Source organism: Caretta caretta, chromosome 23, assembly GCF_965140235.1.
Source record: "Caretta caretta isolate rCarCar2 chromosome 23, rCarCar1.hap1, whole genome shotgun sequence".
In the NCBI taxonomy this organism is placed as follows: Eukaryota; Metazoa; Chordata; order Testudines; family Cheloniidae; genus Caretta; species Caretta caretta.
In genome coordinates this window covers 10526733-10642741 of record NC_134228.1, presented here as the reverse complement: position 1 = coordinate 10642741, position 116009 = coordinate 10526733, and the positions used below count along the sequence as shown (strand labels likewise).

General features: G+C 50.7%; 1 protein-coding gene, 1 long non-coding RNA gene and 1 pseudogene across 4 annotated transcripts; 2 read left to right on the top strand and 1 right to left on the bottom strand.

Moving 5' to 3' along the window:
- Positions 1-11715: 11715 nt before the first annotated feature.
- Positions 11716-15428, top strand: LOC142069835 (uncharacterized; annotated as a pseudogene).
- A 2048-nt stretch (positions 15429-17476) lies between these two features.
- On the bottom strand, positions 17477-83618 carry LOC125628466 (uncharacterized). The gene is given in 15 exon segments (XM_075122306.1): positions 17477-20770; positions 21672-22551; positions 24632-24806; positions 26983-27816; positions 27819-27952; positions 28503-28624; positions 35734-36601; positions 39387-39582; positions 40919-41770; positions 41990-42437; positions 63860-64748; positions 67182-67377; positions 68253-68987; positions 77318-78603; positions 83380-83618. Coding segments are annotated over 15 exon segments (7881 nt in total). The 5' UTR covers positions 83534-83618; the 3' UTR covers positions 17477-20658.
- Positions 83619-88703: 5085 nt separating this feature from the next.
- On the top strand, positions 88704-109688 carry LOC125628467 (uncharacterized). 3 transcript variants are annotated; one of them, XR_012665856.1, is made up of 4 exons: positions 88718-88982; positions 92481-92686; positions 107156-107322; positions 109047-109688. It is a non-coding gene; the product is annotated as an uncharacterized LOC125628467 (long non-coding RNA). The 3 variants fall into 3 exon arrangements; XR_012665855.1 differs by having other exon boundaries at positions 88721-88982; positions 92512-92686; XR_012665854.1 differs by lacking the exons at positions 92481-92686; positions 107156-107322 and having other exon boundaries at positions 88704-88982.
- The last annotated feature ends 6321 nt before the right edge of the window (positions 109689-116009 follow it).

The following is a 116009-nucleotide window of genomic DNA, read 5'->3' as shown; positions in this document are numbered from 1 at the left end:
GTTTTGTCATTAAAGTTCCCACTTTGCTATTGTTTATTGGCATGGTCTCTGTCTGGTTCTGTGATTGTTTCTGTCTGCTGTATAATTAATGTTGCTGGGTATAAAGTAATTAAGGTGGTGGGATATAATTGGTTAGCTAATCATGTTACAATATGTTAGGATTGGTTAGTTAAATTTCAGTAGAATGATTGGTTAAGGTATAGCTAAGAATATAACTATATAAATTAGGGGCAAACAGGAAGTAAGTTGGGATTCGAAAATAAGGAAAAAGGAACTTGGATTTAAGCTTGCTGGAAGTTCACCCCAATAAACATCGAATTGTTTGCACCTTCAGACTTCGGGTATTGTTGATCTTTGTTCATGCGAGAAGGACCAGGGAAGTGGGAAAGTGAAGGAATAAGCCCTCTAACACTATCCCGGACACCTGCCCCTTCTGCGGCGTGAGGGAGACTCTGGCGCACGTTTACTTGGAGTGCGCCAGGTTGCAGCTCCTATTCCAGCTCCTCACAAATATCCTGTTACGTGTCTGGCTGCACTTTTCCCCTCACCTCCTTCTCTATGCACTCCCTATCCGTGGCCCCACAAAGTCACGGGACCTCCTAGTCAACCTCCTCCTAGCCCTGGCCAAACTGGCCATCTATAAAACCGGGGAGAGGAGGTTGGCCGACGGGGTCTCCTGTGGCTGTGGGGCCTATTTCCGCTCCTCTGTCTGTTCATGCATCCGGGCAGAGTTCCTCTGGGCAGCGTCCGCTGGCTCCCTTGATGCCTTTGAGAAGCAGTGGGCGCTGTCCGGGGTTCTCTGCTTGGTGTCCCCCGTCAGGTTCCCTCCGTTTGACCCTTTGACTGCATTCCTGACCCTGTTATTTCATTAGTTGTCCCACAGAATCACTTGGTTTCCCGGACCTGTGGACCACCCCTCAGGCTGGGGGCAGGGGGGGGAGTCCTTTAGTGGTGGGCGGGCTTGCACCCACTTCCTGGATCCCAATAGGACAGGGGACATGCCAGGCCCCTGAGTGACCAAGACCAGGGGAAGCCAGTGGGGGCTGGGGTGGCAGAAAGCTCCCACCGCTTACAATACTCCTGCTAATACGCCCCAGAATTATATTAGCTTTTTTTGCAAAAGTGTTATGCTGTTGACTCATATTTATCCTGTGATCCACTGTGACCCCCAGATGCTTTTCTGCAGTACTCCTTCCTAGGCAGTTATTTTTCCCCATTTTGTCATGTACAACTCAGAGATTTTTAAGGTCAGAAGGGACAATTATGATCATCTAGTCTGACCTCCTGCACAATGATCATCTACTCTGACCTCTGCACCCACAGATTTCTGCCCCAGATCACTAAATGGCCCCCTCAAGGGCTGAACTCACAACCCTGGGTTTAGCAGGCCAATGCTCAAACCACTGAGCTATCCCTCCCCTCTAACGCCCACTGATTGTTCCTTCTTAGGTGGAGTACTTTGCATTTGTCCTTATTGAATTGAATACTATTTACTTCAGACCATTTCTCCAGTTTGTCCAGATCATTTTGAATTTTAGTCCTATCCTCCAAAGCACTTACAATCCCTGCCATCTTGGTATCATCTGCAAACTTTATAAATGTACTCTCTAAATCACTGATGAAGATATTGAACAAAATCAAACCCAGAACTGATCTCTCCAGGACCACACTCGATATGTCCCTCAAGCTTGACTGTGAACCACTGATAACTGCTCTCTGGGAACAGGTTTCCAATCAGCTATGCACCCACCTTATAGTAGCTCCATCTAGGTGGCATGGTGGCCACCAAGGGCTGTGATTTGTTGGGGTGGGGGAGGGCAAAGCAGTTGCCCCTCTCCCAGGGCCACCAGCAGGGGTTGGGCCCTGCCCCCCTCCGGAGACACAAATGCTGGAGGTTCAGGCATGAATTGCCCACTTTCCTGGAGGCTCCCTGCCTCCCTGCCACTTCCCCATCCAGGGCTTAATTTGTCCCAGGAGTTGCCAGGGCTGAGTAAGTCTGCTGTGAAAAGTGATATTAACAAAGATACAAATATCACTTTTCATAGCAGCAGACTTACTAGCTAGCAAGTCTTTTTAAAAAGCAATGAAAAAAGCAAAAGAAACAACAACAACAACAAAAAGACAAGAACATGCAAAAAAAGTGCCTTAACTGTGTTTCTATTCTGTTTAGGTCCAGCAATGAATAGTGACAACTGTACATTATTTTTATTACTGAGTCTGAAAAAAAACCCTACATAAATAGAATACAATGATTTAGACATGTATATGTGCATATTTATTAGTTTTTCCTAAAGTTAATGAAGTATTTTAGGAAAAATTGTCAGTGTGGCCACCAGCAAGAGTTGGTGGCCGCACTCTGAGGACGCCAAAAAATTTCTTGTGAAAACCCCTGATTGTATTTTCCTAGTTTGTTTATGAGGTCATGTGAAACAATATCAAAAACCTTACTAAAGTCAAGATATACCACATCTATTGCTTCCCCACTATACACAAGGCTTATCACCCTGACAAAGAAAGCATTAGGTTGGTTCGACATGATTTGTTCATAACAAATCCATGCTGACTGTTACTTATCACTAAGGCTAAGATTTTGTCACGGTGATTTTTAGTAAAAGTCATGGACATGTCACGGGCAACAAACAAAAAATCGCGGAAGCTGTGGCCTGTCTGTGACTTTTGCTGCTGTGGCTCCATGGTTTCCCCCACTACCATGGTGGCTGGGAGTTGTGGGGTCCCTGCTCCCCCTCTCCCCCATGCAAGGCTGTCATCTGTCGCTGAAACCAAGAGGAGGAACCCTGAGGAGGCTGTCCCCAGAAACATGCAGGGGGACCCTGAGGAGGCTGTCGCCCTGGCTGGAACCCTGCTGAGGCCCTGCTGGCTGCCAGCTTCAGTCCTGGGGCCCCAGGGGCTGAAGCAGAAAATGTCATAGAGGTCTCTGGAAGTCACAGCTTCCGTGACTTCCATGACTTCTGTGACATAAACTTATAAGAATGTAAGAGCTGCTACCCTGGGTCAGACTAAAGGTCCATCTTGCCCAGTACCCTGTTTCTGACAGTGTCCTGTACCAGAACTTCAGGGGAAGTATATAGAACAAAGCAATTTTGGAGGGATCGACTGCTGTCTTCCACTCCCATACTGGTACTCAGAGATTTAGGGTCACCACAAGCATGGGGTTTCATCCCTGAGCAAAATGGCTAATAGCCATTGATGGACCTGTCCTCCAGGAACGTATCTAGTTCTTTTTTGATCCCAGTTATACTTTTGGCCATCACATCACCCCATGGCAATGAGTTCCACATGTTAGCTGTGAATTATGTGAAAAAAGTACTTCTGCTTGTTTGTATTAAACCTGCTGCCTATTCATTTAATCAGGTGACCCCTGGGTTTTGTTTATTGTATGAAAGGGTAGATAACACTTCTATATTCACTTTTCCACACCATTCATGATTTTATTGACCTCTATCATATCCCCCACTTAGTCCTCTCTTTTTTTAGATGAACCGTCCTCATATGGAAGTTGTTCCATACCCTTGATCATCCTTGTTGCCCTTCTCTGGACCTTTTCCAGTTCCACTTTTTTGAGTTGGGGCAACCAGACCTAGACAGAATTCAAGGGGTGGGTGCATCATTGGTTTATATAGCAGCATTATGATATTTTCTGTCTTATGTTGTAACCCTGCCCTAATGGTTCCTAACATATTGCTAGCCTTTTTGGTCCTTGCTGGGCATTGAGCATGACTCATGATCTGTGACTTCTGCCTATTGGCCTACAGCTCCATAATACTTCACCCCCTCCATGCCCTTTACCACAAACCTCTACCCTGTCCATGGGCAACGTGTGCTGCAATTCTGGCTAGAAGGAAAGGCTTAGTTTTCATTTGGCTTTGATATTATGGTAGTGAAAAGTGTTACACTGAGAGTCATGGTGATTGAATCCCCTCTTTTTAGCCCCAAAACAGCAGTGACTGACCCACACCACTGCCCTACCCATGCCAATATGTCTCAGGCTCTCAGCCTTGTTTTGATGAGGGACTCCATTGGCAAGGGAGAGGGAAATTCAGTCTCCATGGTCTGTGCAATCCGTGGTCTTTCTGCTGAGATCGCTGCCCATGGGGCTAAATCCTGGTGGTGACAGGGAGGGAAAATAGTCTAGAAGTCTGATACAGAGGTAAAAATAGAGAGAGAAGTTATGTTAAAAGAAAGTGACTGAAATGAGGGTTTTTGGAAAAGCATGAATCAAGAGAAAGAAACAAATAGACCAAGAAAGGCAAAAAAATGAATCTAAAGGAAAAGTGAGGTTGAGAAAGAGAGAGAGAGAGATCTGCTGTAGGAAGAAAGAGAGGGGTGTGTGTGTGTGTGTGTGTGTGTGTGTGCGCGCGCGCGCGCAACTAATACTTTCATTTTACAGGAGTGGCAGCTGAGGCTTAATGTGGTGATGTGACTTTCTGGATCACAGAATGAGTCAGTGTTAGCTCGGATTAGAACCCCGGAGTCCTGACTCCACAGTCTTGTGTCCAGTTCTTTAGAAAGATGGAAAGGCAGATGAAAATAATTGAGAGTCAAACAGAGAGGTAAAGCTGAAGACAATGTGTGGTATATAGTAGAGACCCAATTATTCAAATAGCATGGTAGACATTAAATTAATTCATGGAAGGGTGGGTAAAGCAAGTATGATTTGAATATAGAATTATGCAAGTTAAGGGCCCTGACTTCATTTTGGATAAATGTCAGGGTTTTGATATAAACAGTGTAGGCAGGATGGAAAAGAGAATCCAGGGTTATTTAGTGTGCTGTTGCATGGGAAGATCACTCCCATTTCCCAGAAGTGAGTGTGACTGAGGCAGCTTCCAATCCCTCCCCACTGGAGATACCCCCAGCAGGAGCTCAACAATCAACCAAGCAAAATTATGGATCCCAGGACAGCTGTGGAGGGCCCAACCTGGAAGCCCCATATTCCTTTCCCCTTTTGCAGACCCTTCCTTTTTGCCCTCAAATCTTTTCCTTAGCCCTACCATATTGTCAGCTTTTCCCACAAGCACATTCACACTTTTTCCCAAGCTGACCCCAATGAATGGGAAAAATGTCACATTAAATTTCATAAAGACACCCACTGTATCTTATTGTAAATCCCCCCTTAAAACCTAACTTTGCCTCACACATGCCAATACTACCACCTGGATGATGGCCATCTATAATTACTATGACCAGGTTGACTAATTTATGCAAACACACCCATCCTTATTGTTACCTAGCTCCCCACCCCTGTTTATCCTTCTGTTTGCATCTTTTCACGATCCTAGATTCTGAGCTGCGGTAGGAACTACATTTGCATTACTTGTTGGTACACAATGGATCCCTGACTGAACCCTCTGGGCACTACTGAAATAATAATTGCAGAGTCCTGCACTTAGGACGGAAGAATCCAATGCACCGCTACAGACTAGGGACCGAGTGGCTCGGCATCAGTTCTCCAGAAAAGGACCTAAGGGTTACAGTGGACGAGAAGCTGGATATGAGTCAACAGTGTGCCCTTGTTGCCAAGAAGGCCAATGGCATTTTGGGATGTATAAGTAGGGGCTTTGCCAGCAGATCGAGGGACGTGATCGTTCCAGTCTATTCCTCATTGGTGAGGCCTCATCTGAAGTACTGTGTCCAGTTTTGGGCCCCTCACTACAAGAAGGATGTGGAAAAATTGGAAAGAATCCAGTGGAGGGCAACAAAAATGATTAGGGGACTGGAACACATGAGTTATGAGGAGAGGCTGAGGGAACTGGGATTGTTTAGTCTGCAGAAGAGAAGAATGAGGGGGGATTTGATAGCTGCTTTCAACTACCTGAAAGGGGGTTCCAAAGAGGATGGATCTAGACTGTTCTCAGTGGTGGCAGATGACAGAACAAGGAATAATGGTCTCAAGTTGCAGTGGGGGAGGTTTAGGTTGGATATTAGGAAAAACTTTTTCACTAGGAGGGTGGTGAAACACTGGAATGCGTTACCTAGGGAGGTGGTGGAATCTCCTTCCTTAGAGGTTTTTAAGGTCAGGCTTGACAAAGCCCTGGCTGGGATGATTTAATTGGGGATTGGTCCTACTTTGAGCAGGGGGTTGGACTAGATGACCTCCTGAGGTCCCTTCCAACCCTGATTCTATGATTCTATAAATAATAAAAACAGCTTGCCCTCAGCCCATCTCCCTTCTCTGCATGCACCTGTGCTCATGTCTCTTTGCCTCCTCTCCCAGCTACAGACCCCTCACTCCGGCTTCTATTTCTTCTGGCCCTTTATAGTTAATCCACCTCCCTGAAAGGCAGAAGCTAGCTCACTGGAAGAATTCTTCCATCGACCTAGCACTCTCTACACCATGGGTTAGGTTGGCTTAACAATGTCACTCAAGGTTGTGGATTTTTCACACTCTTGAGCAATGTAGCTGGGTCATTAGATTGTAAGCTCTCTGGGGCAGGGACTGTCTTTTTGCTCTGTGTTTATAGAGCACCCAGCGCAATGGGCACCTGGTCCATGACTGGGACTCCTAGGTGCTAAATAATTAACAATAATTATATAGTGTCTAAGCACCTGGCAGTCTGTAACCTCTGCCATCCCCTGTGAAGTAAATATTCCCTACCTCAGACTGTGGTATTGAGTTCACTGAGCAAGGAGGAGTGTGTGCTGTCATCAACCAATCTTGTTGTTTTTATGTAAATCATTCAGGGCAAATAGAGCAAGATGTGGTTGCTATTAAAGGTGCAGTTAAAATTTTACATGCAGTGGCTGAGAATGGACAAACCTCATGGATGCAATGGTTAGCTCAACACTTGGGATTTTCCCTCTCCCCGTTTTTACATTCGGTTGTAAATACTGTTTTAACCATTTTAATTATTGTAATTGTTTTTTGTGTAACTTTATGTATTATGAAGCGTTTGATTCAAACTGCTCTTTCCTCCACACAAATCAGATACCTAGAGCTGAAAAGGGATCCTAACCAATTCCGCGAACCCTCATCCTCTAATTTGGTTGTTGGGTATTTCTAGATTTCCCCAAGGAGGGCAAGAGGTGTTGGCATCACCGCCACCTTGCAATCTGGGATGTAGTGTGGTGCATCAGGGGGTGGAATGTAGCCAGACAGCCAGCCCCCCCAACCTCTCAGACCAGCATTGCTGGGAACACAAGGGAGGCAAAACAACAGGGCACTTAACATCAATTCCAGCACAGCCTTTGAAGCTGTGAGAAGCACAGGTGTGCTGCTACAATGTGCCTCTGGGAACATATACAACGATTAGGCTCACAGCAGACAGAGAAGCTGTGACAGACATGGCTCTTAGCCCCTACTAAATAGCGTGATGCACACACCCCAACATCCTAGGTGGGAAAATATTTACCCTAATAAAAGGAATGTCCAGTAGTCGAAACTTATTGTTTCTCTCCCTTGCAAGTGTAAACTACTCTTGCGAGAGCTGGCGTCGCCCAGACAGACCAGCCCCAATTTCGCATAAGAAAGGAGAAAGAGAATAAAGGAGTACAGAGGTATAAGTATGGAACCTACAGCACCATGATTTTTGAGTGCTTTTCACTATCTATCTGCTGGTCAGATAAGTGACAGCCTCCCAAGGCTTCTGCAGCTAAGAGGGTCCCTAAGCCTTGTCCCTTATTCATCTTTCCGTGGAATTGAGTGACCGATCCTGGCTTGGCACCGCTGGAATCGAGAGATGCAAGGAGGGTAAGAAGCACCCACACCTGATCTCCTATCTTTAGTGTACACATATTTTGAAATAGAGCTCTATACTTTGTTTTCTTTCTTTGGGATTGTGGCTTCAGTTTTGTAACTTGTTTGTGTGTGTAACATCTCTACATTTAAATAAGTAGGCACTAGCAATTTTGTAACCACATGATTAGAATCTAGTTTAATAAATTTTGGTAACCATTTGTGCATAAGCCTGACTTGTTTCTCTGGTTTACTGTAAAGCAGCCAACACAATTAAAGAACCTCAGCCGTTTTGGCTCTAAAGCCTGGCCATTAGGTGAGAGTACTAAGAGCCTAGCGTTGAGTTGTGCCGCCTCCACGGGGCAAACTCTTGGGGCACCTGTCAGTCAATCCTGGCTGCCCGCTGCGAAGGAGCTCTGAGCTCTAGCAGTTAAAGTCACAGGTGTGGAGAGGCTCTTAGTGCTGCCATTGGGTCACCTGTCAGTCAGTGTTGACTGCCCACTGCGAAGGAACTCTGAGCTCTAGCAGTTAAAGTCACGGGTGTTTAGGACCTTGGGGCATCCGTTAGCCTAGCCCGGGCTGCCCGCCGCGAAGGGACAGTGCGTCCTAGCGGTTAAAGTCATAGATGGTATAAAACGGGCATAGCTGGCACCTCACCAAACATCCTTGGCCATCGGCTAACACCTGCTGGTGCAGCCAGATCAGAAGACAAGAGATATGGGGCGACAGGCAGTGTGGGGCACATGGGGCTGCTGGAGGAGGTCACAGACTGGGGTTCATAAGGGCTAGTGGTGGAGGACAGATTGGGGCACGGGCTGAATGGGGATGGAGGCGCAGGGCCACATGGGGACAGGGGAAGGGGGTGCAGGCCACATTGGGAAAGGGTGGTGGCTGAGTGGAGGCACAGAGACACATAGGGATGGGGCAGGGGGTGTCTGAGTGGGAGTGGCAGGATACATGGAGACTGGGCAGATGTGCCTGACTAAATTGGAAAGGCTAGGGGTCAGCCAGGGTCTCCATGGCTGAGGCTCCCTAATAATCCCCCCCCCCAAAAAGCCCATTCAATATGTCTCCCACCCACACCCAATAACCCTCCAGGTTCATTCCTAGGCTCCTTCCCTCTCCCTCAGCTCCTCCATTATCCCTGACTCCCCAAGCCTTTCCACTGCTTCTGGGGGGGGGGGGGTGAAAATACAACTCTGTATTGTAGTTTAAATGAATTGTTCAAAGTTCTGTATTTATATACCTAGTAAGGAATCAATTTGTCAGAAAACATTTCCTGAATCTTTGTCATTGTCATTATTACATACATATTTGCTGATGGGTACTTTGAAATAAATTACCAAAAAAATTGAAACTGGTGTGATTATATTGTGATATTTTGACAAATAAAAATTTGCAGAATTGTAAAATATTTTGTGCAGAATTTTTAATTTTTCGGTGCAGAATTTCCCCAGGAGTTCATAAATGCATCCATAAACTGAATTTGGCAAGGTTGAAGGGGAAGTACATCAGGCATAAGACAAAAGTTGAAGATGCTGGGCCATGCCAGCTGTGGGCAAGACTCATAGAATCATAGAATATCAGGGTTGGAAGGGACCTCAGGAGGTCATCTAGTCCAACCCCCTGCTCAAAGCAGGACAAATCCCCAATTAAATCATCCCAGCCAGGGCTTTGTCAAGCCTGACCTTAAAAACTTCTAAGGAAGGAGATTCCACCACCTCCCTAGGTAACGCATTCCAGTGTTTCACCACTCTCCTAATGAAAAAGTTTTTCCTAATATCCAGCCTAAACCTCCCCCACTGCAGCTCACCTTCTATTAGGTCGCAGAGCATGTTTCAAGAAGAACCCCTGGTTCTTCTGAGGTCCGTCGGAAGCCCGAAGGCATCCATTACGCATCCATTATGCATAGTTTCAACGTATGAGGCAGGTCAGACACTGCATAGTCACTCTCAGAAAAAATGTTGCATGGACGGTATAATTAAGTGGTTGCAATGACTCAATAGATGCCCACACATACAGCATTGAGTGTCACTTTGAGTGCCACACTGAATGTATATAATGCGCTGGGTCGAAAGGTAAAAGCAACAGAAACAAATACTGATTTTACTACTGCAACTTGTGAGACTCAAATTGCCTGGTAGAGACTCTAATGGATGGGAAAGTGACGGCCATGGCCAATGCAGAAGCTAAGTAGAGAGAAATATGTGCTTTGAATGAGACTGCACCTGAACAAATGCTTAGCAATGTAAGCAGAGTCAGGATGAGCTCCACCCTGACATCTGGTGGTGAGGTGTGGCAAGTTGTGGAAAAGAACTTCAGGGGCCAATCTCATTTGCATAGGCACACCCACCCCGCCTAGAATGAGGCCATTGCTGCCCAAATGGTCACTTTGGCTGCTTTGGGATCCCCAGTGTCTCTGTTATTGGGGCAGGAAGAATAAATTGTTATTATCCTGATTATGGGAACTGTGCTTGGAACTGTACTTGACCTTTTGTTATGCTGGAGGGACTCACCATCAACTAAGTAGCACTCGCTAGGCAAGGGTCATGGGTTCCAAAACTCTATGAATTCAGAGAAATTGAGGATAAGTATTAATACTTGGTGGTATGGGCCCCTTGGTGAAGGCCTTACATGCTAATTGCACTTTTTCCTCTCTGCATTGTGGAATATCAGAGCTAATTTTAGAGTAACAGCCATGTTAGTTTGTATTTGCAAAAATAAAGGAGTACTTGTGGCACCTTAGAGACTAACCAATTTATTTGAGCATAAGCTTTTGTGAGCTACAGCATCTGATGAAGTGAGCTGTAGCTCAGGAAAGCTCATGCTCAAATAAATTGGTTAGTCTCTAAGGTGCCACAAGTACTCCTTCTCTTTCAGAGCTAATTTTGATTCTATTAGAAGTCTAGTTACAGGCTGCTGAGCTCGCTTTGGGCTAATGGTACACCAGCACTGAGGCTCCCCTACTACAAGCTGAACTGACTAAGAGCTGAAATCACTGAGCGTTGTGTTAAGTAGTGGGGGAGCCTGAAGATATATTGTGGAGCAGTTTGCGGGACGGCAGGAGCTGCTTGTGGGATGCAGATGGTGGAGCAGTTTGTGGGACGGCAGGAGCTGCTTGTGGGATGCGGACTGGTGAAGCGGAGCGGAGCCCTATGGAGCTGCTGGGCAGTCAGCTTCAGATCATGTAAGGTGCCTCCCCCCCCCCCCCCCGATCTCCACCCAGGTTGGGAGGTAAAGCTCTGGAGATAAACTTTCAAACTCTGGGGCTGCCCTCACCAGGGACAGAGACAGAGACTTTTGGGTCATTGGACTTTTGGGACTTTGGGTGATTTCAGGTTGCTGGACTCAAGAACCAAAGGGAAAGGACACAACCCAATTTGCTTGGGGTGGGTTTTTGCTCATGGGTTGTGTTATGAATCCTGTTGGTGGTGTTTCCCCAGCATAATGCCACATTGTTTCTCACTCAGACTCTGTGCTTGCGAGAGGGAAAGTATTGCCTCTTGGAGGCGCCCAGCAGGGGTGGTATATATTTGTCCCAGGTCACTGGGTGGGGGTTCGAGCCAGTTTTGCATTGTGTTATTGGAATGGATCCCCTAGATATTGAATCCAGCCCTTGTTGCTGCAACTCTGATGGACAGAAGGGTTACAGCAGAAAGGCTTTTAAAGCACTTATTGAATCTGAACTGTGAGAAACAGACATCGTTTTTAGCAATCTTAGCCACAGAAATGAATCAATGCATTTCCTTAAAAGCTGCACAAGATCTGGCTCTACCAAATGCGGAACTGCTGATATCAACGGTAATATGAAGACGTAAAATTTGCAGCTGCTAAATTTTTTTTACAGAAAAGCATTTTGTCCTGCAGTACATGGGAGTTTCAGGGCTGATCCCAAACCTGAAAAAATAATGCCAGGTGACCTATACTTCTCCTTAAAGGGTGCAGATTTCAGAGTGGTAGCCCTGTTAGTCTGTATCAGCAAAAATAACCAGGAGTCCTTGTGGCACCTTAGACACTAACAAATTTATTTGGGCAGTGGTCACAGTGACTTCAGCACCAGCAAGTAGACCAGTAATCAAGTGGAGTACAAGGCTGCTGCTTTATTGCGTAGCCTGATGTACGAGTGTTTGAGTGAGAGGCTGGGTCAAAACCAGGCCGCCCTAACCGTGCTTCAGAGGGTGACGCCACTGAATTTATGATTCTGTAGATTTTTACCTCCCTTCGCTTTCTGTTACTCCCGGGACGGAGAATGAGAGTCGACTGTGTTCCGCTCCCGCATGCTCCTCTCGAGTCTCCTGTTCCCGGTCTGCACAGGGGCTGCTCCGGGACCGCCGCTCAGAGCCAGGCGCCTCCCAAGGCGGCAGGGAGAACACGGGGAGAAGCAGGGTCTCGCCCTCGACCTTTCCCGCTCACCCCGAGGCTGCTGCGGGCGGGAGCTCCGGGGTGAAAGCAGCCCCCTTCCCTTGACTGAGGGCGACCGCGGCCAGCCCCGGTCACGCAGCGCTGGACCCTGCGAGGGATGGAGGCTGCAATTCGCCAGCAGGAAGCACCTGTGTGATGATGAGTAGCTGTGGCGTGGGAAAGCGCCGCTGTGCTGCCGGTTCCTGCAGGCGGAGCCGTCTGGATATCTCTGGGACATGTGGGGGAGTGAGTTGGGGTGGCTGGGGTTACAGGTGGTGCTGGGGAAATGTGCCAGGGAGAGTCCTGTGTCTGGCGGGGCTTAGGGACGTGGGGGATGTGCAGGGAGGGATCTCTGTGGCGGGGTTTAGGGAGGTGGGGTTACAGGTGGGGGATGTGCAGGGCACGATCTGTCTATTGTGAAGTTCAGGGTGGTGGGGTTACAGGTTGGGGGATGTGCAGGGAGGGATCTGTCTGTGGCGGGGCTTAGGGAGGTGGGGTTACAGGTTGGGGGATGTGCAGGGAGGGATCTGTCTATTGCGGAGTTCAGGGTGGTGGGGTTACAGGTTGGGGGATGTGCAGAGAGGGATCTGTCTGTGGTGGGTCTTAGGGAGGTGGGGGGATGTGCAGGGAGGGGCCTGTCTATTGCGGTGTTTAGGGAGCTACACAAGTCGGTCAGGGTGATATGCCCATGATCTCACGGCAAACTCCCACATTTTCCCACAGTCCCATGTGTCCTCTCTCGGTACTTTCAGTGAGCTGAAGACAAGATTGCCTCCCTCAAGCTGGCCATTTCCCTATAGCTTTTGCACATGGAAGTGAGGTTGCCCCTAATGGACTTGGAGACTGAAGCCAGACTGTTCTCAGGGAACATGGCTGCCTCTGTTAGGAGGCTGAACTGGAAGCCATGTGATGACAGGGGAATACAGGGAACAGAAGGGAGGCTGAAGATGTGCAAGTAGATATGAGGGACAGGAGGGATGAATAGGGGTACAGGGAGAGAGAGACGGGTGTAGGTCATATGCGGTGGAGGAGGAGATGGAGGAAGGTGGGGCAGGAGAATGTGAGGTGCAGGAGGAAACTGAAGAGAGGCAAGAGAGGGCTTGGGAACATCTTTAAAGTGCAAGGGAAAATATCAGGGGTAAGATGCTATGAAGTGATAGGGAAGGAAACTGGGGACAGGAGTGTTGGAGGCAGAGGGGGACAATGTGAGTGGGGAGAGGAGACTTGGTGGGGTTGATAAGGAGGTGTTGAAGGGAGAGAAATAGGTCAGTGATAGGGGAGGAGAGTGGAGAAGCATTGGCCAGCAGCTCCACCATTCTAGAGGTTAGGGGGTTAGGTGGAGTCCCTCTTGGATCTGTCAGTGGTGAGGCTGCATTCTGATTGTGCACTTCACTTTGAATTTTGACCCTGAAATGATCTCTCTCACACTGGGACCAGGCAGTTCCCGCTAAAGAATGCAAAACCAGAATGCAGTTCAGAACCTCACATGGGCTTACAGATCATAAGAGGTTTTTCTTTTTTTTTAACCTTGTGATTTTTTGGGGAGGTCAGACTCATGACCAAAGGAGAGATTTCCAGAAGGATTAATGTGCAGACCAAAGGTACTGGCGGCAGGTGAGTGACATAGGGAGCAAGTGGGGAGAGTGCACGCGTGTGCCAGAAATGAAGGAGAGGGAGAGAGATGAGGGGATTTCTGCATGAGAGAAGAGACAAAGGGACATGAGCCAAGAAAAGGAGGGAACTGGGAGGAAAGGGAAGAGATTTCCAGCCCGACACAGTTGAGATCTGAGGGGGAGCTGAACCCCTCACAGTTGTGAGAAAATTATGAAGCCAGGGGAGAAGGTGATCAGATTTTGGAGCTATGGATTGTGTCCCTCTATAGCTCCTTTTGGTCCCTGTAGGATTCATCAGGGTTCATGCACTTGGCAACATTCAGGGCACACCCGGAGTGTTGTGTAGGAGCAGTGCACACATGGCTCCTCTCAAGGGCATGAACCTTGGAAACTCGCCCAGATGACATGAACTGTGGGAAGCCTCCCAGGACTGGGCTCAAGGCCCAAGAGCAAGGAATGCGGTACATAGAAATTGGTAAATAAGAATATTAAACAAAGCCAGTGTATTCCTTTTATCTGTTGGAGTATGTAATGTGTGGGGGGAGAGAGAGAATAAAAGAGAGGGTGGAAAGCTGACAAAGCAGACCAGCCTGCTTGCTTGCTTAAAGCCTTGTTCTGTCTTGTATTTGGACTGCAACAGGTCCCCATTTTTTTCCTGGGGGAGTGTGGGGCTCCTTCTGGTGGTATCTCCAGTTATCATGGATGTGAGCCTGCCAGGTCACACCCTCTGATGGAAATGTGAGAGATTAAATCATCCCTGGATTCTCTTTCCACTCGGCAGGTGCCGGGATCCTGAGCAAAGCCGAGATATGGACTCATGAGGAAGGGCCTGAAAACCTGGAGCCGCCTGACATGTTACAAGGGGGATCAGGAGAGACTGCTTGCCAGAGTCCTGAGCAGGAAGAAGCCTGCAAGAAGTAGAAGAGGAACCAAGTCTGGAATGTGTCAGATCCCTTAGGGGAGTGCGAGAACAGATTCAGACTTTCCCAGCCACTTCCACAGGGCAGACCCGGGACCATGGGAGATCTTAATAGCCAAGAGAAACCCCATAAATGTATAGACTGTAGGGAAAGCTTCCATGAAAAGCAGGAACTCTTGGCCCATGGGAGAGTCCACAGGAGGGAAAAATCCCATCCCTGTGTTGAATGTGGGGAGAGGTTCAAGCATCAGTCAGAGCTTTCTAAACACCAAAGATCCCACACAGGGGAGAGCCCCCATTCCTGTGGAGAATGCGGGAAGAGCTTCCAGCATCTGTGCATCACCAAATCTACATGGGGGAGAGACACCATCCCTGTGGTGAGTGTGGAAAGGGGTTCAGCTGCCCCTCAGATCTCAGCGAGCACCAGAGGTTGCATGCTGCCGAGAGGCGCTATTCCTGTCCTGAATGCAGGAAAGGATTCAATCACCCCTGCGAACTGAGCAGGCACCTGCGAATGCACACAGGTGAGCACCCCTTCCCCTGCCCTGAGTGTGGGAAGGGGTTCAGCCAGAGCTCGGATCTCAACAAGCACCTGCGGGTACACACGGGCGAGCAGCCCTATCCCTGCACTGAGTGTGGGAGGAGCTTTAGCCAGGTCTCCGCACTCACCCTACACCAGACAACCCACACTGGAGAAAGACCCTACATCTGCGACGTGTGTGAAAAAAGGTACACACACCCATCAAACCTCATTAAACACAAGAGAATCCACATGGGGGAGTGACCCTGGGGAAGGCTTTAGCGGGAGAGAGCCTCTGGTGTGCTGCCAGAGAATCAGCAGCATCACGATGGCAGATCCCAAGGGACAGAGCCTCCTTGCAGATCGAGTGCCACCCAGACTGATTTCTAGCTACAGCCTACCAGAGAATTCAGCTAGACAAGTGAGACCTTCCCAGACATGGACTTCGCTCCAGACATATGTGTATAATAATGTGAAACTGAGGAACAGGAACCACTACTACAGAGTTTGAGAGACATTGGCCCCTACCCCCGACTCCCACCATCTCTTCCCAGAACCAGTGGTTTAAACCACTGGGAAATGAGGAAGGGCTTCCTCTGAGGAGTTGTCCAGTGCCAGAAATCCCCCAGCAGCAATTAGTCCCTTACTTGCTTTTTAGCAGTCAGGGGGTAGTTTGTCTCTTCCCTGCATCCGTGTGAACTCATTTTGTTCCCTGCTCTGGCTTCCTCTGTGGCTGGGATGGAGCCTAACTTGGGGCTCTCTGCCTTTGGGTAACGGAGGTTTCTTTAGCTGTGTTTGGGATTCCCCTGGGACTTGCTAGAGTTGTAAGCAGGAGGAGGTAGAGAAAGCATTTGTCCCATGGGTTGGGGAGGCCCCAGCATCCACCTGAGAGATGGCTCCAGAATCTTGCACCACAGAGTCAGGTAAGATCTTTACAGATTCCAGACCTGATTGTCCTCTTACTCACAGCAGTTTTACATTGTCACTCTCTTAACTTCAGTGGAGTTACTCCTGATTTACACCAGTGGGAGTCTAAGCAGGACCAGGACCAGCATCCCCTGGAGGTGGAGAATATATTTTATTTCTGTCAGGATTCTCAGAGCCCCCTGCCTAAGTGATTTGAGATATAGATGTGGCCTTTGGGTAGGATCAGGCTATTGGTGTCTGAGGACTGTTTGGAACTTCCCAGCAGATTTAGGATCTCTCCTAGGTCTCTCCTCCCATAGACTCTTCTCATGGGAGCCATGTAGTAGTTCTGCATGTTATTTTAATCCTATACTTCTAGGATTGCTGACTATATTTCTGCAACGGAAGCAATGCTGTGACTTGCATGGGAGGTGCTTTCAGGGTTCCTGCAGCTCATTGGCCCAGGCAGAAAAGTTACCTGGTTCCTTTGGCCTTTATTTTATTTTCAGAGCATACTTTTTGGCAATTCATGTTGTGCTGAACATGACCACAATCCCTTCTCTTACTGCACCCTCTCCCCAAATACTTGATCATGAACCTATTACAGCCTGCCTTTTAATGTGGATTTGATTGTTTGGTATCTTTAGGCCCGATGTTTCCTTCCCCGATTCATTTAAAACTCCAGTTGCTAACGGAAAAATCAATTACAACCCTAAGATTAGGAGAGACCCTGAATTTTCACACTTTCAGTGATTTGAAATGTTTACAAACTCTGGCTTTATTGAAACCAACCTAGGAAAAGGTTGTTCAGGATTCAAAATAAATGATGTCTCCTCAGCACCAATCTTCTCCTTGTATGTGTTCATCTACTGGTTTCTTGTGGTGTTGGCATTCACAAATGCAGATCCAATGGATAAGGGTCTGTCTACACAGAGTCGGGAGCACTAAGTAACAAGATGATGGGTTACATGCCTCAGAGTGGCTTTCGGGTATGTCTACACTATGCACCTTTTAGTAACACAGCTGCGCCGCTAAAAGGTGCGCAGTGTAGTCACTCTTTGTCAGCAGGAGAGAGCTGACAAAGTGCTATTCACACCAGTGCTTTTTGTTGGTAAAACTCTTGTTATTCGGGGGGGAGGGGGGGTGTTTTTTTCACTCCCCTGAACGACAAAAGTTTTATGGATGAAAGTCCAGTGTAGACAAAGCCTTAGAGAAGAAGTTAGGAAAATCAGCAGCGTCTATAGGGGCTTTGGTGGTTGCTTTTACTCCATAATAATGACCATTGGGAAGCAGAGGTCAAGCATGCCCTGCAGGTTGACTTACCCAGTGTCATACATCTTCCTGTATTCATCCATATAGCATGGGAATAGGGCAAGTCACAACACGCAGGCAAAGGAAGCTGCAACAGAGTGTGAATGACGCAGTTCTTTAAGACCAGAAAGGACCTTTATGATCACATAGTCTGACCTCTTCCATAACACAGGCTATAGCATTCACCCAGTGACTTCCTCCATTGAGAGGAGGTATAGCTCAGTGGTTTGAACATTGGCCTGCTAAACCCAGAGTTGTGAGTTCAATCCTTGAGGGGGCCATTGAGGGATCTGGGGCAAAAACTGGGGATTGGTCCTGCTTTGAGCAGGGGGTTGGACTAGATGACCTCCTGAGGTCCCTTCCAACCCTGATATTCTATGATTCTATGATCAAGCCTGGTTAAAATGTGTCTTTGAGAAAGACATCCAATCTTGATTTAGAAATTCTAAATGATGGAGAATTCACCAGATCCCTTGGTAACCTGATGCAAAGCTTACATATCCTCACTGTTACAATTTTCACCTTGTTTCCAGTGAGACCTTTGCTGACTTCAGCCTTTGGACCTTGGATTATGTTATGTATTCATTTGCAAGATTAAAGAGCCCTCTAGTATCAAATACTTTGATCAAGTTGCCTCTTGACCCTCTCATTGTTAAGCTAAACAGAGTGAGTAGGTCTTGTCAGTGCTTCACTGTATGACATGTTTTCCTAGGCCTTGGGTCATTATTGTAGCTCTTCTATGATGTCTCCAATGTTTAAAGTGGACGCTGGAACTGAACATACTATTGAAACAGTGATCTCCACAATGACATGTAGAAGAAATATCACCTCTTTATCCCAGCCTTGGGGATCATTGCTCCTGTTATTCTTACACAGGGTATTGTGACTAGGGCTCAGAACTGGTTCCACTGGGATTGTCCTGAAAATGACCATGTGAGTCATAGCCCCACTGGAGCCAATTCCCCACCTCCCTGCCAGCGTCCCTCTCCATGGTGGAACCTCCAATATTTACTAAGGGCTAAGCTGCTCTCCACTAGCAATGGGACTAACACCTCATCCTCACATATACGAGAAGCCACCAGCCCACAACCGGCCCTAACTTTCAGCTACTCCCAGCATGGACTAAGCTTGAAGTAAGGCCCCGAGATGAAAGGCTGCAGAGCCCATTCTCTCTCTGATGTTAATTGTTTTACGTCTGGGTAATTTAATGTAATATTTTCCCCCAGTGGGGTTTGGACCTGAAGAGCTGGGAACATAAGCCAAAGAGCTGGGAACAGGCTTCAGTTCTCATAAATGGTTTTTATTAAAAGGTTTAACCAGCTTCTATAGAAATAGACACAACAAGCAGGAGAATGGCTGTCCCAAAACACCCTCCTACATAATCCTCACTAATGAGAGGTCTGCCCATGCTGCTGAGAGTAATGGACACTTGGGAGGATAACTGTGCAAAGGGCCTGGATTGTCCCCAACCCTCATCATTGTATGGAAGCAAAGGAGTAAGAAGAAAAGGTTTATTTGTGGTGATGCTGGTAGAATGGGGGGGGGGGGGGAAGAGGTGTGTGTCAATCTAGTAATAAGTTAGATTTGATCCAGGGGGAAGAACTAAATGATGGAGGGCCCTGAAGGGGATGGGGGAAGCAGGTGCTGTAAAGGAGATAAGATGGTGATCAGAGAGGGATGGGTCTCAGTGATAAGACTGGTGGATATTGAGACAGGTAGGGGTGAAGCAGCAGAGGAGGGAGGAGCATACTGGTTGGACATTTGGGTAATGAGAATGAGTGACAGACAGCTAATTACTAATTAAGGGACTAGGGAAGGAGTTAAGTACACTAATGACTGAATTGACAGGGAGTGCTGTTAAATTCATTATAATCAGGTGAAGAGGAAATCATATAAATAAATCAGAACAGCAGCAAATGAGGTATGTCAGTGAGTTAAATACTGAGGGTCCATTCCTGCAACGAGCTCCAAAGGAGCCTGTTAGAATCATAGAATATCAGGGTTGGAAGGGACCCCAGAAGGTCACCTAGTCCAACCCCCTGCTTGAAGCAGGACCAATTCCCAGTTCAATCATCCCAGCCAGGGCTTTGTCAAGCCTGACCTTAAAAACCTCTAAGGAAGGAGATTCTACCACCTCCCTAGGTAACGCATTCCAGTGTTTCACCACCCTCTTAGTGAAAAAGTTTTTCCTAATATCCAATCTAAACCTCCCCCACTGCAACTTGAGACCATTACTCCTCGTTCTGTCATCTGCTACCATTGAGAACAGTCTAGAGCCATCCTCTTTGGAACCCCCTTTCAGGTAGTTGAAAGCAGCTATCAAATCCCCCCTCATTCTTCTCTTCTGCAGGCTAAACAATCCCAGCTCCCTCAGCCTCTCCTCATAAGTCATGTGTTCTAGACCCCTAATCATTTTTGTTGCCCTTCGCTGGACCCTCTCCAATTTATCCACATCCTTCTTGTAGTGTGGGGCCCAAAACTGGACACAGTACTCCAGATGAGGCCTCACCAATGTCGAATAGAGGGGAACGATCACGTCCCTCGATCTGCTCGCTATGCCCCTACTTATACATCCCAAAATGCCACTGGCCTTCTTGGCAACAAGGGCACACTGCTGACTCATATCCAGCTTCTCGTCCACTGTCACCCCTAGGTCCTTTTCCGCAGAAATGCTGCCTAGCCATTCGGTCCCTAGTCTGTAGCGGTGCATTGGATTCTTCCATCCTAAGTGCAGGACCCTGCACTTATCCTTATTGAACCTCATCAGATTTCTTTTGGCCCAATCCTCCAATTTGTCTAGGTCCTTCTGTATCCTATCCCTCCCCTCCAGCGTATCTACCACTCCTCCCAGTTTAGTATCATCCGCAAATTTGCTGAGAGTGCAATCCACACCATCCTCCAGATCATTTATGAAGACATTGAAGAAAACCGGCCCCAGGACCGACCCCTGGGGCTCTCCACTTGACACCGGCTGCCAACTAGACATGGAGCCATTGATCACTACCCGTTGAGCCCGACAATCTAGCCAGCTTTCTACCCACCTTATAGTGCATTCATCCAGCCCATACTTCCTTAACTTGCTGACAAGAATACTGTGGGAGACCGAGTCAAAAGCTTTGCTAAAGTCAAGAAACAATACATCCACTGCTTTCCCTTCATCCACAGAACCAGTAATCTCATCATAAAAGGCGATTAGATTAGTCAGGCATGACCTTCTCTTGGTGAATCCATGCTGGCTGTTCCTGATCACTTTCCTCTCATGCAAGTGCTTCAGGATTGATTCTTCAGGATTGATTCACATGGAGCTCCTTTGCAGAATCAGGGTGTATGTAGTCTGATCAAAACCTCCCATAAGTACAACTGAATTGGTAGTTGTGGTCAAAGGCAGCTGAGTAACAAGAGAGCTTCTGAAACAACAGGGGAGTAAACAGAAGTGATATCAGAGTAGTGATCAGGGCAGGAGCAGAAGACAAGGGTGAGAGATGAATAAATAGCTGGTTATTCAAGGACGGTGCCCAATTAATTAAGTAGTAAGCAGTAAATGCATCATCAGTGGTGTTAGTTGAGACAAGGGAGCAGGAAGAGTCAACCAGGTGAACGGGATTTAATAATGCACCATGGCAGACTTTGGACATATTTACTGGGTGGCAGCTGGGGAGGGACAAAAGGACTGGGATGCAGCTAGGGCCAGTGAGGCAGAGCAGGGAAGATGGCAGCTACACAGCTGGTCAGTGGTGGGGGCAGAGGAGCTAGATTGCCTGTTATGGAGGTGCAGTCCCTGGTGCCTCCTACTCAGTTACAAATCTGTGAGAGGTGCTGCTAGCAGAGGGGTGTTTGGGTGCTGTTGGGAAGCAGGGCTGTTTCTCCTATGGAGTTGATGGATCTCAGATGTTGAGGGCCTTGGAAAACAAAAATCCTTTCTCCTCTTCTAGCTGGCCTGCTTTGCTTATAGGTACTACAAATACACACCTGCCTCAGAGCAGCAGAAAGGAAACCAGGGCTCTCCAATCACCTTACCTCCTTTCTGCAGCACTTCAACATATAGAGAGAGCTATACAGGAGTTAAGTGTTATTAGTAAAAGCAGGTAGGAACAGAATATCTTCTGGAGGTTTCAGGCACTGGGGACTCCACTTAATCCTCCCTCATTCTCCTGTAGGATGTGATGGGGTGATAATGGCATAAGGGAGGGTCGAGGGCTGATTTCCCTCAGGCTGTGTAGTAGTGGCTCATGTTCTTCTGCTCCAATCACATATATAGGCTAGTGGGAGCAGAGCTCTCAGTTAGTCTATAGTTAAACATGGTCTCACGTGTTTCTGGCTGCGGCTCTGGCATGGATTCTCTGGTGACGGGCCAGGGAGGATTTGTTACTGAAGCTCTTCCCGCATTCAGGGCATAGGAAGGGCCGCTCGCCCGTGTGGGAGCGCTCATGCACGATGAGATCAGCGAGGTACTTGAAGCTCTTCCCGCACTCGGTGCATGGGTAAGGCCGCTCCTCGGTGTGGCTTCTTTGGTGTTTAGTCAGGTTGGAGAGCTGGCTGAAGCACTTCCCACACTCAGCACAAGGGTAGGGCCGCTCACCTGTGTGGGACCGCTGGTGCTTGTTCAAGTCTGAGGGGTGAGTGAAGGTTTTCCCGCACTCAGCACAGGAGTAGGGTCTCTCCCCTGTGTGCAATCTCTGGTGAGTGGTCAATGTGGAGAGGTGGCCAAAGCGTTTCCCACACTGTGCACAGAAATAGGGTTTCTCTCCTGTGTGGGTTCTCTGGTGTGTCTTGAGATGAGCTAGGCAGTTGAAGCTCTTCCCACATTCAGCACAAGGATGGGGCCTCTGACTCCTGTGGACTTTGCCATGCTCTGTAAGCTTCTGCTTTTCCCAGAACCTTTCCCCACAGTCTCTACATCTGTGGGGTTTCTCTGTCCTGAGAAAATTGCTTTGATGGTGAAGGTCCCCTATGGTCCGAGGTCTCCCCGGTGCAGGGAGCTGGGTTAGTCTCCTGAATCTGCTGTCACATTCCCCTGGGGGATCTGTCTCGTGTGCTGGGCTCCTCTTCTGCCTCTTGCAGGCTCCTCCTTGCTCACGTCTGTGAGTAACACTCTCCCCCGATCCCCTTTCTGGTACGCTGGGCAGCAGCAGGATTTCAGGCCCTTCATCACAGGGCTGCTCCTCAGTTCTGCTCAGGATCCCGGCACCTGGATGGAAAGAGAATCCATTTCATGTGCTGCTGTTGTAAAGGAAAGTCACTCATCTCATGGCCATGACTGTGACAGCCTCACATCTTCCCCACTGGAGATGCCCCAGAGTCAGCCGTGCAGAAATGGGGCTGAGGGGAGCTATGAGGGGGAAAAGTCAGGAATGCCCACATCCCCATTCTTCATTCCCTTCCTTTTTCCCCCTCAGACCCTACCAGAAGGTTTTCATAGCCTCCTTCTCCTCCCCTTCAGTCCCATCACCTTGCTAAGCACCATCCCACCCACTCTATACATCAGAGGTGGGCAAACTATGGCATGCAGAACCCTCCTGCCCAGCCCCCAGCCCGGGAGGCTAGCCCCCAGCCCCTTCCCTGCTGTTCCCCCTCCCCCGCAGCCTCAGCTCACTGCGCTGCCAGCACCCCGAGCTCCTGGGGCAGCACAGCTGCAGAGCCGGGCTCTGACCCGTGCTCTGTGCTGTGCGGTGGCGTGGCTGGCTCCAGCCGGGCAGCGCGGCTGTAGCACCACCAGTGCTCCAGGCAGCGCAGTAAGGGAGCAGGGGGGGTTGGATAGAGGGCAGGGGAATTCGGGGGGGTGGTCAGGATAGGGGTTGGGGCAGGGAACGGGGGGGTTGAATGGGGGCAGGGGTCCCGGGGGGGGCAGTCAGAAAGGAGGGGGGGTTGGATGGGGTGGCGGGGGGCAGTCAGGGGACAGGGAGAAGGGGTGGTTGGATGGGGCAGGGGTCCCAGGAATGAGGAGGGGTTGGATGGGGTGGCGGGGGGCAGTCAGGGGTGGGGGTTCCAGAGGCGGTCAGGGGACAGGAAGTGGGGGGGCGGTGGATGGAGTAGGGGTCCCGGGGCAGCTATCAGGGAATGGGGGGGGGGGGTTGGATGGGGCAGGAGTCCCGGGGGGGCCATCAGGGGGTGAGAAGCGGGGGGAGGGGGCGGGGGCCGGACCACGCCTGGCTATTTGGGGAGGCACAGCTTCCCCTTATCAGTCCCCCATACAATTTCTGAAACCCGATGCGGCCCTCAGGCCAAAAAGTTTGCCCGCCCCTGCTATACAGGCTTCTTTGCCCGCAGCCTCCTTTCTCTCACTCCTGCCCTCTCGGCTCACCTCCTTTGCCTTCACTCTGTGCCTCTCCTGTGCTTGTCTCTTTACCTCTTCTCCTAGCTGAACATCCCCTTAAATCTTTCTGTCTCTTTCACTTTTAGCTGGCTCTCTGCTCCTGGTTTCTCTCGCTCCCTTCAGCTCACCCCAAGTAGTCTGTTTCTCTGGAGATCAATTCCCACAGAAGCAGGACTAGCCAATCTATTTGGTACACACCTCCATTCCATGCAACTGCTTTTCCTGCTCTTCCTAAGGTGATCAGAAGGTGACGATCATGCTCCGTTTATTACAGAAATCCACTTAAAGTATTAGCTATCCTGTGTATGTGCCCTTTTGCTAAACCATGTCAAAATCCACTGCTGCTGCCCAGGACAGTTTGTTCCTCCCAGGATTTCTCAGCCCATCAGCATCACAATGCCCAGTGCTGAGGCTCATTCTCCAGGCTTTATTTTTTACTATATCATACATTACACCAGTACATGCAGATATTCTTGTTCCTGAGTTTGGCAGTGAATTCAGAGGGCCTGAATTCTAGCTCCTGCATTCCCACTGCTACAGCTCCCAGAATGCCAGGAATGACACAGAGGATAGTTCAACATAGTGGAGGCAGGTGGCAAGGACTTGGGTTTGCACAGCTGTTCCTCTCATGGCCAGCCCCACTTCACTCACTGCAAAGGCACTGGAGCTTTCCTGGGCCAGGGATGATGAACTGTGACCCACAATACCTACCCTAAATTCCGTTAATGAGCACCCACTGCCGCCATGCAGCCCCCTCTCTTTCTCAGGCATCACTCTTGTTTACCTGTAGATGGAAGGCTCTATACATCATTACAGTTCTCCAGAGCCATTGAGTTCCCCTCCCCGGACCCTCTGACTTAGGGGTTCCCTTGCTACTGTCATCTGTGCCCCCTTCCCTTGCTGCCCCCACCTTGGTGAGAAGAACACCCCTTATTCCCTGTACATGGCTTATTACCAGTTTCCTGTAGTGCTTGATTCTCCTTAGCACAGGGCAACTTGGACTTGTTTTGTCCAACCTCCTCTGGGGGAAGACACTTGTGATTGGGTTGAAGTTGCTCCAGCTGGGAGTTCTGAGATTCCCATAATGCTTCAGGGGTCTCCATTTCCTCAACCTTTACGCGCACGGTGACCTAGGAATGAACCCAGTACAAGCACATCACTTTGGAGCCAGGCCTGAGAATCACAGGGAAGAGCTGTATCTAAAAGGCCCTGCTAGCAAAGCACTCCATGCCCAGGGGCTCCTAGCCCCTTACAGGGTCAATAGGACTTGGAGGACCTGCCTCACTAAAGTACAGACTCATCCCTCTGATGAGCTGAAGGGGGAGTCACAGAGGTTATTTTATTGGAGCCATGTCCTGTCCCAGGCAGTTAGGGCCAGCATTGCAACTGGCATCCATGCAACTGGGGCCCTGTAAAGGACTGAGCAGGACATTACAGGCATCAGGCACTCCAATGTCAACGTGCCTGGAGGGTTTCCAAAGCATTCAAATTGGCAGGGTCCCACTTGCCCCCTTGACCACTGTCTGAATCACCTGTCCTGTGGATTTGGCCACCCTGCAGTACGGGCTGATAACATCTTGTAGATCACATCTGCATCTCAAACTTTGTTACCGAATCATAGAATATCAGGGTTGGAAGGGACCTCAGGAGGTCATCTAGTCCCACCTCCTGCTCAAAGCAGGACCGATCCCCAATTAAATCATCCCTGCCAGGGCTTTGTCAAGCCTGACCTTATAAACTTCTAAGGAAGGAGATTCCACCACCTCCCTAGGTAATGCATTCCAGTATTTCACCACCCTCCTAGTGAAAAAGTTTTTCCTAATATCCAACCTAAATCTCCCCCACTGCAACTTGAGACCATTACTCCTTGTTCTGTCATCTGCTACCACTGAGAACAGTCTAGAGCCATCCTCCTTGGAACCCCCTTTCACGTAGTTGAAAGCAGCTATCAAATCCCCCCTAATTCTTCTCTTTCGTAGACTAAACATCCCCAGTTCCCTCAGCTTCTCCTCAGAACACGTGTTCCAGTCCCCTAATCATTTTTGTTGCCCTCCGCTGGACTCTTTCCAATTTTTCCACATCCTTCTTGTAGTGTGGGGCCCAAAACTGGACACAGTACTCCAGATGAGGCCTCACCAATGTCGAATAGAGGGGAACGATCACGTCCCTCAATCTGCTGGCAATGCCCCTACTTATACATCCCAAAATGCCATTGGCCTTCTTGGCAACAAGGACACACTGTTGACTCATATCCAGCTTCTCGTCCACTGTAATCCCTAGGTCCTTTTCTGCAGAACTGCTGCCAAGCCATTCGGTCCCTAGTCTGTAGCGGTGCATGGGATTCTTCCATCCTGCATTGTCCTTGTTGAACCTCATCAGATTTCTTTTGGCCCAATCCTCCAATTTGTCTAGGTCCCTCTGTATCCTATCCCTACCCTCCAGCGTATCTACCTCTCCTCCCAGTTTAGTGTCATCTGCAAACTTGCTGAGGGTGCAATCCACACCATCCTCCAGATCATTTATGAAGATATCGAACAAAACCGGCCCCAGGACCAACCCTTGGGGCACTCCACTTGATACCGGCTGCCAACTAGACATGGAGCCATTGATCACTACCCGTTGAGCCCGACAATCTAGCCAGCTTTCTATCCAAATGGAATGCCATGAGCTTTTCCTCTCAGCCTTGCGCACCCACACATGCTTCCTGGGCATTCAGGCAGAGTCCTACCCTCACTTTGAAAATCCCAGGGCATCCAGCTCTTGCTAGAGCTCCCAGGTGCACCTGGATGCATACTTATACCTGCTCAGGCTTTTAATAATGTGGCCCTTGTTGAGCAAAAATGGCTCCTTCCTTGCCCCCTTTCCACAGCTGCAACATCCAAAATAACCTGCTGAACAGCATGTTTAAACACAGTAACCAATTCTCCCTCTCACCTTCCCCAATCTCACTGGGGCTTCACTATTGATCCAAGCCCTGGTGAGGCACTGAGTGCACTGTAACAGCAGCCACAGTTGCTCAGGATGGGCCTGCTGAGAGGTACTGAGTGAAGGGGACAGGTGGGAGGCAGCAACATTTAAAAAGAGAGAACACCAGGATCTACAGAGCAGAGTGTCACAGAGCAGGGAGCTCTGGAAATCCCAGTACCTGGGGACCAAGCTGAGTTCTGAGCCCCAGACCCCAGTGCTGAGAGCAGGATTACACAGAACAAGCCCATCTTGAGAATTCCTGTGTTCACCCAGCGCCCAAACCTACCCCATCAAATTCCCTGCAGAACCCAATGGACATTCCCCTGCACCCACTCTCACCTGCTGCTCCCACACTCCAGCCTCTCGCTGTCCCAGCTGGAAATCCTCTGCCAGGGACACAGCCTGGGCACAGGTCTCCGGGTGACGTACCCAGACCCAGCTCTGGATTTCCTCGGGTAGGATGGTCAGGAACTGCTCCAGGATCAGCAGCTCCATGATCTGCTCCTTGGTGCGGATCTCCGGCTTCAGCCATCGATGGGAGAGTTCCTGCAGGCAGCTGCAGACCTCTTGGGGCCCTTTGGCCTCCTGGTAGCGGAACTGCCTGAAGTGAAGGCGCTGCATCTCCGTGCTGATGTTGCAGCCTCGCAGGATGGCTGCCTTCACCTTCCCATAGTCTCGGGCGTCTCTGGCATCCAGGCTGCTAATGGCCTGTTGGGCTTTTCCAGTGAGGGAGGGCAGGAGTCGGGTCACCCACTCTCTTCTGGGCCAGTGGCAGGCTTCAGCCACTTGCTCAAAGGAAGCCAAATAGACCTCAATGTCATCCTCTGGTGCGAGCTCAGGCAGTTCTGGGTTTCCCCAGGCCCGGGCTGATGCCGAAACAGCCTCAGGAGAGGTCCAGAGGGCTCGCAGCATATCCTAACTTTGATTTTCCCAATGCTGGGGGATCTTCTCCTGTGGCTCAAAGCTGGATTTTTGTCGTCCTGTCCAGGAGAATGGGGGACTTGCTGAGATGGGTGGCATCACAGCAGCGTCTTTCTCTTCTCTCTCAGATTCCTTCCGTGGTTTGGGGCCTGCTGGATTTTCTGTTTCCACTTTGACATGCGGTAGCACAGCTTGTAGTGGACCCTGGATCTGCAGCCCCAGGGGCTTCTGACCACGGTGCTTTGCAACCATTTTGTGTCTTGTGAAAACAGCCTTATCCCAGCTGAGGTAAGTGCTCTAGTTTTCAAAACTGCATCTCTCCCTTGTTCCTGCTGGAATGGTCCAGACTCCTGGGGCTCCTGCAGCAAAATACTGAATAGGGATTTCACTGTGGAACAAGGACCCCAGTAAACAGAAGGGAAAAGAGACACCCAGGCCTGATTCACCCAAACAGCCGGAGCTGTAACCCCTGCTCCCCTTCAGCACAGACTGGCCCCTGCTGACCCCTAATCCGGTACTGACAACTAAGCACTCAAAAATCACGAGTTTAGCTTTATCATCAGGAGATTTACAATAATAAATGGTGGGTTCTGTTTTGGACCCTGTAGGATTCAGGTTTCTAAGCTTTTCTCTGCAGCCTTGAGGGCTAGGAACTTACCACTTCATTCATTTTAACCAATGCAGGCACTGAGCTGAAGCTCTAAGAACAACATCAAATATCCGGGGGCTTGTGATAAGCTTGTGAGAACTGACAATAATGGTCATTTCAACTCCCTGCCCCGCTCCCAGCACAGGAAGGCCCCACCCTGAGGCCCTGACCCCCATCCAGCCTGACCCATAACCCCAGGTCCCTGCCCCCCAGCACGGAGAGGCCCCTCCCTCACCCCACTGCCCAGCCCCCACCCGGAACCCCAGGTCCCGGCCGCCCCCCGCCTCACCTCGCCGCCCCGCCCGGACGCAGGGGGAGGCCGGTCCCCTTCCCCAGACAAAGAGCTTCCGCCCCGGCCAGCGCAGGGTTAATCCCCAGCGCGAGGATTGGCCGCGATCTCTGTCAGTCAGTCAGTCAGAGCCCGGCCCCAGCCCCCGCTCGGCCGCCCCGGGGGCTCAGTCCCTAGAGCCGGGAAGGGGGCAGCGGGCCAGAGCTCGCCCACCCCCAACCGGGGCTACCCCGCTGCGGGGCGGCTGGGCCTGTGGCTCCCGGGCAGGGGGGACTGGAGGGTGGCCCTGCAACCTTGGGCAGGGGGCTGCCCGCCCAGAGCTGGAGACCCCCGCCCCAGGGCCGGCTCCCTTCCAGGATCACCAGTCAAGGGGATCCAAGGGGCTACTTCCCCCAGCATCTTCCTCGGGCTGACTGCTGCCCCCCTGTCGGGGCTGTGGAGACACCCTGCCCCGACACCCTTTAGTTCTCAGGAACCTGCCAGCCCTGACCTGGGAAACCCCATTTCAGGCCTCTCTGGCCCCTTTCTCAGCTCCCCTCTGAGTCCTCACCGGGATGAGACACACTGAACAAAAGCAACAGAGTAAAAATCCTCCCCCCTCTGGGAGGGTATGTGGAGCCAGGGGGTCAGAACAGGGCCTTGGTCTTCTGACTAGCTGAAGTTACAGGCCAGGTGGGTGGGATGTATAGGAGGATCGTACAGGGGGGTTTCTGTACTGTGTGGGGCAGCAGAAGGGGTTACAGGTCTGGGCAATATGTAGGTGATGTGGGAGCTGAGTTTACTGCAGTTCTCCCTTTCCCATTACCCAGCCTCCATTGAGCCAGGGCCTTGTCTTCTGCCTCCCTTCACAGAGTTGTTCCATTGTATGTAGACCTGGCATAGTTAGGCTGAAATTCATCCTCTCTCTTTGCCATTTAGATGTTGTTCTCTTCTGGTAATTCTCAAGACCTGGGTCTGTGGCCATATTTGTTCCCTGTGTGGTTGAAGGTCGAGGAATTTACCTCAGAGGAGATGGCACCACCTGGAGCATTATGACAGTCTCAGAGCTCCCAGCCTCAGTGATTGCAGCCCAGTCCTGAGGGTATGTCCCAGACTCCTAGGACCAAAGTACTAACTGCCCTGTGTCCTTAAAAAAAGGAGCTGTGAGCTCTCCAGGAAACGGATAATTAGCATACATAGGGATCTGGGCAGCCTCTCCAGTGTGTAAGGTATTGGGGGCACTGAGGGATAATGGGGAGGGAACTCTCTACGGCTGAGAATATGGAGGGACAGGGTGGCTCAGGGAATTAAATTAAGGCATGGAACCCTTTATTGCTAGAGCATTGTACACTTGATTGGATAACAGAGATTGCACAGATTTCAGAGTAACAGCCGTGTTAGTCCGTATTCGCAAAAAGAAAAGGAGTACTTGTGGCACCTTAGAGACTAACCAATTTATTTGAGCATAAGAGATTGCACAGTGGTAGTGGGGGCCTCACCAAGGATATTGGGAGATAATCGGGGTTTCAGCTGACAGGTGTTTCAAGAGGGGAGCAGATGCTTGGTGCTCATGTTGTGTGTTGCATCTCATTGGAGCCTTCAGAGGGAGAATCTGGTGCCTCACAGGGATAAGCCGACATACAGGCCTTCAGGGCATATGGGGCAGGACCTATAGGTCTGGGGTTGTGGTAGCTTGGCATCCCACAGTGAAACAGCCACCTGTTTTTGCCATCCCCAAGTCTCCTGTTCATATTCTATCCAGCAGGTGCTGTCTTCTCACAGCCCTGCGGCGGGGGAGGCAGAGTTGCCAGGCAGTATTTGGTGGGGGGGTTTTGAGTTTCTCACCATCGTGTAGTTCTTGCCATCAAGTCTGTGAATATTCCCCTATTCAAAATGGCCGTCGTCTCCCATTATTTCCAGCTGGTCTGAAGCCAAATTGGCCTCAGTCAAGATAGTCCCCATTTTCCTACAGCCTTTGTGTGTGGCAGTGAGGCTGCCCCTGGCATAGGTGGCTGCCCGTGCCAACTCCCATTGTTTTCAAGGAGACTGAAGCCAAACTTCTCAGGGAAGATGGCTGTGGCTCAGTGGTCAGAGGGACCAGTGGGAAACGAGGAAATGGGACTGCAGGGAGGAAGACAAGCTAGGGCAGTGGTTCTCAAACTTTTGCATTGGTGACCTCTTTCACACAGCAAGCCTGTGTGCGACTGCCCCTTATTAATTAAAAACACTTTAAAAATATTTAACACTATTATAAATGCTGGAGGCAAAGCAGGGTTTGAGCATGGAGGCTGACAGCTGTGACTGCCCACATAATAACCTTGCAACCCCTGAGGGGTCACAACCCCCTGTTTGAGAACCCCTAAACTAGGGGCAGAGCCCCTCTGAGCAGCCAGCAGGCAGGCTGCCACGGTGGTTTGGAAGAGGGATTTCTAGAGCTGAGGCTGAGGCCTGGGATCTCTGCTGTTCCCTGGACCGTCCTACTTCCTTCTGATATCTTCCCAAGTAGTGTAAAACTCCAGGGCCTTTCCGGGGGGGCGGGGGGGGGGGGTGAGCTCCTCCTGTGGCCAGCCCCATCTGCCCATCCTTGCCACCTTCTTGCACTATAGGTCCATCTACGTTTTGAGCAGGGGGTGTAATTTCCAGGTCGAGGAGCCTTAGCCACATTAGCTCTGATTGAGCTGGTGTGCTAAAACAGAGTGTAGCCATGGCGGTGTGGGGGCTAGCCGCCCCAAGAACATGCCAGGCATCTTGTTGGACCGGTATGTGTGGGCAGCTAATCCCTCCCACCTCTCCAACTACACTCTATTTTTAGTATGCTAACTCAAACAGAGCATCTCGAGCTGTGAGTTACATCCCAGGTTGAAGTGTAGATACATCCCTATGTCAGACAAGCCTCAGTGTCATCTGTTCCCTGGGCAGTGAGAGTGTAGGACCTGGGATCCAGCCCCTGTCTTGGCTCAGAGCCACACTGGGATTAGGAATATTTATGAGTTGTTGGAGATGGCAAAACCTGACCTAGACCTGGCTCCTCTTCCTCCACTTTCACTGGAGTTTCCCTCACTCCTTCTATGAAGTCTACAAAGCATGTCGTGTCCCCCTCCAATCCTTATTCTTGGCCCTTTTGCTCTTCTTTTGGAAACTCACAAAGTCCTTGGAAAAGGACATTCTGCCATTCCATTTTGATATCTCAGGGTTGCTTCCCTGCAACATGCATGTTTCCAACACTGACTCCTCAGCAGCAGCTTTCAGAGCCCTTTCTGAGGATTTGGCCAACAGCTAGCCTGTTAGTCAGGGGTCGTTGACAGTGATAATTCCTGAGTCTTGTCTCCATTACAGCTACCCCTGTTCCTTCCCAGAGAGCAGGTACATCAGGAGTGAGTTATGACCTAACTTGCCAAGTCACACACTCATCCACACTGAGAACAGCTGGGCTGCAGGAAGCCAAGCATCCAGTCACAATGCACAAGACTCACTAACTACCTTGGAGTTGAAGTTCCAAGTCTGGTTTTACTTTGCTGGTTCAGAGAGCCCAGCACTCCAGGACACGTGATGTCTGCATGGGAACAGCAAGATGCCTGCTCCAAAGGGTGAATATCTCTTCCAGGCATTCAGTGCAGATGCAAAGATGCTGGGCTGGTATCCATTCTTCCATTCTGGTTCTTACACCTGTAACATTTTGGGGTAAGTGACACCAATTGCTTCCTCCCTACTGTAAATTCTCAAATACTGTAATGTCTTCTCTGGAGCGTTAGGTCCCTTATCCCCACTGTGTAGTTCCGCCTGAACTGCAGATAAAAAGGTAGGGGATAGATGGCTGGGAGTAGAGAGGCTGTCCCTTTATCACATGGAATGGAAATTATGGGAATATAGGAATTGCCAGGCTAGATCAGACCCAAGGTTCATCTAGTTCTGTATCCTGTCTGACTGTGGCTAGCATCAAATGCTTCAGAGGCTGGAGTAAGAACAAGAACCACCACCACCACCCCCGCCCCAGTAGCAGATATAGGACAATCCACTGCCACATAAAGTCTTATCCTGATTGCCTACCATTAGAGATTGGTTTAAACCCAGAAGCATAAGGTGTAATATCATCACCATAATTTTGTTTGTAATAATTATTGTAACTGGATATAAGAATACCCACATATGTATCCAATCCTTTTTTAATCTTGCTAAGTTTTTGACCTCAAGGACTTCCTGTGGCAATGAGTTCCTCTGTCTATATTACATGCTGTGTGAAAAAGTATTTCCTTTTATTATTTTTCAGTGTGGGAGTGTGCTAATAACATTTGCAGATGACACAAAGTTGGGAGGTATTGCCAATATGGAGGAAGACCAGAATATCATACATGAATATTTGGACGACCTTGAACACTGGAGTAATAGAAATGGGATGAAATTTAATAGTGCAAAGTCATGCACTTAGGGACTAATAAGAATTTTTGCTATAAAGTGGGCACCTTATCAGTTGGAAGTGACAGAAGAGAAAGACCTGACTGTGTTATTTGATCACAGAATGCCTATGAGCCATCAGTGTGATGCAGCTGTGAAAAAGGCTAATGCAATCCTAGGATGCATCAGATGAGGTATTTCCAGTAGAGCTATGGAAGTGTTATTACCATTATACAAGGCACTGGTGAGACCTCAGCTGGAATAGTGTGCGCAGTTCTGGTCTCCCATGTTTAAGAAAGATTAATTCAAACTGGAACAGGTGCTGAGAAGAGCTATTAGGATGATCAAAAGAAAGAAGAACCCATCTTAGGAGAGGAAACTTAATGATCTTAGTTTGTTTAGCCTAATCAGACAAAGGCTGAGAGAAGATATGATTGCTCTCTATAAATGCATCAGAGGGATAAACACCAAGGAGGGAGAAGAGATATTTAAGTTAAGGGCCAATGTTGACACAAGAACAAATAGATGTACTGGCCCTCAGCAAGTTTAGGCTTGAAATTAGATGAAGGTTTCTAACTATCAGAGGAGTGAAGTTTTGGAACAGCCTTCCAAAGGGAGGAGTGGGGAAAAAAAATCTAACTGGTTTCAAGACTGAGCTTGATAAGTTTATGGAGGAGATGGTATGATGAGGTTGCCTACAATGTCATCTGGCCCATCTGAGACTGCTAGCAGCAAATATCTTCAATGGTCAGAGATGGGAAACTAGATGGGGAGGGTTCTGAGTTAGTACAGAGAATTTTTTCTCAGGTGTCTGGCTGGTGGGTCTCACCTACATTTATAGGATCCAACTGATCTCCATATCTGGGATAGGGAAGGAATATTGGCAGAGTCCCTGGTGGTTTTTCGCCTTCCTCTACAGCTTGGGTCACTTGGGGGTTTGAACTAGAGTAAATGATGGCTTCTCTGTAACTTGAAGTCTTTGAGTCAAGATTTGAGGACTTCAGTAACTCAGCCAGAGGTTAGGGGCCTATTACAGGAGTGGTTGGGTGAGGTTCTGTGGCCTGCGATAGGCAGTAGGACAGACTAAATGATAGTCTCTATTGGTCTTAAAGTCTGTTAGTCTAATTTGCCCCCCTTTAGTTTCATTCAGTGTCCCCAGGTTTATGCGGTATGAGACAAGGAGAATAGAGAATTTCCTGATCTATCTTCTTTATTCCCGTTATTTTATATGCTATTATCTTGCCCACTCTTATCCATCTCCTTGCTGAGGGAAACAACCCCCATCTTATCCATCTCTCTTCATAGGAGAGTTCTTCCAGGCCTTGATTATTCCCTTCATCGTTCTCTGAACCCCCTCTAGTTCTGCAATATCCTGTTTGCGACAGGGTGACCCAGTTCAGCACATAAGATCTACATCAGGCTGCACCACTGATCCTCATGTTGCCCAGTGTCCCCATGCACATCTCAGACTCCCCTCTAAGTGTTTGAGTTCTCCCATCCCCAATTGCCCCAATTTCTGCCTCTCTCCCTTACCATTCAACAAACGGAAACCCCCCTGGAGTCTGATAAACCCATCATTATAGTGATTGGGAAGTTACAACTGCAGATAAGAAACAAAAATGACAAAAGGGCAAATGACACAAGAAAGCTAATTAAGGGACATAATAATGCAGTTAGACAGTGTCAAGTGACTAGTAAGAATTAAGTATGTAGAACAATAACCAATAATGAACACTATTCACTTAATTACAATGACTGTTCACATGATTCAACTAAAAAATACCAGAAATTCAGAAAAGCAGCAGACGAGGTAGGTCAGTCAATAAAAATAAAGGCCCTGATCTTGCTTGCGGGGACCTCATTGCAGGATCAAGGCTACATGCTCAAAATCTCGCCAGAAACAGCTAAAGCAATAGTTGTACTGATGGGCAGCTGAACAGTCACACAGTATGGACAAAAAAAAAGCACACTGCAGAGACAGAGCAGTAAATAAAGAGTTAACATGGCAGCGAGCAGGGCAGGAGCAGCAAACTAAGGAGGCAATGAATAAACACACAAGATTCATTACACAGCAAACATAAATGCTTAGTTTGGGACAGGAAATAGCAGGAAACTCCTCTCAGGAAAGCAGGAGATGGGACGATGTGGCAGAGTTTGGGCATAGTTACAGAGTGACATCGGAGGGCTTGAAAAGTCTGGAGTGTGGAGAGGGTGATTGTGCAGCCACAGAGGCAGAGCTGGTTGACACAGATGTGGCCAAACACCTCCCCCTGGATCCACAGTTCCCAGCAGTGCTGGGTCTGATGCCTCCTTGTGAGTTCGACGTAAGCAGCAGCCCTTGAGGAATTCTTTGGTTCTTTTTCCTCATGGAGCTGAGGGATCTTGAGCCTTCCTGGGAGAAATCCCTTCCCTATCTTGAGTGACCTGCTCACAACCCGGGCAAGTCCCTAGGTTATTGCAAACACACACCCCCACCCCAATCCCAAAACAGCAGAAATACAGAGAGCCTGTAGTAGGCTGCAGCCCAGCCCTTAGAGAAGCTACAGGGAAACCAGAGCAGATTAATTAATGTTCATGTGGACACGAGAGACAGGTTGCTCAACTGCTACATAGAGTAGGTAAGGGAGAAGTCCCTGCTCGGGGGTTTCAGGGGCTGGGACTCCTCAGAGCATAAGGTGAAGCCACCCTCTGTTCTCATGGTTCTTAATCCACCTCATGGAGTTTGTGAGGGAGGGATGGAACTGGTACTGGGAGAAGGGGGCTGATTTCTCCCATTTCCTGCACTAACTGTTTCCATTCCTCTACTTCACATTATTATACACACACAGCTGGAGTGGCGCTCTCGGCTGGCAGGTCTCACTTGTTTCTGGCTGCAGCTCTGGCGTGGATTCTCTGGTGACGAGCCAGAGAGGATTTGTTACTGAAGCTCTTCCCGCACTCAGGGCAGGGGAAGGGCCGCTCGCCTGTGTGGGAGCGCTCATGCACGGTGAGATCAGCGAGGTACTTGAAGCTCTTCCCGCACTCGGTGCAGGGGTACGGTCTGTCCTCGGTGTGGCTTCTTTGGTGCATTGTCAGATTTGATTGCTGGCTGAAGCGCTTCCCACACTCGGCGCAGGGGTAGGGCCGCTCACCTGTGTGGGAGCGCTGGTGCTTGTTGAGGTCCGAGGGGTTGGTGAAGGTTTTCCCACACTCAGCACAGGAGTAGGGTCTCTCCCCTGTGTGCAGTCTCTGGTGCGTGGTCAGCGTGGAGAGATGGCCAAAGCTTTTCCCACACTCCCCACAGGAGTAAGGTTTCACTCCCGTGTGGGTTCTCTGGTGGGTTCGGAGATGGGTCAGTCTGTTGAAGCTCTTCCCACATTCAGGACAGGGATAGGGTCTGTCCTTCTCATGGACTCTCCCATGGGCCATGAGGTCCTGCTTCTCCCAGAACCTTTCCCCGCAGTCTCGACATCTGTGGGGTTTCTCCATCCTGTGAACGCTGCTCTCCTGGCTTTTAAGGTCTCTTACGGCCCCAGGTGTCCCTTGAGCAGGGAGCTGTGGGAACACCCTTGGCAGAACTCGCTCGGTCCCAGCTGGGTTTCTCTTCTGCCTCTTGCAGGCTTCTTCCCGCTCAGGTCTGCAGGCGACACTCTCTCCTGATCCACCTTGCGACGTTCGGGCCAGATCCAGGTTTTCTTGCTCTCCCAAATTGGGCTGTTCCTCTGCTCTGCTCAGGATTTTGGCACCTGCTGGGTGGAAAAGAGAAATTATTTGAGATCCTGCTGTTGTCAGGAAGAATCACTGGTATCCTTGCAGCAGGTGTGACTGAGGCAGCTTCAGGTCCCACCCCAGAGGAGATACCCCCAGCAGAAGCCCTAAAGTCAGCAATGCAGAAATAGGGGCCAGAGGCTCACTTGGGACTTCCATTTGTTTCTTTCCTGTCAGCTCCCCAGTTTTCTTTCTGCAGCTCAATCCACACAGACAGCATTGGCCAAACTCTTTGCTAATCTGCTCCATTCTACAGAACCTTTCCCTGCTGTTGTTATGTTTCATTAGGAGGCAATCAAGCTCCCTCTGCTTCCTCCAAAAATGTACATAAAGATACTAACCACATACAAGCCCTTCTGCTAAACTATGCCAGGGAAACAAACGGGGTCTCCCTGTGTTACACTGCAGGCACCTGATGCTGTGGGGAGGAATCAGAGAGGCTCCATGACCCAACATTACCGCTGCCTGGAGACAGAATGTTCAGCCTAGGATGTCCCAGCCCATCAGCCCAGTAATGCTCTGTGCCATCCTGCGTCACATGCTCTAGGCAGTACTTCACTATAGTGTCGCTTACATCAATGTCTCAGAGACATTTCCAATGTAGCACTAAGCCCACATAAGAGGGTGAATTGCAGTTCCTGCACTCCCCCTGTCAAAACATCCCGAAATCCCAGGGAGGAGAGGACACTGGGCAAGCGGATGGCAAGGACTTGGCACTGGCCATGAGGAACAGCCATGCAGCCTGGACTCAGCCCTCTCTGCTAAGGCCCTGGAACCTAGCACTGCCAGAGGTGATGGACTGACTGCCTCTGAGGACACTAGCATGGCAGCCATCTGTCCCAGGAAGCTGTGTCCGAGGGAAGCTACATGCAGGGGCTTGGGTCCCTGTTGACATCTCCTGGAGAAACTGCAGTTTAGAAATTACAGTTTAGTCTGTGTGAGACAGATAATAGACAGACATGACTGTAGAGACTGAATGGCACAAGGGAGAGGCTGGGGAGCCATCTGACTAGGAGGATGGCTGCACACGCTGAGACCAGCAAACGGCATCAGCACCCCAGTGGGCAAGAAGCAGTGAGGCTGGCAGAGAAGCATCAGATTGTTCCCCCAGCCCCTACGGGCCGGCCAGGGTAGGGATGGAAAAGCCTGGCACAGCAGGAATCAGAGGGAGCACCTTCTGTTAGCCACCTGGCTGTTACCAGCCTTGCTGGATATGGCACGATTAGACAGCTCAGCAGATGCACCCTTATAACAGTTAGCGCATCACAGGAGTTTATGCTGGGTGCATGAGAGCGAGCAGGACAGTCCTAGAGCTGCCTGAGAAGGGTTAGGGATAGCTGGGGGTAGGACTTCCCCTACTAATAGGGATCTCTTGGGTGGGACTTAACACCTTTGCTAGATTCGGAGGGGGGGGACGGGGGGGGGGGACGACAGCTGAACACATCTGCTAAAGAAAACCTGGAAGGAGCCCAGAAAACTGCCAGATCATCATGCCCAGAAGAGGTAACTGCTCCCAGAGCAAACAGTGCTGTGATGGCTGCTTGATGAGACCAGTTCCTTGCTAGCACCTGCTAAAGGTCTGTGGAAGAGAGGCCCAGTGGTAACCTAAAATAATGATGCCAGAGAGAACTAAACCCCAGCAATTTCTTTCCCTTCCTTCAGCAGGTTCCTCAAAGAAAGAGGCTCCTCAAAGGATGCCTTGATGGGGATAGAGACAGCTGGAAGAGAAGGTGAACAGAGAAGATGCCACCGCTGGAAGAGGGAAACTTACCACCTGACTTGATGCACAGGAGACAAGTCAGCAGTAGGGGCTATAAGAAAGGCTGGGAAGGGTCCACGACTGCTATAAGCCAAGGCAGGGAGCACCCACCTGCTAGACAGAACCTCTCTGTAAAGGTAAACAGTCCCACCTAACAGCATCTGCACAGAGCTCCTGGGTCAGGTTAGACAGTGAGAAACATGCCAGAGCCCTCTCTGTACTACAACCCCACCCTTGCTACCCCCAGAGAGGCTGCCCCAGGGATGGAGGCCAAGCTCCCTCTGGGATAACATCCCATGAGCGTCTCACTATCTCGGGTCCTTCCTGCTTAGGATTCTCCTCATTCTTACTGTTCCAGCAGATAAATGCGAAAGTAACCACAGCTGCTCTGTTGAGACCATCAGGGTCTGAATCCCCTCTACATGCTGGGGAGCAATTTAAGAGGTGCCAATTCTGCCCTCACTCCCCATATTAGCACCTAGAGGATGGATGGGAGGAAGTGGCTCCTTCCAGGAATCAGTCAGGATGCACGGGAAGGCCTGAGGGACGTGGGTCAGGAGGAGAAGGCACCTGCTTGGTAGGATCCTGAACAAGGAGACAAGAGATGGCAGAAGGAGGCAGCCACTTGATTGGGGGCAGCCAGAGTGCAATCCAAATTGTATCCATAACTCCATATGTTACACAAGATATCAGCCTCCACATAGGCTCTTCCTCTGAAACACCAATCCCACCTGTGAGCACCTCGCATACAACACCCACCTTCCAAGGTCTCTAAGGTTCCTGTTAGCTACGAAGCCCACAGTCACTACCAAGATTGACCAACCACCATTACGTGGCCTGTTCCGCAGGCACCAATCCTGCTGTGCATTAACCTACAGATTGATGGCTCCACACCTCAATATAAATCCTCTGAGCCATAAAGTTCCCCCCATTCTCCCCTCCATGCTGTCCCCTCCACACACCCTTTCCTCAGAAAGGCACCCCTGTTCCCCCACATGGCTTATTACCAGTTTCCTGTAGAGCTTCGGTCTCCTCTTCAGGGGCACTTGGCAACTTGTACTTGCTCCGTCCCACGTCCTTCTGGGATCCCCATGTGGTATTGGGCTGTAGTGGCTCCAGCTGGGAGCTCTGAGATTCCCATAATGCTTCAGGGGTCTCCACCTCCTCTGGGGTCACTTCCTCGACCTTCACACGCACTGTGACCTGAGAAGGAACCACATGGGTCACCGTGGAACTAGGGCCTCAGAATTACGGGGGGAGAGTCGTATCTAAAAGGCCCCATTAGCAAAAAGAGGTCCACCCCCAGGGCGAAGGCTCCCGCAGCCCCTACCAAGGTCAATAGGACTTGGAGGGTCTTCCACACTGAAGCACAGGCATACATGTGGGCAGGCTCACCCCCAAAGTGATGAGACAAAGAGGCTGACCAAGAGGAGCCCTGCCAGTCAGGGTCAGTACTGAACACTGCACAGTACTGTACATCCCTGCCACTGGGGACACGACAGACACGCGGCGTTCCACAGCCTGCGAGCCTAGGGGGCTTCCAGGCAGCTGTGATCTGCAGAGTGACAGTCCCACAGCTGTCCTGAGGGACACCCCGGTGTGCAGGAATTCTCAGCAGTGGACAATTTCCCTCAGAACTGGGCCCTGCGGACACCACCAACAGCTTGGGGGAGGGCCCTAGAGGGAGGTACCACACCCCTTCCTCCAGGGGGTACAATGAGGGAAGAAATTCTGGGTTCTGTCTGTGGGAGCCCTGCACCCTTGACCTCTCTACCAGGGTCTGATTACAGCATGCTTATATGCTGATCGCTAATTGGCATTTAGATGTCATTAGCATATGGCTAGTGCATATGGTGATGTATACTTAGTGGCCAAGTCCGCTCCATCCTGAGCCCCCCATGCCCTCCTGGGCATTCCAGCAACTTGGGCACAGTTGACACCAACTTTGACAATTCCCTAGACACAAAACGGTCCGTTGAACCTTTGTCTGGACAAAGCTGGGTACCTGCCCTTAGGCTTCAGATGGGGTCATTTATTGTGATTAGAAACTGCCCCTTCCCTGGCTCACATGCCAAGTGAGCAACATCTAGCCCCGAGCAAGAAATGCTTCTGTAATAACACATTTTAAATCCGTGACCAGTTCTGCTTGCAGTGTGTTACTGAGGCATCTCTACCAGGTCAAGTGCTGAGGAGAAGGTCGTGCTGTCACCCTCATCCCCAAGAAGGGCTCCTGAAGGGTACTGAGTGACTTTGCATACTAAAGAGCCAGTGCCATCTACAAACCAGAGAACACCAGGATCTGCAGAGCAGAGTGTTGCAGAGCAGGGAGCTCTGGAAATCCCTGTGGGGACGCAGTTGAGCCCTGAGCCCCAGACAGCCCAGACCCCAGTGCTGAGAGCAGGATTACACAGAACAAGCCCCACTCACGTCCTGCCTTGAGAATTCCTGTGATCACCCAGCACCCAAACCTGCCCTGTCAAATTCCCTGCAGAGCCCAAAGGAGGCAGGCTCCTGAACATTCCCCTGGACCTGCTCTCACCTGCTGCTCCCACACTCCAGCCTCTCGCTGTCCCAGCTGGAAATCCTCTGCCAAAGACACGGCCTGGGCGCAGGTCTCCGGGTGACGTACCCAGACCCAGCTCTGGATTTCCTCGGGTAGGATGGTCAGGAACTGCTCCAGGATCAGCAGCTCCATGATCTGCTCCTTGGTGCGGATCTCCGGCTTCAGCCATCGATGGGAGAGTTCCCGCAGGCGGCTGCAGACCTCTTGGGGCCCTTTGGCCTCCTGGTAGCGGAACTGCCTGAAGTGAAGGCGCTGCATCTCCGTGCTGATGTTGCAGCCTCGCAGGATGGCTGCCTTCACCTTCCCATAGTCTCGGGCGTCTCTGGCATCCAGGCTGCTAATGGCCTGTTGGGCTTTTCCAGTGAGGGAGGGCAGGAGTCGGGTCACCCACTCTCTTCTGGGCCAGTGGCAGGCTTCAGCCACTCGCTCGAAGGAAGCCAGATAGACCTCGATGTCATCCTCTGGCGTGAGCTCCGGCAGTTGAGGGTTTCCCAAGGCAGGGTCTGGAGCTGACACAATTTCAGGAGAGGCCTGTCGGGCTTGCAGCACCTGCCGTCGCTGGGACATTCCTTCTTGTGGCTCCGTCTTGACCTGATGTAATCTAATCCGGGACCATCTGGGAGTTACTGAGATGGGGGGTGCCACCACGGGATCTTTTGCAGCCCGCTCGGATTCCTTCCCCAGTCCTGGTTCCATGGGATCTCGCTTTTCCATTTTCTCTTTAGTGGGCCCCACCTGCTGCAGCAAAGCCTGGACCTGGAGGTGCAGGGGCTGTTGGCCCGCCTGCTCTGCAACCGCTCTCTGTTTTGGGGTTCGGCCTTTTCCCAGCTAAGGTCTAGGCTCCAGTTCTCAAACCTGCTTCCCTCCTTCGTGCCCCTCTTGGAAACACTGGGGAACCTGCAACAAAACAGTTCATATGGATTTTCCTGTGTGACGGGAGAGCGTGACCCACAATACACAAAAGGTAAAAGAGACCTTGCCTCAACTTCCCCAAACACCCGCTGGCCTGTCCCCCCAGCCCCGCCCCACTCCCCGACCCTCGCCTACCCCCGCTTTCCGCAGGACCTGGGCGTGCAGGACCCCGGGCACAAAGGAACGCGGCGGCTCCTTTCCCAGCCGGGCCTGGAGACAGGAACTCCCCCCGGCCAGCGCAGGGTTAATCCCCCCTCTGCGCGGCCAGGACTGGCCACCAGCGCTGTCAGTCAGCCGCAGAGGCCGGCTTAACCCTTCCCGGCGCTGCCTCCGCCGCTTCCCAGCCGGCCCCACGGCCGGAGCTGGCGTCTGCCCGGCGCTGCGAGCGGGGAGGGCGGAGCCGGGCTGCGCAGCTCGGCCCGGGGGAATCCGGGCGGGAGAGTGGGGCGGTGCCTGGCCGGGGTCCGGCCCTCGGCACCAGGCGCACGGGCTCTGCCAGGGGCCGGGCTCGGGCGGCTGCTCCTGGATGGGATTTGCCGTCCCCGCCCCGCTCTGGGACTCGTGTGAACGCTGCTGTAACAGGCTGCGGGGAGGAAACCAGGCGCTGGTCTGAGACCTGTCGCTGAAGCCCTTTCCCCCATTCTGTGCCCCTTGCAGGGGGGCGGGCATAACAGGAAAGGGGTGGGGGGGTCATCACAGCCTAGCGATGTCAGGCTGGAAGGGCCTTCCAGAGGTCATCTAGTCCAGCTCCCCCACCTCCGAGGCAGGACCCAGCGCCCCTCCATCCTTCCCTGCAGGGCTTTGTCTAAGGGGGCTGCTGAGGACAAAATGAACCAAGGAACATAAGGCTGTTCCGAGAAGAAAGGCTTTCATTGCCTAGCCACTAATGCTAGGTGCCTGGGCAACAAACAGGGAATTGGAACGGCTCATGTGTGAGACAACTACATTGTCTGGTTGGTGTTCCTGACACCTGGTGGGACGATTCCCAGGCCTGGAGTGCTGAATCCATGGGTACAACCTGTCTAGGAAGAATGGAGTAGGAGGGGCAGTCTATATCCAAAATGGGATTGCCTGTTTCTGAATCATTGATAATGCGAAAAAAATTATCTTGAATGCTTATGGATCAATGTCGTAGCAGGTAACACAAGATGTGTGTTAGCTGATGTCTGCTACAGCCTCTCTAATCACACTAGCGCAGGGATTTCCCTACATTCCTCGGGGGGGTGTACACTCCCCCTGAATTTCCCCAACACCCCCCCCCCCAAGTTGTGTGAACTAGTTACATGCAGGGTTGCCAATTTAGTGATTGTTTGGAAATTTGCATTGAAATTGAAACATTAATACACACTTTAAAAGGATATACAGTGTATGATAAAATGTGTATCTGAAAAAGTATAATAGATTTGAAAAGTATGAACATAGACTAGCTTCCTTATACAGCTGTTGTTTTTTAGGACAATGTCAGTGCATTCATTTCGGTGATGTTGGCCAACCTAATAATCTCAAATGATGATTTGTAAGCAAAGTCTAAATGAGCTCTCCCTGACAGCTAGTGATGAGTTAGGGGCTGGGGGGAAAGGCTTCAGGACCAGATTGTATTTACATTCACACCTAATCTACCTAGGTATCCAGCAAATAGAGCTGTGTTACCCAAGTGATTAGATTTTGGCTTGGGTTGGGTTACAAATCACTTGAATGGGGTGTGGGGGGGGTAATGAAATGTTGTTGTTCTTATTGTCTGAGTAAAGGGCATTAGAACTGTACTTAGCCTGTGCTGATTGAGGGCATCAAGGAGAGAGGGTGGGGACAGGTGTTTTGCTTGATGGTCTGCCTGAGTCACAAGTACTATTTGACCTGCCCCTCTCCACTGTTTAAAGACAGATCTGAGTAGGCTCCATAGAGAGTCTTTTGTTTTGTTAAGTGACCACTACAGCTGAAATCACTGATAATCAGGTCTAAGTGCTTAGACCTGCTGTGGGACAGTGTTTCTGTGGAAGAGATGGCCCAGTCTGCACTAGCAGTGAGGTTCCCCCACTGAGAGCTCAGCTGAAATCACTGAGAGCTGGGTGGAACCTCAAGAGACCAACTTGCAGAGGTCACAGTGGCAGGTGGCAGCAGAAGGTGATGGTGCAGGACCATTGGCAATAGAGAGATGGAGTGAACGGTGGCACAATGAACAACAGTGGCCAGAGTGAACAGTGAGCAGCTGGAGGAATGAGCAAGGTGCCTTTTTGCCCCCCGTAGGAGGTGAACTCATGTGAAGGCACAAGGTTCTGAAGATTCAGAGCAGGCTGCACATCGGGGACAGGAGGACGGTGAAGAAATTTGGCATCATGTGACCTCCAGAAGAAAAAGGGGGAACGTCCATGTATCAGCAACGCCGGTACAGGTAAGTAACCGTTTTCATGTTCTCTCCACAGGTACTAATGCGGAGAGTGGACCAGATGATACATCTGAGGGAAGGGAGCAGAAGGAGACTCCACCGATTGGAAGGCATGAGATGCACTGTCCTAAGGTTGGGGGTTCCACGACCACCGCTCCCAAGAGAAGGAGGCGGGTAGTGGTGGTCAGGGACTCTCTCCCCAGGGGGACTGAGTCATCTATCTGCCGCCCCGACCGGGAAAACTGAGAAGTCTGCTGCTTGCCAGGAGCTAAGATTCGCTATGTGACGGAGAGACTGCCGAGACTCATCAAGCCCTCGGATTGCTACCCCTTCCTGCTTCTCCATGTGGGCACCAATGATACTGCCAAGAATGACCTTGAGCGGATCACTGCAGACTACGTGGCTCTGGGAAGAAGGATAAAGGAGTTTGAGGCGCAACTGGTGTTCTCGTCCATCCTCCCCTTGGAAGGAAAAGGCCTGGGTAGAGACCGTCGAATCGTGGAAGTCAACGAATGGCTACGCAGGTGGTGTCGGAGAGAAGGCTTTGCATTCTTTGACCATGGGATGGTGTTCCAAGAAGGAGGAGTGCTGGGCAGAGATGAGCTCCACCAACGAAGAGAGGGAAGAGCATCTTCTCAAGCAGGCTGGCTAACCGAGTGAGGAGGGCTTTAAACTAGGTTCACCGGGGGAAGGAGACCAAAGCCCTGAGGTAAGTGGGGAAGTGAGATACCGGGAGGAAGCACAAGCAGGAGCGTGTGAGAGGGGAGGGCTCCTGCCTCATACTGAGAAAGAGGGGCGATCAGCGGGTTATCTCAAGTGCCTATACACAAATGCACGAAGCCTGGGAAACAAGCAGGGAGAACTGGAAGTCCTGGCAAAGTCAAGGAATTATGATGTGATTGAAATAACAGAGACTTGGTGGGATAACTCACATGACTGGAGTACTGTCATGGATGGATATAAGCTATTCAGGAAGGACAGGCAGGGCAGAAAAGGTGGGGGAGTTGCACTGTATGTCAGAGAGCAGTATGACTGTTCAAAGCTCCGGTATGAAACTGCAGAAAAACCTGAGAGTCTCTGGATTAAGTTTAGAAGTGTGAGCAACAAGGGTGATGTCGTGGTGGGAGTCTACTATAAACCACCGGACCAGGGGTATGAGGTGGACGAGGCTTTCTTCCAGCAACTCGCAGAAGCTACTAGATCGCACGCCCTGGTTCTCATGGGAGACTTCAATCACCCTGATATCTGCTGGGAGAGCAATACAGTGGTGCACAGACCATCCAGGAAGATTTTGGAAAATGTAGGGGACAATTTCCTGGTGCAAGTACTGGAGGAACCAACTAGGGGCAGAGCTCTTCTTGACCTGCTGCTCACAAACCGGGAAGAATTAGTAGGGGAAGCAAAAGTGGATGGGAACCTGGGAGGCAGTGACCATGAGATGGTCGAGTTCAGGATCCTGACACAAGGAAGAAAGGAAAGCAGCAGAATGCGGACCCTGGACTTCAGAAAAGCAGACTTTGACTCCCTCAGGGAGCTGATGGGCAAGATCCCCTGGGAGAATAACATGATGGGGAAAGGAGTCCAGGAGAGCTGGCTGTATTTTAAAGAATCCTTATTGAGGTTACAGGGACAAACCATCCCGATGTGTAGAAAGAATAGTAAATATGACAGGCGACCAGCTTGGCTTAACAGTGAAATCCTTGCTGATCTTAAACACAAAAAAGAAGCTTACAAGAAGTGGATGATTGGACAAATGACCACGGAAGAGTATAAAAATATTGCTCGTGCATGCAGCAGTGAAATCAGGAAGGCCAAATCACACCTGGAGTTGCCGCTAGCAAGGGATGTTAAGAGTAACAAGAAGGGTTTCTTCAGGTATGTTAGCAACAAGAAGAAAGTCAAGGAAAGTGTGGGCCCCTTACTGAATGAGGGAGGCAACCTAGTGACAGAGGATGTGGAAAAAGCTAATGTACTCAATGCTTTTTTTGCCTCTGTCTTCACGAACAAGGTCAGCTCCCAGACTACTGCACTGGGCAGCACAGCATGGGGAGGAGGTGACCAGCCTTCTGTGGAGAAAGAAGTGGTTCGGGACTATTTAGAAAAGCTGGACATGCACAAGTCCATGGGGCCGGATGCATTGCATCTGAGAGTGCTAAAGGAGTTGGCGGATGTGATTGCAGAGCCATTGGCCATTATCTTTGAAAACACATGGCGATATGGGGAGGTCCTGGATGACTGGAAAAAGGCTAATATAGTGCCCATCTTTAAAAAAGGGAAGAAGGAGAATCCTGGGAACTACAAGCCACCCCAGTTCCTGGAAAAATCATGGAGCAGGTCCTCAAGGAATCCATTCTGAAGCACTTAGAGGAGAGGAAAGTGATCAGGAACAGTCAGCATGGATTCACCAAGGGCAAATCATGCCTGATTAATCTAATTGCCCTCTATGATGAGATAACTGGCTCTGTGGATGAAGGGAAAGCAGTGGACGTGTTGTTCCTTGACATTAGCAAAGCTTTTGACACGGTCTCCCACAGTATTCTTGCCAGCAAGTTAAAGAAGTATGGGCTGGATGAATGGACTATAAGGTGGATAGTAAGCTGGCTCGATTGTCTGGCTCAACGGGTAGTGATCAATGGCTCCATGTCTAGTTGGCAGCTGGTATCAAGTGGAGTGCCCCAAGGGTCGGTCCTGGGGCCAGTTTTGTTCAATATCTTCATAAATGATCTGGAGGATGGTGTGGATTGTACCCTCAGCAAGTTTGCAGATGACACTAAACTGGGAGGAGAGGTAAATACGCTGGAGGGTAGGGATAGGATACAGAGGGACCTAGACAAATTGGAGGATTGGGCCAAAAGAAATCTGATGAGGTTCAACAAGTGCAGAGTCCTGCACTTAGGACGGAAGAATCCAACGCACCGCTACAGACTAGGGACCGAATGGCTCGGCAGCAGTTCTGCAGAAAAGGACCTAGGGGTTACAGTGGACGAGAAGCTGGATATGAGTCAACAATGTGCCCTTGTTGCCAAGAAGGCCAATGGCATTTTGGGATGTATAAGTAGAGGCATTGCCAGCAGATCGAGTGACGTGATCGTTCCCCTCTATTCGAAACTGGTGAGTCCTCATCTGGAGAACTGTGTCCAGTTTTGGGCCCCACACTACAAGAAGGATGTGGAAAAATTGGAAAGAGTCCAGCAGAGGGCAACAAAAATGATTAGGGGTCTGGAACACATGAGTTCTGAGGAGAGGCTGAGGGAACTGGGGATGTTTAGTCTACGAAAGAGAAGAATGAGGGGGGATTTGATAGCTGCTTTCAACTGCGTGAAAGGGGGTTCCAAAGAGGATGGCTCTAGACTGTTCTCAGCGGTAGCAGATGACAGAACAAGGAGTAATGGTCTCAAGTTGCAGTGGGGGAGATTTAGGTTGGATATTAGGAAAAACTTTTTCACTAGGAGGGTGGTGAAACACTGGAATGTGTTACCTAAGGAGGTGGTGGAATCTCCTTCCTTAGAGGTTTTTAAGGTCAGGCTTGACAAAGCCCTGGCTGGGATGATTTAATTGGGGATCGGTCCTACTTTGAGCAGGGGGTTGGACTAGATGACCTCCTGAGGTCCCTTCCAACCCTGATATTCTATGATTCTGTGAAAGCACCTGTGAATTCTGAGTCTCCACTGACCAAGGACAACATCGGTGTGTGTTAATGAGGCTGTTAAGAATGCTGGAGACACAACACAGTTCATGCGAACAAACATGGCCGTGGCCTCCTACTGTCTATTTAGGCAAGAGATGCCGCACGCTACAAACTGGAGGCCAGTGTTAAGTGCGTTGTCACTTGTTCATCCTGAAGTTGAACACTGGTTCCAAACAAGACCGGCAAATGCTCACTACCGTTCTGCAAGAAACTCAGCTGACTGGCTAGAAGCATGTGGTGCAACAGTGAAAGACTCCACAGTTAAAAAAGTGAAGAACGCTCTCACCACATTCAAAAAATGTGCATACATGGCTGATGAATGCACCGATGCAAATGGGCATCAAGTATTAAGTCATTTTGTTCGTTATCTTGATGTCAGTGATCGGCCAGTAGATCCATTTCTAGATGGTCAAGTTATAGAAGACACATCGGCTGCATCTGTGACAACCCACGTCTTAGAAGAGTTAAATGCTTGTCATTTGGACCCCAGACAGATGGCTGCTTGTGCATTTGATGGAGCTGCAAACTTCTCTGGAAGACATGGTGGAGTACAAGCTTTGCGCAGAGAAACGTGTAACCCTGATCTCCCCTATACACACTGCAGAGGCCATCTATTTCAACCAACGCTAGTACAAGCTGCAGACTCTTCAAAAGACATTTAAAAAGCTATAAATTTAATATCTTCATTATATTCTTTTTTCAGCAAGAGTCCAAAAAGACTGAATATCTTGGAAAATATAGAAGATACACTGGGACTGAAATTCAAATTAGTCCAACCTGGGAAAACCCTCTGGTTTTCTCATGAGCAATCCTTGGCTGTTGTCTTAAAATTACTCCAGCTGTTATTACTGGCTTTGGAAAGTATCTACCAAGATGGGATGGATCAAAGTAGTGGGGCTGGTGGATTACTTTTGCTACTACGTTCAGAGAAGACTATTGCCATTCTCTCTCTTGTAAGTCTACTGTTGAAACCACTTGGGTCATTAAACAATGCCATCCAGGCATCTGCTACAACAGTAGTTGATCCAAATGTAGCTTCTATTGCTGGACAAAGATCTATCAGAGAGCTATCCATTGAAAAAGTACTGGAAGAAGCAAAGACTTCAGTACAGAAGTTGACTAATGAAGACATTTATATTGAATCCTTAAGTGAAGAGGACAAGAAGCGTTTGTTAAGACAAGTGAAAAAGTACACAGACTTGATTCTTAAAATCTACAACAGCAACTTCTAGATTCTACTCAACCTCTACGTAGCTTTTACAGATCCCTGTCCTATAAAACACCGACTGTTGACTGGAGTGAGGCACTACCAGCAATGGGGCTGCCATGTGCTCAGGGCAGAATAGAGAATTTGAACACAGAGTAGAATATCGTACGATGAATGAATGAATGAATGAATGAAGATTTGACTTCAACTTCTTTTTTATCCTCACTAGTGGCTCGACCCGGTCTTTGTGCTATGTTTCCTGGGATGAAAGAAGTAGGAATTCATCTCTTTCTACTCCCAGTCACAACAGCTACAGTTGAGCTTTCTTTTGCCTCACTGAATAGAATTTTGTGTTCTGAAAGAAGTCGCCTTCTGCCTGATCATGTGAATGAACTAATGAGCATATCAATTGAAGGACTGGAAGTACCGGACACACAAGAAGCCACCAAAGATGAACACACTGCATTCAAGAAGTTCATTAATAGAGTTGTGCAAAATTATAACAAGAAACCAAGAAGGATATAGAGGTAGTGCTTCATAGAAGGCTTGAGTAGCCAACTTTAATTTGTGTGATGGTTTTAAAACATGAGTTAAATCTAATAAAATAGTCATGAAACATTTTTCAGTTTTTACTATGGTGCCATACAGCCTACCTTCACCCTCACGGTCTCACCCCCTTATTGGCCCTCCCTCCCCCTCCCCGTAAATTTGAATACCCCCCTAATTTCAATTCCTGGGGAAAACACTGCACTAGGGTACTGGATTACTAGCTCCTTATGCTCTATAATAGGGCAGATTGCTCCTTTGAGGGCCTGGAGGTGGGGACAGGGAGCAACCAGCTCTGTTATGGAGGGAAGCTGCTCAGGCAGATGCTGGGAATCAGCTAACCCAACTGAACAGCACCTAGGGCTTGGGTCTGATTCCTAGCTTGAGGCTATAAATGAGGGCCCAGGTCCCTGAGGGAGGCAGGGCCCAGGAGAGAGCTGAGAGTACACTCTCTTGGGGCTGTATTCGAAGGCTCTGGAGGGTGAACCCCGCCTGAACTGCGGAAGGTCCTGCCCCTTTAGCTACTGGAGGCTAGCTGGCCTCAGCCCAGAGCACAACCATTGCTTTCGTTATTACTCCATGCTTCCTTTCTGTTGGTACAGTGAAGAATAAACAGAGCCCTGAGGAAAGGGCTACAAATGGAACTGAGTGCGGCTGACTAACCCAGGCTGCTACTCAGAGCCACCAGCTGCCACGCACCAATCTCTAATGTGTAGTAGAGAGAAAAACTGTGTGATCATGGGGGACTTTAATCTGAGAAACATACAACTGGAAGTCTCATGCTGCCAGTACTAAAACAATCCTGGAATTTCTGAACATTACAGAAGACAGTTTCCTAACTCAAAAAGTATTGCATCCAACATGGCGGAATTATATATTAGATCTCATCTTGATAAAGAGGAACTGATCACAGAACTATTAGGTAATGGTAGCTTAGGTACAAGTGGTCATAGTATGGTCACATTTAAAATGTGCATATAGAATATAGTCCAGACCAGTAATTATATATATATAATGCTTTAAAAGAGCCAGTTTCACAAAGCTGAAAACAGTTATGAGCCAAATCAGCTGGGAGGAAGAATTTAATTGGAAAAACTTGAATGATAATTGGGACTTGTTTAAAAACACTTTACTAGATGCCTGAAAAGCCACAATCGAGGAAGAAGGCCATATTGTTTAAAAAAACAACATGGTTTACAGGGGAAGTGAAGGCAGCTATAAATAACAAAAAATGATAGATCACAAATAGAAGAAAGAGGAAGCTGATAATAATCAATATAAATCAGAAGCTAGGAACTGTAGAAAATTGATAAGGGAGAAATCTGTGGCTAGCAGAGTTAAGGAAAATAAGGAGATTTTTTAAAGTATAGTAGGAACAAAAAGAATCCTGACAGTGGTATCGGTCCCTCCCCAGATGGAAATGGTAGAAATATCAGTAACAATGCAGAAAAGGCAGAAGTGTTCAACAAATATTTCTGTTCAGTATTTGGAAAAAACAGATGATATAGTCTCATTATAAGGTGATAACTCTCTTTGGATTTGTACAAGTGGAACATCACCAACAGTGCTGCCTAGTGAGCAGGAATGGGTGTGGCAGGTCACCTCCCAGTTGCAAATATCATCCTGTCCTTCAGTGCCCCTTCAAGGGTTTCCAGTCCTTCCCTTTAGTACGAGGACTTTGGAGGGTCTGGGCCCTCGAACAGTCAGGGTCTTCTCCAGCTGGGTTCTTCCCCAAGAAGAAGACTCTTGTTGTTGTCATGTCTTTTTGGAATGGGTAGGGGAGCACAGGCCTGCCCTCTCCACCGGGCTCCAGTCCAGGGCCCAATGGTGGTCAGCTTCCCTCTGCATCTTGGGGTGCTAATCAGCCCCCTCCCCCAACCACTTCCTACACAAGTCTCCTTTTCCCCACTGTATAAATCAAAAAGTCTCAAGTAAAGACTCTGACCTGCACAATCAGTCCTCTGCCTCTTTTTTGTAGGTTTGCTCAAGTCTCTGGCAATGAGCTCTTGGGCTGTACTTCTCCCAAGAACTCAGAGCAGCTGTCTGCTCCCTTCCATTGCCTGCCTCCTTCTGAGCTGCTCTGCTTCCCGTTTCAAGCCCCTCCTCCAGCTTGTGCAGGCTTTGCAGGTGTGGTTGTGCGGGGATGCCTGGGCCCAGAGGTGTTCCTTAACACCTTGCTCTTCAGTGTGAGGTTTGAACGCGTCATCATACCATTCCACTAGTATCTCACGTGGGTGTTAAACAGCAGCTACTAAAGTTAGACATTTTAAAATCAGCAGGTCCGGACAACTTGCACCCAAAAGTTATAAAAGAGCTGGCGTAGGAGCTCACTGGATCATTAATATTGATTTTCAATAAGTCTTGGAACACTGGGGAAGTTCCAGAAGACACAAAGAAAGCCAATGTTGTGCCAATATCTAAAAAGGGTAAATGGGATGACCCAGATAATTATAAGCCTGTCAGTCTGACATTGATCCCAGGCAAGATAATGGAATGGTTGATATGAGACTTGAGTAATAAACAATTAAAATAGGATAACATAATTACAGTAATATCAATCAACATGTGTTTATGGAAAATAGATCCTGTCAAACTAATATGATTTTTTTAATGAGATTACATGTTTGGTTGATAAAGGTAATAGTGTTGGTGTAATATACTTAGACTTCTGTAAGTTGTTTGTCTTGGTACCACACAACATTTTGATTAAAACTCTAGAACAGCATAAAATTTAGCTCACATTAAATTGATTTAAAACTGTCTGATAGATCTCAAAATGTAATTATTGACAGAGAATCATTATTGAATGGTTGTGTTTCTAATGGGATCCTGCAGGGATTGGCTCTTGGCCCTACACTATTTAACATTTTTATTAATGACCTGGAAAAAAACAAAATCAGCACTGATGAAGTTTGCAGATGACACAAAAATTGAGAGAGTGGTAAATAATGAAGAGGACAGGTCACTGATATAGCATGAGCTGCATTGCTTGGTAACCTGGGCACAATCAAACAACATGTGTTTTAATATGGCTAAATGTAAATGTATCCATCTAGAAACAAAGAACTCAGGCCAGACTTATGGGTGGGGTGAGGGGAGCGGACTCTGTCCTGGGAAGCAGTGGTACTAAAAAATACTTGGGGGTTGTGGTGGATAGTCAGTTGAACATGAGCTCCCAGTGTGACACTGTGGCAAAAACGGCTAATGTGATCCTTGGATTCATAAACAAGGGAATCTTTGAGTAGGATAGAGAGGTTATGACACTAAACTGGGAGGAGAGGTAGATACACTGGAGGGTAGGGATAGGATACAGAGGGACCTAGACAAATTGGAGGATTGGGCCAAAAGAAATCTGATGAGGTTCAACAAGGACAAGTGCAGAGTCCTGCACTTAGGACGGAAGAATCCCACCGCTACACCGCTACAGACTAGGGACCGAATGGCTCCGCAGCAGTTCTGCAGAAAAGAACCTAGGGGTTACAGTGGACAAGAAGCTGGATATGAGTCAACTGTGTGCCCTTGTTGCCAAGAAGGCCAAAATGCCATTTTGGGATGTATAAGTAGATCAAGGGACGTGATCGTTCCCCTATATTCGAGATTGGTGAGGCCTCATCTGGAGTACTGTGTCCAGTTTTGGGTCCCACACTACAAGAAGGATGTGGAAAAATTGGAAATTTTCCAGCAGAGGGCAACAAAAATGATTAGGGGACTGGAACACATGACTTATGAGGAGAGGCTGAGGGAACTGGGATTGTTTAGTCTGCGGAAGAGAAGAATGAGGGGGGATTTGATAGCTGCTTTCAACTACCTGAAAGGGGGGGGGTCCAAAGAGGATGGCTCTAGGCTGTTCTCAGTGGTAGCAGATGACAGAACAAGGAGTAATGGTCTCAAGTTGCAGTGGGGGAGATTTAGGTTGGATATTAGGAAAAACTTTTTCACTATGAGGGTGGTGAAACACTGGAATGTGTTACCTAGGGAGGTGGTGTAATCTCCTTCCTTAGAAGTTTTTAAGGTCAGGCTTGACAAAGCCCTGGCTGGGATGATTTAATTGGGGATCGGTCCTGCTTTGAGCAGGGGATTGAACTAGAGTACCTCCTGAGGTCCCTTCCAACCCTGATATTCTGTGATTCTAAGGATGTACATAAATTGTAGACAGTTCAGAAAAGATCCATAGGAACGATTAGAAAACCTGCCTTAGAGTGATAGACTCAAGATGCTTGATCTATTTTGCTGAATCAAGAGAAGGTTAAAGGGGGACTTGATCACAGGCTATAAGTACTGACATGGGGAGCCCAGATTGAAGAAAGAGCTCTCAAGCTAGCAGAGAAAGGTAGAACATAATCCAATGGCTGGAAGTTGAAGCTAGACAAATTCACACTGGAAATAAGATACACATTTTTAACAGGGAGGGGAATTAACCCTTGGAACAATTTACCAAGGGTTGTGATGAATTCTGCATCCCTGACCATTTTTAAATCGTGATTGGCTGTTTTTCTAAAAGATCTGCTCCAGGAATTATTTTGAGGAAAGTTGTGCTATACAGGAGGTCATGCAGTCATAGGCCTTAAGGCCAGAACTGACCACCAGATCATCTAGTCTGACTTCCTCTATATCAAAAGCCACCAGCACCGCCCGCACACTAAACTCTATAACTAAAATTAGGCCAAAGTATTACAGCCCTGAGGAGACTCAACTAGTACGTTCCACTGGCAGATAATAGGAAGGACCAAGGTGCACCAGTGCCTAAGGCCCCCACAATGGCAGACAAATGATTAAAAAAGTGAGATACACCCAAATAATCCTGGCATGTGACTCACTCAGAGGAAGGCAAAGGCCAAGGCAAAGGAAAAAACAATCAAAAACAAAAATCCAAGGTCACTGCCAATCTGACCTGGAGAAAAATTCCTTCCTGACCCTATATATGGTGATCAGTTAGACTCTGAGCGTGTGGGCAAGAACCAGCCAGTCAAGCACTTGAGAGACAGAATACGTCAACCCAGCTCACCTAGTGTCCCATCTCCAACCATCCTGGAGGATGCTTCAGAAGAAGGGGATAGCAAAACCCTCCCATAATACATTGGGGTGGGGGAATCCCTTCTTTACCCCTACGAGTGGATTGCTTGATGAGCTGGATGCATGCAAACAATATGTGTTTTAATACAGCCAGCTGTACATCTAGGAGCAAAGAATGCAGGCCGCATTTACAGGGTGGGGGACTCTATCCTGGGAAGCAGTGACTCTGAAAAAGATTTGGGGCTCATGATGGATAAGCAGCTGAACATGAGCTTTCAGGGCAATGCTGTGGCCAAAAGGGCTTGATCCATGGCTATCAAATGGGTGTAGAGTTTGTGTTCCCTTTGTATTTGGCACTGGTATGGCCACTGCTGGACTACTGTGTCCAGACCTCAATTCAAGAAGGATGCTGATAAACTGGAGAGGGTTCAGAGAAGAGCCATGAGAATGATTGAAGGGTTAGAACACCTGCCTTACAGTCATAGACTCCAGGAGCTCAATTTATTTAGCTTAACAAAGAGAAGGTTAAGGGGTGACTTGATCACAGTTTATAGACTTCTACATAGGGACAGTGCATAACTCCTGTGGGCTGGCCTCTGTAGCTCCTGCTCTAGCCATCATGAGGGCGTTAGATGACTTTGGAGTGAGCCTGTAATTCTCTGGCTTGGACCTCAGTGAGGAAGAGCTTCTGAGGCTCCTAGACTCCATTAGGGCAGGAATGGAGCCTTCTCCTCTGAGCCCCGGCTTTCATCCCCTTCTTCCTCCTTGCACTGATTTGTCCAAGTGTGGACCGCTGTGGACCGCTCCTCTACCTGTGGGTGGATGGACTGCTTTGCCAGTGGTGCCTTGTAGATATGCCTCTCCTCTGTAATTCTCAGGCTCTGGCGCCATGGTGACATATCTGGCTTATGCCCAGGTCACAGGGTGTGTGTGGTCGTGCAAGTGACTTCAGAGTGTCCTGAAGCGTAATGAAAATCTCAGAAGTAACGGCAGCTCAGTCACAAGTGTGTATCCAAGGATAAAGTGGGAGTGAGTAAACTGCCAGGACCATGATACACGTTGTCCCATGTCCTTAGGGAGGAGCTCCACTGCAAATAAGCTGTGTATGTGGGACAGTGGACACTCCTCTTGGGTGGGGCAGTGAAGGGCAGCAGGGGAGGAAATGTCCAGTGCTGATAGTATTGGGGAAAAGAGGTGGCTCAGAAAATTTAAATGGGGGCTGGCACCTTTAACCAGGGCACCATACAGCTGGCACCTGAGGAAAGGGGGAGGCTGCATGAAGAGGCTGGCTGCCTCACCGACTGGGGACAGTAGGGCTTTCCCAGCTGCAGGTGACTCCGGAAGAGGCGCTTGGACTTTGGAGGCTAGGTGCTGTACGGAGGGTGCTCACACTGAGATTGAGAGGAGGTGGGGGTGTATCTCGCTGGGGAGCTCCCAGGTTGAATCAGATGTCTCATGGGAGGCCAATGTCCCATATGGAGGACTATGGGGCTGAGCATAGGAGGTAAATGATGGCTTGGCCGCCTGCAGTAAGGCCGCCTCCTGTGTCTGCTGTTCAATATTATACCCAGCATGTGCCATCTCCTCTTGGCCCATATCATAGAATCATAGAATCATAGAATATAAGGGTTGGAAGGGACCCCAGAAGGTCATCTAGTCCAACCCCCTGCTCGAAGCAGGACCAATTCCCAGTTAAATCATCCCAGCCAGGGCTTTGTCAAGCCTGACCTTAAAAACCTCTAAGGAAGGAGATTCTACCATCTCCCTAGGTAACGCATTCCAGTGTTTCACCACCCTCTTAGTGAAAAAGTTTTTCCTAATATCCAATCTAAACCTCCCCCACTGCAACTTGAGACCATTACTCCTCGTTCTGTCATCTGCTACCATTGAGAACAGTCTAGAGCCATCCTCTTTGGAACCCCCTTTCAGGTAGTTGAAAGCAGCTATCAAATCCCCCCTCATTCTTCTCTTCTGCAGGCTAAACAATCCCAGCTCCCTCAGCCTCTCCTCATAAGTCATGTGTTCCAGACCCCTAATCATTTTTGTTGCCCTTCGCTGGACTCTCTCCAATTTATCCACATCCTTCTTGAAGTGTGGGGCCCAAAACTGGACACAGTACTCCAGATGAGGCCTCACCAATGTCGAATAGAGGGGAACGATCACGTCCCTCGATCTGCTTGCTGTGCCCCTACTTATACATCCCAAAATGCCATTGGCCTTCTTGGCAACAAGGGCACACTGCTGACTCATATCCAGCTTCTCGTCCACTGTTACCCCTAGGTCCTTTTCCGCAGAACTGCTGCCTAGCCATTCGGTCTCTAGTCTGTAGCTGTGCATTGGGTTCTTCCGTCCTAAGTGCAGGACCCTGCACTTATCCTTGAACCTCATCAGATTTCTTTTGGCCCAATCCTCCAATTTGTCTAGGTCCTTCTGTATCCTATCCCTCCCCTCCAGCGTATCTACCACTCCTCCCAGTTTAGTATCATCCGCAAATTTGCTGAGAGTGCAATCCACACCATCCTCCAGATCATTTATGAAGACATTGAAGAAAACCGGCCCCAGGACCGACCCTTGGGGCACTCCACTTGATACCGGCTGCCAACTAGACATGGAACCATTGATAACTACCCGTTGAGCCCGACAATCTAGCCAGCTTTCTACCCACCTTATAGTGCAGGGTAACAAGCCTGGATAGGGGGGGAATCAGTAGATGTGGTATATCTTGACTTTAGTAAGGCTTTTGATACTGTCTCGCATGACCTTCTCATAAACAAACTAGGGAAATACAACCTAGATGGAGCTACTATAAGGTGGATGCATAACTAGTTGGAAAATCATTCCCAGAGAGTAGTTATCAGTGGTTCACAGTTATGCTGGAAGTGCATAACAAGTAGGATCCCGCAGGGATCGGTTCTGGGTCCAGTTCTGTTCAATATCTTTATCAATGATTTAGATAATGGCATAGAGAGTACACTTATAAAGTTTGCAGACGATACCAAGCTGGAAGGGGTTGCAAGTGCTTTGGAGGATAGGTTTCAAATTCAAAATTATCTGGACAAACTGGAGAAATGATCTGAAGTAAATAGGATGAAATTCAATAAGGACAAATGCAAAGTATTCCACTTGGGAAGGAACAATCAGTTGCACACATACAAAATGGGAAATGACTGTCTAGAAAGGAGTACTGCGGAAAATGATCTGGGGGTCATAGTGGATCACAAGCTAAATATGAGTCAACAGTGTAACGCTGTTGCAAAAAAAGCAAACATCATTCTGGGATGTATTAGCAGGAGTATTGTAAGCAAGACACGAGAAGTAATTCTTCTGCTCTACTCCGCGCTGATTAGGCCTCAACTGGAGTATTGTGTCCAGTTCTGGACGCCACATTTCAGGAAAGATGTGGACAAATTGGAGAAAGTCCACAGAAGAGCAACAAAAATTATTAAAGGTCTAGAAAACATGACCTATGAGGGAAGATTGAAAAAAACTGGGTTTGTTTAGTCTGGAGAAGAGAAGACTGAGAGGGGACATAACAGTTTTCAAGTACATAAAAGTTGTTACAAGGAGGAGGGAGAAAAATTGTTCTTCTTAACCTCTGAGGATAGGACAAGAAGCAATGGGCAATGGGCAATTGCAGCAAGGGCGGTTTAGGTTGGACATTAGGAAAAACTGTCTAACCGTCAGAGTGATTAAGCACTGGAATAAATTGCCTAGGGAGGTTGTGGAATCTTCATCATTGGGGATTTTTAAGAGGAGGTTGGACAAACACCTGTCAGGGATGGTATAGATAATACTTAGTCCTGCCTTGAGTGCAGGGGACTGGGCTAGATGACCTCTCAAGGTCCCTTCCAGTTCTATGATTCTATCACTCAGAGCTTCCCACCCACCCTGACCAAGGCCTGGTAGGAGCCCCTTTCCTCCGTCATCCTTTTCTTCATGATCAGCCAGGAGAGTGAGACTGTTTCAGAGTTGCCTTGCCCATTTGATCCCGAGTCTGGTGTTATTTGGTGTTTCCTCACACTCTTGTGATTCGTTGCATGTGCTCTGCGAGATTTACACTATGCAGAATGGCCACCACCTCCCTCTACTTTCAACAGGGATGAAGACAAACTGCCTCGGTCAATCTGGCCACACTTTTCCTACAGCCTTTGCATGCAGAAATGGGGCTGCCCAGAAGTCAAAATGGCCACCAACTCCCAGTGTTTTCAATGAGACTGAAGCCAGAGGTTAGGAGGGTGCCTGAGGAGTCCCCCTTGGAGATGCTGACACGGAGGTGCATAGAGTCTTTGATTATAAGGCCAGAAGCCACTGTGATCCTCTTGTCTGACTTCTTGCATAACACAGGCCATAGGACTTCCCTGAACTAATTCCTGTTTGAACTAGAGCATTATTGCTGTGCACTATGTTAAATGTTGATCCTGGTACATTCCGACTTACTTAAGGGTGGGAGACTCACAACCTAGAAGGAAAATTCAGATTTTTTTTAAAATCTCATGATCGTTAAGCCACTCTCGTGATTTTTGAATGTTTGGGATTGGTCCTATGGGCAATGATCTCTCCTCTGTCCAGTAGAGAAAGGAGTTGGGGCACTCGAGCCCTGATAATCTCACCAGCAGAGAGGTTGTGGAAACTGTCATTACTATTAATATTCTGTTGCAAACAAATGCCCTGTTTAATGAATTGTTCTTGGGTACAGCCAGCCTTTTTCCGTGAATCTTCCAGGCAGAGGGTGTTGTCTCCAGGACACAACTGTCATCTCCATACAGCGGTGTCCCCTCCACCTTTACTCCAGCTGCTGCCACTGCTGTTTGGATGGGGGATTCTGGGCTGAGGCCTGGGGCCCCTGTTGTCCCCTGAAACCTCCCATTTGCCCAATAGCCCATCTCTGGTTCTAACACAGGAACCTGCATATAATTTTTCTCCCTTTTCCTGATGGTGACAGTTACAGGGTTTACCTCCCATCCCATGTAACCTGCACCCAGGTCCAGCAAAGCTATAAGCCTTTATCAGTCTGATTCAGGTCCCTTCTGATGTATAAGACCAGGGTCTACCTAGCCCGATCTAAAGTTTGGGCACTACAAGTGCCAAGGCCCATAGTGACAGTAATGCACCTGGTGCCTCAAGCCCCTGGTGTTCCAAGGATTTCCCCAGACAGTTAGCTTTTGGTGTTACATTCCCACCCCTGCCAGGACCTGGAGGGCCAGGTGACCACCTATGTGCTGCTCTGCTGAGCTTGCTGTTTCAACCTCTGATTTGCTTGCAAAGCTATTGTCCCAGTGAGATGGCTTCACACCCTCTTCCTTGCTCCTCAGATATGGCAGAACCCAGCATCTGTACAGTCACTTCAGTTTATAGTTGGTCTCATGGAGGATAGGTCCAGCAATCTCTATTAGCCAAAACGGACAGGGATGTAACCCCATGATCTGTGTATCCCTATCCTCTGACTGCCAGAAGCTGGGAGTGGACAACAGGGGATGAATCACTGAATGATTGCTTGTTCCATTCATTCCCTCTGAAGCACCTGGCATTGGCCACTATGGGAAGACAGGACTGGGCTAGATGGACCATTGGTCTGATCCAGTGTGGCCATTCTTAGGTTCACATAGAGTCTCCCCAGGGAGTATCTGATCACCTGCCTAGAGTTGTGCCAGGATGGCTTCTAAGAGTCACTCATTTTTCTATGCAGTGTGAACTTTACGTGCCTTTTGAGGGAGGGTAAGATCTATCTGCATGCCTCTTCCTATCATGGCTAACCCCAAGGCTTTGCCCTGTGCTTACTGCGCATTTTACAGTGGTGCCCTTTTTTTAAACAGTGAGATAACAATTGGGGATAATTATCATGTTGTAAAATCCTAAGGGGAGACAAGCTGCTCATAGTGTTCACAAGGCAGCTGGGTGAGGTCAGAACTTTGCCCCCTGCCCATGGTTGACCTTGCCTGGTTTACCTCACAGTAACTCCACTGTGTGTGCACAGCAGGAGAGCTAATACACATCAATTTATCCTACGGTTAAACCCCCCTTTTTTTTCTCAGTGAAGTCATAACCTTAGTGTCCTCCCCTTACAGGGACTTTGGGAGCTCCAACGATGGGAGTGCAGGAGCTGCACCACACACCTTTCCCATGTCAGATGCCAAACTGTGGGGATATCTTTGAGGCATCGCACTTGGATTGTCCTCTCCTCCCTCCATATTCACTGGAGTTGTGGAGAAGGGACTGTGTTAACTTGAAATTGTGTGATATGAGATGGTGTTATAACTATTACGTGAAACTCTATGATGAAGTATGTTGTGGCTCCAAGAACATGGGCTACTGGGTGCCCAGAGATGTAGAAGCTGTGACTGGTGGAGGGCCACACTAGACAGCTGGTTTGGAGCTTTGGGGGCTGAACGTGAAGATTGTTGGGTGGCTCTGAAAGAGACAGGGAGCAGGTGAGCAGAGGGGGTGGATTGTGATCAGGAAGAGAAGCATGGCGGGGCTCCTATTGGATTAGGCTTTCCCTCCTGCAGTAACGTAGCAGGGTTACTGAACACTATTATGTATATTGTATTTATTGGGGTTAGTAGCTTTTCAAACCCAGGAGACCAAGGTGTAGTCAATCAGGTTTTGAAGAGATCTGCAAGGCCCTTGAAATAGTTAATACAGCCAGGATCACCCACTATTGACAGGGAAGTGTCCAGAGAGGAAGCGTAGAGAGATAGTGACCCGAGAGAGTGGTGTTGAAGAAGGTGTGCATCCAGGAATGGGAAGGTTGTGGCAGGAGCCCTGAAATTTCTCAGCAGAAGCCTGCAAATCTTCTCTGATGCCCTCAGAGCCCCTTCTTCCATCAGAGCTTCTTCAGTTGGTATTTGGAAAGAGTGGTAAGCTGGCCAACAGCTCACTTGCTGGTTAGGGGTTGATGACACAATGGTAACAATGCCAAAGTCCTGTCTACACTACAGCTTCCACTGTTGCTTCTGCCAGTGGAGATACACTGATGAATTACAGGTCCTCATTCTCAAGCTGTACATGAGGCCTGTCTGCTGTGGCAGGGAAGCAGCCATTCAGTCACAACACACAAGACTCACCATCCACAGTGGAAGTTGAAGTCTAAGCTCTGGTTTTGCTTTGCTGGCTCATGGAGCCCAAAACTACAGGATACCACGACATCTACATGGGAACAGCAGGACGGCTGCTCCCGAGTGAGAGTAACTCCCTCAGGCACCCAGTGTGGATGCAAAGATGCTGAGCCTGCACCAGTTCTGGCTACCCTGGTTCTTCCCCCTGCAACATCTTGGGCTGGGTTCCTCCAAATGTTGCCTCCCCAACCAGGAAATGAAGCACTTGTGGGGATGGCATGTGTTCTTCACTTACCAACGTAAACACTGTAATCGTAAAACTGTCCCTGTGAATCACTGGGCCACTTATTCCCATGGTGCACTGCTGGCTGGGCTGTAGTGAGAAAAGCAGAGCGGCACCAGACTGCAGCTGGAGATATAAGGGCTGTCCTTGGATCACACGTGTTACCTAGTGTCTTGACGCACCCCTTAGCTTTTCCTACGAGTGCTAGAAGCCTGCCACCACTACGCAGGTCCCACTTTCCACCCCTTCTCCTTGTTCCAGCCAGAAACTAAACCCATCCAGCGAGACTGATAAAACATCATTACAGTGAGTTGGGACTCGACAGGGCAAGAAGTCAGGGGGACAACAGCGAGAATGGCAATAGGCAGTTAAACAAGGGCCAAATCAAGAGAGTGGGTTTAACTGAGTCAAAGGAACAGGGAAAGAGAGTTAATTAAGTGTGCAGAGCAGTGATTGATTGACAAGAAGTACTGTTCAGTACATTACAATAAAATCAGCAGGAAATAAATAAAAAATACCAGCAATTCAGAAGGGTAACCAATGATGTAGGGAAGATCAGAAGATTTTAAACTAAGGCCCCAATCTTGCATTGAGCTACACATGGGGACCCCAGTAGCCAGGCAGCATTCCAGAGGAATCTGCCCACGTGGAGCTCCGTGCAGGATTGGGGCCATCTGATCAAAATCTCACACCAATAAAACTGAATCAGCGGTTGTGCTGATGGGCAGCTGAGCCAAGGAGCAACCGCGTGGTCTGGACAATGCAACGCACTAGAGACAGGGCAGCAAACAGCAAGAGCGTTAACAGGACAGGAGCAGAAAACCCGGGGGTGGGGGTGGGGGATGATTAAATACAGAAGAGTATACAGAGAATGTCAATGTTAGGCTGAGATAAGAGTCAGCTGGAAGAGCCAGTCGGGTGAGTGGGAGGCAGGGAGTCAATGCAGCAGACTTGGGTCCCGGTGACACGTGGCTGCTGGGAAAAGATGATAGAGGGCTCTGAAGCTCTGGTGAGGCTGGGTGCCACTGAGTAGGGCAGAGCGTGGAAGAAGGTGGCTGTGCGGGGGCACCGAGGCAGAACTGGTTGGCAGTGGGGCAAGAGGTAGGGTTGGCCCAATGCCTTCCCCTGGAGGTGCTGTTCCTGGTACTGCTGGGACTGGGGCCTGCCAGCCTCACCGTGTCTGCCTTCACTACAGAGTTAACTTGAGTTATCTGGGGCCCAGTGACTCCTCTCGAGTCAGCCGAGCTCGGCTGAGAACAGCCACGCTGCTGTACCCACACAGGCTCTGCGCTCCCTCGAGTATGGCACTATGGCTTCTGGACACACACGTTTCCCAGTGAGTAGTGGGAGAACTTGTCTGCCTTTCTGGGCACACTAGGGGAATCGTGGGAAGGCACTGGAGAACTAGTGATATGCAAGTGGCACAAACCACTACAGAGGGGTTGTGTTAGCAGCTGATGAGTTGTGCTCCAATTTTAGCCTATGCCCCCTCCTTGGGGTCACAGCACCACTGCACCCCACTTAAAGGTACTGTATGTGGATGGGACTCGAGTGAGGGACAAAATTGAGTTAAAAAAAGTTAATATGCAGAAAGACAAGCCCCTAGAGTGGCCCTCTCCTCACTAGTTCAAGCAGGAAGGAGAAAATCACTGCTGGGGCGGTTCTGGAATCAGGACACCTCAAAGGACTAAGGTGAAGTCCCAATTCACACCCCCCGGTGACCGTGAGGGGGATGGTTCTGTTAGTGGGCATGGGACTAGCTTCTCTCAGGGCCTGCTTCACGTTATTATACACACACGACCGGAGTGGAGCCCTCTGTTGGGAGGGTCTCACTTGTCCATGGCTGCAGCTCTGGCGTGGATTCTCAGGTGACGGGCCAAAGAGGATTTGTGACTGAAGCTCTTCCCACACTCGGTGCAGGGGAAGGGCCGTTCCCCAGTGTGGGAGCGCCGATGAACGGTGAGGTAAGCCAGGTACTTGAAGCTCTTCCCGCACTCAGCGCAGGGATAGGGCTTCTCCTGCGTGTGAGTCCTCTGGTGCATCGTCAGGTTGGAGAGCTGGCTGAAGCGCTTCCCACACTCGGCGCAGGGGTAGGGCCGCTCGCCAGTGTGGGAGCGCTGGTGCTTGTTGAGGTCCGAGGGGTTGGTGAAAGTTTTCCCACACTCGTCACAGGAGTAGGGTCTCTCCCCTGTGTGCAGCCTCTGGTGTGTAATGAGCGTGGAGAGGTGGCCGAAGTTCTTCCCACATTCGGCACAGAAATAGGGTTTCTCTCCCGTGTGGGTTCTCCGGTGCGTTTTGAGATGGGTCAGTCTGTTGAAACTCTTCCCACATTCAGGACAGGGATATGGTCTGTCTTTCCCATGGACTCTCCCATGGGCCGTGAGTGCCTGCTTCTCCCAGAACCTTTCCCCACAATCTCGACATTTATGGGGCTTCTCTGTCCTGTGAATGCTGTTCTGATTTTGAAGGTCCCCTGTGGTCCGAGGTCTCCCCGGTGCAGGAGGTTGGATTAGTCTCCTGAATCCACTCTCACATTCCCCTAGGGGATCTGACTCATTCCCCACTGGGCTCCTCTTCTGCCTCTTGCAGGCTCCTTCCTGCTCAGGTCTGTGGTTAATGCTCTCTCCTGAATCCTGCAGTGATACGCTGGGGGGCTGCAGGTTTTTAGGCCCTTCGCTGTGAGGCTGCTTCTCAGTCCTGCTCAGGATCCTGGCACCTGCTGGATGGAAGAGAGAATCCAGAGATTATTTCATCTCTCGTATTTCCAAGTGGAAGTGGGTGAGGCTCCTCACATCCTTCCACTGGAGAGACCCCCAAGGAAAGCCAAACAGTCAGCCATGCAGAAATATGGGGCTGTGGAGGGGCACAAGCAGGAAGCCCCACATCCCTTTCTCCTTCCTCTTTCCCCAGGGCCCACAATAGCTTTTCCTCAACTCCCAACATTTCCCTTTCCCTCTGCTCCAGCCCCTCAATTTCCCTCCAGGCTCCCCATCTCTCTTCCCTCTTCTCCAGACCATAGACCAGGGGTGGGCAAACTACGGCCCGTGGGCCAGATCCAGCCCGTCAGGCCTTTGGATCTGGCCCACGGGACTGCCACCCCCGTGGCGCCGCGGGCCCCTGGCCGCTCCCGGAAGCGGCCGGCACCATGTCCCTGCAGCCCCGGGGGAGGGCAGAGGGCTCCGTGTGCTGCCCTCGCCTGCAGGCACTGCTCCCCACAGCTCCCATTGGCTGGAAACGGGGAACCACAGCCAATGGGAGCGTCGGGGGAGGTACCGGCAGGCGAGGACAGTGTGAGGAGTCCTCTCCCCCCCCCACCCTCTAGGGGCCGCAGGGACGTGGTGCCAGCCGCTTCTGGAAGCGGTGCGGGGCCAGGGCAGGCAGGGAGCTGGCCTTAGCTCCGCTACCACCCCAGAGCCCACACCCAAACCCTCCTGCACCCCAACCCCTTGCCCTGAGCCCCCTCCTGCACCCCAACCCCCTGCCCTGAGCCCCCTCCTGCACCCTGCACTGCTCCTGTTCCCCAACCCCCTGCCCTGAGCCCCCTCCCACACCCCACACTCCCTCCCACACACCAACCCTTGCCCCAGCCCTACATTCATGGCCCTGCATGCAATTTGGCCCTTGGGCCAAAAAGTTTGCCCACCCCTGCCATAGACCTTTCTCTCTCTCACTGCTGTATCCCTCTCTCATTCAGGACTCAGCTCATTTGTTCTTTTGCTAATTGATTCCTCTGTCTCTTTGGTTCCTTTGCCCCACTCAACAGACCTGCTGTTTAGGTGACAATGATGTTCCCTACAGAAATCCACTTACAGGTTAGAGCCAGATAAAAAACAAACGGATAAAAATTTTTGCCAAAAAATTGTGAGGTTTCAAAGTGGCGTTTGGAAACAGACCCATTGTCTACTTTTGCGATTTTTTTTATTTTTCATTTATCGAAATGGTCGGCTTTATGTGGACAAAGCATTTAGATGCAATATTTTATTTACAAAATGGGATGAATAATTTTGTGAAAAATGTCATTAGTGTCAGCAATTATTTGCAAAAAGAGTTTGCTTTACAAAAATGTCCACTTTTCACCAAAAATTAAAAAAAAGTTTTTGTTAAAGAAATGTTGAGTACGGGTGGGACAGGACTCCTTAAAAGCCACCATCAAAACAAGGAAGCGAATCATGAGGGGTTCCTGTGTTAGAGCCAGTGAGGCAGGATGTTCAGTCTGGCCTCCAGGGGACGAAACCCACTGTGCTCTTCCTGAAAACGCATTGCAACTGCAGGCACTGCGGCAGGGGCTGGGCAGGGTACAAGCCTAGGACCGGCGAAGCCTGTTGGTCGTAACATGCCTGGCAAGGAGAATATTCTGCTCAGACAGCTTCTGCACAGAGCCCCGCAACTGGGTCACATGGTGGGAAACACATGTGAGCCCTCCCTATGCTACAGCTCCCACCATTGCTACCCCAGGGGGGTTGCCCCACTGACAGATTACAGCTGTGAGGGATTTCCAGACTAGTGCCAGGCTTGGGTCATGTTACTTTTGGGCTTCCCCAATAACATCCCTGGAGCTTCCTTCAGGCCTTTCCTGTGGAGATACTCCTCATTCTCACTCAGCCGGCCAGAACAGGGAGAAAATAAACCACAGCCCCTCTGCTGAGGGTCAGACCCCCCCATTCCCTTAACTCACTACCCAGAGGAGAGGAAGGGTCCATCCTGCCTCTGTCTCCCAGCTGAGTGCTGGGACTGAGGGAAGGAGGGAAGGAGGAGGGAAGGAGGAGGGAAGGAGCTTCCACCAGAGCTGGCCAGGATGCATGGAAAGCCCTGAATGACATGGGCCTAGCTCCTGCTAGGTAACACCACAGAATAGGACCCACACAAGGAGGGTTCACAACCGCACTGGTTACGGGGCCACCCAGCTCCCACAGTCCCATCCCCACTGCCTGGGCCACTTGTCACCTAAGAGACACCCACTGGCCACCCCAACCCCACACACAGCCTCCCACGTTCTCCAGGCAGCAATCCTGCTGGAGAGCGCCCACATGGCCTGAGCCAGCCACTCCCCTCTTCTCCCCACACACACTCTGAGCCCGAGGGACTCCCTTCTCCATTGTCCCCTCAGTGCCCCAGGGAAGACCCGCCCCAGGCCCCTTCAGGAGCTCGTTACCCATTTCTCGTCCAACTCGGGGCTCCTTTCCAGGGGCGCCTGGCAGCTCGTACTTCCTCAGTGCCACCTCCTCCGGTGATCCCCATGCGGGATGGGGCTGTGGTGGCTCCAGCTGGGGGCTCTGAGATTCCCATAATGCTTCAGGGGCATCCATCTCCTCTGGGGTCACGTCCTCGACCTTCACATGCACTGTGACCTGGGAACCAACCACATGGGTCACCGGGCAACCAGGGGCTGAGAGTCAGGGGGGGAAATCATACCTGAATAGTGCCCGTGGCAAAGGGTGCCCGCTCCTCAGGCAGAAGCTGCTTTGGCCAGCAGGGCCTGTACCTAATGGGAGAGGTAACCGGAAGAGGAGGCTGAGGCTATGCAGTATGAGCCTGGGAGGAGCTTGGACCTCAGGGAAAGGCAGGCTCCCCATGATGCTATCCAGCATCTCTGAGAGGAGCTGAAGGAAAGAAGCCAAACCCTGTCACGCAGGACCCTTTGGCAATTTCACTCGTACCCGCAGCTACTACCCCACTCACGTCCTGCGAGGTGAGGCAGCTAAGGAGACACGCGTACCCCAGGACATGATGGCTGAATGTGACACACAGAGGATGCTCAGGGCTGGGTCCCTAGGATCAGGCCATGCGACATTGCCTCCTAACAGCACACGCTGGATTCACATGGAGCCCCAGTCTGTTAACGAGGCTCCCTATCAGTTCAGGTGTTGGGAGAGGTCACTGCACTCTCCCAGCAGCTGCAGGTACTAGTGAAATTATTGCCCAAGGGTCCTGCATGACTCTGCATAAGGGTGGCAGTGACATTTATACCCAGAGAGAACGGCAGGGTGTGCAGAGCAGGGAACTGTGACATCCGCAATCCCAGTGCTGAGAGCAGGATTACACAGAACAAGCCCCACTCATGTCCTGCCTTGAGAATTCCCTGTGTTCACCCAGCACCCAAACTTGCCCCATCAAATTCCCTGTAGAACCCAAATTCCCTGCAGAACCCAATGGAGCCCCCTGGACATTCCCCTGCACCTGCTCTCACCTGCTGCTCTCAGATCCCAGCCTGTTGCAGTCCTACCTGGAAATCCTCGGCCAGGGACACTGCCTGGGCGCACGTCTCTGGGCAGTGTTCAGAAACCCAGCTCTGGATTTCTTCCGGCAGGATGGTCAGGAACTGCTCCAGGATCAGCAGCTCCATGATCTGCTCCTTGGTGCGGCTCTCCGGCTTCAGCCATCGATGGGAGAGTTCCCAGAGTCTGCAGAAAACTGCCCGGGGCCCCTCGGCCTCCTGGTAGCGGAACTGCCTGAAGCGCTGGCGCTGTGTCTCTGTGCCAAGGTTGCAGCCTCGCAGGACGGCTGCCTTCACCTTCCCGTAATCTCCAGCGTCTCTGGCATCCAGGCTGCTAACGGCCTGCCGAGCTTTTCCACTGAGGGCCGGCACAAGGCGGGTCACCCACTCTTTTCTGGGCCACTGGCAGGCTTCAGCCACTTGCTCGAAGGAAGCCAGATAGGCCTCAATATCCTCCTCTGGGGTCAGCTCCAGCAGTGGAGGGTTTTTTGACGCAGGGACTGATGTCGGCATAGCCACAACAGGTGTCCGTAAGCTCTGTAGCTCCTCCTGAAATTGATCTTTCCAATACCGGGACATCCTGTCACACTGCTCAGTCCTCAGCTGCCATCGAGGACTTACTGAGATGGTTGGTCCCAGGACTGGCTGCTTCCCGTCTCTCTCCAGCTCATTCCCTGCTTTTGGGCCCATTGGATCTGCCATTTCCATATTCTCTCGCGGAGCCTGGATGTGGAGACCCAGGAGCTACTGATCTGTCTTCAAGGACCAGCTTATCCCCGCTGGGGCCTGCGCCCTAGTTCTCCAACTTCGGTCTCTCCGTCGGTCCTGCTGGATGCGTCCAGGCTCCTGGGAGGGCTGCAGCAAAACAATTAATCAGGATGCTACTGTGTGATGGGAGAGTCAGAACCACAACAAACAGAGGGGAAAAGAGAGACCTAGCCATGATTCACCCAAACACCCACCGACCCATAACCCCAGCTCCCTGCCCCCCAGCACAGAAAGGCTCATCCTCCACCCATAACCCAGCTCCCTGCCCCCCAGCACAGAAAGGCCCCCTCCCACCCATCAACCCAGGTTCCTGCCCCCCAACACAGAAAGGCCCATCCCCCACCCATCACCCCAGGTTCCTGCCCCCCAGCACAGACAGGCCCACCCCCCACCCATCACCCCAGGTTCCTGCCCCCCAGCACAGAAAGGCTCATCCTCCACCCATAACCCAGCTCCCTGCCCCCCAGCACAGAAAGGCCCCCTCCCACCCATCAACCCAGGTTCCTGCCCCCCAACACAGAAAGGCCCATCCCCCACCCATCACCCCAGGTTCCTGCCCCCCAGCACAGACAGGCCCACCCCCCACCCATCACCCCAGGTTCCTGCCCCCCAGCACAAACAGGCCCCTCTCCCACCCATCACCCCAGCTCCCTGCCCCACAGCACAGACAGGCCCATCCCCCACCCATCATCCCAGTTTCCTGCCCCCCAGCATAGAAAGGCTCATCCTCCACCCATAACCCAGCTCCCTGCCCCCCAGCACAGACAGGCCCCTCTCCCACCCATCACCCCAGGTTCCTGCCCCCCAGCACAGACAGGCCCATCACCCACCCATCACCCCAGCTCCCTGCCCCCCAGCACAGACAGGCCCATCCCCCACCCATCACCCCAGCTCCCTGCCCCCCAGCACAGGCCCATCCCCCACCCATCACCCCAGCTCCCTGCCCCCCAGCACAGACAGGCCCCTCTCCCACCCATCACCCCAGGTTCCTGCCCCCCAGCACAGACAGGCCCCTCTCCCACCCATCACCCCAGCTCCCTGCCCCACAGCACAGACAGGCCCCTCTCCCACCCATCACCCCAGGTTCCTGCCCCCCAGCACAGAAAGGCCCATCCCGCATCCATCACCCCAGCTCCCTGCCCCCCAGCACAGGCCCATCCCCCACCCATCACCCCAGCTCCCTGCCCCCCAGCACAGGCCCATCCCCCACCCATCACCCCAGCTCCCTGCCCCCCAGCACAGACAGGCCCCTCTCCCACCCATCACCCCAGGTTCCTGCCCCCCAGCACAGAAAGGCCCATCCCGCATCCATCACCCCAGATTCCTGCCCCCCAGCACAGACAGGTCCATCACCCCAGGTCCCGGCCACCCCGCCCTCACCACACCACCCCGCCTGGACGCAGGGAGGCCGGCCCAGTTCCCTAGACAAAGAGCTTCCGCGCCGGCCAGCGCAGGGTTAATCCCTCCGCGCGGGGATTGGCAGCGATCGCTGTCAGTCAGATCCGGCCCCGCCCCGCCCAGCTGGGCCGGTCTCCGGGAGCGGGGGCAGCCGGAGCCCGGCGACCTCACTCCACGGGGATGGGCACAGCAGCTCCTACCGGGAAGCAAGTGGGGGTCTCCCTGCCCGCTGCTGAGGAGTGGGGGCCTCTGTGCTGGAGTTACAGGGCTGTGCAGGGGGCTCAGGGAGGGGCCTGGGGCAGGGAGCTGGGGTTACAAGTTGGGGGGTGCTGTGCAGTGGCTCAGTTACAGGGCTGTGCTGGGGCAGGGCAGGGAGCTCAGGGAGGGACCTGTATGGGCTGGGGATGATGTGCAGGGGGTTACAGCCCTGCACAAACACCTGTACCTTAACTGGGGAGGAAGTTCATTAGAGTCCAGCCCATCCCCACCTGGGTCCTTATCATGGGTGCCCTTTGCCATATCATATTGAAGCGGGAGCCAACCCTGCATGTCAAGAGCCTGTGTTTCAAAGTGTTCTGAGGTCCACACACAAGCACAAATTGCCATGAAAAATGGCTGCCTCATCAGGGCCAAGGGTAGGATTTTTGGTGCAAATGTGGGGTCACTCCCTCTCGGGGGTGCAGAGATACAGTCCCTGGAGTAAAGGGTCCGTACACGTCGCTTGCTCTCACACTGTTCTTGGCACACACCTGTGGCTGAATCCATGCCCCTGGAGTTTACCCAGTGCGGTTTGACCCCAGCTAGTGACCAATGCTCTGTGCCAGGCCAGGAAAGCAATATTTCAGCAGTTACTAGAGGTTCTGTGTGACTCTACAAATAGGCTCACCTGCCAGAGAAAGTGATTTGTGCAGGCACTGTGGGACAGGCACACCAGGAGCCTGGCTCCTGACTCTGGTCACTAGCTTTGTGGACAAGCTCAACTCCTGTTATGGTCAGTGGGTGGCTTAGGAAGCTTGATGACAGTCCATGAACTAAGGCAAAGCCCGAGGAGCATGAGTTCAAGTCTTCTGCTCAGCTGGTTTAGAGAATGGCTGATGTGCACATTGCCACCCTCTGCCTTTGTTCTTCTCCAGGGGGCTATTCTTGGAAGTAGTTCCCTGGGTGCCGGCTGTATTATAGAGGAGCACTAGAGCCTGTTATCCAAAGTGCTCCAAAATCCATGTCTGTAGGGAGACTGTCTAGAAAACGTCCCCTCTGAGCAAGGCCCCAACCTGCCTCATCAGAGATAACAGGCCTGTATCCTTCCTGAGCGTTGGAGGACAGCAGGGAAAATGTCCAAGAGTAGCGTGGGGGAAACTCTAAGGCCTTGTCTTCACTAGGAAAAAGGGTGAGTTGAGGCCAGACTTAGCAAACACGAGATAGCTCAGTGCAATCTGAACTTGAGAATTTCCCTAGTCAAAACACCCCCCTGAGGACTCAGTAGTTGCTTACATCCATCCATCATTGTGGTAAGGAATCCTTCTGGAACATCGCCTCCGTGAGCCCGGATTGAGCCTTGTACCAGACCATTAGTACTGGCCAGAACCAGCATGCAGCAGAGTGGTGTGTGTAACCCAAGGCAGGGTGGGGTTCTCCTAGGCACTGAGAATATGTGTGGGGGTGAAACACTCCTCTATTTCCCTGTCACCCCTGAAGGGACAGTGGCAGCTGTTCTAGTGGCCCTAAAACACTACAGCCCATTACGAACATTATCACAGATTGTGAGATTTCGAGTCGAGGGACCACTGGGATAATCTACACGACTCTCTGCATGGCCCAGACAGGAAATGGGGGCTGTCCTGCCCTCTAGCTGCAGATGCACCCTCTTCAGCTGGCAGGGTGAGCGCTGACAACTAGCTGCAACTGCGTCCTGGATTGGCCCACTGTACCTAGCCCAGCAAGGGGATGAAGAGGAATGATGATACAGGATTGTGTTAGACACAGCCTAGGAAACAGCAACCTCTGTTAGGGATAGGGCAGGTTTGGCATGGTCCCCATACCAGTTGCTAGCCCCAGTGGAGCAGAGGAAAGACTGTGTGGGCTGCAGTGTGGGATACGTTTCCTTAACTCTGTAGTTACTGGTTTTCAGAGCTGTAGGTTTGGCCCCACTCAACCTGCTGGGAGGGCACTAGGCAACCCGACCTGGGTTTCTGGCAGTGAATTTGGCTCTCTTTCTGTCTCTCTCCGTCTGAAATCTGCCAGAAGTCCCTCCCACCACACAGGGACCAAACAGTTGCTTTGTCTAAAAACTTGCCCCCTCTGCATTGTTACTACCTGGTCTCACACTGCCCAACCCAGCCTAGGATGGTGGGTTGTGACCTGTTGTGGAAAGTGAGATTTAAACACTAGACACTCAGGTGCGAGACTAGAGGCTGGTTATTTCCAGCAGAAACAGGAGTGAAATACGGAAGTTTGAGACCTAGAGCTTGGATAAGGTTGGGGACCCCAGACAGAGAATGGCTGCAGAGCAGGGGAGCTGTCAACTCCTCGGTCTCCAGGTTCAGGCTCCAGGAGAGCAGGCAACTAAAGTGAAAATTGAAACCCATGGTCCAGTGGACCCTGACACATGGAAGGAACAAAAGGGAGCAGAGAAAATCCAAGTAGCCACCTTTTGGCAGCTGCTGAGATGGCACAAGCGGTCAGGAGTGAGCGACAGGAGGGGTTGCTCCAGTGTTGAGGAGTCCAAGTTCAGGAGGTGCTGCAAACCCTATATAGACCCTTCGTGAAGTTGTGTCGGCTTTAGCCCTAATGGGGAGACACAAAGCGGTCAGAGATGATGCTGGATGAGGCCTTGGCTTCCTTTGAGTGAATGGCTGAAGCCTGCCAGTGGCTGGGAGGAGAATGGGTGACCCAAATCAGGGAATCCCAACAGGCCTACAAGAGTCTGGATGCACAAGGTGCTGGAGCCTATGAGAAGGTGAAAGGAGCCATCCTGCAAGGGTGCGACATCAGCATGGACACGCAGCACCTGCGTTTCATGCAATTCCACTGCCAGGGAGCCCCAAGAGGTTTACAGCCTTCCGATGGTTGAAGCCAGAGATCTGCACCAAGGAGCAGATCACAGAGCTGCTCATGCTGCAGCACTTTCTGACAATCATGCTTGTGTAAATCCACAGCTGGGGGTGCGTATGTCACCCCTAGGGACCTGCAGAGGATCCATAGCCAGGACAGCGAGACACTGGGACATAGGAGCAGCAGGCGAGAGCAGATGCACAGGCCTCCTTTCGGATATGAAGATCATTTGACCTGTCAGCTCTGGCATGGGTACAAGAAGGGGAATTCTCCAAGTAAAAAGGGGGTGGGGCTTGTTCCACATAACTAGCTCTCAGCACCCTCTGGGCCTGAGGCCAAACTCACAGATTAGGAATGTCTTGGAGGTGTTGGAGTTTGTAGTGGCTGATTTACATCCTCCTCTTCTTCCTCCACTTTCACTGGAGTCCCCCCCCCCCCCATTCCTCATCTGAAGTTTCTAATCCCTTGTATTCCTTACGGAAGGCATCTTCCCTCTTCTTGTGGCAACTCACAGAGTGTTTGGAAAGGGACACCCAGTCATCTTGCCCTGACATCTCAGAGCTGTTTTCCTGGGGCATCCTGGTTTTCAGCACCAACCCCTTGACCAAAGCAATGAGATCTTCTTGGGACAATCTGCCAAACATCTCACCCTAACTGGCAGAGGAGATGACACAGTGGTAACAGCACTACAATCCTGCGTCTTCACCACAGCTTGCACTGCTGCTACTGCCAATGGAGGAGCTGGACTAAAGGTGAATTACAGGTCCTCATTTTCCTGCTGTACCCAAGGCCTGGGTGAAGAGGGCTCCTTAGCCCCCCGAGACTGCAGGAACAGCAGCATCCAGTCACAGCGCACACGGTTTGCTAACTGCAGTGGCAGTTGAAGTTGCAAGTCTGGTTTTGCTTTACTGGCTCTGGGAGCCCAGTGCTACAGGGTGCATGATGTCTCCATGGGAACAGCAGGACACCTGCTCCAGAGTGTGAACTGCTCTTCCGGGCACTCAGTGAGGATGCAAATACACTGGCCCAAAGGCTTGGGCCTGCACCAATTCTGGCTACCCTGGTTCTTACTCTTGTAACATCTTGGGGTGAGTTCCTCCAAGTGTTGCCTCCCCAAACAATCAAATGAATAGCTGTGCACAGGGGCAGGCGCTCTTCCATTATCCGTGGAAATTCTGCAATAGTGTTACTGCCTCCAGAGCACCAGGCCCCTTTCTCCCACCAGGTACTCCTACTGCACGGAAGGAGCCAGAGTATGATCTTGGTGTAATCTGTTTATTCAGACCCTGTACCCAGGTCCTGTTTCCCTGGAGAGTGGTAGGAACAAAGCAGTGCAGGCAGCTCCCTTACACAGAAATTTCAGGTAAGGTACCCCGGCTCTGTTCCACAAAGCAGCTATTCTGCACCTCTGCCGCTGCCTAGAGCTCATAGCCAGCTCTCTGCAAAGTGCTCAGCACAGCACCTTGTCCCACCCAGCTCCTGTAGGCTTCTCCTAGGAAAGCCCTTCAGCACCACGCCTCCTAGGAGCAGATGGTTTGTCAGATGGCCCTATAAGTCAGTCCTCCACCCCACCCCCGTGCATCCAGGTGCTTTGTATCACAAGTCTCAGCTTCCCCTTCTGTTAGACTGAAGGGGAGTGCTGAAGCCCATCCATTCACTTTAACTCAGGCTGCCATCATCTCTGCATCAATGACCCCCTCAGGTCCTTTCAACAGGGAAGGGTATGTCTACGCTGCCGGCTTAGCCTGTGTTCTTACATGGGTTTTAGCCTAGCATCCCCACACAACCCTTAAAAAGCATGCTTGCTTGCCTAGCTGGGGTTATTATTTATATTATGGTAGCGTCCAGGAGCCCCACTGGTGGACCAGGCCCCCATCGTGCTAGGTGCTGTACAAAAGATGGTCACTTCCCCAGAGTTTACACTGGGTTAAAGTTGTGCTCCAACCGCCTCACTGTCCAGCGAGGATGCAGCAACACATGTGTAGCTGAGCTGGGGTTTAGATAATCCCTGCCGGTTTATGTACATCCTTCATTCCATGCAGCCTGCTCCATGTTCTGGGCAGCTCAGCGCAGTTCTGCTGAGCAGTCAGAGAAGTTGCCCACCAGTAGGATGCTAGCTGGGTTAACCTCTGGTGTGCATATAGCAGGGAGCCTGAGTTTGGGAGAAGCACCCAAAACATTCCCTTGTATGAGAAGCTCTTGCAGAGGCTGGTGAGGTGGGAATCCAGCAGATGGCTGTGCAGAGCAAAGGCGCACATTACAAACCTAATGACCATCTCCCACGAGGCAAAGGTTGGCACCTGACAACTACCTGCCCTTACTACAGGGCTGTCAACTGAGCACCCATCCCAGCCTCAAGCGCAGAGCCCACAGTCCTCCATCACAGGCTTTTGAGTTTTAGGGTTTTTGCCTGGGGCAGATGGAGGAGATCCCAGCAGAAGGGGGGTGGAGTCACAGGAACAGACTGGCCTGGCATGGCCAGCTCCTCACACAGGTCTGCTTCCTTATGCAGGAGTTCTGGAGCCATTGCTGGTCTCCCCAGGTCTGCAAGATGATGTGACCCCACCACGCTGTGCTAGCCATCCTGCATGAGAAGCCCTGGGCTACATATAGGCAATGCATAGCAACTGCAGCATGCAAAAGGTGTCATCAGTCTGCCATGAATTAACTCCCCTCCAAGACCCACTGCTGCCATCTGTGGGTCAGCAACTTGTGCTAAAATGCTGTCTGTTGTCATTAGCCCCTCCATCTGTATTCTGTAATAACAGTGAAGCCACTAGCAGGAACAGCTCTTCCAACCGTGCTGGATCCATGGCATGGCACGGCACCAGCTGGAGCGGGCAGAGGCCTGAAGTGCCGTAGCTACAGGTGTTGCTGGCTAAGAACACTTCCACCACAAAGGGGTCTGGGAAAGACAGACAAGCTCTCCCACAATACACCACAAACCAATTCCTAGAGTGGCTCCAGCACCCTGGCATACACCCTCAGAAATCCTAGCGCCGAACCCCTGCCATTGCCATGTGACTGTGAACATGGCTATATGGGTCTGGGTCGTGTGGGGCTCTGCAGGGTGGACACTCACAGACAAGCCTGGCAAGCAGGAATTCACAGGCACGGGAGTCCAGACACGCCTACACTCTGCCATGTGGACACCCCCAAAGTGACCAGGCACTGCTGGGGGGTTCAAGCCCTGAGACTCCTCAGGGGAACAAAGCAAAGGCCGGCCCTCCTCATCGATATTGGGCTAAGTTTTAATACAGTTAACTCAGGTGATTGGCACTAGGGTCTGGGCACCCTGGTTAGCCTAGCCCAGGTGTGAATGTCCCTACTGCAAGCCCTATCTGCATTACTGTGTCTACACTTCCCTGTGCATGTCCGGTCTGGGGGCAGATCCTGTAGTTCTTTGTTTTGAGATGCTGTACAATTCCTTCCCAGTCAATGATCGAAGAATCTGTCTGTCCTTCGGGATGCATTGTGGGAAAGCACTGGAGGACTATGAGCACTGAGGGGACTTTGCCTGTGTCCTCACTGCAACATGGGTGAGTTTTAGCCTGAGTTTAACAACAGTCTGAGCTCTAACCTATACCCCGAGCTGTGTAAACTAGCCTGGGATTAAAGCACCCTGAATCATGGGTCAGAAGACTTTCTGTGTGGGTAGAAGGGGATTGGGCTAAAACCCAGAGGAAAGCCTGGGTTAACTGTGCAGCAAAGACAAACCACATTGTGTGTGACAGGGTAACAGGAGTTGGGTTTTGAGGCCTGATTTCCCTCGGGCTCTGCAGAACCATTTTCTGTTCCTACACTTCAAATATTCCTGGTGAACACCTGCAGCGGAGCTTTCAGCCAGGATGGCCTCACTCATCCACAGCTGCAGCTCTGACGTGGATTCTCTGGTGCCGGGTGAGAGCTGACTTGTTGCTGAAGCTCTTCCCACACTTGGCGCAGGGGAAGGGCCGTTCCCCGGTGTGGGAGCGCTCGTGAATGGTGAGGTAAGCCAGGTACTTGAAGCTCTTCCCGCACTCGGCACAGGGGTAGGGCTTCTCCTGTGTGTGAGTCCTCTGGTGCACTGTCAGGGTGGAGAGCTGGCTGAAGTGTTTCCCACACTCAGCGCAGGGGTAGGGCCGCTCACCCGTGTGGGAGCGCTGGTGCTTGGTCAGGTCCGCAGGGCTGGTGAAGGTTTTCCCGCACTCAGCACAGGAGAAGGGTCTCTCCCCCGTGTGCAGTCGCTGGTGTGTGGTCAGAGCGCAGAGGTAGCCGAAGCGTTTTCCACACTTCCCACAGGGGTAGGGCCGCTTGCCTGTGTGGATTCTCTGGTGCTTGCTCAGCCCTGTCCTGGTGGTGAAGGTCTTGCCACACTCCACACAGGGGAAGGGTCTCTGCCCTGTGTGGGCTCTCCGGTGCCTCACGAGCGTGGAGAGGTGGCCAAAGCGTCTCCCGCACTCAGTGCATGGGTAGGGCCTCTCCTGCGTGTGAGTCCTGTGGTGCATCTTCAGGTTGGAGAGCCGGTTGAAGCGCTTCCCGCACTCGGTGCAGGGGTAGGGCCGCTCGCTCGTGTGGGAGCGCTGGTGCTTGCTGAGGTCCGAGGAGCTGGTGAAAGTTTTCCCGCACTCGTCACAGGGGAACAAGCCCTCCCCTGTGTGGGTTCTCTGGTGCGTAGTCAGCGTGCAGAGATAGCCAAACAGTTTCCCGCACTCTCCACACGAGTAGGGCTTCTCGCGCGTGTGGCTTCTCTGGTGGGTTTTGAGATGCGCTGGACAGCTGAATCTCTTCCCACATTCGGCGCAGGGATAACGTCTCTCTTTCTCATGGACCTTGCCATGAGCCATGAGCTCCTGCTTTTCCCTGAAGCTTTCCCCACAGTCTCGACATCTATGGTATTGCTCTTGGTGAAGGTCCCCTGTGGTCTGAGGTCTCCCCTGCGGAAGGAGCTGGGTTAGTGTCCTGAATCTACTGCATTGTTCCTCTGGGAGGCCTGGCTCCTTCCCTGCTGGGATCTTCTTCTGCCTCTTGCAGGCTCCTCCCTGCTCAGGTGTGTGGGTAACGCTCTCCCCTGATCCACTCTGAGATACGCTGGGGGGCAGCACCATTTCAGGCCCTTCGTTGCGAGGCTTCTCTTCAGCCTGGCTCAGGATTCCAGCACCTGCTGGATGGAAGAGAATCCAGAGATTATTTCATCTCTCATATGTCCAACGGTGGGAGTGACTGCACAGCCCTTCATGGGAGAGACCCCCAGGAGGAGCCCCTCTGTCCGCTGCATGGGGGCTATGGAGGGGCACAACCAGGAAGCTGTCTCCTTCCTCTTCCCCCAGTGCCCACAATAACTTTTCTCCGCCAGTCCCATCACTTCCCCTCCAAACTCCCTCTGCCCCCTCTCTGTCCCATCTCTTTAGCTCTTCTCCCACCCACAGACTCCTTATCCCTGGCCCTCTCCTTTTCTTGGCTCCCATTTACGTGAGGGATCACCTCTCCCGGTGCTACACTGCCACAGCTGAGATCAGCAGAGGTGCTTGAGTTGGATCCTCTGTGGGAGGAAGCTGCTGGCAGGAGATTCTCTGGAAGGAGTCCAAATGTTGGATCTCACTCCTCCACTTGGTCCATCAGAGCCCAGATGTGTTAGCATGCTGCAAAGCCCATCTCTTTATCTTCTCACTAAGGCTGTGAGGAGGGGGCGGGCTGAGATGGATGTATTTACTGTGGGTGTTTTTAAGGTATAGGATATGCACTCAGAGCACGCTGAGTTGGGTTATAAAATTTGAAAATCGTGCTACTCATAAATCCTGCTCTCCAGTCAGGCCCCAATTCTTTCATTCTTCTGCAGATCAATCTTCTTGTAAATTGCACTAACCAATCTCTTTGGAGCCCCTGCCATACTAGACAGGGCTGCTGTCCAGGCTATTTTTAGGCAGTGATCATGCTCCCCACCCATATCCACTTCCACATTAGAGATGACCGAACAACAGAAAGATATCTTTGCAAACAACTTTAAAGTTTCAAAGTTGTTTTGTTCCCTGGGGTCAAAATGGACCATTTTGGGGGGGTTACATAAGAATGGCCCTACTGGGTCAGACCAATGGTCCATCTAGCCCAGTATCCTGTCTTCCAACAGTGGCCAATGCCAAGTGCTTCAGAGGGAATGAACAGACCAGGCAATCATCGAGTGATCCGTCCCCTGTCGTCCACTTCCAGCTTCTGGCAAACAGAGGTTTAGGGACACCCAGAGAGAGCATGGGGCTGCGTCCCTGACCATCTTGGCTACTAGTTATTGGTGGACCTATCCTCTAGGAACTTATCTAATCCTTTTTCGAAACTTGTTACAGTTTTGGCTTGAGTTGGTGTCAGGGTTCCCTCCCCACTCTGAACTCTGGGGTACAGATATGGGGACCCACATGAAAGACCCCCTAAGCTTATTTCTACCAGCTTATGTTAAAAACTTCCCCAAGGTACAAATTCTTCCTTGTCCTTGGACTGTATTGCTGCCACCACCAAGTGAGTTAGACAAAGATTCAGGAAAAGAACCACTTGGAGTTCCTGATTCCCCAAAATATCCCCCCAAGCCCCTTCACCTCCTTTCCTGGGGAGGCTTGAGAATAATATACCAACCAAATAGGTAAACAAGGTGAGCACAGACCAGACCCTTGGGCTTTTAGGACACTAAAAACCAATCAGGTTCTTAAAAGCAGAAATTTATTATAAAAAAGTAAAAGAAACACCTCTGTAAAATCAGGATGGAAGGTAATTTTACAGGGTAATAAGATTTAAAACACAGAGGATTCCCCTCTAGGCAAAACTTCAAAGTTATAAAAAACAGGAACAAACCTCCCCCTTAGCATAGGGAAAATTCACAAGCTAAAACAAAAGATAATCTAACACATTTCCTTGCTTTACTTACAATTTTTGTAATCTTAGATGTTTATTTCAGGTAGGGTTTTAGGAGAGGTTTTTATCCTGCCTGGTCCCGCTCTCTGTCCCGAGAGAGCACACAAAGAGAGCACAAACAAAACCTCCCCCCGCAGATTTGAAAGGATCTTCTTCCCTTATTGGTCCTTTTGGTCAGGTGCCAACCAGTTTATTTGAGCTTTTTAACCCCTTACAGGTAAAGGAGGGATTGTATGTTATCCTTAGTTGTATGTTTATGACAGTTGGGTTTCTGACTTTAAATACAAATATTTTATGAAAATCATAACAAATATTTTATTTATGTAGAAGTAGGTTTTACGTGATGGAAATTTAGCTCAAGAGACTGATTTTAAATAGGCACAAAAATGGCAAATGTCAGCAACATTCACAAAAAGTTTCAATTCAGAAAGTTATTTTTCACCAAAAAAAGAACTTGTGTTAGAGCAGCCTCTTTAGAGATACCAGCTGTTCTGTGTGCACTATTCTGCAGACCTACCCCTCAGCAAGAGCCTAGGGAACGGACCACGGGACTCTGTGTTACGCCACAGGGAGCTGGAGCAAGAATCTGGACAGGTGTCACCGCTCAGAGTCAGTTTGCTGAGCTGAGGATGTCACAGCTGGGCAGCACAGCACTGCCCTCTGCGGTGCTGGGTTTTATTCTGCAGGTGGTATCTCACTCCTGCGTATATCACACCACTGCCCTCAGACATTCCCTGAGCCCAGAGAATGGCACTGAGCCTGAGAGGGGATGGATTCCATTTCCTGTACTCCCCGACCAGAGATCCCAAGTCCCAGGGACGAGAAGACACAGAGAACCGTCTGACCAGGTGTGAGTGGATGGCAAGGACTAGGGGCTGGACAGTTAAGGAGTGGCCATTCAAACCAGACACCCCCCTTGCTACTAAGGCACCAGAGCCAGGGATGATAGACTGTGACTCTGATAAAGCTAGTAAAGAAGCCATCCTGGCCCACTTTGCTGTGTGTGAGGGAAGCTACAGGCAAAGGCTCAAGCCCCTAAAGACACCCCCTTGCCAGAGACTGACAATAAACTGAAGTGATTGTGCAGATGCTCGATGAAGCCAGGTGAACAGCATAAAGAAGCAGCTGGAGAACTACCACCTGTGCATGCTGAGACTGCAGGAGCCCGTGTCAGGAAAGGAGCATCCACCACTCAGGTAGGCGAGCAGCAGTAAGGCTGGCAGAGCAGAACCTCTAGACTTGCAGAAGCGGGGAAGTAAAGCCAAAGACTGATGTGGGATATGCTGCGCCTCAGGAGAATGTAAAACATCTGGGGAAAAGCTGCCAAACCCAGGGCCCAGAGAGGTCACCTGCTTTGCTGGCAGCACCCTGGCCACTCAGGCCCTGGCTGGCACCACATGTAAACAAGACATAATTAGGGCTGGGTCCATCCCGCCTTGTAAGTGATGGTAAAAGTGCGACTGGCAGAGGGGTACGAGTTGAACACAATCGGAGTAGGGTCAGGGATGCTAGTCACAGGCAGGGTGGTATCTAACGCTGGCTAAGAGATCATTCTTGGTCTGGACTCCCCAACTTTCCTGCCTTGGTTCGGCCAGCGGGGAGCTGTAAGGTGGCTAACAGGTCTCCGGTTGACAACAGGATGGGATCTTGGGCTGAGAGGGGCCACTGGGCCTTGGGAGTGACATGAGCGGGGAAGGAAATCCTGTCAGAGCTGCCAGCAATGGGGAGGAAAATGAGGAAGTTTCTGTGTTAGACCCAGCAAGCCAGGATATTGGGCCTGTAGGAAGTGGGAGGTTCCAGAGAGGCCCCAGCCCCAGAATCCCTCTTCCAAACATCAGTGGCAGCAGCTGGAGCGAAGGTGGAGGGGACATCTCAGTATGAAGGTGACCAGTGTATCAAGGGAACAACACCCTCTCCCTGGAGGATTCACAGGGAAAATGCTGGCCATGCCCAAGAGCTGCAGGGATGATGGCCTCTCACCTTGGGCACTAGCCCATGGGCCTGGTATCCGAGGCAAAAGAAAACTTATGCCTGAGTTGGGCAGAGATCTCCTTGGCCCAGCACAGCCCAGGCTGACCCATTGCCAGATGGGTATGGACAGGCTGTTTCCTGCCCTGTTCACAAGGGCCAACTCTTTTGCAGCCCCTTCCGATTGTTTCCATTCCTCCCCAGTGGAGAGCAGTGGATGCAGCAAAACCATCACACCGGAGTCCGGGCACCGCTCTAGCCTTGGGATCAGGAACTTTGTTACCATGTGCCCCCAAGACATTCCCAGAGAGGGATACGTATCGAGGAAGAGCAGCAACAAGTGCTGAAATGGGCTGGGTGGGTATCCAGGCCAAGGCGGGTATCCAGGCCAAGGCGGGGAGAACCCACTCATTGAACATAACAGCCCTGGAAAGGTGAAAATTCCTGCCCGACAGCATCTGCACAGAGCCCTGAGTCAGGTTAGGCAGCAGGAAACACAGAGCCCTCTGCATTAGAGCTCCCACCATTGCTACCCCGCAGGGGCTGCCCTGGGGATGGATCACAGCTCTAGGGATTTCCTCTCGAGTCCCAGGCCACAGGCACCCCAGTAAGAGTCTACTGCCTCAGGCCTTCCTGCAGAGGATTCTAGGGCCTCTCTGCAACGGAGATTGTCATGGTCTGAATCCCCTGCATCCCTCCCCAGCTGAGAGGGACCTGACCCCAGGCCTCAGGAAGTGGATGGGGGTGGGGAAGGGCACCCGCTGGGTAACGCCACTGAAAAGGACACCACAAGGAGGGTTCGCTACTGCTGGCTATGGGGCCACCTAGCTCCCACAGTCCTATCCCCACTGCCTGGGCCACTTGTCACCTAGGAGACCCACTGGCCACCCCAACCCCACACACTGCCTCTCTTGTTTTCCAGGCAGCAATCCTGCTGGGGAGCCTCCCCCCCCCGGCCTGAACCAGCCACTCCCCTGTTCTCCACACACACACTCAGCCTGAGGGACTCCCTTCCACATTGTTCCCTCAGTGCTCCCGGGAAGATCTGCCCCAAGCCCCTTCACAAGCTGGTTACCCATTTCTTGTCCAACTCTGGGCTCCTTTTCAGGGGCGCTTGGCAGCTCGTAATTCCTCAGTGCCGTCTCCTCCGTGGTTCCCCATGCGGGATGGGGCTGTAGTGGCTCCAGCTGGGGGCTCTGAGATTCCCATAATGCTTCAGGGGCATCCATCTCCTCTGGGGTCACGTCCCCAACCTTCACATGCACTGTGACCTGGGAACCAACCACATGGGTCACCGGGCGGTCAGGGGCTGGGGGGACGTTGGGGGATGTATGGATGGGGGGCAGAGTCAGCTCTGACCATTCCAGAGCCAAATGCAGTGGGGAAGAGCAGGAGACAGAGGCCACAATGAAGCACAGCCAGGCCCCTCCCTGCCCCCAGCTCATCCCCCCCACCTGTAACCCCAGCTCCCTGCCCCCCAGCACAGCAAGGCCCCTCCCTGCCCCCAGCTCATCCCCCCCACCTGTAACCCCAGCTCCCTGCCCCCCAGCACAGCTAGGCCCCTCCCTGCCCCCCAGCTCATGCCCCCACCTGTAACCCCAGCTCCCTGCCCCCCAGCACAGCCAGGCCCCTCCCTGCCCCCAGCTCATCCCCCCCACCCATAACCCCAGCTCCCTGCCCCCCAGCACAGCTAGACCCCTCCCTGCCCCCCCACCAGTAACCCCAGCTCCCTGCCCCCCAGAACAGCTAGGCTCCTCCCTGCCCCCCAGCTCATCCCCCCCCCACCTGTAACCCCAGCTCCCCGCCCCCGGCACAGCTAGGCCCCTCCCTGCCCCCCCTACCAGTAATCCCAGCTCCGTGCCCCCCAGCACAGCTAGGCCCGTAGCTCTGCCCCCACCTGTAACCCTAGCTCCCTGCCCCCTAGCACGCCAGGCCCCAGCTCCCCGCCCGGCCGCAGGGGAACTCGGGAGCCCCGTTCCCCCACACAAAGCTTCTGCCCCGGCCAGCACAGGGTTAATCTCTGCGCGCGGGGATTGGCGGCGATCGCTGCCAGTCAGGTCTGTCCCCGCCCTCTGCCCCTCAGAGCCCGTCTCCAGGGCAGGAGAGCTCAGACCACGTGGGTGGGCGTCGGGCCCGGGAGAGGCTCAGTCCGGCCCTGGGGCGGAGTCTGCCCCTGGCGCCCACCATCCTCCTCCGGGGTCCGGCAGCGGGCGCTGCAGAGGGGCCCTGAAGCCTTGGGCTGGGGCTGCGTGGAGAGAGCAGGGCGGGGAGCAGGAGGAACCGGAACCGGGGCTGGGTGGAGAGAGCAGGGCGGGGAGCAGGAGGAACCGGGGCTGGGGCTGCGTGGAGAGAGCAGGGCGGGGAGCAGGAGGAACCGGAACCGGGGCTGGGTGGAGAGAGCAGGGCGGGGAGCAGGAGGAACCGGGGCTGGGGCTGCGTGGAGAGAGCAGGGCGGGGAGCAGGAGGAACCGGGCTGCGGGGTCAGTGCAGGGAGTTGGGGCTGGTGGAATAGGTAGGGGGCCTGTCTGTGCTGGGGGGCAGGGAGCTGGGTTTTGGGTTGGGGGCAGGGGATCAGGAGCCCTCTGGGCTGGGGGCAAGGAGGGGCCTGTCTGGGGGCAGGGAAGCTCAGGAGTGGCTGGGAATCTCTTCCCCCCACCCCCACCCCTTTGTGAGAGCTGTTTGGGTTGTTGCTGGAGGGGACCCAGCTCACCTGCTCGCGGGAGGGCGGTGATTTTTCTGTTTTCGTGACATGGACGTTGGCCGTGTTGACTCTTGTAGGAGTCAGGAGCCCTGGCAGTGTTGCTGGAACAATTTGTATAGTGGGGGTGCTGAGAGCCATTCAACCACACTGTAAACTCTGGATACGATGGAAATTGCTTCAAGCTGGGGGTAGGGGAGCAGCACCCCTAGTTCCAACACCTATGAGCCCTGCACCCCAAGGCCTGCTCTGCACTGAGATGTGAAGCCCCATAGCGGCTAGCCAGCAAAGGGAACCGTGTTACAATAAGCTGTCCTGTTGAAAAGGACTGGTCTGGCTACTGCTCTCCACATGCTCAGGGCCTTTGGGGTGCTTACTTGGGCTCTGGGGGTAAGGCCATACTGCAGTTCTGAGCAAACGTCCTAGCCGGGACAGACAGTGCAGCTCCAGCTAGCGCCCTACAAACAGCAGTGTGGACACAGCGGCATGGGCTAGCCATCCGAGCTCAGCCCAAGGAGCTGGGCGGGCTTGGATTCTGGCAGCTGGCTGGTGCCCTAAAGTCCATGCTGCTGTTTGTAGCTTGAGCAGAGAAAGCATGAGTTGGGCTGGGAGGCTTGCTGCCAGCTGCACTGTAGAAATACCCTGTCTCCTTCAGAGCTGGCCATAGCTGGGGCAGGAAGTGGAGGGGAGAGATTCAGCTCCGTCCTGTGAGAGTTAGAGCCCAGAGCTGGGAGGGAACTTTGCGTTGGGGTCTGCACCGCTGGCAGCTCCAAGCTCTCTGAACTCATGAATCGGGCCCCACCCCCCAAACTACAGGAGTGGCTTAAAATTCATAGAGTTTCTAAAGAGTGATACATTTGGGTTCTTTGTATTTCTCTTCTATTTTCTGAAACTTTCAGCTGTACTCAGGGCACATCTTCCAGCTTTTGTCTGTGAGCAGGAGGGCTATTGCTATAACGGGTGGAGGTGGAGGTGGAGGCAGCGACTCTGTTATACACCCCTGCCATTCCCCTGTCCCACCCCTTCCCCTTCTATGAATTTACCCTCCTCGGGGGTAAATCATGGCCCGGTGCTCCCTGCACCCACTCTCTGCAATGTTCTAGAGGAGGCTCCAAGCATAGAGAACCTAGGGCCCATTGGATGGAAGGTGGGACACTGACCCCAAAGCAGAGGCACAGCATGGCGTTTCTGCCCTGTGCACTTAGCGTCATCTAACCAGATGGGGTCAGATCCTTCTCCAAAGTGAGCCACGCCTGGTGCTGATAATGCCGTCCCACAGCCCAGCTGCCTGCTTTCTACTTCTGCGTCATTTAAGTCACAGGTGTCATCCCACAGGTTATGTCACTCCAAGCCCGGCTTACCTTGTGCACAGGGCCCAGCCAAACTGATCTAGCCAACTGAAACCAACAGAAATGTCCACACGGTTTTGCAGCAGTTTAACTAAAGTGGTTTTTAAGCTGATTTAATTTAAATCAGGGCAAATTTTATGTGTGGACAATGTCTATCCTGGCTCTTACAATGGTGCCCATCACCCTAATGTTCTGATCTTCCCAAGGAGAGAGCTCAGACGTGCTCTCAGGCAATCTCTGGGAATGTGTGTGTGCTGCAAACCAGGGGAAATGCAAACCTTGGGGCTCTTGTAGCAAAGGTGGGTGAGGCTGCAGCACACATCACAACAGCTGTTCTGTCTTGTGCTGCAGCACCAGGGAGGCTGCTGTAACATAGAGCGGCTCCCTATGTTATGCCAGGCCCCATTTCAGCCCCACAGGCAGTCCGGGATCAGAAGGGCACAGAGATGGCAGTGTTCCCCCTCAATTGCTTTGGGTTGTGCTTCCTGGAGATGCAGCATGAGAGTTCACCCCAGATTCCTTCCTGTTCTTCAGGACCAGGGGAGAATTACTTTCATCACAGAGGAGGGTGGAAAGGAAGGCTAGCCCAAGGGTTAGGATGTGAGCCTGGAATGTGGGAGACCTGGCTCTGCCACAGATAAGCTGTGTGACCTTGGTCAAATAGCTTCATCTTTCCTGGTCTCAGCTCCCCACCTCTGAGCTGGGGATGATGATAAAACCCTCCCCTTCCTCCCAGGGGTGCTTTGGGGACAGATTGTGAGGGACTCAGATACTATGGGGGCTGTAAAAGTGCCTGAGACAGAAACTCCAGTGTCCGCAATAGGGCGAGCTGGGTTGAGTCCCCTCATGGGGAAGTGGGGTTCATTGATGGGCAGGTGAAAAATGACATGAATCCTAAGGGGCTGGGAAGCTTGAGCCCAGCCTCCACTGTGCTTCCTGCCCTTTGGAAACGCAGCTCTGGCTGAACCCATTTCTGATGCGCTTTGGCTGAGTGCAGCCAACTTTAAGGATTTTAAGACAAGCCTCATGATATTTGGTGGGTTTCTTAAAGCCCCAGCTATGGGGATGTCAAGGTTCCTCCCCCACTCTGAACTCTAGGGTACAGATGTGGGGACCTGCATGAAAAACCTCCTAAGCTTATCTTTACCAGCTTAGGTCAAAACTTCCCCAAGGTACAAAATATTACACCCGTTATCCTTGGACTGGCCGCTACCACCACCAAACTAATACTGGTTACTGGGGAAGAGCTGTTTGGACGCGTCCTTCCCCCCAAAATACTTCCCAAAACCTTGCACCCCACTTCCTGGACAAGGTTTGGTAAAAAGCCTCACCAATTTGCCTAGGTGACTACAGATCCAGACCCTTGGATCTTAAGAACAATGAACAATCCTCCCAACACTTGCAACCCCCTTTCCTGGGAAATGTTGGATAAAAAGCCTCACCAATTTGCATAGGTGACCACAGACCCAAACCCTTGGATCTGAGAACAATGAAAAAGCATTCAGTGTTTTACAAGAAGACTTTTAATAAAAAATAGCAGTAAATAGAAATAAAGAAATCCCCCCTGTAAAATCAGGATGGTAGATATCTTACAGGGTAATTAGATTCAAAAACATAGAGAACCCCTCTAGGCAAAACCTTAAGTTACAAAAAAGATATACAGACAGAAATAGTTATTCTATTCAGCACAATTCTTTTCTCAGCCATTTAAAGAAATCATAATCTAACACATACCTAGCTAGATTACTTACTAAAAGTTCTAAGCCTCCATTCCTGTTCTGTCCCTGGCCAAGACGACTACAGACAGACACAGACCCTTTGTTTCTCTCCCTCCTCCCAGCTTTTGAAAGTATCTTGTCTCCTCATTGGTCATTTTGGTCAGGTGCCAGCGAGGTTACCTTTAGCTTCTTAACCCTTTACAGGTGAGAGGAGCTTTCCCCTGGCCAGGAGGGATTTCAAAGGGGTTTACCCTTCCCTTTATATTTATGACAGGGGACCACGGGAATCTCAGAAACAAATGATAAGTCACATTCCAGCCCTCCCAGTTGAAGAGGAAAAGGTTGAAAAGATGAGTGGAGGGCACCCTAAAGGCTCAGGCACCAGGAGCTATGGGAAAGGAAGCCCAAATGTATTCCTTCAAAACACACCCCAGGGTTTTGAACCCAATCTGGTGATTACTGGATGCTTGAGTTTGTCACTGTTGAGCAGGGATGTGCTCAAGCTAGATCTGAGGCTGGCTGGCTGGAACACAGTGCATCCCTTGATTGGTGGGTTCAATGTTGGTCTCCAGCCTCTGTTTTTTATATGATCCAGCCCCAAGACTCCCGTGCTGCATTTCAGTGTCTGGGGGAGAGGGGCAGTGTTGTAGCTTCAGAGGGGTTTCTTTAGATCTAGCCCCCTGGCAGCATTTGTCTCTGATTTCTCTGCTCAGGAAATTGGGGTTTGAGCTTCCTGGGTTAGACACAGCTGCTGCTGGCTCCATTGTGAATGTGATCCTGGAGCCCTGGGGTCTGTGCCAGCGACAGGCCTTCATTAAAGTCCCCTCTGTGCCCAGCTGGGATGTGACCTTCTCCAGCGGGAACCAGCCTCCTAGGGCAGCCCCAACATTAACACCTGAGCCGGAGGCTCCAGGTAACAGAGAGAACTGGGGGGAAGGGCTGGGGATGGGCAGGAAAGTGACTCTGCACAAACAGCCCCAGGACCATCTGATCTCCTGGGAATCTGCTCTCTTGTTGAGGTCCCTGCAGGAGGGAGCTGGGATGCAGTGCCAGGGGCAGAGGGGATCCTGAACAGGCCCTGGGAGGGTTCCCCTTTGCGTCTCTGGGGATGGAGTCAGGAAGGGAAGAGGGTGGGGGGAAATAAGGCAGAGTGGGAGAGACAGTGCAAGGTGGTAGATTTAACCAGCTCTGCCCAGTGAGGGAGGTTACAGGGAGAGGAGATGCAGCACAGAGGAGACAGAAGAATGGGGGCTGTGTGTTAATTCTCCATATTAAACTCTTCCCCCATTACTGACCCTCCCCCCAGAAATAAGCCATGGGGTACTCCCAGTGGATAAATCTCCCCCATATCTAAGTGCTGACAGGGACCTGTTTGCTCCAACCGACACATCAGAGCTAAAAGGACTTGGGCTGACCATGTCTCTATGATCAATTCCACGCAACCCCCCTTCAAAGAATGCAGGCCACACTTACAGGTTGGGGGGCTCTAGCCTGGGAAGCAGTGATGCTGACAAAGATTTGGGGGTTGAGGGGGATAATCAGCTGAATATGAGCTCCCAGCGCGACACTGTGACCAGAAGGACTGATGCAATTCTGGGCTGTATAAACAGGGGAATCTTGAGGTTATTTTACCCCTATATTTGGTCCTGGTGTCACGGAGTCCTTGGGCGATGCTCTGGAACTGCTCCCCATGAAGCCAGTCAGGACTCTGGGGCAGTCGCCTTTCTGTGAACAGCCTGTCTTCAGGACACACAGCTCACACTGCTTCCACCTCCCTGGGTCTGACCTCGGAGCATTCAGCATCCTCTGCCCCTCCATGTGCTTCCCCCAGCGAGTCCGCTCAGGCAGGGCTCCTGGGGAAGCCAGAGGGTCCTGCACCCCAACTTCGCAGTCAGACGTGACTCTCAGCCAGCCAGTAAAACAGAGGTTTATTAGATGACAGGAACATGGTCTAACACAGAGCTTGTAGATGCAGAAAACAGGACCCCTCAGCTGGGTCCATTTTGGGGGGCAGTGAGCCAGACAACCACGTCTGCCCTTCACTCCATGTCCCAGCCAGCCCCAAACTGAAACTCCCTCCAGCCCCTCCTCCTCTGGGCTTTGTTCCTTTCCCCGGGCCAGGTGGTCACCTGATTCCTTTGTTCTCCAACCCTTCAGCTTTCACCTTGCAGGGGGGGGAAGGGCCCAGGCCATCAGTTGCCAGGAAACAGGATGTTGGCCATTCTCTGTGTCCAGACCCCTGCACACACCTGCCCTCTAGGGCTCTGCAATGATCATACACCCTCACCCCACCACCTAGATCCTTAAGAACTGCATAGGGGAAACTGAGGCACCCCCACAATATTCGGAGGAAACATTAAGAACAGTCCCACTTCGTCACACCTGGTGCGACCACTGCTGGAATCTGTGCCCAGTTTTGGTGCTCACAATTCAAGACGGATGGTGATAAATTGGAGAGGGGTCAGAGAAGAGCGACAAGAATGATTAAAGGATTAGGAAAACCTGTCTGAGAGTGACAGACTCATAGAATATCAGAGTTGGAAGGGACCTCAGGAGGTCATCTAGTCCAACCCCCTGCTCAAAGCAAGACCAATCTCCAATTTTTGCCCCATATCCCTAAATGGCCCCCTCAAGGATTGAACTCACAACCCTGGGTTTAGCAGGCCAAAGCTCAAACCACTGAGCTATCCTTCCCCCCAAAGAGCTCAGTCTATTTAGCTTAACAAAGGGAATGTTAAGGGGTGACTTGATTACAGTGTATAAGTACCTACATGGGGAATAAATATTTGATAATCGGCTCTTCAGTCTAGCAGAAAAATATATAGCATGATCCAACGGCCAGAAGTTGAAGCTAGACAAATTCAGACAGTAAATAAGGTGTAAATTTTTGACGGTGCGAGTAATTAACCATTGGAACAATTTACCAACGGTCGTAGTGGATTCCCCATCCCTTACAATTTTTAAATCAAGACTGGATGTTTTTCTAAATGATCTGCTTTAGGAATTATTTTGAGGGTTTTCTCTGGCCTGGTTTGTTATAAGGGGGTCAGACGAGATGATCACAGTGATCCCTTCTGGCCTTGGAATCTATGAATCCTTGTAAATACTATGAGGCTTCCTGTAAGTGATCCCAGAGATCCTGTGGAGGGATCTGGACCCTCAGTGTTTGTACCTGTCTGAATGTAAATGACTATTCCTTACCAAGAGCTATAGCCACATGCTACATCTTGGGGGATTCTTAATGTTCAGCTGTTTTTCTTTTAAAATAATAAATCTCCGAACATTCCCAGGACTTCAAAGCAGTCTTAAAATAAGTGATGTTTTTCTGGGGAGAAAATGCCCATCATATTTAATCCAAAATGGGGTAGACTGGACTGTCCATCAGTGTAAGGGTTTAAATCAGGAATGGTATCTTCCCAAAAGATTTGCTCTAGCTCAATGAGACGTTACTTACGGGCTTCATGCAGGGATATTTTCTGGTCTGTCTTACGCAGGAATTCAGACTAGATGATCACAATGGTCACTTTCTGCCCTCAATCTATTACATTTCATGCCCTCGTGTGAGCACTTTGCCCATCCCATCAGCATTGTCTTCATTAGTGTGATTAAGTAGTGGTAGAAAGGTGTGATTTATGGATGAAGAGGTGAGATGATGTATCCAGTATTTTTAAAGGTGACCTGAAAAAGATCAGATCATTGGTTTTGTGACCATTTTTGCTCCTTTGTGCTTAGTCAAGGCCTGGGAGGTATTTTATTCCTTTTAAAATGACAAATTATGGTGTTAGCGCTAATTTTCCCAAAATAATCTGTGGGGAACTGGAGAACTAGTAGCTTTGTTACATCCAAGGAATCTAGCACATGAAATCAGGAGGTTTTTTTATGCCAGTGACCATAGAATATAAGTGGCTGATTGAGAGAGGAATGTGCTTTTTGTTCAGTCAGTTTAAGTATATTTTCAACATTGGTTTGTTTTTGTAACATAGCTTAACTCCAGACGCTTGGTGGAAAAGGTCTGTTAGTTTAAGACTCAGCAACTCCTGGGCAGATTGACTTTCCTGGGAACGACATGAGGAGCAGAGAGAGGAAAAGCCAGTTTCTTCCTCTGCCTCAGTGCTGTGCTGCTGGGGGAAATGTGCTGCCCTTGGGGACAAAGTCAGGGGGAATCTCCCAAAGCAGCTCCTTTGGTTTTGCTCTTTTCCAGCGTTAGGTTCAAAGACTCTGTTCATGAGGGGTGTAAACCTGTCTCGGTTGGTTTAGTTTGGGTGGCAGGAGCTGGGTCTGTTCTGGAATAAAGTGACTGAGCGTTTTCAGCATCATGGTGTCTAGAACATTTGTATGCAGGGAAAGAGCCTGCGGTAAATTGGGAATGAAATGTCCTAAAGCCCCCGCAACCCTTCTCCCTCCCTGACAGGCTGCAGAATAATGTCTATGATTCACTGCAGCTCAGCGGCTCCCAGACTTGAGTGGTTCACGTCCTCCCTCAAACGCGTGTGGAGAGAACGTCAAGCTCCCACTGTGCCCGGGAGTCACATACCAGAGTTTGGTAACCTCTGCTCCAGACCATCCCGTCCTCCCAGTAGATGGGGAAGGGCAACAGCTGCTGCGGAGCTAACTCAGGTAGGGGATTGTTGGGGAGCTGAGGGGCGGGGGGTTCGTCTGGATGTGGGAGAGGGACAGTAGTACAGGAGGAGAGGAGAAGGGGAAAAACCTGTTGGGTCTTTTGCTTTTTACCCAAGAAACACAATATGGAGAAATCACGGCTGGGTTCCAAATATCTAACGATACCCAAACACACAAGGCCAAGCTCCAAAGGCACCGCTGCCGGGACTGGTTTCTGTAAGCTCAGTGTCTGCCTGCACTGCAGCCCGAGGTGTAATTTCCAGCTTGGGTAGGATACCCTGCAATGGAGAACAGGGTGAGCGCTACTTGGGGGCTCACAATTTTTTAAAGAGATACTACCCTTCTCTTAGACAGTTCCCCTTCTTCAGTGTGGGGCCTGAACCTCAGGATAAGACCCAGCAGGAGGGGGATGGAAATTCCCCCTTGTGACGAAACAGCCCCCTCAGTGGGCTGGTATCCGAGGCTTAGTGCCAGTCAGCAACACTCAAAGCCACAGATCCATTTCATTTTATTTTCTCCATTTTATTTCCCTTCTGACTTTTGAGGCTTTTGGGGGGGGAGCTGCTTAGTCCCAGAGTGTGTGTGCGTGTGTGTGCACCTGCTCCCAGGGTGTGTGTGCATGTGTGTGCACCTGCTCCCGGGTGTGTGTGCACGTGCGTGCACCTGCTCCCGTGTGTGTGTGCACCTGCTCCCGGGGGGGGGGTGCGTGTGTGTGTGCACCTGCTCCCAGGGTGTGTGTGCGTGTGTGTGTGCACCTGCTCCCCGGGTGTGTGTGCGTGTGTGTGCACCTGCTCCCAGGGTGTGTGTGCGCGCGTGCACCTGCTCCCAGGGGGTGTGTGCGTGTGCGTGCACCTGCTCCCGTGTGTGTGTGTGTGTGTGCGTGTGCACCTGCTCCCAGGGTGTGTGTGCGTGTGCACCTGCTCCCAGGGTGTGTGTGTGTCTGTGTGCACCTGCTCCCAGGGGGTGTGTGTGCGTGTGTGTGCACCTGCTCCCAGGGTGTGTGTGCGTGTGTGTGCACCTGCTCCCAGGGTGTGTAGGTGGGTGCACCTGCTCCCAGGGGGTGTGTGCGCGTGCACCTGCTCCCAGGGTGGGTGTGTGTGTCTGTGTGCACCTGCTCCCAGGGTGTGTGTGTGCGCGTGCACCTGCTCCCAGGGTGTGTGTGCGTGTGTGTGCACCTGCTCCCAGGGTGTGTGTGCGTGTGTGTGCACCTGCTCCCAGGGTGTGTAGGTGGGTGCACCTGCTCCCAGGGGGTGTGTGCGCGTGCACCTGCTCCCAGGGTGGGTGTGTGTGTCTGTGTGCACCTGCTCCCAGGGTGTGTGTGTGCGCGTGCACCTGCTCCCAGGGTGTGTGTGCGTGTGTGTGCACCTGCTCCCAGGGTGTGTGTGCGTGTGTGTGCACCTGCTCCCAGGGTGTGTAGGTGGGTGCACCTGCTCCCAGGGGGTGTGTGCGCGTGCACCTGCTCCCAGGGTGGGTGTGTGTGTCTGTGTGCACCTGCTCCCAGGGTGTGTGTGTGCGCGTGCACCTGCTCCCAGGGTGTGTGTGCGTGTGTGTGCACCTGCTCCCAGGGTGTGTGTGCGTGTGTGTGCACCTGCTCCCAGGGTGGGTGTGTGTGTCTGTGTGCACCTGCTCCCAGGGGGTGTGTGCGCGTGCACCTGCTCCCAGGGTGGGTGGGTGTGTCTGTGTGCACCTGCTCCCAGGGGGTGTGTGCGTGTGCACCTGCTCCCAGGGTGTGTGTGTGTGTGTGCGTGTGCACCTGCTCCCAGGGTGTGTGCGTGCACGTGCACCTGCTCCCAGGGTGTGCATGTGTGTGTGCACCTGCTCCCAGGGGGTGTGTGCATGTGCACCTGCTCCCAGGGTGTGTGTGTGTGCGCGTGCACCTGCTCCCAGGATGTGTGTGTGTGTGTGTGCACCTGCTCCCGGGGTGTGTGTGTGTGCGTGCACCTGCTCCCAGGGTGGGTGTGCGCGTGCACCTGCTCCCAGGGTGGGTGTGCGTGTGTGTGCACCTGCTCCCAGGGTGTGTAGGTGGGTGCACCTGCTCCCAGGGGGTGTGTGCGCGTGCACCTGCTCCCAGGGTGTGTGTGTGTGTCTGTGTGCACCTGCTCCCAGGTTGGGTGTGCGTGTGTGTGCACCTGCTCCCAGGGGGTGTGTGTGTGTGCACCTGCTCCCAGGGGGTGTGTGCGTGTGTGTGCACCTGCTCCCAGGGTGTGTGTGTGTGTGTGTGCACCTGCTCCCAGGGGGTGTGTGCGCATGCACCTGCTCCCAGGGGGTGTGTGTGTGTGTGTGCACCTGCTCCCAGGGTGTGTGTGCGTCTGTGCACCTGCTCCCAGGGTGTGTGTGTGTGCGCGTGCACCTGCTCCCAGGGTGTGCGTGTGTGTCTGCACCTGCTCCCAGGGGGTGTGTGCACGCGTGCACCTGCTCCCAGGGTGTGTGTGCGTGTGTGTGCACCTGCTCCTGGGGGTGTGTGTGTGTGTGTGCACCTGCTCCCAGGAGGTGTGTGCGTGTGCACCTGCTGCCAGGGTGTGTGTGTGTGCGCGTGCACCTGCTCCCAGGGGGTGTGTGCACGTGCGTGCACCTGCTCCCAGGGTGTGTGTGTGCGCGCGTGCACCTGCTCCCAGGGTGTGTGTGCGTGTGTGTGCACCTGCTCCCAGGGTGTGTGTGCGTGTGTGTGCACCTGCTCCCAGGGTGTGTGTGTGTGCGCGTGCACCTGCTCCCAGGGTGTGTGTGTGTGCGTGCACTTGCTCCGAGGGTGGGTGTGCGCGTGCACCTGCTCCCAGGGTGTGTGTGCGTGTGTGTGCACCTGATCCTGGGTGTGTGTGTGTGTGTGTGCACCTGCTCCCAGGGGGTGTGTGCGTGTGCACCTGCTCCCAGGGTGTGTGTGTGTGTCTGTGTGCACCTGCTCCCAGGGGGTGTGTGCACGTGCATGCACCTGCTCCCAGGGTGTGTGTGCGTGTGTGTGCACCTGCTCCCGGGTGTGTGTGTGTGTGTGTGCACCTGCTCCCAGGGTGTGTGTGCGTGTGCACCTGCTCCCAGGGTGGGTGTGTGTGTCTGTGTGCACCTGCTCCCAGGGGGTGTGTGCACGTGCGTGAACCTGCTCCCAGGGTGTGTGTGCGTGTGTGTGCACCTGCTCCCAGGGTGTGTAGGTGGGTGCACCTGCTCCCAGGGGGGGTGTGTGCGTGCACCTGCTCCCAGGGTGGGTGTGCGCGTGCACCTGCTCCCAGGGGGTGTGTGCGTGTGTGCACCTGCTCCCAGGGTGTGTGTGTGTGCGCGTGCACCTGCTCCCAGGGTGTGTGTGTGTGCGCGTGCACCTGCTCCCAGGGTGTGTGTGTGTGTGTGTGCACCTGCTCCCAGGGTGTGTGTGTGTGTGTGTGTGTGTGTGTGTGTGTGCACCTGTTCCCAGGGTGTGTAGGTGGGTGCACCTGCTCCCAGGGGGTGTGTGCGCGTGCACCTGCTCCCAGGGTGGGTGTGTGTGTCTGTGTGCACCTGCTCCCAGGGGGTGTGTGTGTGTGCGTGCACCTGCTCCCAGGGGGTGTGTGCGTGTGCATGCACCTGCTCCCAAGGGGTGTGTGTGTGTGTGCGTGCACCTGCTCCCAAGGGGTGTGTACATAAGCACTGACTCCGTGGGTGCTCCGGGGCTGGAGCACCCACAGGGAAAAATTGGTGGGTGCTGAGCACCCACCGGCAGCTCCCTGCCGGCCCCCCCCGCCCTCCTCACCTCCGCTCCACCTCCACCTTCTCCCCTGAGCGCACCGCCACTCCACTTCTCCCCGCTCCCTGCCAGGCTTGCTGCGCGAAACAGCAGCAAGCCTGAGAGGGAGGGGGGAGAAGTGGAGCGGTGGTATGCTCTGGGGAGGAGGCAGAGCGGAGGTGAGCTGGGGCAGGGAGCGGTTCCTCTGCACACCCCCCCAGCTCACCTCCTTTTCCTACGGCCCTCCCACCCCAGCTCCCCTCCCCTCCCCTCCGCCTCCTCCCCTGAGTGCGCTGCCAATCCGCTTCTCCTCCCCCCCCCCCCCCGGCTTGCACGCAGCAGGCCTGGGAGGGAGGGGGTGAAGGGGAAATGCAGGACACCCGGGAGAGGAGGCGGGGGCGGGTATTTGGGGAAGGGGTTGGAATCGGGGCGGGGCCGGGAGCAGAGTTGGGAGGGGCTGGGGGGGGCGAGCACCCACCGGCGCCGGCTAAAGTCAGCGCCTATATGTATGCACACCACATCACAGTGACAAAACTCAGCTGCAGCAGTGCACATGCAAAAATTTGACCTCTCAGTCCCCTGCTCTCAGAGGGACTCTGCCCACTGACCCCCCTACCCTGGAACTTGTGATCCTCTGCATCCCCTCTCCTGTCACTATCCTGCCTCCTCTCTACCACAGCCACTCTCCTGCCCCCCACTCCCTTTCCTCTGGCCACCTGCCCCTTTAGGCATTTCCCTTTACAGTCTCCTACATCCCATATCTGCCACCCTATATTGGCCCCACACTCCCTATTCACCTGTCCCCGAAAGTCTCCTGCGCCCCACCTCCCTCTGCCCTCCCTTCTGCTCCCCACAGCCCCCTGACCCTCCACAGCCTCCATCCTGCCCCATCTCCTGATCCCCTCCCCTTACCTTCTCCTCCATTCCTCTGCCCCTCAACATCATTCCTGCCCCATATTCCATTGCACCCCTCAGCCTCCCCTCACCTCCTCAACCTCCCTCCTGCCCCCCATGTCCTCCTGCCTCCTTCAGTCTCTCTTCTGCCCCCACATTTCCATTGTTCCTCAGAGTTTCCCATCCAGACGAAACCCGGAGCCATATTCCCTGGGGAAAACGTGGCTTCGGTCTTACTGAAAACAATGGGAGTGGGTGGTCATCTTTACTCGTGCAGGGGCACACACCAGAGCTGCAAGGAGACAGTGGCCATGTGGAATAAGGGCAGTTTGACTCCCTCCTCACAGTGAGAGTAACAGGAAACGACGCATGAGTTGGAAAAGGGAAAACGGGTGAGCTCTGTGGTGGGAGTGGTGAGATGGTGGGAAACACTGAGCTAAATATTAGGAGCCTTGTGAGAAAATTTCCAGAGCTGGCAGCCGGGGTGTCCTGGTTTCCCCGCAAATACAGATTGTTTTAAGTTAAAGCTTTTGGGAATCGCCCCAAGAAAGTTCTCTGATCTTGGTGGGCCGGACGACCCCCAGCCCTGCCCCTGACAGTGCTGCTTTGATTGTGGCTGCGGAAGCAGTTTCTGAGTGGGGGAATGTCGCTGTTCCAGTGCCTGGTTGTGCATTTCACTGAGGGGGAGTGGGAGGTGCTGGACCCCAGCCAGAGACCCTTGACAGGGACGTCGTGCAGGAGAATTGTGAGGCCGTGACCTTGCTGGGTAAGGATTCCTGTCCCCTCTGTCACACCCTGGGCAGCTTCTGCTCCAGGTTCTTTCTGGGTCCTTAGATTTCAGGGGGATCAGCCCCATAGCCCCTTGAACCCCTGTGTGAGTGACTGTCCCCTCCACCCATGGGAGAGGAGATTTGGAGACATAGTGGAGAGGCTACTGGCTCCATCTACATCCCCAGAGCTTCCAAGGGAGAGGATGGAGGTACCTTGCTGCGTCTTTACATGTGGGCGTGCACTGACACACAGAGAGATTTTGCGTGTCCCTGCCTTCCCAGGACTGTCCCTGTGCCTGGAGAGGGCTCTGGTCTCAGCAGGGCTAGAAAGGGGGAAGAAGCTGTGCAACCACACTGTGCCCGAGTCATAAAATTCCCCAGGGCATGGAAACCCCTGAATCTCCTGCAGGGGGCACCTCACGCCTCCCAGGAACCATCTGACCTCCCAGCAGGCCTTCAGGAAAAGAGAGTTACCTTTTCCGTAACTGGTATTCTTTGAGATGTGTTGCTCGTGTCTATTCCACAATAGGTGTGCGTGCTCGCCATGTGCACTGGTGCCGGAAGTTTTTCCCCTAGCAGTACCTGTAGGGGGGAGCACCCCCCGTGACCCCTGGAGTGGCACCTGCCTGGAGCAGTATAAGGGGGGCTGCACTCCCCCAACCCTCAGTTCCTTCTTGCTGCCGGTGAAGGTGCGTCTGAACTGCTCAGCTCCAGCTTTGTTGCAGCTCGTCCCCAGAACTCTTTGTTTGTTCAGTAGTACCTGTACTCAGTTAGTTAGTTTAGTTAGTCATTGAGCCCGGGCAGGGGCATGCCCTGCACCCCAGGCTTTAAGTCGTGTGGCTCTTGTAGGCGCTCTATGCCAAGGAGCGACCCGCACACGGATTGTCTGCACTGCTTGGGAGAAACCCATATCAGCGAAAGGTGCAAGATCTGCAAGTCTTTCAAGCCCCGGCCTAAAAAAGAAAGGAATATTAAGCTCCAGACCATCCTGATGGAGTCAGCGCTGGTCCCGACTCCAGCACCCTGCTCCGAACCGGTACCTGGCACTGCGGCGTCGGTACGTGGAGACCCTCTGGTTCCATCGTAGGGTCTCTCTCCCTTGTGAATCCTCTGGTGGGCGATAAGGTTGGAGCTCATGCTGAAGCTTTTCTCACAGTCGGGGCATGTCCAGGGCCTCTGCCCAGTGTGGGTTCTCTGGTGCACAATAAGGTTGGAGCTGCCACTCTCCTCCTTCAGCATGAGCTCCAACCTTATCGCCCACCAGAGGATCCACAAGGGAGAGAGACCCTACGAATGCTCCAAGGGCGGGAAAGGGTTCACTCGGAGCTCCCGCCTCGTTTCCCACCAGAGAATCCACATAGGAGAGAGACCCTACGAATTCCTGGACTGTGGGAAGACCTTCAGTGAGGGCTCAGACCTTACTAAGCACCAGAGGATCTGCACGGGCGAGAGACCCTATAAATGTCCTGAGTGTGGACACCAGAGCCTAATTAAACACCAGAGAGTCCACACCAGGAAAAAAAACCCTATAACTGCCCTGAGTGCGGGATAAGTTTCCCGCTGAGCTCCACCCTTATTGCTCATCAGAGAACCCACACACGAGAGACCCTATAAATGTCCGTTCTGTGGGGAAGGCTGCAAGCGGGAGGTCTCTCTAATGTTCCACTAGACATGCCACAGAGAAGGTGGCAGGAGCTCTCCCTGAACATAATGATTCTGTGCCCTGCTGATGCAATCTACAAACGTGCTTCATTTGAGGATGGTCTAGGTAGAGGGGGGACCAGGCAGGTGGATGTTTTGGGTTTCAGTGTGGCCGGAGGTGGGAGCACTGGGTCCTGGGGAGATGGGTCATTTCAAGGTCTGGGGGAGCAGGTGTTGAAATTAGTGCGGAGACATTTCGGCTGGGACTACACACACTTGCCAGGTCAGAAAAGACATGAAGATGCCCCATTACAGTTTGGGTCCATGTTGTCTCTGCAGCTCCCAAGGCCTCTCAGGGTGGGGGTGAGGGCAGAGATTCTCTTATTATTAATTATTGGTGTTATCAGAGCCCTAGTCATGGCCCAGGACTCCTCTGCACCAGCCACTGTGCAAGTATGGAATGAAAAGCCGGTCCCTGCCCCAAAGGGTTTACAATCTAAGTTGAGAGACGGGACAACAGATGGAGACGGACAGATGAGGGGCAGGGGTCCAAGGAAGCAGACAATACTGGTAGCATGACAGGTACTGCACTCAGCACACCAGCACCCTAAACACTGTCAGGTTTTTTTGCAGCTCTCACCACAAAGGAGAGTTTTAAGTTTTTCAGGGAAAGAGTGTGGGGGCCCGTGGGGCCATAGTATAAACAGTAAGAGCTGCTGATCCAAGGTGACAGGATGGACTCTGTAAATGCAGGGGCTGGGGCTGGAGATTGGGGAATTCATGAGAGAGATGGGGGATTGCCCTGTTCCCAAGAGGGTCGTATGGTGTAGCAGTGAGAGCAGGGGGAATTGGGCCTCCGGAGTCCTGGGTTTAGTTCCTAGCTCCAAGCAGGGAGTGTGATCTCGTGGTTAGAGCAGGGTGGGGGTGACTGCTGGGCTCAATAACCAGCTCTGCTAGTGTCACCTCATCCCAGTCACTTCCCCTCCTTTCTCTGCGTGTGTCCCTTCCATCTGCCAATGGGGTAAGTCACACACCATCCCAGGGAGTCGTCACTAATTTCTGTGTGCTCAGAGGCTCAGGAGGACAGAGTGTCATTGTTACTGTGTTTCAGTATTAGCTGATCCTCTCCCATCCCTCCCCAGCTGTAGGGAAGGGTTTCATCTATTTCTAGGGAGGGGCTCAGCTCACATTGTCACGTATGTGCTTATTCCTGAGCTAACTGTCCTCGGAGGGCTTTTCTCTTTGTTTCTGGATGGGGCAGGGGAGAGGTGGGGTCCTGTTTTTTCGGTTTTCAGCAATAGCAAAGGCTGGATTGAACGACACAGGAGCCCCCTTCCAGTTCTATGTTCCTACTTCTGGAAACGCAAGTTTCGGAGGAATGTTTATGTCTTGCTAAAGTTTTTAACCTAATCGGATTCCCAGATAAATTCCTAATAAAATGTTTATTGTGAATCCCTCATCTCCCTGAGAATTTCCCGTTCTCGATGTGGGGAGCGAAGTGCCAGACACGGACATTCCCTGGCCCCCCTGGTATTTGCTCCCCATCAGCAGGAATTGCTGGCTCCTCCATATCCACCCATTCACTGATGTCTCTGCTCCCCCGGTGTTTGAAGTGGGGTCGGGTGCCCCCACATCTTTGTTCTTGCAACCATTTGTGCCTCAGGGCTCAGTCTCGGTGTCCTCCATTCCCCTCTCCTGGGGGTTAATTGCTGCCTGAGTTAATGAGCCACCCAGGCAGAATCCAGGCGCTCCAGCTGGGTGTGAGCCCCTGAGGCCAGTTCCCAGTAGGCTGGAGCCAGGCACATGTCCGGACGGGGAGCAGCCCAGCTCCTTGTCCCCAGCACCGTCTCCAGCATCTGTCTCCACTCAGCTCTGTGCCCAGCGGGTCTGAAGAGTACCTTTTCCTGTGGACGCAGAGCAGTGCAGGCCTCTTTACGTCCTGGCCACACTCCATCCCAGCATCCCTGTTCCTGGGCTCAGACCCTGATGGACACTGAGACAGGGACCCATAGATCAGCCAACGTTGGGAGTTCGTTTCCCCAAGACTAGAAACTAAAACAGCTAATAGAGATTATTGTTACTCACCTAGGCAAGAATCTCTCATATTTTGCCTATGGATAAGTTTTATGTCCACTACAGAATGGAATCAAATAGGATAACTCCTTTTTGTTGAGTCCAGGGAGTGTTAGCTTACTCATTTTAACGCTGAGTTGTTTTTAGGTCAACTTTTAACCTGAACTGTGTTTCTCACATCAGGACACTTGCTTATGCTTAACCAACCAACAATTTATTAATTCACCCTGCTCGATATTAACATACAATCACCACTTAAGTGTAGACTCAACCAATGTTCTAGGTGTGTACTACTCACACGAGTTATACCAAAATTTCTTATTCCATTTACTTAGGATCATCCATTCTCAGTGCTTTATTACCTAACACATTTATCCCAAATCCATTTGCCTTCAAGGCATTTTTAAGAGTGTGGTTTCTACTGTTCAAATGGCTTCGGCTGAAAAGGCACTAGTTTAGAACAGCAAAAACAATTGCTTAAAGTTATTGTTTTCAATCTCTTTTAGGCCAATTTGCTTGGATGCATAAAGAAGTCAAAATGTAAAATATGGTTATTTGAGGTCTCACTAGAAAGTGCAGACTCAGCTAGATAACCCATGGTTACTTATATTAACAAATAGAAAGAAAATACAATCTTTAAATGAAATGTAATCACCTCTTATCCTCTTAATTCTGGGATGGGGAACATTCCTTTCTGCATGGCTGGCCCGATCCCAGAGGCTCCAGAATAGGGAACCATGATCTGCCCAGTTCTCAGATTTCATCTCTCATTTCTCTGCTGCTCCAGTAAGTATCCAGTAGATGGCGATGTTCTATAATAAATGTCTTCAATCCTCACTATAACCTGCAATCTCCCCAGTTTTTAAAGGAATATCTCTTAATATTCCAAAGTTATATCATGATTTATGTCCTTCAGCATTCCTTCTTCCTTGTGCCAGGAAATCCTATTACTTCACTGAGGATTGGTTAGGTAAATTTCAGTAGAATGATTGGTTAAGGTATAGCTAAGAATATTACTATATAAATTAGGAGCAAACAGGAAGTAAGTTGGGATTCTAGAATAAGGAAAAAGGAATTTGGATTTCAGCTTGCTAGGTTTACTTGGTCCTGCCGCAGGGGAGTGGGCTGGACTTAGTGACTTCTCCAGGTCCCTTCCAGCCTGACGTTTCGATGATGCTTCAGGCCACCTTGGACCCAAAAAGACTGAGCTGAATGTTGGCAGAAGATTTTACAGGGTCGTGATAGCTTAAGCTGTCCAGACGTAATGAGCAATGGCCCAGTTTGCAGCAGAAGAAGAAACCTGGGGCCAGAAGCAGGACCACTCTCTGGCAGGCAGAGACCAGTACTCCCTTGGAGTTGGTAGTATTGGACTCCTGGAAGGTGGAGCCCAGCCATCGTGGTGCATCCTGTATTCTGACCATGGTGAATCACAGACATTTAATGGTTCACATCCTCTCAAGTCCAGATCATGCAGTCATGGCTACATTGTGCCTGGGGCCAGAGCCATCCCTTGGGTAGGGTGAATCAGGGAGACCACTCCGGGCCCTGCACTTTGGGGGGCCCTGCAGGCCTGGGTCGTTGGCCGGCATGGTCGGACACCGAAGGCGAATCCGTCACTGCCACAGGGCTGCCATTTTGTGGGCAGTTAGCGGAGACAGCGCCAGGCTTGGCCATCCGCCTTTCAGTGCAGCGAGTCCCCCACCTTGTCCAGAGCCCTGAGCTGCCAAGGCACGATGGCCAACAATAGCCCAACGGTAGATGCTGGCAACTTCCAGCAGCAACAGGGGGCCCAGCACCAGGCTGGATCCGTCCCACTGGCCTATCCGCTGACGCAGAGTGGGGCCCCCAAGCTGGTAGGGACTGATTTGTCCTGGGCCCTGCACCCTCCAGGGACAGCTCTGCCTGAATCATCTGTGACGCCCTCTAAGCGACTGCTCAAACCTGAAGGGCACAGAAACCCACAATCACACACACACCAGATTTTTGTTTATGGATTGGCACCAGCTTAGTTAGCGCAACACTAAATTCCTCCCACAAAGTCAGATTGTCCAGGCCTGTGGAATTTAGCACCATCTTTTCTCTTTGCATCCTGTTGAACATCTGCCTTCAGATTAGGGCGAAAGCAGGTCTTTACGGTCGTCATTGTCCAGATGCCATAAAGCCTGTGAAGAACCATGGCTCAGGTGCTGCGAGTTTTCAGATAACAACTTAAGTTTTCATTTTCATTTTCACAGGATGCTTTAAAAACCTTTAAAAACATTTATCTAGGCCACTTTCTCACATGGCTTAACATTTGACTTTGGGATGCTGAGTGACACTGACATCCTTGAGCTCCAGAAACTGCCAGCCTCCCAGCTCCAGTTGGGGGGGGGGTCTCAGGGCTTCCCAGCTCCCTGCTGCGGAGCTGGCAGCCCAACCCCAGTTAGAGTCAGGTCTGCCAGGCACTAGCTCATTTACTGGCCTCGAAACTGACAGTGCTACTCACACGCTAGGGAAGAATGATTCCTTCCCATTCAGGAGTAACAGGGTGGGGGTCTCTGGCTTGGGTCATAACAGGAGGCCTTATGTCATTGTCCGTTCCATAAAAGGCATCTACCAATTCTCCCACAGTCAGCAGGAAGTTACTATGCACCGTCTTTGTTTTTTCCCGACCTAGTCTGGGGTTTAATCTTGTACACCCGCAGATCTCTCAGCTTTTCCACCACCAGGTAAGATCTTGCCTTCCACCAGTAAGCAACCTTGTGATTGCCAGCCACACCAAATTTCGCAGCAGAACTCTATTCCCTAGCTGGAGTTCCTGCGAATGCACCCTTGCATGCATAGGCGCCAACTTCCCCTCTGCCCCGAAGGTGCTCGACCCCATCCTCTCACGGCCCCGCCCCTGCACTTCAAGACTTTAAGAAGTCTTTTTTCATGCTCCTTCAAATTTCTTCCAAATACAATCAGGTCATTTATATAAACCAAGACTTGCAATAAGTTCATGTCTCCCACAACTTTCTTCATAAGATGTTGCAATGTGGCAGGTGCCCCAGAAATCCCTTGAGGCATGCGTTCAGACTGATAAAACCCTAAAGAGCAGATGAAGGCGGTCTTCTCCTTATCTTCTGCTCCCAGAGGGATCGGGTAGTATCCACTTTGAAGATCCAACACTGAGAACCACTGGCTTCCCAGCAAACAGTCTAAGGCAGGGGTTCGCACAACAAATATTTGGTGGCCTCAAATTGCTGGTAGTCATGCTGGTGGCCATGCTGACAATTTTCCTCAAATAATTTACTTTAGAAAAACCAGATAAATATACCCATAAACATGTTTAAATCATTGTTTCTTGAGTATTTTTGCAGACTCAATAACAAATACAATGTACAGTTGTCTCTGTTCTTTACTAAACAGAATAGAAACACAAATAAGGTGCTCTGCAGACTCTTGTCTTGTTTGTTCTTGTTTCTTTTGCTTTTTTGGTTGCTTTTTTGAAAGATTTGCTAGCTTGTATGTCTGCTGCTGTGAAATGTGATCGTAACAAACATACAAGTATCACTTTTCACAGCAGCAGACATACTTGGTCCTGGCAACCCCTGGGACAAATTCAGCCTGAATTTGGGAGGTCAGTAGGGTGGAAGAGAGGAGGCAGCAATGGAGGTAGCAGGGGCCACAGGTGATGGGGGTGTGTGTGAACCCTGCACCCAGGCACTGGAGTCTGCAGTGGGGCAGTTACCCCATTCCTGGGCTAAAACATTGAGAGAAGCTGAAGGAAGCTGGCTGAATAGCTGGCCACAGGTGTGGCCAGCTCAATCAGGGCACCGCTGGTCTCATCAAAGAGTAGGCTGAGGCAGAGTTAGAGAGTCTCACGTCTGTCCTGGAGTGGGAAGGGCCTGGCTTCCTGGGAGTCCCATTTCAAGCACTGCTTTATATTCTGTCCTTTCAGTCCTCATCGTGACTTCTGCTCGAGGTCCTATCCGCCCTGACGCGATCCCAGCTGGACAGTCTATCCCGGACGAGCCCACCGCAAAATGTATCCCTTCTGCCAGCAGCAGCGAGGGACAGGTTCAATATCATAGAATCATAGAACTGGACGGGGCCTTGAGAGGTCAAGTCCAGTCCCCTGCACTCATGGCAGGCCCAGCACCACCTATTAACATCCCTGATAGGTATTTGTCTAACCTGCTCTTAAAAATAACCAATGAGGGAGATTCAAAAACCACTGTATGCAATTTATCCCAGTGGATAACCACCATGAAAGTTAGGAACTTTTTTCCTAATGTCCAACCCTAACCATTCTTGCTGCACTTGAAGCCTGTTCCTTCTTGTCCTGTCATGAGGTTGAGAATATTTTTTTTCTCCTTCCTCCTTCTAACAACCTTTTAGGTATTTGAAAACTCATATCCTCTCTCAGTCCTCTTTTTCAGACTAAACAAACCCAGTTCTTTCAATCTTCCCTCATAGGTCATGTTTTCTAGACCACTACTTATCCTTGTTGCTCTTCTCTGGACTCTCCAATTTGTCCTGAAATGTGGCGCCCAGGACTGGACAGACTATACCAGTTGAGGTCTAAATAGTGCAGTGCAGACTGGAAGAATTACTTCTCATGTTTTCTTTCAACACTCCTGCTAATACATCCCAGAGTGATGTTTGCTATTTTTGCAACAGCGTTACACTGTTGACTCATTTCGCTTGTGATCAACTATGTGACCCCCCCCCCCCGATCCCATTCCACAGTACTCCTTCCTAGCGAGTCATTTCCCATTCTGTATGTGTGCATCTGAGTGTTCCTTCCTAATTGGAGTACTTTGCATTTGTCCTTATTGGATTTCATCCGATTTACCTCAGACCATTTCTCCAGACTCTCCAGATCATTTTGAATTTTCATCCAAAGTACTTGCAACCCCTTCCAGATTTGTATCATTTGAAAATTATAAAAGTGTACTCTCTGTGCCATTATCTAAATCGTTGATGAAGACTTTGAAAAGAACCTGACCCAGAACTGATCCCTGCGGGATCCTACTTGTTATGCCCTTCCAGCGTGACTGTGAAACATTGATAACTACTCTCTGGGAGTGGTTTTCCAACCAGTTATGCACCCACCTTATAGTAATTCCCTCTAGGTTGTATTTCCCTAGTTTCTCAATGAGAAGATCATGCAAAACTGTATCAAACGCCTTACTAAAGTCTAGATATACCACATCTAACGCTTCCCCCTATTCACAAGACTTGTTACGCTGTCAAAGAAAGTTATCAGGTAGGTTTGATATGATTTGTTCTTGACAATTCCGTGTTGACTATCCCTTATCACCTTATTATCTTCTAGATGTTTGCAAATTGAGTCCTTAATGATTTTTCCCTATTATCTTTCCTGGTAGAAAAGTTAACCTAACTGGTCCGTAACTGCTCTTATTTCCCTTTTTATAGATAGGCACTATATGTGCTCTTTTCCAGTCTTCTTGAATCTCTCCTGTCTTCCATGATTTTTCAAAGATAATAACTAATTGCGCGGATATCGCCTTAGTAAGTTCCTTGAGTAGTCTAGGATGCATTTCATGAGGCCTTGGTGGCTTGAAGACATCTAACTTGACCAGGTAACTTTTAAATTGTTCTTTTCCTATTTTAGCATCTAGGGGTTCCTTTCCATCGATCCAACAAAGAACCGGCTCGAGCCCTCACCGAGTAAGCTGGGAAATTTACACAACACCCTTGCGCGCCTCTGAGAGTCAAAACCTCCCCTTTCGGAAGCACAGAGTCTGAGTGTAGAAAAGAAACTTTTAATAAAAGAAGGGAAGTAACTCATCATTAATTTGGGAAAACACCACAAACAGTTTATAAACATAAACCATGACAAAAGACCCACCTCAGGTAGGTTAGGCAGTGTCCTTTTCCCCTCAGGTTCTTAAATCCAGTAATCCAAAAGTCTCCTTCACATGTGCAACCCTTCTCTGCACCCCACTCACAGCTCTCTGTGGCCAGTGCTGCATAATGATTGTGGAATACAGAAAAACAGGACTTACATAATCTGTATTCCCACAATCTTTACAAATTGGTAACTATCCCTCAGTATCCCTACATTCAGTACTAACATAATTTGTGGCCCAACAACCGCTAACTTAATTACAATGAGCAAAACACTGCTCTATCTGAATATCTAGCAAAGCACGAGCAAACTGTATTTACATAATCACACCCAGAGTCTCTTCCCACTACCAGCTAGCTGTCAGGGAAGCATTCATTCAGACACTGTTAAACGCAGAATAGTTAGTATTTTAAATTAAAAATGTATTACAAGGTCTTATCTATGAAAAGTAGTCACTTAATATTTTAAAATTCACAATACACTAACAAGACAATCTTCATATCTAGTTGTAAAAAATAAAACTAAATATGCACCTAATGGGAGGGGATCTTGCATTGATGAACACAAATCCTTGAAGTGGGTCTCTGTGAGGCAGAGGAAAAACAGACGTCATCTTCAACAGTTAGACGGGCTCTGTATTTGTTTTTCAGTAAATCAGTGAACATAAGAAGATAAGAATAGCCACAATGAGTCAGACCAATAGTTCATCTAGCCTACTATTCTGTGTTCTGACAGTGGCCAGTGCCAGTTGCCTCAGAGGGAATGAACAGACCAGGCAATCAAAAAATGATCCATTTCCTCTCACGTATTTCCAGCTTCTGGCAAACAGAAGCTAGGGACACCTTCCCTGCCCATCTTGGCTAATAGCCATAGATGGACTTATCCTCCATGAATCTATATAGGTTTTTTTTTAACTCTGCAATGGTTTTGACCTTCACTATATTAGTTTTAAACCGGCTGCCTATTATTTGCATTTCGTGACCCCCCCCCACACCCAGTTCTTGTGTTATGAGAAGCAGTACACTTCCTTATCTACTTTGTCTACCACACTCATGATTTTATAGACCTCAATCATATCGCCCCTTAGCTATCTTTGGCATCTTTAGCAGGGAGCTCAAATGCTTGGGCCAAAACTTTGAAAGTCTCCAGTGCCCTGCATTGTTGGTGTAGATCTTCAGGTACAGTGAGCAGTTTTGGTATATCATACAATACCCCAAATATTCGGGGGCTAGGCGAGTATTTGCGACTTCCCCATGTTTTACCCGATTGGACAGTAAGAACTTGAAGGGGCGTTTGCGATGAGTATAATATGATCAGGCTGAGGCCAATTGGAAAAGAAAAGTGTAGTATGGCCCAACTGGTTGGGAATAGCTACTTTTCACAATTATCATACTTAAGTTCAATTGATGATATTCTTAGGTTTGATTTTTCCATCGAACACCTTTTTTTTCATAGATGATACAAGGGACCTGCAATGGAAGAAAACTGGGAATGAAATCCCTGTGGTACCCACTTAAACCCAAAGAGGATCTAAAGGGGTCCTGTGGCAAAGGCAAATTTTGTTGCACCACGGTTCTACCCCATTTTGATTGGCTGAGGCCCAAGAAAAAGACACAGTTGGCCATTAGCTATTATAGTGCTGGGAGCGCTAAGGCTGGATTTGGAGCGCTAAAGGTAAATACTGACCAGGAACTAAAGGGACCAGTAGAGACACACACGGCAAAAGCTTCAGACGACGTGGCGATACTCAAGGTCTTACAGGTGGAGGACCAGAAAGTCTCTCTGGCAACATTTACCAATTTGGACTGAGTGTTCAGAGCTCACAGCTACTAAAGGATCCCATTGCTCACGAAAAGATTGATGGTCTGTGACGCTCTGTACCTCGGGGAAAACCCCAGAACTCCCATGTTCAGCCTTGTTCTTTTGGTAATTCTACCACTGATCAACCTAGCTGGCCACTAGATGAGTCTGGACGCTGGACTGGTAACTATAACATCGACGGGAGGGGCAGTGTGTCTGTGTCTGTGTGTGATTGAATGCATATGCTAATTGTTGTATCGCTAATAAACTCGGCGTATTGCCTTTGCCCCTGAAAAAGAGCTCGTGTGCTTCTTATAAGCATAACATTTTTTGTGGAGAATTGTAAAAGGGGGAAGACATGCACCGGGCAATAGGGGGCAATAGGGGGCGGTAAGGGGGAGGATTAGCGTCCACACTGCTCATATCCGTCCATCGGGGAAAAATTGCATAGGTGAATATGCCCTCAGTCATAGCAGGATTAAGCCCAAAAGTAGGGTGCTTAGAGTTCTCCTGTCCTGCTCCTTCAATCAGGGTTTTTAGTGGGTATAGACTGGCCACCGGGATCCAAAGTTAGTTGGAAAGTCTCGAAAAATACCCTAAAAGAGAAGGAATTCTGTGAACAGATAGAGGAAAAAAATTAAATACAAAAAGAGAACAGAGAATGTTAAAGAAACTAACGTTGGAACAAGATAGAGCCCCGGCCAATCACAACCTCTGTGAATCCATTATTAAACCCCCCCTCCAAACAAGCTTTAGGTTTGCCACATGCCAAATAGAGGCTGTGACGGCAGGAGAATGGGGCCAACCCCAGACGGTGAGATTCCCCGAATGGGAGGGAGAATGGGACCTTAGTGAAGCTTGGAATGGAGCTATATGGGTTGAGCCCCAGATATTGGAACGTATTGAACAAATCTCTATCACAGCCATACAACGAAGAACAGTCACAACACCCACAGAAGTGTGGGAAATACAATTGTCAACACTGTCCCTGTATCAGCCGCTGACCTAAAAGCCATGGTTGATAAATTGGGACCATTAAAGAGAGAGAGGTTTCTGAGTGGTAGCCTTGTTTAGACTGTATCAGCAAACACAACGGGAGGGTCCTTGTGGTATCGTAGAGACTAACAAATGTATTTGGGCATAAACTTTCGTGGGCTAAAACCCACTTCATCAGATGCATGGAGTGTAAGATATAGTAGAAAGGAAGTCAGTGGTGTCTTGAAGATAGCTGGGAGTGCTGGAAGCGAAGGGCCTGAGGAGTGAGTTTACATAGCCAGACAATCCTGCTTTTAGGGTGCCAATGCCTGAGATGATGAGGCGTCCAGGACTCCCAAGTTTATGGATCTTGGGTAGCAGATACAATACCCCAGGTCGGAGCTCTAGGGGTGTGTCAGTGTGGATTTGTGTTTATACAGGGAGTTTCTTGAGCAGATGATGTAATTTCTTTTGGTAGCCCTCAGTGGGATCAGAGGGTGATGGCCTGTAGAATGTGGTCTCAGAGAGTTGCCACACAATACGATCCATTGTGTATAGCCAAGCTCTAAGATACAACCGCATTTCCTCCAATCCCTCAGAGAGAGACAAGCACCTACAAGATGTCTATCAAGCATTCTTACAACTACAGTATCCACCTGATGAAGTGAAGAAACAAATTGACAAAGACAGAAGAGTACCCGGAAGAAACCTACTACAGGACAGGCCCAACAAAGAAACTAACAGAACACTATGAGCCGTCAACTACAGCCCCCAACTAAAACTTCTCCAGGGCATCATCAAGGATCTACAACCTAGCCTGAAGGACAATCCCTCACTCTCACAGACCTTGGAGATAGCCCAGTCATCGCTTACGGACAACCCTCCACACCTGAAGGAAATATTCACCAGCAATTAAACACCACACAACAAAAACACTCACCCAGGAGCCAAACCCTGTAACAAACCCGGATGCGAACGTTATCCACATATCTATTCAAGGGACACCATTATAGGACCTAACCACACTATCAGCGGCTCGTTCACCTGCACATCTACTAATGTGATATATGCCATAATGTGCCAGCAATGTCGCTCTGCCCTGTACATTGGCCAACCCAGACAGTCTCTATGCAAAAGAACAAATTGACACAAATCTGACATCAAGAATTATAACATTAAAAAACCAGTAGAATAACACTTCAATCTCCATGGACACTCAATAAGAGCATTAAAAGTGGCAATTCTTCAACAAAAAACTTCAAAGACAGACTACAACGAGAAACTGCAGAACTGAGATTTTTTTCCTCCCTTCTTGTCAACTATTGAGAACGGCCAGCTTCCACCTTAATTTATTTGGCTTTTTAGCACATGATCCCCTCCACTTGGTAAGGAAATTCCCATCTTTTCATACGCTGTATATTTATACCTCTCTACAAAAGTTTATGCCCAAACAAATATGTTAGTTTACAAGGTTCCACAAGGACTCCTCAGTGTTTTTACGAGAGAGAATTTCTCCAGATTGTGTTCTAACTTGTTTTTGCTCGCAGTACACCAATGAGAACGGCACAAAGGGAAGCCCACTGTCCCAGAGAGGCTATGGTTGAGGCGCTTCCCGTGGACAGGGAAAGGGGAAGGCGACAAGGAGATCAGTTATTTCCATACCTCCATCAGTATCAGACAGCCTCCTCCCAGCAATTAAATGAAGCAGGTGGATTCGCAAAAAAACAGGTTTTCTGGCTAGCGTGGTGAATGCTAATGCAGCACGGGGCAAACAGAGAAAAGTGGAACAAAGCCCCACACAAGAAGTAGTCAGGGAAGCCAGAGCTGGCTAGTGTAACTCTTAGAACACCTCCGCCTTCTGCAAAGCCTCCCGGATCCGCTCCCTTTTTCGGGGGCAAGAATAGAGGGGCCTGCTGAATGAGGAACCTCCACCACCAATAGGGGTACAGAGGTGGAGGTTCATAGCCAGAGTCTCCTGAGGTCCCAGGGGTCGGCCGTGTGTACGCTCAACAGGGTGGCTATAAACCTATATTAGTTTTAATAGATACAGCAGCTGCTGTATCTTTACATTTCAACGAAAACCTACCCTCGCGTGGTAATAGACCCAAGTCCCTTTTTTGGCACAAGAGTTTAAGAAGTTAGGGGATTTATTCCATACTTCCGATATGGTTGATGAAATTATTCTGGGCTCCGACTGTTCAAAAACAATGTGGTGTTTGATCTGCCTAGAGGTACCCTTTGAAAGTTAGAAATTCCCCTTCCCCATTCATGAAAAATTGGGCAGGCTATCTTAACAAAAGGACCATTAGCCGCACTTAAAACCCAACAAGCTGAAAAGTGGCGCTTGAAAGTCGTCTCAGTATGGACTCAACAGAACATACTAAAGCTTTTGTGAGATTTGTTGGGGAATTTGTGCCTCCCCAAAACAATACTCCTACCCGAGAGTGCCAGAGGCACAATTGCTGCAAACCATCCAGGAATTAGAACCCCCCCATTCTAAAAACGAATTCACCCTTTAACACCCCCCCGCCCGTGTGGCCAGTGCTAAGGGCAGACAGCCAATTCTCCATCTAACAAGTGATTATAGAAGAATCAATAAGGGCACCATCCCTATAGCCCATATTGTGGCTGATAAGATATAGGTCACACAAAAAGTTCAAGCCACATCTAAATATTTCTGTGATTGATTTGGCCAAAACTTTCTTTGCCACACCCCTGTATCCGGACTTAAAAAATCGGTTTGTCTTTACAGTAAAGGAGCAACAAAGGACCTTTTGTCGCTTAGCTCAGGGATATCAAACACTCCGGGTATTCCCCATCAGCATGTTGTGGATAAACCAGTTGAATGCACAAGGAAGACCTTTTGTCTTTTCATATGTAGATAACATTTTGATATTTGGGGGAAAAGAGGCACAAACTCAAACACTAATGGAAAAGCTTTTGGCAGTAATTCAGGAAACAGGATTCAAAGTAGTCTTAGACAAGGCTCGGTTGGTGCTACCTCAGGTTTCATACCTAGGCATTGTCTTTGGACAAGAAGGGAGACAGGTTGATCAACGCAAGGTAAGGGTACTAATAAAAATGCCAACCCCCTGGTGACACCCACCCTTCAAGAGCACTGCTAGGAGGAGTCAATTTTCTCAGCCCACACTTTTATAAATATGCTGAAATAACTCACTCATTGTGGAAACTGCTAAAAAAATAAAGACAGAGTGGGAACGGGGAAAAGAGCAGGTCTTCGCTTTGAACCTTTTAAAACAGAAGGCTCTCACAGCCCCAACCCTGCATTTCCATGTGAATCTCAGCCTTTTGTTATTCGTTTGGCAGCCGATAAAGATAACGTGGCCTTGGCTGCCACACTATTACAAAATAATTAAGAGCGAAATCTACTACCAATAGCATATGAATGTAAGAAATTGAAAGTAGTAGAAACACATTTTGATCCCTGCAACCGTCTTGGGAGTACACCACTCACAAGAACAGCCCCTATTACTATCCAAAGCACCCACACTTCCCTGAAATACATTTTTGTCACGGAGATTGATGGGAGGTAAAGTCTCAGACACCCGAATGGCTCAATGGATGCTTATCTTAGTCAACAGAAACGGTGTCCAAGCTGGACGTGGTAACACAAGCCCTCATTAAAAAAGGAAAACGACATAAATGTCCAGAGGTCACGCTGGAGCAAAGAATTGCCTTGATAGAGGCACCCCCACTGGAAGAATTAAATACCGTAAGTCAAAAAAAGCGCGTCTGGTTTACTGACGGGAGTGCAATGGTAGTAAAAGGGAAAAGCTCTGTAAAATACGCTGCCAATAATTTAAAAGACGAAATAATTCAGGGACTTCTAGATCCGCCCAATATTCTGAACCCCTTGTAATTTATTAGGTTTTTAAGACAATATGGGTCCCTGGCCCCTGTATATTTATGCTGATAGTGATTTTTGTGTAAATGGGATACAATTTTGGATACATGAATGATATAGAAATGGGTGAAAAGCAGCAAATGAAAAGAATATTGCATATTCAAAGGAGCGGAAATGGATTTATCAGCGGGTAACAATGAACCCTAAACAGGTAAAGGTGCGGCATGTAAAAAGGCACACAGTAAAGGAACGGATATGGCGGCCACCTGGAATAATCAGGTAGTACATCAGGTAGATAGATGCCACTACATGCATCCGATGACGTGAGCTGTAGCTCACGAAAGCTTATGCTCAAATAAATTGGTTAGTCTCTAAGGTGCTACAAGTCCTCCTTTTCTTTTTGCTGAAACAGACTAACACGGCTGCTACTCTGAAATAGGTAGCTACACTATCCCAACAGCATGACATAGCAGTTGTAACTAGAAATAAGAAAAGGAGCGTCTGTACTGATACAGCTGAGCCAACAGATTGCATTACGGACCTCCGTAACTGAATTCCAGAAAAAAATGAAACGCAGAAGTTAGTTAATATAACCCATCAGTTTATGCATAAAGGAGAGGAAAGGATTTTAAGAAGGCTAAAGGAAGTAGCACAATGGGCGTGTATGGCGAATGATGTTGAAATCTGGGTGTGAAATTGTATGCAGTGCGCTTGGGACAAGGCCCGTTCTCCCCAATGGCAACCCATGATGCACCAACGAGGGCTTGAGCAGTGACACAGGGTACAAATTGATTATATTAATACATTACGAAAGAGTAAGAAAGGATTCTAGTATTTATTGGTGATAATTGATTCCTTTTCAGGATGGGTGGAGGCATTTATCATTAAAAGTAACAGCACTAGTTCTTTAATCAGGTAGTATGTAGATAAGGCATCACCGAAATAATAGAGTCTGACAATGGGGGACATTTATAGGCGAGAATTTTACAACTATGATACAAACCTCGGGAATTAAACAAAAACTCCACATACCATACCAGCCCCAGTCCTCAGGCCAAGTCGAGTGCATGAACCTCACTCTTCAGGAAGCGCTCCGGAAGGTAGTAAATCACACAGGAAAAGACTGGCCAGATAAACTGCCTCTGATTCTGGCTGCCGTCCAGAGTAAGAACAAAAATCCAACACTTTCGAATTCGGTTTGGACATCCAATGCGCCCAGTGATTGAGCCTAGTTACCTGGTACAGGGTCAAAACGAGATCTCTAATATAACCCAGCATGACTATTTCACTGGCTCAAACACTTACAAGAAGATTAAAAAATACCCTCCAGTAGAGGCCATCGAACAGATAACAACAAAATTCAGATACAAAGGCCCACAAAGGGGAAATAGGAAAAAGGGGTCGCTCGCGGTAATGAAAGCGGATAGGCCCTCATTCAATAGTGACCCGCATTAGCCCGGGGTATACCGCGTTGAAAAAGATGGAAAACTGAAATGCGTCCATGTTTCACAAATTAAATTGTTTAAATAAATAATCAAGTTTGAATTCTTTGTAAAAAGGACTTCCCGGAACCAGAACACGAGGCGCTGCTTAACCACCACAATTTTAATCCACAGAAAATGAGACTCCAGTATAAGAGCTGGCTGTACCTGCTTTTAGTACCCAGATAATTAGAGCGATGATTTAAAAAATTTCAGCCCTCTGTATAAGCCAGTATTTAAGGAATAATTCACTCCGCGCCAACCAATCTGGCATTCCTACCAGTGATCTGGTAATCC